This window comes from Strix aluco, chromosome Z, assembly GCF_031877795.1.
Source record: "Strix aluco isolate bStrAlu1 chromosome Z, bStrAlu1.hap1, whole genome shotgun sequence".
In the NCBI taxonomy this organism is placed as follows: Eukaryota; Metazoa; Chordata; class Aves; order Strigiformes; family Strigidae; genus Strix; species Strix aluco.
The window spans coordinates 27,135,286-27,254,417 of NC_133971.1; the positions used below are offsets into that span (position 1 = coordinate 27,135,286).

General features: G+C 40.3%; 4 protein-coding genes across 17 annotated transcripts; 2 read left to right on the forward strand and 2 right to left on the reverse strand.

Annotated features, from left to right (window-relative positions):
* The first annotated feature begins 5,058 nt into the window (after positions 1–5,058).
* On the forward strand, positions 5,059–40,805 carry FAM169A (family with sequence similarity 169 member A). Of its 4 annotated transcripts, XM_074812883.1 has the most exons (14): positions 15,612–15,644; positions 16,049–16,088; positions 21,073–21,210; positions 22,592–22,691; positions 24,359–24,444; positions 25,796–25,967; positions 28,206–28,385; positions 29,766–29,894; positions 30,116–30,225; positions 31,544–31,598; positions 31,933–32,071; positions 34,542–34,704; positions 35,565–35,771; positions 36,503–40,805. In XM_074812883.1, the coding sequence occupies exons 3-14, from the start codon at positions 21,076–21,078 to the stop codon at positions 37,046–37,048; spliced, it is 2,022 nt and encodes a 673-aa protein (XP_074668984.1). In that variant the 5' UTR covers positions 15,612–15,644; positions 16,049–16,088; positions 21,073–21,075; the 3' UTR covers positions 37,049–40,805. The 4 variants fall into 4 exon arrangements, with proteins under 4 accessions (XP_074668981.1, XP_074668982.1, XP_074668983.1 ...); XM_074812880.1 differs by lacking the exons at positions 15,612–15,644; positions 16,049–16,088 and adding an exon at positions 5,059–5,101; XM_074812881.1 differs by lacking the exons at positions 15,612–15,644; positions 16,049–16,088 and adding an exon at positions 5,291–5,402.
* Positions 40,806–43,017: 2,212 nt separating this feature from the next.
* Positions 43,018–47,520, reverse strand: NSA2 (NSA2 ribosome biogenesis factor). The gene is made up of 6 exons (XM_074812888.1): positions 47,401–47,520; positions 46,990–47,177; positions 45,771–45,921; positions 45,268–45,447; positions 43,916–44,108; positions 43,018–43,292 (listed from the first exon to the last, which is right to left on the reverse strand). The coding sequence occupies exons 1-6, from the start codon at positions 47,401–47,403 to the stop codon at positions 43,225–43,227; spliced, it is 783 nt and encodes a 260-aa protein (XP_074668989.1). The 5' UTR covers positions 47,404–47,520; the 3' UTR covers positions 43,018–43,224.
* A 200-nt stretch (positions 47,521–47,720) lies between these two features.
* On the forward strand, positions 47,721–69,932 carry GFM2 (GTP dependent ribosome recycling factor mitochondrial 2). Of its 9 annotated transcripts, none has more exons than XM_074812871.1 (22): positions 47,721–48,129; positions 48,490–48,557; positions 48,652–48,734; positions 49,300–49,384; positions 52,117–52,162; positions 53,157–53,254; positions 54,290–54,415; positions 54,812–54,900; positions 56,782–56,870; positions 57,121–57,181; positions 57,278–57,463; positions 60,284–60,364; positions 61,103–61,251; positions 61,775–61,915; positions 61,997–62,096; positions 62,877–63,066; positions 64,366–64,442; positions 64,937–65,075; positions 65,221–65,406; positions 65,822–65,937; positions 66,121–66,303; positions 66,787–69,932. In XM_074812871.1, the coding sequence occupies exons 3-22, from the start codon at positions 48,672–48,674 to the stop codon at positions 66,913–66,915; spliced, it is 2,334 nt and encodes a 777-aa protein (XP_074668972.1). In that variant the 5' UTR covers positions 47,721–48,129; positions 48,490–48,557; positions 48,652–48,671; the 3' UTR covers positions 66,916–69,932. The 9 variants fall into 9 exon arrangements, 8 of the variants coding, with proteins under 8 accessions (XP_074668972.1, XP_074668973.1, XP_074668976.1 ...); XM_074812872.1 differs by having other exon boundaries at positions 47,721–48,059; XM_074812875.1 differs by having other exon boundaries at positions 47,721–47,858.
* On the reverse strand, positions 67,827–87,524 carry HEXB (hexosaminidase subunit beta). 3 transcript variants are annotated; one of them, XM_074812885.1, is made up of 14 exons: positions 87,170–87,524; positions 86,918–87,075; positions 84,408–84,473; positions 83,590–83,636; positions 83,277–83,387; positions 79,207–79,308; positions 77,454–77,583; positions 75,534–75,714; positions 74,398–74,484; positions 73,752–73,824; positions 72,936–73,110; positions 72,057–72,147; positions 71,737–71,841; positions 67,827–68,015 (listed from the first exon to the last, which is right to left on the reverse strand). In XM_074812885.1, the coding sequence occupies exons 1-14, from the start codon at positions 87,433–87,435 to the stop codon at positions 67,952–67,954; spliced, it is 1,656 nt and encodes a 551-aa protein (XP_074668986.1). In that variant the 5' UTR covers positions 87,436–87,524; the 3' UTR covers positions 67,827–67,951. The 3 variants fall into 3 exon arrangements, with proteins under 3 accessions (XP_074668986.1, XP_074668987.1, XP_074668988.1); XM_074812886.1 differs by lacking the exon at positions 87,170–87,524 and adding an exon at positions 86,566–86,801 and having other exon boundaries at positions 86,918–87,004; XM_074812887.1 differs by lacking the exons at positions 83,277–83,387; positions 83,590–83,636; positions 84,408–84,473; positions 86,918–87,075; positions 87,170–87,524 and adding an exon at positions 83,125–83,211.
* Between the last annotated feature and the right edge of the window lie 31,608 nt (positions 87,525–119,132).

Here is a 119,132-nt window from a genome sequence, read left to right on the forward strand (position 1 = left end):
GGGCCCACACTCACAAAAAGGCGTTGGATTAATTAGCTCATCTCAAGTGCATCTATACCAATGCATGCAGTATGAGCAACAAACAGGGGGAGCTTGAAGCCATGATGCAGCACAAGAACTGTGACATAGTAGCTATAACAGATACATGGTGGGATGCCTCACACGACTGGAGTGCTGCAATCGATGGCTACAAGCTCTTCAGGAGGGATAGACAGGGAAGGAGAGGCAGTGGAGTGGCCCTGTATGTAAGAGAATGCTATGAGAGCTCAGAAATCAAGTATAGTGATAATGGGGTTGAGAGTGTTTGGATTAGGTTAAGGGCCAATAAAGCAGATCTTGCTGTGGGAGTCTGCTATAGACCTCCCAACCAAAGCAGTGAGGTAGATGAAGCCTTCTATAAACAGTTGGGGGAAATCTCATGGTCACTTGCTGTTGTTCTTGTGGGGGACTTTAACCTCCCAGGTATCTGCTGGGATCACAACACAGCAGAGAGGGAACAATCCAGGAGGTTCCTGGAATGTGTGGTGGTAAGTGAGCTGACCAGGGAAGGTGCCCTCCTGGACCTGTTTCTTGTGAACAGGGAAGAGCTTGTGGGGGAATTAAAGGTTGGAGGCCATCTAGAGTGTAGTGATCATGAGATGACTGAGTTTTCGATCCTTGGAGAAACAAAGAGAGGGGTTAGTAAAACTGCCACCTTAGACTTCCGAAGGGCAAACTTTGACCGGTTCAAAAGACTGATTAACAAAACCCCTTGGAAGGCTGCCTTGAAGGAAATGGGAGTCCAGGAAGGCTGGACATACTTCAAGGGAGAAGTCTTAAAGGCACAGGAGCAGGCTGTTCCCACATGTCAAAAAACAAGCAGGAGGGGAAGGAGACCGGCCTGGCTAAACAGGGACCTTTGGCTGGATCTCAAGAACAAAAGGAGAATCTATGACCTTTGGAAGAGGGGCCGGGTCTCTCATGAAGACTATAAAGATGTAGTGAAGTTATGCAGGGAGAACATTAGGAGAGCCAAAGTGCAGCTAGAGCTCATCTTGGCTACAGCTGTTAAGGATAATAAAAAATGTTTCTATAAATTCGTTAACAGCAAAAGGAGGATTAGGGAAAATCTCCCTCCTTTACCGGCTGCAGAAGGAAACATGGTAACTAAGGATGAGGAGAAGGCTGAGGTGCTCAACGCCTTCTTTGCCTCAGTCTTTAGCAGTGGAACTGGCTGTTCCCTGGACACCCAGCCTCATGAGCTGGGAGATGGGGAGAGGAAGCAGATTGAGGTCAGCACAGTTGAAGAGGAGGTGGTCAGAGACCTGCTACACCACCTGGATGCACACAAGTCTGTGGGACCGGATGGGTTACACCCAAGGGTGCTGAAAGAGTTGGCAGATGTGCTCGCCAAGCCGCTGTCCATGATTTACCTGAAGTCATGGCTAACTGGGGAGGTCCCATCGGACTGGAGGATGACAAATGTGACATTCATCTACAAGAAAGGCAGGAAGGAGGATCCAGGAAACTATAGACCTGTCAGTCTGACCTCGGTGCCAGGGAAGGTCATGGAGCAGATCATCTCAGGTGCCATTAAAAGTCATATAATGGACAACCAGGGGATCAGGCCTAGTCAGCATGGGTTTATGAAAGGCAGGTCCTGCCAGACAAACCTGATCTCTTTCTATGACAAAATGACCCGACTACTGGATGAGGGGAAAGCTGTGGATATTATCTACCTGGATTTTTGAAAAGCATTCGACACAGTTCCCCATAGGATTCTCATAGAAAAACTATCTGCCCATGGCCTGGATGAGCGAATGGTCTGCTGGGTCAAGCACTGGCTGGATGGACGGTCCCAGAGAGTGGTGGTCAATGGAGCTAAATCCAGCTGGTGGCTGGTCACAAGTGGTGTTCCTCAGGGCTCGGTGTTGGGACCATTTCTGTTTAACATCTTTATTGATGATCTTGATAAGGACATAGAGTGCATTATCAGTAAACTTGCAGATGACACCAAGTTAAGCGGGAGTGTGGATCTGCATGAAGATAGGGAGGCACTACAGAGGGACTTGGATAGAATGGATCGGTGTGCCAGTGTTAACAAGATGAGCTTCAACAAGGCCAAGTGCCAGGTCCTGCACTTGGGCCACAACAACCCCCTGCATCGCTACAGGCTTGGGGAGGTGTGGCTGGAGAGCTGTCTGGAAGAGAAGGATCTGGGGGTTCTCATTGACAAGCAGCTGAACATGAGCCAGCAGTGTGCCCAGGTGGCCAAGAAAGCCAACGGCATCCTGGCTTGTATTAGAAATAGTGTGACCAGCAGAAGTAGGGAGGTGATAGTCCCCCTGTACTCTGCACTGGTGAGGCCACACCTGGAGTATTGTGTCCAGTTTTGGGCACCTCAATATGAGAGAGATATCGAGGTTCTGGAGCGAGTGCAGAGGAGGGCAACAAAGCTGGTGAAGGTCCTGGAGAACAGATCCTATGAGGAGTGATTGATGGAGCTGGGACTGTTCAGTTTGAGGAAGAGAAGGCTGAGGGGAGACCTCATAACTCTCTACAGCTACCTGAAAGGACATTGTAAAGAGGTTGGTGCTGGTCTTTTCTCACAGGTGATTAGCAATAGAACAAGAGGCAATGGCTTTAAACTGCAACGGGGAGGTTTAGACTGGACATTAGGAAAAAATTTTTCACAAAAAGAGTGGTTAGACGGTGGAATAGGCTGCCCAGGGAGGTGGTGGAGTCACCATTCCTGGATGTGTTTAAGGGTCATTTAGATGAGATGCTGGGGGAATATGGTGTAGGGGAGAACTTTGTAGAGTAGGGCTGATGGTTGGACTTGATGATCCCAAGGGTCTTTTCCAACCTGAATGATTCTATGATTCTATTCTATGATCTTCGCTGTAAAAATTATCATGGCAACCCAAAATGCCGAAGGAGAGCTAAAGGTGGGAATGTGTGCGTGTGTGTAATCTATTGCACATATATTCAGCGGATCATCCCAGTTCTTTGTAACATGATCTGTAAGATCCCTCATTGCATATATTTAATGTTATTCATGTGAATAGTCATGATAGTAAGGTTGAATATGCTTTTAAAAATTTGCAATGTAAGCATGATATAGGAGAGAAGGAATGGATACACAAAGTCACAGTGAAATTAATATGATAACCAGAAAAAGCACTAGCCATGACTAAGCATCTTATGTCAAGAGTTCTGTAAGCCTCACAACCTAAGGTAAAGAGAAAGCAGAAGTGGGTCTTTATTTGTGGGTTTTGCATGGAGGTTCTTCCAGACATAAAACATGGCATGAAAGAAGTAATAACAATTAAAATTTAAAAAAAAAAAAAAGAAAATGAAATGCAAATTTATTTCTAAACAATATTGGACATGACCCATGAAGGCAATAATTTATTGAAGGATATGTGTCTGAGTTTATTTTTCTGCCTTAAGAGCAGATCTGTCTTTATATTTATTTTCCTAAAAGACTTTATGACCAGGATTTTAATAGTACAACCATATCCTAAGCAATTAAGAAGGGAAATATTTTTATTAAATTACATTGTGTATGTTAAAGTCTCCTTATCTCCTTTACAATACCTGTTAAATAACCATGACAAAAAATGGATGAAAAATTTTTCACAGAAAAAGCCCCAAAGGTGCTTGGTCCTTCCATGAAACTGTCAGCAAAAATGATGATAGAAACCCACAGTCTCTAGGTTCTTTCCTTAATTTTTCATGAAAGCAAAACATACAGGAAGTGGAGTTACTAATTTTAAGAATTTCCCGACAGGGAATCTAATGTAATCTTACTCCATTAACATGTCTTCTTTTCTCCTACTACATGTTGCAGAACATTTTTCATTATGTAACAAAGGGAATTTTCACTGTGTAACACAGGGAATCTAATCTAATCTTACTCCATCAACATGCCTTATTTTCTCCTACTACATATTGCAGAACAATTTTCACTATGTAACACTGTGTAAAATTTTCTGTCTTTCTCTGAAAGGCAAGTGCAGAATATAATCATTATTACTCTAATTAGGAGGAAAAATTAGGGTAGCATAAATCTTGGTCCTACTACATAGAGGTGTATGAGTCGATCTTTGAGCTCAAAAGTCTTCTTGATTGAATAAATGTGTTTTAGTATTACCTAAAGGATATTCCCATGTTAATCTCTTTTTCTGTAGCCAACAGAAAGCTTTGTGAAAGCTTGGTCGTAAAACCATTTTTAAGGTAATCACTGCATTTTAAATGTTTTGGTCATGCTGTCTCCCCAAACCCCTCTTGTAATCTGACAGTGTCAGCAGAATTGCATTATTCTGGACACACCCATAATCATTATTAACGCACTGAATCCCTGCTCCTCTGGTCCCTGGAGCAACAAACCTATCTTTGGCAGGCAGCACTGAGAAGTCCATGGAATGACCGCTGTCCCCCACATTGGGCAGTGACACCATTTTGTGCCCAGCCTCCTCTGTCCCACTGGTGTCACCACAGCTGTGCATAGTACTTCCCCAGACTGGAACAAAGGATCATAAGCTACAACGCAAGAGTACCTTGCGTAGCCTGAGTCGAGGGTGAGTGCTGTCCTCCCGCAAGAACCCTTGTCTGATTTTCTTGTTCTTTAGCTCTCCGGCACACAGATTTTCTTGGGGGTGGGCACTCTGGTGCCGTGGCCTGGTGGTGGTCAGTGCTGGGGAAAAGGGCTGCCCGTTTTACTTTGGAAAACACGCCCCTGCCAGTGATTCAGCTGTCGCCCCCCAGTTGGGTGAACAGGGGCGGCGCTGAGGCCTCAGGCTGGCCCGCGGCCCCCCGGGGTGTCTGTCGGAGGCGGGGAGGCAGCGCCCGCTGGCCCGGGCGGTGCTGCACCCCCAGCCCCACGGTGAGCTGCCCAGCACTACGAGACTAGGCGTGGCCTCGCTCCTTCCTCCCCACGGGAACCACCGGTCTCCAAGGCAGCGCCGGGCTGCCCCTGTGTGCCAGGGCCACAGGACGGGTAGCGGCACTTGCCCCCCCCGGCCCCCCGTGGTGAGCGGCGGCGCGGGTACCACCGCAGCCACCGGGGCTGACCGCGGCACAGGCACCGGGGCTGCCGCCGTGGTGAGCGATGGCACAGGTACCACGCTAGCTGCCATGGAGGCGGGCGATGGTAGCACAGTACCCGCCATGTCGGAGGGCGATGGCGGGGGCGCCGGCAGCCGCCATGGCGGGCGGTGCGGGGCGAGCGGCGGCGGCTCCCGGCGCAGCAGCGGGCGTGCGTCAGCGGCGAGGGGCGGGGAAGCCGCCGGGCGGAGGATATCAGGCGCCGGAGGTGCGCTGGGGAGGGCTGTGAAGGCGTGCGGTCGTCGCATCCTCCGCCTCCATTCATCTCTGTGTTGCTGCTGTCGTCGCCGCGGGAGGCTGCCCGGCCGGCTGGGGTGAGGCTCTGCGGGGTAACCTGCTGAGGCGTCCCGCTTCTCCGCGCACCCAGCCGCGCCCGGGAGGGAGGGAGGGAGGGCGGGCTCGGCGGCCGCCCGCCCGCAGAGGCCGGGGGAATGGAGGGAGGCAAAGCCCTGGCGGCCGCGGCGGTGGGCGCGGGGCGTGCTGCCCGGCGGGGGGCGGACAGGAGCGGCCTCTGTCCCGCGGGCCCTCGTCCGCGCCCGCGGCAGGCCCGCATCCCCGGCATCCCCGCCGCCACCCTCCGCGGGCGCCGCGCTCCGCGGCCATCGCAGCGGCGGGCAGGCCGGCGTGGCGGCGCCGAGCCCGGCTCCGTGGGGGCCGCCGGTGCCGCGGGAGCGGGGCGGAGGGCGGTGGCGGCTCCGTCAGGCGCGGGGGACTGGGCAGGCTCTCCCGCGGGCGCGGAGGACCGCCTGGCCCGGCCTCCCCTCGGCCGGGCCCGCCACCCTCCGTCTCGCCTGGCCTCCGCGGGGTGCGGGCCGGGGCTTGCGTGATGCCAAGTTTGGTGTGAGTTTCGGTCCAGGCCACTCCGTGTTGCTTTGGACCAGCCATCTTTTGTGGTGGCATCTGTTGTAGCTCTGTAAGTTATGTGTTACAGCCACACGGGTATGGAACATTAACTATACATACATATACTTTACACATATATATGAAAATAATAATTGCAATGCTACAATAGATGCCTCCCACAAAAGATGGTTGTATGTGTGCATATATGTGCAAGTACGTGTGGATGTGTGCAGTCATACACATGCACTTCTGTTTTCCTGTATGTGATGTGTGAGGTTTTTTGAATTTTACTTTGAGGTGGGGTTGATTCTTCCCTCTGAAAACAAGGGGAAGCATCTTGCCTAAGCTATCCATTGGTGTACCATTGCTATCCTGTTATGGAGTGTTAAATCCAGCTTGAGAAAGGTTTTACTGACATTAATGGATACTGAAATAAACTAACTCACTGATTTTATATACACATTAATGTCCTATTTAGAGAAAACCATTAAAGAGTGATCTTTAAGCTCTTCTGGGCTTTGGAGTTTTCAGTATCAGTAATGAGGAGTTTGGAAAACTAGCCTGTGGTGTGGAGACACTGTCCAGCTGATACTTGTTTTTTTGTGTATGTGCGTGCAGGAGAGAGAAGGGAACTTTTTCTTCTTTCTGCTTAAGTGCAGATACTTGCTTTGTGTGTTGGGCTGCACCATTGGTCATAGTCTTTTATATAACCCACCAGTTTTTTTAAGGGGTGTAAGTATTGTGACAAAATGATCAGTATAATAAAATCAGTGCTGCCTCACTGGAGGACCTATAAAAGATTGCTGCAGATCAGAATGATTGTGGTTTTGCCTCTCCTTCAAACTCTTCTTATAGGAACTGAGTGCATCTTCTCTCTGTTTCCTTAATCATTCTGGTACCTTTCTTGTTTAATTGACCTCTGCTTTATTTAGATACTGAAGAACTTCTCACTTCTTGTCTTAATGGTGCTAGTAAGAAAACATGTTAGCACCTGTTTCATAGAGGGAAAACATTAGGGCAGAGAGTGGTTTAATTCAGGTGTTGTTAACCTTAATGATCGTCTCAATTTCAACACTTTTATGAATGAAAAGGTGCTGAGGACTCTGATATAGCAGACAGGTGTTTCAGTTGCTTCCCCATTCCCCTTCCTCCAATCTGATCTTGCTTAACATCTGCTCTGTATGGAAGCAAATGTTTCACAGTGCCTTTCTTTACTGTTGTGGAAAATGGGATTCTTTTCCAATATACTGTCTCCAACAATGTGTGATCAAGACACAGTACCAAGTCTTTTTGGAGTGCTTCTTAACCAGCTCCTTTGCAAAGGGGCATTACTCTGATGAAATGAATGACTCGAAAGTACTCTTAGTTTCTTCCATATGCATATTAAGGTAGATAATGCCTTTTCACTTTCATAACTAAAACCAGGTTTTTGGGGTGGTGGTGGTGTTTATGCCTGTTAGTATTGTAAACATAACACAACTCAGAATGAACTTAGAACTTTCCTTACTTATCCAAACATCCTATCTGTGCAGGTTGGTTTAAATAGTTATAGTTACATACCTGTTACACAATCTTTGTACAGAATCTTTGCCAGTGAAAGATGGAAAGTTCACTTCAGTGTTAAGACTGACACTTACTAATGCTTTTGTTTTCATTTTTAGATGTGAAAAATTGAAATGTTTGATATGAAATCACTAAAGAATGTGGAATTTGGTGATATTAGAGAAATTTATCAGAGTAGAAGAGCCCTTCACTTTCTTATGTTCTTAGGTATAATAAGGGTTGGTATCTGTATAAGATGACACAGGCAGGATGCAGAAAAAAACACAAAACCAAGGATGAAAAGCAAAGGGTAAATTTATTCTTGTTATCTTGTGACCTGGGGGATCTGCACAGCAGCACCTGGGCAGAGGCATGCAAGCAGGGACACAGGCACTGTGGAGCTCAGTCCTTGCTAGCCAGAAAAAAAAAATCTTGAACCTGCTGCTTTTGCCTATATATCAGGGATTTCCACAGGCATAGTTTTCCACTGTACTTTGATCTTTGCTGCAGCAGGGCAGGAATCTCAAGGATGTTCAATAAGGTGCCTCTGAGTCTATCACAGGCCTATATTATCTATACACAGATGTTCTACCTGTCAGGCACACAAAAGTAAACAATTAGTATGTGTGGTTTTTGACACCCCACCTGCAAGACACTTGAGTGTGTTTATAGTCCTTCTCACCAGTCTCTCCTTATATTCCCACAGTATTAATCTCCTAACAATCAATGAATATCAAGTAGTACTAATGATTTAAAGATGTTACCAATTATGTTTCTAAACTTCAAATACAAATAGTAATATTAGAACTGAAGTAATATTTACTTATGCTTATTTACACATTACTGTTCCTTAAATATTTCTTTATTCAAGTTGCTAACTTCTCATTTCCTCACAGATAAATACTTTCCTCCAGACTTATGAAGTTGTAACCTAGTCATTGAACTGTATCAGCTACACATTCCAGAAAGCCATAGTCATCCTTTGATCTGTGAAATGTAGTTTGGGGCAGCTATGGTAGAGGTGCGTGCTTTTCTTTGGAACAGCTTTCATAAATGAATGCGTCTTAGGTAATCATTTCATAAATAAAGTGTTTAAAAACAAAAAACCTTTTTCATACAGTAGAAATGGGTTTTAAAAAAATCAAGCAAGCAAAATTCAACACTCAGACTTTTGCTTCCGGCTGTTACAGTATGGATTAAACAGTCCTGAGTGGAAAAACCTGCTTTAATGTGTTTCCTCTACTGCATTATTTTAAATATGACTGAAATAGCACATACAGTGTCTTGATAGCTCTTTTCTGGAATTCTTGCAGTTTTGTCTGCTACTGCTGACTTTTTTTTTTTTTTTTTGAACAATGGGATGTGACAGCATGTATTTATTTAATCATTATAAACTTAGTTGGTGTTCTCCACTGAGCCTGAGATTTCAAGGAAGCCTTTAAATATCTCCCTAAAATAAGTAAAAGAATCCTGTCCCAAAAGAGTGATGACCTTTCAAATCTTCCCTAAAATCTCACCAAAATTAGAGAGAATTGTCAGGAACAACATCTCTCATTCTTTGTTTTCAAAGTTAACTGAAAAACCTACTGCTGTTTTAAATGATACATCTATATGTACTAAGTGATTCCTTGAACTGAAAATCCAGGAAGATGCATTTTTCTAAATTGTGTACTGAGCTGTGTTATACAGCTGTTCAAAATAGCATTTTAGACTTTTGATTTGTTTTCAAATCTGAGTTGTCCCTCTCTTGGTCCTGTACTTTTTGTAGTAAAATAACATCTTACAATTTTATTATTAGTGTATAATTGGTGACCAGTGCTGGTGTCTCTCCCTTCTGCTTATGGTTAGAAGTTGTTTGTGGGCCAGGATGAATTGAATTTATCATTACTCTTTCTTCTAGGCTTCATTAGAACATGTAAAATAAGGGTAGTTAAATAGGGTTCTTTAGTTCTGTGGATCACTGAAGAGGAAGAATAATTGGTAAAGGTGTGGTCCAGTAGTCGCTGAGGCAATGCTAGAAGAATATACCCTGTTCAGAAGTTCGAGCATATAGCAGTGGCGGTGAGCCTGCTGCTGCATTGGCCTTTTCCAAGAACTAAGTATCAATGAACTTTGAATGATATGGAATGCTGCATTAACCCTAACTGACTTTATACTTCTAATACACCAGGTGTAAAAATGTGAAATGTGTTTAGGTTAGCAACTGTATTGCTAGAAGACCAACCATTTATCTAGCTCTACTGCAGGTAGCAAACCCTGCAAATAGAAAGGCTTTCTAACTTGAATAGCATTTCTCACAGCTGTTGTAGAATTAGCCAGCAATAATCACAACTTTGTGGAATTTTAATTATTTGTGAGTTGATAAAATAGTGGAGGATGGTAACAATAACAATGTAAATGTTATTACAATGCAGCACAGACAAAAGGATTTTAAAATGTTGGAGTATTTTATTTCTTTTGATACTGCAGCATTGAGAGTTTATGTTGTCAACTTTTACTCTGAAGCTGCAGAAAGGAGTTTTCTGAAGAAGCTGGAGGTTACAACATGATTCCTGCAACTGAGGCTTAAAGCTAAACACTAGTTTGGGGTTAATATTGTGAGTTAGCAGTGCTAATACTGTTCCAGTTTTTTATACAGTATGGTATGGTGATATGCTCAGAGATATGATTAACTTCCTTGTCTTTGTTCTCAACCCACCCCTAACAAGCAAGTAGTGTCTGTATTTCTAGAGATCAGTTATTGAAGCTCTTAAGGTATTTTTTAAAAAACTTCAAGTACATCCATAACAAGACAGCTGAGGTACTAGGGAGATGTAGCTTAGAAGTTTGAATCTTACAGATGTGTTACAGTGAGAAGCATGGGAGATGTGGTATGCAGAAGCCTGTAAATTCTTGGAAGGTTGCCAGGATGGTTGATGATGGAGATAAGGACAGGGTGACACCAAGGAGAAGGTTGTATGTGAATTTCTTTCTGCTATTAGAGATATACTTGCTAACATTCTTAGACATAGAACTTCTGTGCTGTGGTAACATGCTTACTGATAGCTGGTGAATGCAAGTTAATGAATTTTTTTTTATAATGCAGCTGTGATAGGTTGAACTAAAACAGCAGTGGTTATATGCAGACAATTGTGGGAAACAAATGAAACATCTGCAAGTATGAGGCTGCCGAAAGCAAAAGCAAACGCAGAGCTGCTCAGGAATGTGCTCTGTTTGCTAAGGAGTTTGCTAAATACTGGCTCTGATGGCAGTAGGTATGGACAGTGGGGAGAAGCAATTCATTTTGGGGAAGGTGGTGTGCCCTGAGCTGCTGCTCATTTGTGTGGTCCCACTGGAAAGCTTAGAGAAGAAGGATGTAAGTCAGTTGAAGTCTGAACAGCTTCTTGAGGGCTCTGAGCAATGAAATACTCTTTTGATGTTTTATTCTTCCTTTGTTTTGGGAACAGGACTTCTACATAAACAAGAAATACCAGTACATGCTTTTTTCTTCTACCTGGAACAGCCTACCAGATGCCTGACTCTTTCCTAGCTTCTTAGTCATATTGATGCTAGGTTTGAATTTGTGTTTCTTGAATGCTTATTTTTCAGAGGATGGAGTTTACTTCTAGTGTTATAGTTTTAGCTCATATGTGCCTTTTTTGCATCCTTCTGAAGATGGGGTGAGGAAGACAAACATATTCCCTGCTGAGTCCAGCTGTGAGCTAGGTTAGGGTAGTCTGTCTGTGTGGCCTTTGTAAAGGTGAGGAAGTATTGGTGCTGTTTTGTATGGGCATATGGAAATGCTTAGACCTGACACTGTATTTGTGAGAATGGTGTCTGTCACCTGGGATGGTAGCTTAAAATACCTCTTCACAGAATGACTGGGCGCAGACTGACACTCAGTAATGGCTGTGGCCCAAGCATGGTGTCTGAAAGCCCTGATACTTCCTTTGAACATTGTTCTCAATATCTGTGGTATTGTCGTCTGACTTCTACCTTGCCTTTCTCAAGGTCTGTGTCCCTAGCTCTTCTGGTGTTCCTTGATCCCACTCTAGTTTGGTAAGTCCATAAACTGCATTGCCTGTGAAGTTCATGATTTTGTTGTACACTGTCAAGCCTTCATCTGTGTGCAGCTGAAAGAATTTGCTCTGTGGAACACTGAGTGCAAATAGCAGGTAAAATTCACAGAATCACAGAATCATCCAGGTTGGAAAGGATTTGAAGATCATCTAGTCCATCCATTAACCTAACACTGACAGATCCCAACTACACCATATCCCTCAGTGCTATGTCAACCCGCCTCTTGAACACCTCCAGGGATGGGGACTCCACCACCTCCCTGGGCAGCCCATTCCAACGCCTAACAACCCCTTCTGGAAAGAAATGCTTCCTGATATCTAGTCTAAACCTTCCCTGGTGCAGCTTGAGGCCATTCCCTCTTGTCCTGTCGCTTGTTACTTGGTTAAAGAGACTCATCCCCAGCTCTCTGCAACCTCCTTTCAGGTAGATGTAGAGGCCAATGAGGTCTCCCCTCAGCCTCCTCTTCTCCAGACTAAACAACCCCAGTTCCCTCAGCCACTCCTTGTACGACATGTGCTCCAGACCCTTCACCAGCTTCGTTGCCCTTCTCTGGACACGCTCAAGTCATTCAATGTCCTTTTTGTAGTGAGGGGCCCAATACTGAACACAGTAATTGAGGTGCGACATTCACTTTTATTAAAGACTGTATTTTTAACCATCTGTCATCTTCTGAACATAGTTGTAGTAACAGTTGGAGATAGTTGTCTATTCCCTTACTGCAGATTAAGAATTGCAATTTTTCCAGAAAGGTTTAAATTCTTACTTCTCCAAATATGTTATACTTACTGTAGTGCTGACTTCTGGATTCTGATCCTCAAGGTATTGTAAATGGGCTATAGTGCTATATAGTCAGACTCTGAAACTTCTCAATTCTGTGTGCTGGCTGCTCTGCAAGAAAGTTTTAGGGTTGACTGACAGGGATCTGTTGCAGTCTTCTTTATTTGCTTTCCCTGTTTAATTTCTGACTTACTCATACTCCTGGGAAGATCACATGTTAATTCCTACCTCCCTTTCTGCATTTTCATTTGAATCACCCAGAAAACAAAGGCAATTGCTGCTTTCTTAGTTGTAGGTCTTCCCTGCAAAAGACTTCAAAAGCAAAACAAAAACAACAAAAACACCTACAGATAATTTTAAAAGGGCAAAAAGAGCTTGAGTACTACTTAACCCTTGAATTTCCTACAGCTCCTCAGCTCAAAGCCATGACATCCACAGACTTCATGTGGCATACTTGTAGCTCAGGTCACTGTCTTAGTAACTCCTTGGGTATGGAGGGTATGATTGCAAAGCTTAATGACCTGCTGCTCACCGTTAGTAACCATGGTCACCATCACATTTGAATTTGCGTTTGTAGTATTCTCAAAGCAGCCATAAAGAGAGTTGCTCTTGTTTGACTGATAAGCAGTAACTTATTAGACTGTGCCAAGGTGTGTCTGCAATCAGCTGATCTAATCTGTGCAGTTTTGAAGTCCACCTCAGTTGTGGGGATAGAGGAGAGCTCAGCACAACCAAGCATTTTAAAAATAGATGCAAATGTGTACATAGGGTTACTGCAACACCAGTCTCACTGCAGTGTTATGTTAGTTATATTAGGCTTGATAGTCCACTAGCAGTCTAAATGGATTCAGTGGGGTTTTTGTAAGTATGGTCAAGAGAAGAGCTTTCTTTTTTGTTCTTATCTCTGAAATCACTAGATCTGTTTATGAGGTGGCCTGTCCAAACTGGAGGGATAATGTTAGAGGAAGGTATGAAGATTTGAAAACTGAACACGTTGCCAAGAAACATGGGTACCATGTGGGACTAGATGGTCTTCTGATAGCAAGTGGCAAATAAAGCTGCAGAAAATCAGAGAGGCGACATATCTTATTGCCTTGATGAAGATGTGCCTGGAGAAGCAGGAGGTGAACCTAGGGACACAGAGTTGTGGAAGATCAGCAAGAGCAGTATGGCTGGGTGTGTCCAAGGTGGCCAGCCAGCCACCTGAGGAGGGAGTGTGAGCTACAAGTCCTGGACTATAGGAAGGCCTTTAAGACCTTTAAGAGCAGATGCTGTGGGATATGAAGTGAAGGAGCAAAATTAGAGGGAGCTGCGGGTGGAACTGCAAAAGAGCTGCTCTAAACTGCTGCGGCATGGAAGGGAGAAAGACCAGTGACGAGAGGTGGTTTATTAGGGGTATCTATATGGGGTTTGGTGGTATTTAAGACCCTAATCAGGTTTGTCTTGTGTGGTGAAGGGAAGATACAGGAAAGTGGGAGATTAGAAAGAAGAGTGAGTGCTGAGCACAGGAGAGATCAGATAAATGTCAGAGAGGTGGATCCAGGAAGTAATAATCCCACTTAGTCCTATTTTTCTGTCTCTTAGATGTCAATTATTTTCAAACACAACTGGAATGGATTTCATTTTGTCTATAGATATATTCACCTTGACTCTGAGAAACAGAAAGGGAAGGCATGAAAGGTTCCTTTAAGAAAACCTAATTTTTCAGATTTATTAATTGTGACTGAGTAGTCTCAAACACAAAATTTTAATTTACTAAATCTCTGGCACACTTTCCTTGTAGGAAGCACTTGTGCATATTAATTTCCCAAAATTCTCTACTGAAGAAAGTGCTTTTCAAGAAACCGGATAATCGCATTAAAATGTGAGACTGTAAAAAAATGTAAATAACATGTTGATAGTTTGTATATCTAAGAATTTAGTCTCTGATTGAATAGGCTATGTAATCAAATACCTAATTTTAATCACTTGAGCAAAATGCCAGTGGTGTTACACAGGTGCTTAATCAGGCATATGCTTAAGAACCTTACCTACCTAAGGTGGATTTGAGAGTGAAGTTGCATAATATGTTCTTTTCATACTACTGTCACCTCAGTTTTGATAACTGGTAAGTTTTCTGTCCTGTTTCCACTAGCCATATAATTTTGTAGTTGTTAACAGAGTTCATGTTTTCTGCAAATCTAACCACCTGTTGATTAAAAGCACTCTCTAATGTTGCTGCTTATACTTTCATTAAGAGTATCTATTTTTATGTTAGTACGTCTTGGTTACAGTTTAGTCTTTTAGACCTACCAACTGTTAATTTTTTTATTACATGTTAGAACATCCTGAATATATTTAATTGTAGAATGAACTTTTAGATACTTGAAGCTGGTATTTTATTTTAATGAAATTAATATACTTTTTTCAAACTTTAAAAAAAAAAGTATTTACATGATTTATTTTCAATTTAAAAAATAATTAATGTAGAGGACTCTTTCTTTTTTCCTTCCTTGTTCATGTTTCATTTGACAAGAGATTTTTGAACCCAGTCACATAGACCTTTTGACCATAACTCTTGCTGACTTCCACTGCAATTACCAGGGCTGAGGAGTTAGATCCTTTATGTAGATTTCATAATTCTGTGTTACACAAGTAAATTAAAGTTCAATTGTGGTGGCTAATAAATGAATGGAGAGGCTTATTTTTGTTTCTTTACTTGCATTCAAATCAACAGGTTTGATTTGTGCCTCTGATAGAAAAGCAGAGCTGCATAAGCTGATTCAAAACTTTTTTCCTTCTAGGAAAAAAAAGAAACCCGAAACCAGAGCAAATTTATCGAGTTGGCACGAACTTGTATTTAAGATTGACATGTCTATATTCTCTAAAACACATTGCAGGGAAATAGTATTTATATGCCTTAGTGCTATGGTGCAGATAATGGTGTGAAGACCACTTAGGAATATACAAATACAAGCTTTTTGAATTAAAAGTGAAGAAAACCTACCTCTAAATATGTAGTTATTTGAGTGAGGAGGGTTTGAGTTGTCTATTCAGTGTGGCAGATCAAATAGCATATTGTTGTTGCTTCTTCAAGCCTGTATGTTTTTCAAGAAATAATATATACTCTATTGTTTAAAAAACAACTTCCCTTTCCTAAAATGTCCTAAAAACTTTCCTAAACTGCTTCTGCAGTTGATGTATGTACATTACATTACAAATTAAAATTAATAGAGTTTTAAGAGATGGGGATATTTATAAAGCATAAAAGCGTGGTTACAATAATGGTCTAAACTGTCAATTACAGGATGGGTTTTCTCTGTCTCAAACTACAAGACTCATAATAAACCAGACAGGTACTATCTATACATATTTAAATGATTAATTATTTTAGCACAGGTTTAAAATGTACTTATTTTTATATTAGAAAAGGATGAACAACCTTTTTACTTATTTAAATGTTTCAGACTGTATTTGAATAAAACAAGAAAAAACATTTAAAAACAACCCCTCCCAATTTAAAGTATTTGATGTTGAATAAAGAAGAAACAAAAGCAATGAAAATGTTTTGTGTATGTGACAGCTGGTAGTCTAAGCAAAGACACATTTATGTAATTTGTCTGTTAATAGAATTAGTGTTAGTAGAACTTAACAATTTTAGAAGTGGTGGATGTGATGCTTTTTTTTTTGGTAGTTGAAACTAGTAGACTGAAAATACCACTTTTTAAAAATTTTTATTTTTCTTCCCACTTCTATGTAGTTTAACAGCTTTCACCAAACCAGCAATTGGACATTGCAAGGTGGGAGACTAACATAGCAAACCAGAAATTATATTCCTGCTGCTTTGACTGAGAAGATGATTGCTGGTTTGGTGCATCAGATCTGGTTCTGGAGCATGGCTTGGACTTCTGCACTCCTGGCTTTTTCTCTGGAACATCAGCATCTAGTGTATATATGGAGATAATATAATTAGTTATTTATGTCTCATCATGATGCTGCCCCAGATGTGTCTTATAGCTAGTCTGGGAGATCATGGTAGGATTGTATTTTTAAGATAGAACTTGGTTCAAGGTGCATGATGATTCATAAAACATGCATGGCAGTCCTTGAGGAGTTCTGTGATCCAGTACTTCAGCACTTGTTTAAATAGATTAAAGCTTAGGTCAGGCACTACTGTGGTTTACTTTTTGTCCAAGTAGACCAGTACTTCATCACAGGACTGGACCTGATGTGTGTCCTATGGGCTGGGGCTGGATTAGTTGACCTGGTTTAGCAGAAGAGTTCTGCAGGTCATAGTTTGAGCACCCCTGTGTCTGTTCTCTAAACTTCAAATTTTAATGAACACCCACACCCCCCTACTCCCCATGGAAATTAAATTATAATTGTTTGTTAAACACAAATTTAAATCTGAAGATTGTGCACCTGCTATGTACCTGTTGATTTAGTTTTGCATATATTTGTTATACTAGGCATGTTTATCTGTCATAGTTATTCTATGTTGAAAAGTCCTTGGTGGATTGTGATTTTTTTTTTTTTTTAATTAAAGGGAAAATTTGCTGTGCAGCTAAGTTGTGCTGTGTAAGCAATTGTCTACTTCCACTACTTGTCAAGTTTTGATACAATTTGTGTTCTAGTATCTCATGATCTCCGTAAAGTATTTCTCATACTGGTCTCTGAGGTAACGATTATTCGCATCTTGTAGATGAGGAGTTCAGGCAGATCAAGTAACATGTCAGTGCTAGAGCTGGAAATTCATCCTGATTCTTCTAAATCCTTGGCTGGCAGCCTAACCACTTAGGCTTCAGTTCCCTTAAGATAAAGGCACCCAAAACCAGTTTTAAGCTGTATTTAAGCCCTCTGACATGCTAAGAAACAATATAGCTTTTGACTTATCTTTCTGCTATTTTGTGGCACTCAGTATTGAGGGTGTGCGAGGCAATGAACAGATCTCTCCATTCCTGCTGGAATCCATGTGTGTGAGCTGGAAGCTGCATGTACTATGCATCTCCCCTTCATGCACTTCTAAGATAAACTAGGGCTTTCAGCTATAATTTATAACTAAACAATTAGTGATGTTGGCCACTTATTCCACATTTAAATTTTTTTTAACCTTAATGCTTATAGTAATAAAGATTTTATGAATAAGCAACTGCCCCAGTTGCACAGGAATGTGTTCACTCATCCAATTAAATGTGTTTTTTGTTGGTGTTCCTTGAATTGATCTCTGTTACCCTCTGGTGCTGCAGCTGTTCCTAAGAAAGGATGTGGCTTTTCACGCATAGTAGCTTGCATAATGTTGACAAGGAGGAAAGTCATATGATTCCACATTAAAGCAAATGTCGCTCATGTGAGTGTATTACGTACAATCTTTAATACTGTTATGTAAAATGACGTGGTTATGAGTGTAAGATTTATTTTCTTGAAATATGAAAAGTGTAATTTGCCTCATTTAAAAAATAAATTTTATACCCTCCCAAACATACACTTCTAATACGCCTTTTGTACAAATGGTCATGATGAGTTTGGTTGCTTAAGGCTACATCACGTGTGCTTGGTCAGCCTGACAGTTTGCTAACCAATGGGAGTGGTACCCCATGAGCAGAGCACGCTTCCACAATGTGTGACAAGGATTTGACCTGACAGTTTTACAGTCATGCAACACATAGAGGCTTAGAGCAACAAAAAGGGGCATGAGAGACTGTGTGCTAGAGACCTGTTCTGTTCCTGCTGGCTCTTTGGAGAAAAATGTGTAATGCTTTTGTCAAGTAAAACTGAAAAGCTATTTTCTCCTTCCCTTTTTCTCTCTCCTGCATTACTTGAGATTGGCTAGATGTGGAGCCATCTGTACTTTTACTTTAAGATGCTGACAAGCCAGTTGTGTTTTTGTGAGGGAAATGTATTGATTTATTGCTGTTGGAAGTCATTTGGTTTGTCTTTGGTAGGTTATTTTGCCTTTCAAAATGAAGATGCTTGCGTTTGGACTGTTGAACTACTTCCTTATGCTGTGCTGTAGATTGGCATGGGACATTCTTTTGTTACCTGTTTAATGCTTTTAATGTAACTTGATAACTTTCAGTGTATAGTTACTGATTTCTTCAGGGATCTAGTGAATTTGTTGTGAGATATTTCTGATCTCATCGAAATGGAGACATTACCTCAAGTGTTTGAGGGCTTGTCACTTTACATGTCTAATCTACTGCATGGTACAAATAATAGATGGTTATTTAGCAGGGATGCTGAGTCGGTTTTCTTTGGTTCAATCTTGAAGATTGCTCTGTATTGTTTTTTTTCTGCATAACCCATTCTCTGTAAATGATATAAGATGAAAAGTCAAAAGTGACTAATATAAGTGGATAAAAATCAAACTGTTATAATATTAAGTAACCCAAACAACTAAACAGAAAGGAGGTCTTTGAATGATTTTGAGGGTAACTCAGTGAATTTATTAATCAGCAGAAAAGACTTTTTTGTCTTTTTTGCTTATAAGCAAAGATGTGGTTGTTGCTTTTATTCTCATAGTGGTGTAGTTGTTGGAACTCAGATATCTACTGAATTTCTTATTACATGTTTTCTGCTTTGGTCTTGCATTATTTTATTCTAAAAAAATGTCAGGAATTATTACCTAGAGGCTTTCAGTTGTAGCTTGTGGCTTGCTTGTCTGTTTGTCATGTAATAACAAAAGCTCAGCTCAATTTATCTGTTATTCTCAGAGTTATCCAAGCATTTAGGTATTTCTTTAATAGTGGAGGGGGGTTTCCTTTTTCTACCAGCATGCAGAAGATGAAATGTAGTGTTTTTCATGTGTCTGTATTCCCTTAAAGCAGAATTTACCTGTCCTGTTGCAGGTAACTAGGTGATAAAGCCTCATCCTCCTATAGAAGCAGTGACATATAATCTCACACTTCACCTCTCTTTCTGTTCCTCTTGCAACATACTTATACCAAGCTAGTCCGTTGTGTACTACAGTATTGCTGGTGTGTTTCAGAACTGTAATAGAGGTGGGTAAACCATATCTGCTAGAGGTGAGGAGACCAACAGTGGATGAATTTCTAACCTGACAGCAGCTCCTCTGGCTGCTGTGCATTGCTGCTGCATTCAAAGACACATACCTCACCTTTGGCTCTTGAAGTCCCTTCTTTTGCAAACAGGAGGAGCAAATGGAGTTGGCTGGTGTCAGGTGTCTCTTTTCTCCCTCTGTCCTGTTAGCAAGGGCAGCTGGAAGGTGGACAGAAACAGGTGGAGAATTAAGAGATCCAGCTAAGCATCTGAAAGGGACAGTGAGCAATAGGAGGAGAAATGTGGGAGACTGGAAGAGGAGGCAAGAGAATATCCAAATAACAGATAAGGGAAAGGAATGAGCTGAATTTGAACGGAAATGGCTGTGGGGAATGTATGTATGTGTTCAAACAGTAGCATTCATGGAAGACATTAGTGTTTTCATCAGCAAAAGCATTAAAGTTAGCAGTTGTAAATGCCAATGAAGTCCTGTCCAAGTTTGTTTTTCAACTTTAACAGGAAAAAAAAAATCTCTTTTGTAGAAGAGGCAGTGTCATCTATTCAGGCAACTTAATAGCAGTATATTCTTGCTGTTAAAAAGCTTTTAAGATGCAGACTTTTTAATTGCTACTGGGTGAGTTGAAATAAAGTTCTTTTGCTTTGGATTTACTTGTGTCAGTAGAATACTGACTTGTGGGTTAAAGGAAAGGGGCTGGAGATAAAGGAAAAAATTGGAGACTAGGGTTTAAAATAAAATTTTTAAGAAAGACTCCATAGTGGAGACTAGGAATCATAAACCCACTGTGAAGAGTGTTGTGTTTTTGAGAGCTGGGTGATGAGTTCCTGCAACCTGGATGGCACACATCAAGAAATTCCTATGTTCCTCCAGAACAGGTTCTCATGAGCTTGTGGTAGCTCATGCTTATGAAAGTTTGGGCCGTAGCTTGAAAGGAGCCGAGAGGTCTGTTTGTGTGTATAGTTCTATAGAACTGGAAGAGCCTTAGCTGAAGAGCACACTGTGGATTTCAGGAGCTCTTGTTCATCTTAATTTGACACTGCTTTGACAAGGAATATTTGAATCTAAGAGCTTTCAAGGAGCTATTGTCACTGTGGTTGGTCTTCAGTGCTTTAGTTTTTGTCTTCTCACCTTCAAGTGTCTCTTTAGTCTTTTGTGGGCTCTTGTTTTTATGAGTTTGTAGTATCTCCTGTTCACAGTTGAAATGCTTTTGGAAACAACCACCTGGTAGGCACACTAACTGGCCAGTTGTTGAGAGAAGTTCTGAACAATGCATTGGTTCCATCAGAGATGGATTTAAATGCAAAATCTTCAAAATAAATGCTCTTTATTGTTGTTATGTTTTGGGCTGTTTACTTTTTGTTTGACTGGACACTTACTGCTTAATCTGTGGCCCCAAAAACATCAGGGAGATTAATTGAGCCTGCCACCTCAAGGCAGCATGTGGCCTATTGTACATGTGCTGCAAACAAGGGGCTTGTATGGAAATCTGCCACGTTTGGGTCTAGAGGGATTTGTAGGCTAAACCTATCCTTTTCTGCTTACAAACACAGACTAGGTTCATGTACTGTTTTAGAGACTGGGTGTTAATAGGCACCATCCTAATGAAATGTCTGGAGCATTTCTCCTTTCTGGCTTGGATATAGAGGACTAGAGAGTAGCAGAAGGTGGGTACTCAGTAATCTTAGTTACATGTTTAGTAGGAATATGTGATAAACTGTGCATCATATCTCTCAAACTACTTACAGTAATAGTGTTGCTTGTTTCTCAAGAGGATGTCATTCCCTGTGGATATGTTGAACACCTGCAGTCATGAGGACTTGGAGAGCTCAGCAGAGGGCTACTTGTCTGACCTTCGGCATCAGGATCCAAACCATTCTGAATTCTTGTCTCTGCCAGACCACGGCAAAGTAAGAACCAGCAAATACCTTAGTCCCAGTTTTCTTGATATACATGTAGATTTAAAAGATTTACAGTATCCTGTCCATAACTATTGAATTACATAATTATTTTGGCAAAGCTTTTGTATTTTCCAAATTACTGTTTGTGTTAAGCTCTACTTTTTTTCATTCTGTAATAGGGTTTAAATCTGGGCATCAGTGGCTATGCCGCTTCTAGGCAATGGATCTGTATGCATTAAGCAATTTTTAAAAAACCTTAAAATTTCAACTGATGAGTCAAACTGTTCCCTAAAAAGCACTAACTCATGCAGTCACAAAAATCTGTCATCATAACTAAGGGGTTCATGTTTTACTGAAGTTAACTGGCTCTTTTTGTATCTGTTAAGTGTCCTTCATGGTTGGGTTCTATTCTTGATAAGCAAATTTCAATAATTTTACAAGTAATTCTTGCATGATAAGTTGATCAATATTGGTTGCGTCTAGGTGAACATTTCTATTATAACTAGTACTAATAAAAGCAATGGTGTATAGTTTTGATGAAAAGTAAGTTACCTGAGAGGATTCTCTGTGTGAACAAAAGGTCAGTGCTGCAGATTTCTTGGCAGAAGCAGAGTCTTGAGTACTTTCCTGCATTTCTGCAGGTGCTGTATGCCTAAATATTTGTTTGTATTAACATCCTCATTTGTGGCATAGCATATCATAATCTTCTTGAATTGGCTAAGCAAGTCTATTTACCACACCATTACTGTCTGTCTAGTTTTTATGCATTAATTAAATATTGAAAATGTGAATTTAAAGATCAAAATGCATTTCCACAAAGGTAGTCACTTCCTGAAAGGTGGGTTGATTTGACCCTTCTCATGTTGTTCCTGAAGGGAAATCAAGCACACAACTTTGGAATTTCTAAAATGTGTGTAATTTAAGGGAAGAAAATTCTTTTGAATCCAGCCTTCCCACTGTAGCACAGTAGGGCTCATGTTAACAAACAGCAGTTTTACTGGGCAGTTGTTTCTGTGCTTGACTGCCTGCCTCATTCTTCTGTTGTCTTTGACAGCTTGCATAGGTGGGAAAGTTGAAGTGAACATACTGCTGGCTCTTTGCACGACTTACTTCAGTTGTGCACATAAATGCAAACTGCTGACAGCAGAGAGCTGTAACAGTATAAATTATTGTAGCTAACTCTGTCAGAGCTTGATGGTCAGAGCTCTTATAATGTAGTCTGTCTTTAGGAAGAAATGCCTAAAGTAAGGGCCAGTGTCTGATGCTTGTCCTTTATAGTTAAGTACTTGGTTTTCAACATTCATCTTGCTTACCCTGCTAAACATTCTCTGTATATTTTATAATGTTGTTTTAGCAAGAGTCTATTAAGTATTGTACATTCTCATTTCAGGTTATTATTAAATTGGGAACTGTGGGCTTCGTTCCTCTTTATGGTGAAGAACAGACGCACAAAGTTCTTGGTTTGTTTGCACCAAGGGACTCACTCACAGGTTTCATTTTAAGATTTTATTCTCTGTGTTGCTGTATCTTTCCTGTGACAATACATGTAACCAGGCCTGTGCTCATTCCATGCTAGTGTAGCTCATAACTTGGACAATTTTGCATTTGTTGTTCACTGTGTTCTTGTTCCCATACTATTTTTGTTGTGGATTCATATACAAGTGATAAAACTTTGCACATTAATCAGAGTAGAACTGGACCCACTGAATTCAGAAAATATGTAGCAAAATAACATGGTGCTTATCTGAATCCAAGTACAACATGTATCTCTTGACCTCTTCATGTACACCTCAACTCTCCAAAAGGAATTTATTGAGCTTTCCTAGAATCCATTAATTTGCTGATTAATTTAGATACTCTTTATTAGCAGTGATTGATCAGCATCACGTGTAAATTTGTCTTTAGCTTTAGGTACTAACATAGCTTTGGCTAAGATGACATCTCACTGTTTGTCTGGGGGTTTTCTCCCTTTCTCCCTTCCCTTCTAGCCCTCCATGTTTCCTTCTCTTTCCATTTAATGCCATGTATATGATTGCTAAGTTTGCACAAATGCCCATAGATCAAACTCTTCCTAACTGCTAATCACATGGCCATCAGCCTTTTTACATTTGTCTGAGTCCCTAACACTTTCACAGTTTCAATAACAATATCTATTAACAACCCAAAACTAAAGTACGTGTATGAATGTGACTCTTCTTGGCAGGCCCATTTTTTAGTGGAAGGAGGTGCTAGAGCACAATGGTGAAGAATAGTGCTTGTGTCTGAAGGACAGTTTCTGTGTATCATACTGCCCAAAATCTGCACTTGGTTTTATTGTTCTCAGTTTTCAAACAAGTTTTGGACTAGGGAGCATTGCATATGGGGGGGTGTTTAGCACATTTGTTGTGCTATGGTAGTGTGGTGGTTTGACCTTGGCTAAATGCCAGGTACCAACCAAGTCGCTCTGTCACTTCCACCCCTTCCCCCTTTTTTCTCAATAGGCAAAGAGGGGAAAGAAAATAAGATAGGGGGAAAAAAAAAACCCAACCCTTGTGGGTAAAACAAAAGCAGTTTTAATATAAGCAAAGCAAAGCAAAGGTCTGCGCACAGAAGCAAAAAAGAAAACAGATTTATTTTCTACTTCCCATGAACAGGCGATGTCGGGCCTTCTCAGGAAGCAGGGCTCCAATACACATAGTGGTTGCCTTGGAGGACCAAGGGTGACCCCACCCACTTCCTCCTTTTTCCCAGCTTTATACTTGAGCAGACATCATATGGTCTGGAATATCCCTTTGGTCAGTTCGGGTCAGCTGTCCTGGTTGTGTCCCCTCCCAAGATCTTGCCCACCCCGTCCCACTGGGGGGGGGGAAATGTCAGAAAGAGCCTTGGTGCTGTGTAAGCACTACTCAGCAGTAGCCACAACACCAGTGTGCTATCAACACCCTGCCAGCTCCCAACATCAAACACAGCACCATGAGGGCTGCTACAGGGGAAAACCAATTCCAGCTCAGCCAGACCCAGTACAGGTAGTAAGAGCTGCATTAATATAGTGCCAACTAGAAGATGCTTAACTTGGTTACTACAGTGTTATTCCTAGTTGTTTAGAAGCTTTAATGACTATGCTTCTTTTGGAATGGTAAGACTCACTAACTTTTTATTTCCACTTGTTTCTTTCAAGCTGTAGCCCTGTATCTTGCTAATCAGTGGTGGTCAGTTGATGACATTCTGAGAACATCTGTTACGACTAGACAGGGGCTTCACAAGGTAAAGTGCTCCAACACTCACCTAGCAATTATTCTTATCGTTCAAGATAATGGCAAGTAATGGCAAATAGCTAGTGTGTAAGATGTTACGTGCTTTCATTTCATTCAGAAATGAGTTGGCTGTTTCAAGTCAAAAGCAAGGTCAATGGGAGTAGAGGAATAGGTATTAGGGGAAAGGGAACTTGGTTGTAAATATAGCACCGAGAGCAAAAGTGGCTCTCATACAGTAGCTTCATATGTAAGCTATTTAGATATTAATGATGTTAAGAGTTTTTTCTTTGCTCTTTAGAACATTGTGTGTCTGGTTGTACTGAAACGTCTTAGTAGAGTGGTGCATAGTATCATTGTCTGATCAGGAGACTAGTAAAATAGAAATATTGTTGGAAACCTGTTTGATAGGCAAGTTGGAGCTGCTGGCTTGCAGTGGCAATACATGAGGTTTGGGAAAGTAAGTTGCATGGTATCTGCTTTGCTTCTCGTCACTGACCTTTGTTATATTACTATGTAACATGAAGTTTTGTTTGTTCCAGAACTGGAAATCTGTATTTTTCCAGGAGTGCAATTAGTGTGTACTCATGGAATCTGGGCATTTATCTTTCATTTTTATATCTTTTAATTTACTATAGAGAATTTGGCATGTAGCCTTGTTTTCCGTGTGCTATCCATGCTGATTAAATCAGGAAAGCTGAATCTCTTACAGGTAGGGTAGCTGAGACTAGGCATTGGGAAGAGATCGTGGTTCCTTCGTTTGTCCTTCACAGCGGGAAGGATAGTGGTGAACTTAAATTTCATATGTAAAAGGAACCCAGCAGAACAGAGAAGAGAGTACTGGTTCCTGTTTCATGCCACAGAAACTGTTGTAACTAGTTCTTTCACTACATTGTATCCTGTTGTCTGCCACTATCAGCAGTGATTGAGTGTGCCAAGTCATACTACCCTGTGAGGATCATCATTTCTCCTTTGCAGGACTCCAATTACCTGCTAGCCTGGGAATTCTCAGGCTGGTGTACTGCTGTTTGAATGTTTCTTAAATCCAAAAATAGTTTTGACTGAAAATCAAAACGGTCCCCCCACCACCCCGCTCCCAGCACTTCTCTGAGCTTTTACCCATTGGATTAGGAGTGACGTTGGAGTTGTGAAATATCCTCTGCCTGATGGTAGTGCTTTATACTTAACCTGTTGCTATGGCTTCTGAGCACCTCTTTGCCCTCAGACTGCAGAGCATCATCCTGCTTTAGCACTTGCAGCTTTTCTTGACTCCATCTGCAGCTGGCAGCTTTGAAAAATAAAGTCCCTGATGTGTATTAACTAATCTAACCACTCTTCTGAAATGTTCTTCTGTGTTTCCTTAGGTGGAGTCTGTTGGAGAGAGAATTGTTCTCTATGTTCTGAATCGAATTATCTATCGGACACAAGAAATGGAAAGAAATGAGATCCCATTTCTCTGTCACAGTAGCAATGACTATGCTAAGATCATGTGGAAAAAAGGAGAGGCTATTGGGTTCTATTCTGTTAAACCTAAAGGTAAAACACTTGAGTATTGTGGGGTTTGGGAGGGGTAGATAGAGAGCTTATTTGAAGAATACTGTATTTAGTAGACTTTACAAGCCTTGCGGGCCTAATGAATTGGAGTTTTCCTGAAATCATAAGATCTTAGATAGCTGTTAAAATTTCTAGCTTAAATGTTTATGTATTTTAGCAATCTAAGAAAGTTCTTAGATTTCTTCATATTCTACAAAATATGTTTAAAATGTAGAAATTAGGTATACCTGAAAGCTTTTTTTTTTTCTGTATAGCAATTGTTTATGGTTGTTTTGGGCTGTGCTTTTTTCCTGGGTTTTTTTGACCTAGCTCCAGAATGCAGAGATCTTGTTTATCTGAAATGATTGTAGAATCAGATGTTATTATCATTCAAACATTTTATAGCATGACAGCATAGAGACTTTGCTCAGGCATAAGATTCAGCTATACCTGGTGATAATAAAGATTCCCTTTCCTTCCACACATATATTACCTCAGATTACAAATGATCTCACAGGGTTTATGTTATTAATGCTACAGACTTGCTGTTTTTCTCTTTTTCTAAAACATTATAGTTTCCCTTTAGTTATTTTGGAATTTATTGTGGTTTTAATTTTTTGCTGAATAAAATATTTGGGTGGACTGCTTAGTACATTGATAGCACTTTGTAGAATATCAATAATTGGATCAAGGAGAAATGGTCTGGCATTTTTGTTTCATCTCTAGAGAGGGTTAACTAATTCAGGATTAATGGTGGTACTGGAGGTTTGCTGGAGACTTCCCCCATTTAACATGCATGTATTTCTTTGCAAACTGTTAGAAATAAAATTGTAAACTGTCTGGGTCACTGACCTATTCTGGTCTGGTAATCAAGATCAGAAAACAACCAGCTAATTTGTTCTGATTGCCTTTGTTATCTTTTTGTGGTTTTTCTTTTTTCAAAAGAAATTTTGCATTCCATATTTTGTATAAGTCTCAGTATTTTTAATGTCAAAATTGCTGTAGTGTGGTGGTCACAAAGTAGTATTTACATTGCAGTGGGTTTTGGTGTGGCATAATAAAATTGGATATTAGAGTAGTGATTCTATTTTTAGTTTAGGATGTGGACACTTCCTTATGTGGCACTGAAATTTTGTTGTGCTCACTTGTTATATTTCTCATGATGCTCTCTCATTTACTTGTCCTGAGTTAGCAAACTCTGAAGGCAATTCTTTCTAGGCATTGTCAACATTTTACCCATGTTTGATTGTGTGCTGTATTCTCCAAATTGAGTAGTCTATGTGGAGAAAGATGGCTCCAGAAACAGATGGTTAGAGAGGAGTGGTGGAGCTTGACTTGTATCCCAAATGGTATCCAAGTAACGTAAGCTCTCTGCCCACATTTTTCTTGCTTGAAAAATGGAGATAAGTATGTTCACTGGTCTCAAAAGTGCAAGGATGCAAAGATTAACTACATTGTATAGGCAAGCATATGTTTTTCTCTTTGGCCTTGTTAGAGGAAGGGGCAACTTTCTGCATAGTTCACACCAGCTTACAAAATGAGGGCCTGAAAATGGATTGAATAGTTGATGGGCTATCCAAATGCCATTACGTGGCATTGCTCTATCACCACTGAGTCCATAGCTACCCTTTGAATCCTCTGATACTGAAGTATCTGTGTGTTGTGACATTCTTTCATCTTTGTTTAATTATGGATAATGTGGGTTTTTTAATGGGAGAATTCCAGTGTCGAGTGTCCTAGGATTTTTTTGTAGTTTCATTTAAAAAAATCGGAATTATTGTTTCAGTCCTTAAACAAGAGGTAGATTATAGTCTTCATATTTGTCCTGAGGAGTGATGTAATCTACATAAAAATGCAAGTCAAGAATTTTATTGTCTCCTTTTTCCTCCTCCCTCTTTCAGCTTCATTTTCAGTATAGTTTTCCTATGGAATTGTATAGTGAGATTTCAAAGTGAGCCTTTCCTCTATTTCTGCTATTCTTGTACTACAGGCTATATAATATATTAATCTATTGATATATCTTGGCAACATTATGAAGCTTACCCAAAGAGTCAATAAATGGCTCATAGTAATTATTTTTAATGAACATTAGAGATAATAATTTTATATTATTTACAATTATATAGATTGGTATAGTTTTTATGAATTATAGAAGTCTTTATTTGAATATGCTAAAATCCATGCTGCAGCATGTCAATGCTGAAGTACTGATGGGTATTTTTCCCCCTCCTATTATTTCAGGAAGTATTTGTAGCTCTTCCCGTGGTCAGAGTTATAAGCTGTCAGTGCTAGACACAATGTTTGTACGAAAGAAACATCGTGAGAGAGAGTCTGGGTTAATCATGTTGGAAGACTTTGTGGATTCCTTTAGAGAAGCCACTCTCGGCCTACGATACCCGCTGTCATCCTTCATGTATACAGGCAAGCTCTTTATTTTTCTGATCTTTGTGCTTTCATTACACGTCCAAAAGTGCTGTCACTCAAGCTCCATATTTGTGACTGCATCCTCAGTTTCTGTATTGAATGTTCTGCTTGTCAGTGAAGGCTAAAACCCCTGATTTGTGAAGTAGTTCCTGATTAGATTTTTTTTTTTAAATCCTCCACATGAGATAAGATTATTTGATCTCTGCTGGCTATTGTGAAGTTTACCACTGTGTCCCCCTGCAAGCCTCCAGAATGGGCTGAGGTGTTTGTGTGATCCTAATGTATATCTTCTTTGTAGCACTTTTTTCTTGCTCACCAACTAAGCCTCATAAGGTCATGTAATTCATGCTTTCTTAGAACTTCTGTTCAAATGGGAATACTAGGCTATGTTTTAATGGGTATAAGAAGACACAGTTCTAATATACAAAGAAAACACTTATGGCTCTTGCATTAGCAACCCAAGAGGGTTGTGTCATCTAGGAAATGACACACATTCTGGAAACAGTGTTACTTGGGTCTCTGTTCAGGCAAGAAGCCCATTTCGTTTGCCCTGTTGCTCAAGGCTTGTGCTACTCTTAGGCCAGCTGCCAGGCTTCCTTCTATGAAAATTTTCATCTGGCTGCCTTAACCATTGGAAATTTTCTGCTTTTCCAAGTTGTTGGATCTGACTAGACCTGGTTTGTCAGGCTTCAAACAGAAAACTGTCTTGAGTGGAATTGCATAACTAATCCATTTTCTTGGTGAAGGAATGATATGTCAGGAATCTTGTCCACTGAGATTATGCATCACTAGTGAAACAGATGAAAAACTGTAGTTTTCCTGGTAGTTACTAAAGAATAATGTCAACATCTGCCTCTTCATAGGTATGTTTAGTATGTGTATTGGGAGAAAACAGGTGGAGGGACAGCAGAGAAGAAAAATATTCCAGAAGTAAAGTGAGTGGATGATAAACCATGCAGTGGTAATGTGTTAGCATTCCCAGGGAGTGCTTTTCACAAGTGCCTATAATAACATGGCATTACAAAAATCACTTGACTTATCTTCTGCCTAAGAGCCCTTCCATCCTGGGATGGGTTTTGTGATTGGCAGGGACAGTGACCAGTGAAGCTGTAAAGAAGATTCCATCCATCTTTGTTTGCGGTTTAAGATAATGGAAAGTGTTTAAATCTGAAGAAAGGATTTACTGAGAAGGATGAGTAGGTTAAAGCAATATTATGTTTATTTCAGACTCGACTGTTTTGTTGAACACTTCTTACTGTGGTGGTTTATGTGTGTAATGGAAGATTGCAGATTAATTTATTTTCAGATAAACTTTAAAAACTGAGGTACAGCTGAGTATATAGTATATATAATGCAGTGGTTCTTATGTTTGTTCAGCTTGTAAGCTATATCTTGAGAAGTACCCTGAGGATCATAACCTTCTGTGGGAAGTGGAGGGAGCAGGATATTGGTTCCAGAAAACATCTATTATGTCTACATTGCAAAGTGAAAAGCTCAAAACTGCAAGTATGGATACTTTTGTTTTGTTGTTTTCTGACACTTTGTAAAAGTGGAACACTCTACACCAGTGACTTCTGTGAACACACTGCCAATGGAAACTAGCAGAAAAGATCTTTTATTTGTCCTGAGATCTGAGAGATCATATTTGGAATGGTTATATAAATTGTTATGTGAAGGTACTATAATTTTCTGTTTACCTGTTTCCTTTTTTAAAATCTTAACAACAGAGGCCTCACAGAAAGGAAATAAGAGTTTCCTAGCAGAGGGTCACTTTCAGCAGTCTGCAGTGGTATCTGAAGTAAGTGAACAGAAGATTGAGCTGCAAACACAGCCAAATGTAGGTACACAGACTGTTACCTCTTTTTGTGATTGTTACTAAAAAACAAAGTATGAAAAATACTTTTTGTCCATCTCATAATTGAATTGTCTCGGGTCTGCACTACATATGTAAGACCAATACTTTTGTTACTACTTGGGTGAATGTTATGCTTCCCACTGATGGAACACCAATGACTAAGCTAGGGTTAAAAATACCTTCTTTTTTTGTAGGGGAGAGGCGGATCTAAAAAAATGCGTGTTTTGGTTGTATAGCTATGTGGATATACTTGAAGAAAACAGCAGAGGGATAGTGGTTCTTACGATTCTTGTTGCTGTGAGTTAAGAACTCAGCCCTGTCTCTTGCTTTCTTCCAGAAGAGGCATATAGTAGATACAAAAGTGCTCCAACTTCTCATAGATTGGTAGAGTTGGTGGCAGCTCTCTTGGTACCTGCATCATCTGTAAGCAGTTCTGCAGTGCTTTGAAAACTGTTGGACCACCAAACAAAATAAAATATCCCATGTTCCCCCAAACCAGGAAAAATATTCCCCAACTTTCATTTTCACTTTTCACTTAGTGCTCCCTATTTTGTGTGTTTTGATGCTAGAATAATTTGTCATTAGTCTACAGATTCTGATGTCTTTAAAACTCACTTGAAACTATTCAAGCAGCAGAACTTGCAGTAAAAAATGGAAGTATTGGGATGGTGGGGAGGAACAAGAGAGAAAGCTCTAGGGACAGGGAACTCTGACATAGGCAGTCCCTGTGGTGACTGTGCATGTAACCTGCATTACTGCTGAATCACTTAAGTTCTATTTTCTCTTGTTTGATCTCTTTTTTCACATGGGCTGCCATATTCTGTTCCATAGCACAATAAATATAAGACTACAAAATAGAATACAAATATAAAAATAACTTTTCTGTCACTTTTTTGTCAACTACTGTAGTGTAGGCCCTTAGGATTTTACAGAAAGGGGAAACAAAGAGACTTGTAGTATTTAATTTTGTGGACACCTGTTATAACAGAATGCTTAGGAGAAAAACTTGGTAGTGTTGTTTATAATAACAGGTTACTTTCATCTGTTTTGAGACCAGAAGTAAAATGCAGAGTAAAAATATTCATCCTTCTAATAAAGATAATTTTTTAAAAAAATCTTTTGAGAGGCAAGATGCATACGTGTAAGTATCTTAAATTAAGAATGTTTGTAGTTGGTCTTCCATAGGATCATTACTATGAAATAGTGCTTTAGAAAGATGCAACCACAGGTAGGGAGATAAAGGCATTTCGATAATTTCAGAAGTTTTGGGGATAACATTAGCTTTTCTTTTGCTTCACAGGATGACTCTCAAAAAGGTAAAGAATCAATAGATGTCCATGCGAGCACATCTAAAGGTAAAAATAACCTTGATGATCAGTACTGTGATTAACAGGCTCTTTTATTGTTTTTAGTCTTAGCACGTTCATCTGCAAAGTGTATAAAAACATGCCTTCCTTTAAGGTGCTGAGGTTCAACTCATAAACCTTTTAGAGGACTTTGGATAAAATTTTTATGACTCTTGGTGAAGAGAAGATGTACGTGTATTCAGAAAAGTACCACAGTGAAATGCTGTTTTACTTGCACTCAGTTTATTTAATAAAATATTAGGGGGAAAAAATTACATGCAGATCTTAAACTGCCTATGTTCACTTGCATTTATTTTGTTGTTTTGATTTTTCTTTTCTTAAGACCCTAACACAGTCCCTGTTTCCATTTGGACACGAGGCAGTCATTTCAGACGTCCCAGGATAGGAAAAAAAAGCCAGGAATCTGAACCTGGAACTTCAGAAGGAGATAAGGGAAATGCTCTTCATGTGACCGAAAGCAGGTAAAAGAGCCCATATTTTACTGATTTCTGTCCTGGTTTAACCAGGATAGGGTTAAGTTTCCCCAGCAGTGGGGGGGAGCTCTAGCCGGGTTATTCAGATACCATGCGGATGTCACATCCTGGCAGGTCACATTTTCCTGGCGCGGGAGCGCGGTGCACTCGTGGTTTTGTACATCGTGCTTCAAACTGCTGTATTTGGTAGCTATTTTGCTCTGTTCATTGCTATCACTATTACTGTTATTGTTGTTGCTTGTTGTGTTGCTATTGCATTGTTGTATTGAACCTTTCCTTATTTCAGTCTTGGGGCTTTGTATTTCACTGCCTTTGTGGGGGAGGGGCAGCAGCCGCGTGGTCTCAGACCCCGGCAGGGACTAAACCACCACAATTTCTTATTTTGTTTCTTGGGCAGTCACAAACTACATCAGTGTCTCAGTGTGCTACTTGGTATTTCCTCTCCTTTCTTCCTACTTTACTTGCTTGATTTTAAAATTACTAAAAATAAAGCCTGATGTGAGAAAGAAAATTGAGACTTCACCCGAAGAGTGATTTACACCAAAATGTAGTGTTTCTGAAAGCTTGGTACATACTGGAAATAATAGTAAGAAAACAGTGACAGCTGAGGGTATTCTGTTATAACTGAGTCTGCATGAAGGTAAAAACATCTGTATTCATACGGCATAGTTTCTTCTGTGATAATATAACCAGACGTGTATCCACAACGCTATGTGTGATCTTTGGAGATGTGTCCCTTCTTGACCTCTTGTTATGGTGACATATTGCAGTAAAATAAAGGCTGACTGTTTAGTTTGGGAGCAGGTTACTGCTTGTCACTTATAACAGAGTTATAGGGAGCCACCCATCTGTTTAGACAAACTGTGATTTAAAACCATCGCTGGGGAAAAAAAAAATAACCATCTCCAGTTCAAAGGATGTTATCCTATGTAATAACTGCCAAATGGGCATGTGAAGAATTGTAACACTTGTTTGCCATAACAATTTATACAAAACAGGGCCTGAAGTACTAATTTGCACTGGCTTCCATCCAGAAAGAACAACTGTGGCTATTCTGAATAAATAAATAAATTTCTTCTTCCTCCCTCTTCCTGCGTGTGGCTATATGGATGCTCATAGACAGCCACTGCCCACCCTCCCCATCTCTCTCTCTCCTTCTGTCATTCTGTTCCTGAAAAACCCACTGCAACCCAAAAACCTCTTTTGAAGAACTGAAGGTAACCTGATTATTTTCTAGGAAATCCCTCAAATGTGTTCCATTAGATTTCTTTAAACAAAATTAGTTGTGTGTGGTTTTTTTTTCAAGTGCAGCTGAGGTCTTCAGCTAATTTTTGTGTTTTAAATTGTGGAACTACAGAGATACAGCATTGCTGTCCTGTACTGTCAGTGTGGTGCCCTAAGCTGGTTCAGATAGGCCAAATGGTATGGTCTGATGCTGCCACAAGTTGAGAAAGTCTTCGCCCTGTTAGTAGTAAAAATCAGCTGGCTGCTAGGTGGGAGGACTAGTCTGTTATTGAATGTCAGTATTTTGTGCTTTGCAAAATGAAGTCAATGAGATGCCACTGCTCCTTTGAACAAGATGTGTAACGTGGCGTTTGAGCAGAGCTAAGGGGAATCCTGATGGCAATAGGGCAGGATATCAGCTTGGTTCTCTCCTTCCATGCACATCAACAAATGCAGCAGGGTCTTCTGTCAGGGACTTTCTCCTGTGGAGTGCCTTAATCTCAAGACTGGCACCTGGGATAAAACCCTCCAATACTGCCATTACTGTGAGAACATGAAGCAGCCTCCTGCAAATCTATTGCATGTACTTTTTTCTTTGCTTGTGTGTAATACTTCCAGTTCATCTAAGTTTTATCATCTCAAAAATGAGAACTGAATGTTTGAGATGGTGCTACTACCCATCAGATACGTCAGAGCTTCATCTTTAGCTATTTGCTAATTTAAACTCTAGCTGATTGAATCTTCTTCAGACATGTGTATATCGCCTTGAATTCTTTTCCAGTCATGGTCTTTGTAATATATGTATATTCAATGATTATACAAACATATTTGCTTTTATAACTCCATAATTTTAAACAGCTTCTACAGTGGTGGTGGGAGAATTTGCTTCCTTTCTCACACCTTTGTGGCTTCCAAATATGTAATTGATTACTGCTTTCTAAATTTAAAATAACAAACTTAAATTTCTGAGTTTTATTCCCATAAGATGGAAGTGAGAGAGGTGTCTTCATTTTATAATTGCCAAAGTAATTTTTCCTAGTTGACGGTTTGGTTTTTTGCCTGATGAGGAGTCAGCAGGAGTTTAGATGTATTTAGTTTTCTGGATTCCTACTTCCTATAGCACGCATGTGATACAGCACTTTATAATTGTTCGTGAGAGAATTTCCCTGCTGAGATCACCAAAATTATGTATTACTCTAAAAGAATAAAGGATGTATCTTAATATCTGATGCAGGGTGAAACTTCCTGCTCCCACGTCTGAAAGCAATGAAGACTTAGCAGAAGTACCTGAGGACAATACTGTTGAGGAGGTTAAAAAAACAATTGTAGATGAGGACCAGTCTGTATCAGAAGTGGAGCAACATGTATCACCCTCTGAGGAATCAAGTGAGAAGGAGGTGAGCTGGATGTGATAAAGATAGCAGATAAGTTTGGAATACAACTACAGTTTCTGTTAAATGTGGTCCTTGCTGCCTTGATCCATGTGAGTGTTGATTCTTTGATTTTTCATACTGATGCTTTGTTGAGAAGTATATATGAGAAGCTAAGGCTAGTATAGAATTAGTTTCAGGGAATATTCCATTGTACTTATTTTGACCCATAGAGTTCCTAGGATCATCAGTAAGGTGAATTTCTAGCTTGGCTACCAACCTAATTTTCGTAATTGATTTTTTTCCTACTCAAATATTCTGGAGAACTGGAGTAAGATCAAGATTTGATCCACTATCCCTAATTTTAAAAAAAGATTCTTTGAAGAAGCCGATAACTGGTATGCTTCAGTGACTACTGTTGACTCTTTTTACTTCTCCACTTAAAGCTTGCCTGCTTTGATGCTCAAACCCAGCTTTTATCTACAACTTGTTAACAGCTTGATTTTAAATCTGAATACCCTTTGTACCTAACAATGCCTCCAGGGTTTTATGTTCTTACTGATCATGAGAAAGTGGATCTTACACTGTGTTGGGTTCAAGGAATGACTGCAGCATGTATGCTTGTGAGGTGCATAAAAACTGCTTGGCTTGGCTCCTGACAGCGTAAGCTATGGTCAGAAATTTAGTGCAGGTGACAACACTAAACTAATACACTGGTTAAGTTAGCTACTCTGCACTAAGCTCTGCCTTCTTAGTACACATTTCTAGGTACCCGAGCTATCTGCTTCTCACATGAAGCTGCAAATTTAGATCACAGATACACCCACTAGTGTTACGGAACAACAGCTGGGCATAATCTTGACTTAGAAATGTGGGGGTTTTTTTAGGACGTTCCGTCAGAACCTCTTAATGGTGAGGTAACAGAAGAAACTGGTAAGACCTCACTTACGGCTGAAGAGGAAACAGCAAATGAAGTTCGAAGTGGTGAATCAGAATTGCAGTCTGAGAGTCAAGGAGAAGAACCCTTAACACTATTTGTTCCGTTAGTCCTTGAGGCTCCAGCAAAACCTTCAGAAGACACTGTATCAGAGAAGGTGAGAGAATTGAAACAAAATGTGAAATCATCTTTCCTTCAGAGTATACATATCTTGCTGTTTTTCCTTTTGTTAAGTAACAGATAGAAAGTAGCTGCTACCATCATAGGAAATTCTTGGGAGAAGCGGTTTTTAGGCCAGATGATATAAATCCATAAACAGAATATACTATCATTTCTGGTTTAGTATGCAGAAGTGGTGGCATATATGCATGTGATATCAAAAAGAAAGATAGATTCCTCCAGTTTGCTTTGGCAGCAAAGAAACAGCTCTTACTAAAATATTAGTTGGATATGAGTGAAAAGCCACATCCTTATTTTGTCTAGTAATTCTGCCCTGATTAAGTGTTTGAGCAATTAATTACTGGTAAAATATCCTTCTAGAACACAGATTTTACTGGCTTTTGCAAAAGTAGATTGTTGTATGCTAGCAAAATGATAACTGTATATGTCTAAAATAAAAAACTTTTTTTCCCCTGGGATTAATTTCAAACTGTTTTTACTGTACCTGTAGGAGAGTAACTCTGGATATCAAATGCAGTTCACAAAATAGTCTTGTGCAAAAAGAAGGAAAGGACTGGTTTGTTGTCTGTACATGCAGTACTAAAAGCTACTGAATGCCAAAATAGCCTCCAGGGTTGCTAGCTAGGGGCTCTAGTTATTCAGCCTCTTGTATTTTCAATGAATTGTCCCTTCGGTTGTTTTCACACCCCTCTTCTCCCCCCACCCCAGGCTTTAAATATAAATGATTCAGAAATGCTGACTAAAGAAAGCACAGTAGTAGAGAAGGAGGGCACTGAAGAGCAGCAAGAATCTGAAAAGACCACCACTGAAAATGCAGCTGCTTCGACATCAAAGGAAGAGCCCTCTAACAATGGCCTGCCCAACCCTATGGTGACTGAAGCAGCAGAGGAATCTGTTTCTGAAAATGTATTGCCTGAAGTGGCTTCCTCGTTGGAAGATCAAGATGAGGAAGCAGACCACAACTCACAGGAGGCCCCTATTGCCTTGAGTCAGAGCTCTTTGATAGTGGTTGAACTCGAGGGTTTTTCTTTTCAGCAGCCTTCTGGACAGGAAGGGCAGAAGAACCAGTTGGAAGAGCACTCAGAAGAGCCTCCTGAGCAGATGGATCAGCACCAGCAAACAGCAGCAGAGCGGGCTGCTGACAGCAGCTCTGAGGAAGCAGAAGTTGAGATACCCATTGTAGATCGGAGAAATTTGCGAAGAAAGGCCAAATGCTCTAAAGGCCCACCCAAGAAAAAAGGAAAGCCAGCTTAAAAATGAAATATTGATTATTAATTCATCTATTTATAAGAAATTTGTTATTTTGTGTAAAACACTAGGGTGTAACTAAACCATATGGGACACAGAACACACGTGTTTAAATTTCTGGGTTGGACTTCCTCTTAGGATTCATCACCTTTCCTCAAATTTTCTTGAATTTTTAAGCACTAGACATTGAGCTTCATCAAAGTATGAAAATAAACAGCCAGTCTCCTCCTTTTATAAAGGACACATGCTGAATAAATGCAGTTGTGCTAACAAAGGGAACAGTTTGGTGCTTTGAGGTGGCAGTTGTGGAAGAAAAATTCAGTGTAAAATCCTGGCCCTATTAAGGTCCCTTAAATTCCCATAGACTTCCATGAGGCTAGACATCACTCTAGCATTTTGTTTAATAACTTTGTGTTCTCTACTGTGGTGAGTAGCAGCACAAGGAAAATCATTTGTTGCTTCTTGTTCCTTTCCCACAGATTTTTCTCAGAAGAGATTAAAAGAATTATAAGATTCTGTAATTCTAGGTCTCAAAATATACAAGAAGTTATATCTTGGTAGATCAAAACAACATAAGCAGCATCTGTCTTTCATGAGCATCACTTGAAACAGCTGAGTCAGTAGAATGATGATCAGCATAGTATCTGCCATAGCGCACTTTGATAATGAATTTCTTTACGTGAGGATTAAGAGATGCCTACACAGTAAACTATTTGTAGCTTCCAAAGCGAGCATCTTGGTAAGCCTAATTTTTTTCAGAGTGTATGGAGTGTAGGCTCCGATACCTATATGAATTGTTTGAACAGCCTTCCTAACTACTTGCATGTGTTGAGTGGATACCTGATTACTTGTTAAATTACAGCAGGAGGATATGACAACTTTTGATCTCGTTTTGGTCGGAATGGAAGCAGTGCTTTGTGTTTTCCAAATACTTGGCTGTTGTGTCTGCCAGGGGTGTTGCCTGTGAGTGCTGGCATTTCAGGTGGTTGTGACATTCATTAGTGTGAATATTAGTGAGTGTTTCAGCAAATGCTTGTTTGCCAAACTTCTATGTCTTTAGGAGTTAGCAGGTGATTGCTTGCAAATACTTCTGATTCCCACTTTTTCTAACTTGGGTGTAATCCCTTGGATGATAGCTTCCTAGGTCACAGATTTTCTTAAAAGCAGCAACCAAACTTTGCTGTATGCAAACAGAAATAAAAACAGGCTTTTTGTGCATGTTTCCTTTCAGAGGTTCTCCTGGCAAACCATGTATTTCTCTGTTTGTCACACATAAAGTGACAAAAGTTAGTCCTTAGTTTGCTATGTGTTTCTTTCCATAAATGAAGCTCCTCTCATAATGGGTTAAAAACTAAAGAATAGCAAGGAACGGTGGTTCTAAAGAACAGGAAATGACACCACTATTTCTCCTGCTATATTCGTTTTCTAAGATGAGTGAATCAGTATCTCTTTGTCTGAAAAACAGAGGTATCTAGAAGTTGCTGTTCAGGACTTCCAAGTACAAGGTTCACTTGAATAGTTGTAATGCTGTCTTGAGTTTTATCCCTCTATGAAGCTAAAGTAAGAATCTGGGTTTGGATTTTATGCTTATACAGTTTAACTGTATTTATAAGGTATTTTAACTGTATAAGACACATTCATACTATTTGTTTCAGCTGATTAAGTACCATGCTCCTTTTTAATCTGTGAAGAGCAGTTTATAAGGAAAAAAAAAAAAAAAAAAGGCAGTTTTAAAGAAATGTGAATTACCTGACCTTTAGATTCAGGGTGCATGGGATTACTGAGTTAAATCTGGGTTTCTTGAACTGTTGCTTGTAGCTGTATCAACGTACATACAGGTACTCCTTATGAACACCATGACTGGTAAATGCTCAAGATCTTTCACGATTGTTTGTAAACATTCAAGTGAACCTTAAGCATTTCTAAAACTAACCAAGCATTTTCTATAATGCACATGAGACAAAACTTCTGTTATCTTCTGTATGACTTCTCTTTTACTGCTAAGATTTATTGTGTAAAAAAAGTGTATAGAAAACACATCTATAGCATTGCTAAGAATTTGGGATTTGTGAGAGCTGGTGGCTTAAAGTGTGGTTATATACAGTATATTGTGACTCATCTTCTGTTTTTAGAGCAAGCTTTACTAAAGATTAATCTGTCGAATACTTCAATTGATACAAATGTATCCACTTTCAAAAAGCTGCAGATTCTTTTGCTTATGAAAAGTGATTCGAAGATCCCTCAATTACTTCTAGCTGGATTTTGAATAGGTATGTTGTATCACCTGTGTTCCCTATGGTCAGAATACTGTTTTGAGAGGTAATGTCACTCATCTGGCTTTTATTTTTCATGGTTAAGTTGGAACTGATTTTGATTAGTATCTTAAAACACCTGCATATTAAATATAACAAGATTATGGGATTAACTCAGTCTTGGTTTCTACTGAGAACAATCAAATTTCAGATCTCATTTCAGTGAGTCAGTTTTAAATACTGAACTTAAATCCACATATTTAAATACAGTCTTGAGTAGATAGATACTCTGTAAATCTGGGGTACTTGAGAGAGTAGCTGATGGCCAGACTGTTACATGCAGAATGTGGGCAGTTGGGGTGCAATTAGCAATTCTGATAACCAGTACAGTCTTGAAAACGGGACATGGTTCTATCTGTGATCACAGCAGCACTTAACTAAAGGGCACAGTTTATTTCTGTAACTTCTTTGGTATCAGTCATCTTGCAGTAAATACAGAGTAGCAAAATCAAAATACTGACTTTAAAGAATAGTTTTTATTGCTGTACTGGTTGTCCCATTGGAACAGTAGTTTAATAGTGTATACGTTCTGTTATGTTAATGCAAAGGAACATATCTGACAGCTGTATTGACTGAAGTGTTTTACCTTGGGAAAACAAGTGTTTTCTAGGCTTGGACATTTTTTTTTTTTAAGTCTGTCTTACTACCATCAAACTAGTAAAGAATTTTTAAGACCTTACTGCACCAGCAACCATTGATTAAAACATCAACTTTATACAGGTTTATACCAAATGCTATTACAACATGCTGTGGAACTACATGTGTACAGTGAAAGCAAGCAGTATTATTTTTTAAATTTATTTAGTCTAGGAATAGAGTTTAAAGAACATGAATTTGTGACTTCAGCCTTGCTCTTAAATGGTAAATAGTTTTGTATTTGAATCCAACATTTGTTCAAATGTCTCTCTTGAACTGCTTGTTAATTTTTCACAGGGTTTGCTTTGCTTCTCCCATGTTCTCTTTTGGTCTTGTTTTCATTTAATGCAGAATTCTTACTTGTTCTCATGTTTCATAGCCCTTTACATGAAAATGTATATGTCTGAACTCAAAATGACTCTTGAAACATTTGAAGTTATGTCTGACCTTCATTTGTTGCTTTTTTTTTATACCACTTCATTTGTAGATGTCCGTAATCAAATTGATCATTCACAATGTCATCAATACTACTAAGTTAAACATAGCAACAAATAGGCCTAAATTTCAGCTTCTCTAAGTGTCTGTTCCAAAATTTTATTTCCAAGAGGATATACTTCTAAATTTATTTTCACAATTGTGGTGTTAGATGTTTTCTAAACTAGTGATACTTTGTTTACAAATCTTTCGAAAGATGTGTTGCTACTTTAAAGTATTGTACTTGAGCCTTGTTACAGTGTTAGTTTTTCCTTTGTTTAGTACTGCTTTTGGCTGCATTTGAAATGTTTTGAAGTAGTAATTAAACTTCTATTTTGTGATTTTTTTTTTCCTTGTCTTTAGTATTTGAGTCTTTTCTGCTATAGAGGAGGCATGTTTTTAAATGGTTCAGTTCACTAGAACTAGCATCATTTTACAGTCTGTGCTACCAAGGAGCTTTAAAAGCCCAAAGATTATTGAAAAATCTTTTATTGATTAAAACAATTCTCTATATTTAATTAGCTCATGCATCAGACTTTTATAAAAAAAAAGCTGTAGAATAGCCCGTTCTGAACATTACTGCATGCATTGTGCTGTTTATACCAACTATGCAAGATGTAACTTAGTAAAGTTTGCTATATGTAACACACTCCCTAGAGTGTAGTACATTAAAATACTTTAAGTGCAACAGTTCTGTTACTCAGCCAACAAGTCATGTATTTATAACACAAAAGGTAGCAATGTTCTTGAGACAGCTATAGAAAACTTAAGCATTATTTTCATGTTATTTGTTAATGTGCAATAAAGGGTAAACCAACAAGAACTTAAACGGAGGTTCATCCGTTTGACAAAATGCCCTCTCTAAACAAATGACCTACTGGCTTGTCACCCTTCCTTAGTTTCAAATCATTTGTCACTACACAAAGAAGTAAAAATCATAGTAAGTTATTAAGCCTAGACTGGGGCAATGTATTAGTTAAACTACAAAATAGCCTGTAAGAGGAGAAGGCTTTGATATAGTTAAAGTGCTGACTCTATCAGATAGCGTGAGAGAAGTTACAAAGCTGGTACAAAAGCAACTAGCTTGACTTTCTGGCCAGAGTCATGTATCTGGAACATGATCTGGTCATGAAGATGATCAAGGGATTGGAACATCTGTCATATGAGAGGCTGAGAGATGCAATTGTTCAGCCTGCAGAAGAGAAAGCCTGGGAGGATTGTACCTTGTGTACAAATATCTAGTGAGGGGATATAAAGAAGATGGAGCAAGACTCTTCAGTGGAGGCCAGTGATGGGACAAGAGGCAGTGGGCACAAACTGGAATACAGGGAATTCTATTTAAACATAAAACACTTACATAAGAGTGGTCAAACATTGAATCAGGTTGCCTGGAGAGGTAGTGGAGTCTCCATCCTTGGAGATACTCAAACCCTGACTGGATGTGGCCTTTAGACACCGCTGTAGTTGACTCTGCTTTAAGTAGGGGCTTGCACCACAGAATCTCAATTTCAACCTTAACTACTCTCTGATTCTGTAATCTACTACTCAACCTGCTTATTGCATGTTTTAACTTTAGTTAATAGTTTAGTTAGTAACTTAACCCAAACCTATTCACATTCTGGCTTCTGAAATATCTTAAAGAGTTTTGTTTGAAAATTTCCTCCTTACAATGTAGAAGGGTAAGAGTGTCCTCAAACTGGACAAAGCTTATAAGGATTTGACTTAGAATTTGTGTTAAAAGCTCCTTGGCTTGAAGTGAAGTACTGATTAGAAGTAGGAATATAAAATGGTATGCTTATTTGCAGTGATAGGTTGTGCTAAGTTTGTTTAGCAACAAATTGACTGGAAGATTAGAGGCAGTTATACGCCACTGTTGAAAGCTTCCTGTTTAGAACCAGCTTTTGTGTTTCTTGTATTTTGAGGATGCAAGCTAAATACATATTGATCAGTTGATGCTTGTGACCTTTAGTTTTTCTTGAATGTTTCTTAAAGCCACCAAAATAGCTACAAGTAGTTGTAGTATCAGGGTTATCATGCCATTCTTGTATTTCAGATCTTAAAACCCCTACAACTTCATAAATTTAACTGTTCTCCTTTTGCCTGGAACTACAGTGCTATGCTCTCCAGTCCTTATTCTCTCCATTAATGCAGTCATGGATGCAAATGGGAGAAAGACATGGAGTAAAGTAGGAGGGCAGCTATGCCCCTCCCCCACCTTTAACACCCACCCCCTCCACACCCCCATGCTGCTAATGTGTTCTCAAGCCCATGCTTCTGTAGGGGCATGTATCAAACTGAGTGTTTTAATTTCTAATGTCAGTCTGCAGTAAGATTCTAAATGCATTCTTCTAGCTCTTCTGCTTTCCCAGAAGCAGAATACCAGTTAGCATATTCTTCTGTACCTTTAGTTATTACAGTAGGCCACTGTGGGAAAGAGTGGCTGTACTTCCCACCACCAGGAATGTGAGCTGAATTAAATATACAATATATCTAAGCCAGGAAACTGCTAAACCAAGAAGGTTTAGATCAAATCCACACCACATCAGCAAAACATGAAAATAAATCACTTTATTTGGACAGTATTCATCTGAACAAACAAGTATGAAAACCTGAGCAGTTGTTTCTGGCATGTTTAAGTTCCTCACCGGCTTGTGGGGTCCATATTCTTGAATGGTTGAAGGTTCCAGAGGTCTTGCAAACTTGTTGAAACTGCACTGATTTTACAAGAGCCCATGTCCAATGCTTAGTATCAAACACCACTTAAACAAGTAGAACGGCATTAATACAGCCATCATTTTCTGGATTGTTTGTTACTTGTGCATATTTCCCTAAAAAGAAAAGAGAATTAAATGTTTACAAAAGCTTGAAGTAGTTCATGTGATAAATTTGATTCTTCTGTGTTTGCAAGTTCAATCCACAAGTCTCTTTGAAGTGTAGGGAATTCCTGTTCCAAAACTGAAATACATTTTGAAATCTAAATCTGCCTTCTGCTGAGCAGAAAATGTAGGTTCTCAAAATATTTTTTCAGGCTGTTTTTTATAAATGGATAATCACAGGTTCTGCTATTGTCCAAGTCAACCCCTCTGTTAAAAAATCTTATGAAGATACTTCTACACAGAACTTCCACTGAAAACATAATCATTCAGAGTTCACAAGGTTAGGTCTTTATAGGCTTGTAGCATTGCTTAATGTGAGACATACGCAAGCAAGTTGAGTCTTTGTTCTGAACTTCACCTAATTTGATTTTGAAAGTGTAAATGGAAAGCCTGAGATTAAAACTTAAAGCTTGCCTTTCTAGAGTTACCTAGTAGTTGCTTCTGCTACAGCCCAAACCTAACATTTAACAATGGATCAGTTATGACTACAGGACATAGTCTTAACAGTATATCAGGCAATCAAGACTTAAAACTTTTAAAAGTAATTATGCAGTAGAGCTAGTTTCACTACTTACCCCAGATAACTTTGCCCCCTTGTGTCACGAGGCCAAGCTCACTCACATTCACCTCAATGACGGTACCCTTGGTAATTACACCCAGCGTTGTATACAAAGGAGAAGAAGGATTCTTTTTTACACCAAGGATAGGTAGGCAAAAAGTAGCTTTAAGTTCAGGATGTGTCACGTGTGCCTTCTTGAAACGTAAGCCCTGTTGCATAAGGAGTATTAGAATGAGTTAGTATTTGCTTTAAGCCCTCAAGCTAATCTAGTTTAACACTTTCGGCATATGTCCTCAGATTTATATGTTTTGAGAGACAAGGAAGAATGAAACAACTTAGAATACAGAATGCTATCTACCTACTGTAGAAAATCCAGATTTGTTTAAAAACCTGAATAAAGCTTCTCACGTGTATTTTCAGGATGTCAATTCTTAATAGTAATACAAGAATACTTGCTACCTCAGGTGACTTCTATTCCATGAAGAAATGAGGCATTTATTGTAACACATTTAACAGTGCTACTGGTTTTTAAGACTAGAAATTCTTCCTTTTTTCTTGTCAAACTGAAAAACCTTCCTCATCTTGTATAGTATTAAATACCCATCTCTTATAGCACTTTCTATGTAGTGACCTGTGCTTTGTAAAGGGTACTTTACCATTAAGTACCATAAACTTTTCTGTGTCAGTAAAAATCTATCCAAGGCTTCTGTGTAAAACCATCAAAATAGTAATGAGGTACAATCCAACAGGCATCCTATATAGGCAATTCTGTTGATTCCTGTGAGGAAACAGGAACAGGTATTTATAGAAAAACTGTGCTGTCTTAGTGAATCTAGTTCTTCCTTCTGTGCACTGCCAGGCTGCTAGAGCCCAGGCACTGTTCCTGCAGCTGTGTAAGAAAAGGTCAGGCTGAAGGTGCAGCACTTCACTTGCATACAGTTACAACTGTCCTTCAAGCTTACTTAAGAAGACAGGAGGGAGTTCTGGAGTCCTAGAACAGAGTTGGCTTCTGCAGCTGACAGAATCATAACAGCTTGTAAAAGAAGTCTCCAACTTTAAAAGCTATTCAAGGTGCCTTTGCTAAAGACCTTCCCATGCTAATTTGACAGCTGGTAGCTTTAACTTGCTGGCATCATCCGAGTTACGGGAGTAAAAGCAGTATTTCAACACAGACTGCGACTGCAGGGGCACCTCCCCACCCTCAGGCTATTCAAAGTTTAGATTTCTGCAAGAAAACTAATAGGAATGTTCTACATCAATAGTAATCAAGTCCATTATCATAGAAGGAAGTTTCCTCACCACAGGAACTCAAAGCAGTAAGTCAAAAGAATTATTACTTAATATTTTTTTAAGGCTCAAGAACATTACCATTGGTCGAATGAATCGCTCATATTTAGGAGGCTTCCTAGTAAAGCCATCTCCAACAAAACAAACTTTTGTAACCATTCTCTTCCAGGCCTTCTTCTTTCTCTTTCCTGTACGAATCACTTTTAAAACTTCTGTTTCTCCTTGTGCACGGACCTTTGGCACAGGAACCTCCCATTTCCCCTGGAAGGGAGCGGAAAAAAGAAGTCAATAGTCTTACATGCTGCACTGCTAAATGAAAGAGGACAACCAAAGCATAAAATAAAATTTCGCTAAAGCACAGGGGTAGACCACATAACTCATAGCTACTTATTTTAATTATCATTTACAGTTATGAAAATCAAGATATTGCATGTGCTTACTCTATCCTACCTTGCTCAGATACTCAAGGTTTTGGGTTTTATTTTGACTTTGCTTGTAGGCTGTAAGTCACCTGAGAATCAGCAACACAAAGTGGTCATTGTCAAAAGTAATTTTAAGTGTCTGAATTCTAATAAGTTACTTACGGCTTTTTCTTTTCTTTTCTGCTTGATCATGTTAGAGAGAACCTTAGCCCGGGACTGGCCCTCTCTGTCCAGCAGGTATGCTGGAACTGCTCCTTTAGGTGTTTTTTCATCATTCTTTTTCTTTGTATTTCTCTTTTCATGCATTTTAATGCTGCAAGGAAAGAAAACCAGTATTAAGAGTAGGAGAAAAAGGCTAATTTTTAGATAAATCCTTTTAACTTAACTTGTGCCTGCTCAAACTTTTCTTTTAAGAGATATTTGTAAACAAGTACATATTTATGTTTAAGGAATAATCCTAAAGAATTTAAGGTAAATCAGTAATTTCACTTCATGTAACAACTGACAAAATGCAGAGTGCACAAAACTGCACAAAAGCTTGTCAGTTCCCATCAAGACAGGAACACAGACATGCATCTTATTCAGAAATTCCTTAATGACTTAAAACAAGCAGCCAAGCACTTTGAGATAGTGGCCTTCCTCTCTGACAAAAAATAACATACTACTACTCATCCGAGATTTGATAGCAATGTTTACAAATCTGAGGAATGTGTTTGTGTAAGGGGGTTGTGTTTCATTAATTTTGAGGCCATTTAAGGGAAAAAAAAAAGACCCACAAACTAGTTACAAGTAGCAGAGGAAAATGACTGTCTACACTTGGAAAACAACAAAAATATGGTAGACAGGTAGAAAGCTCATTAGCTGAAAGGATATTGTTAACAGCTTTGATTTCAACTTCCAAACAACAGAGAAAATTTTCAGAAAAAGACTTCTGTTTATCTGTGTCTGATACTGTAATTTATCCTGGAAGACAAGCCTCATATTCTGCTCAAACACTCTGTATGTTACTGTACTTTTTCTGTTAACAGTGTTAAGAAAATGCCTGCTGCTTCTTGCTATGCTAATACAGAAGTTAATGTAAAAGCCCTAAGTAAATGGTTCACATTTTTGTCATAATTACATTAGTCACTGCTATTGCTCATTAACACTTATTTAAAGGAATGGTTTTAGGAGCAGAATTGTTAACACGCATGGAGAAGAAAGGAAATCGGGTATGTCTTCACTATGGCAAAACACACTTTCTCCTACATCCTGAGAGCTATTTAAAAGTGTAACGCATGATCCCAGTAATAAGTAGTTCTTTGTAACTATATTAACGTCTCATCTCCTCCTTCACATGTCAGGATGACTGGACGGTGTCAGAGAAGCGGCCGGTACTCACGTCTTCTTCATCTGTATCTTCTCGGCATGCCGCTGCTTGTGGTAGAGCTTGGCCTTCAGCCCGATCATCTTCTTGGCCTTCCGGGACCGCTCGTGAGCCTCCCGGCCCTCCTTCTTCCTCCTCCTCTCGTGGTAGTCTAGGCGGTACCCATAGCGCTTGCGGTGCAGCTCGATGTACTCGTTCTGCGGCTGTGGGCACAGGGCAGCGCGGTGAACGGGTATCGGCGGCCGCGCACCGGGCGGCCGGGCCCGAGGCCGCACCCTCACCGGGGCCCGGCGACACGCGGCGGAGGCCCGAGCGGGCCGCGGCCCATCGGCGGCACCCTCGGTGCAGGGCGGCGGTGCCCTCTCGGCCGCCTTCACCCCTTCCCCCGTCCCGCCCCGCCCCATGCCCCGCCGTCCCGGCTCCCACCATGGTGGCGGCCCCGCGGCGTCTCCCCTCGTCCCGCCGAGCCCTCCGGCCTGCAGCCTCCTCCGCAGCGAAAAGGGCGGGCCGGCTGAGAAGATGCCCCGGCTGGAAACGCTTCCCCGCGGCCCTTTGGTTCCTACGGGCGGAGAGGCGGTGGCCCGCGTTGCCCGAAGGCTATGCGCCCGACTTGGTGGGGCCGAAGAGGGGGGAAAAACGGGAAGGGGGACGCCGGAGCGGCGCTTTTTGCCGCCTGGGTCTGGCGGGGCGGGAGGGCGGAACACGAGGCGGTTAGTGGCGGGGCCGACGGGGACAAGAAGAGCGAGCGCGCCTTCCGGGTGTATGGCGGCCGCGCCGGCAGGGGCGAGGGCCGGGCAGCGTCGCAAGCCCAGACTTGGCCTTGTTAAAGCTCTTCCTCCGGGGGCAGAAGATAACGTGGGGGCCGGAGGAGTGACGTGCCAGCGGTTCGTGACACGGCAGGGAGGGCAGCGACGGTTTGCGGAGCGCTACCGGGGAGCGGCCACCAAGGCCTAGGCCGCTGGCGGGACGGGGCTCGGTGGCTTGTAACGGGCAGCGTGAGGGCACCGCTCCGGTCCTGCTGTCCTGGTCAGCAGAGTGCAGCGGCGGCTCTGCGAAACGGGCGCGTGGCTCATGGGGGGCTGGAAGTGAGCCTACATGCAAACTCTTTTGATTTATTGTGAACCTCTACACGAAGCATAAAACCAGCGGAGCTGGGTATTGGTGTCTCCTTAAATAAGCAGCAGCCGGCTAAGAATGCGTTTGAAGCTTTTGCTCTTGGGCTTTGTGTCGAAGTGCTTTTGGCGATGCTTAAAAGCTCATATTATTTAATATTTTTTGTTATTTCTGTTCAAAATATGTACTTTTCCCTGTCCCCCTTGCTCCTTCTGGATCAGCAGAGCTATTTATGCTTTGCTGGTTAGTAATTGGTACTCTAGAGATTATCTGAACGTGAGTGTAAACTGTGATGTTAATTTTTCTCCTTCACTGTTTGTAAATTTCTTTGACAAATACATTAGTGTTTGTGGGCATGCATTTATGCTGCATTTTTAAGGTTTAATAACACTATTGTTACAGATCTGACACCGATTTAGCCTACAAAGCAGTAACCTGAAAAATACTAGCCTCATCTAACTTGAAAACCAGTTAAGTTTCATGATTGATTTCTGTGGAAGTGATATAGTTACCTACCTGTCTTTCGTCATAAACGTTTTGTACAATGTTTGCTTATCTTGACAGGGATAGAGACAGGAGCTGGAATGTTGAGAATGAGGAGACAAATTTTGGTGAACGCATTGAAGTCATCAAGTTTGTGCAATGAGGTAAGCTTTTTCCCACATTTTGATACTTAGTTTATAAGCAAAATAAATACTTGAGTCACTTCGAGTAAACTTTTTTCTTCTTTCCTTTAACAATTGATATCCAAACAGAACACATAATTTCACGTTGGAGTTGGACTTCACACGAATGTGGAAGTTCAATTTGTAATTTTTCTGTAAACGTTTAGTTATCTGTGATTTTGATTACCTAACATTTGTCATTGTTAAATTTATATTATTTACACAAATAATTAGATGTATTTAAAATACCATGGATACTGACAACATGTTTTAATGCTATCATGGATTTTTACTGGACTTCCCAAATAATATTTGGAATGGACTTTGTTTAAACCTCAGTGCTATTATCTTCATGCTTCTTCCAAATAGCTGGTGTTTTGAGCTTATATAAATATCTAACAACATTATCAGTTCCTGTAGGTATTTTTTTCAGTTTAGTTTTCTACAACTGGCAAAAATGTAGCTGTATAAATATAATCATTGTATATATATAAAAATAATAATTTGTAATTATAAATATTCTGTATGATTTTTTTTTCCTTTTAAGCGTGTGTATTTCAGGAAGACAAAAATGAGAGTCATAAGTGTGACACAGCAAAACTGCAGTGTAAGAAGCTACAGTTCTCCACCAGGTATGATGGTTGGACTGGATGATCTTCAAGGTCTTTTCCAACCTAGACAATCCTGTGATAAGTTTAAATTATTTTCTTAATATAAGAATTACTCTAAAAATGAGTAAGAATACTTTCTAAATTGTGTTTTATTTTTTGTCATTACTTACAGAATTTTGTGTATGATGCACGAACAGAGCAGTTAAAAGGTTCAGGGACTGAAAATAAGTGTTTTGTATTGCTGCTCTTTTCTCAGTACATGTATGGTATAGAGCCTTTAGAAAATAAGAAAAAGAAAAATTACAGGTATATAAGTAGAGAGATCAGTTGTGAAATGTGCTGGAACCCCTGTCCAGTTGCCTGGAGTATTAATTGGTTATCAAGTAACTGATGGTAGCCAGCATGTTGGACAAGGGGAGAAAGGCAGAAATCTGATTAAATAGAATTTTAAAGTTATCATTAGTGTATTTTCTTTGCAGATTCAGGATAAAAGAGAGTAAAAAGAATAAGATACTTGGAAAACAAAATTTCAATTAAAAGGAACTTTTGCTGGTTATTGAGTAGCTACACTGAGATTGAATGGAAAATGATTGATATAATTGCGTTGGGAGTCAGGGCTGCTTTTCTACATCAGGATGGAGACAGCAAGAAAATACTGGTAACTGGGGGATCACCAACTTCTCTTTTTTAAAAAAAAAATGTTAATGGATTCAGCACTGTATATCCTAGCAAAAGTCTTTAACCTGCAGTTACGTACCTAAGAACACCTGCTCAGCTGCTAATGCAACACAGTCTCTGATGCTTATTACTGTTTCTGTGTCGTTGCCTATTGTTGCATTTAAGGGGGGAATTAATTGGTAAGAGTTGAATCCCCTTGCATTCTAGCCAGTTCTCAGAATTTAGAGGGGCTAGGGGTGGCTGGATTTATCTCTTTAATAGGTATGCCAACTGGGCCATAACCGTAGGCCTGACACCAGATACACAAACAGCCCCTATGCTGTAGGTCCAGTTGCATTCAAGAGAAGTAGTCAGGTTCACGAATAGTACGATTTATTGACCGTCACTATAGGTCTGACATCAGATGCACGAATAGTATGGTTTATTTTTATGCAACATCTACAGATTCTTTGAACTTGCCTACGATAAATGCACAAACTTCAGGTTGGCTATATAGCACTACACAAAAACGATTGCAATCACACACACTTAATTCCTGGGTAATCACTCGGTGTAGCCGACGGCTTGAATCTTACCAAAAGGTGTCCCTTCTGGGTGGGGGTGAGGAGCACAAACCCGTCGATCTGTCCCTCCGATTTGGTGTCGGATTATCGTCCCTCCGAGTTAGATACAAACACGGGGTAGTAGTATGTATGTGTGAGTGGGTGGGACTGTAGTCAAGCCATTATCTTTTGAGTAACAACACAGCACATTCCTTGGTGCGAGGGGTGCGCTGTTTTTTGTGGGAAAAGAGGGAGGATGAGAGACAAGGTCAACAGGCTACTGCAAAAACCATCTCTTGAGATAAGTGAAAGAATGGGACCATGCGGCCTTCACCTCGCTTTGCATTCCTCCTTGGCGCCACTACAAACACAAATCACTGGACCTCCATCCCGTCCAGTGCTTGCTCTGGGCACCCTGTGTCAAGGAAATGTGTGTTTTACAGATTTTTCTGTTTTGCTTTTCCCACACTTCCAACACTTAACATCTGTGCAATGTTCTTGCTGTCTACTGTATTTATCCCTGGTTTTGCTGTGCTAAATACCTCAGTGTGTCACATGGATGCAAAACTTCATTCCATACACAAAAAGATACCGTGATATAGATGAGCAAGAAATCTCAAACATAGTGATGTGTTATTTTGTGGGTTATTTTAAGAAACTGAAGGGAAAAAGGCAGTGTTAGTTGGAGTTCTTATTGGGGTGGGGTGGGGTGTTGGTGAATTCCAGCCTGCTGCCTTGTTTCTCCTGAGATCAGTCTTTCTCCTCGTGGAGACATTAACCTGTAATATGCCTCTTTAATGTCTCTCTGGTAAGAGGGATGATCTGTAGATGGTGAAGGAAAGTTAGTTTAAATATTGTTGAATTCTGTTTGGCCTGTCAGAGATAAAGTGCTAGGAAAATGAGTTCCTGAAACACAATTTAAATGGCTTGAGTAAGCAAATTATGGATTAGTTTCATGAAAATTTAGCTTGGCAGCTTATTTTCAACTAAATAGGATGTGAGAGAGGAAATATCTTTCTAGAAATACACATTTAAAACTCCTCTGTCCCATGTTTTCTTAACCTAGGTTAGTTTGCATTTACACCCTGAGAATTATGCTGTCTAGTTTCAGTGTTTAAAGGTGAAATTACTTTTGAAATTTGGTATCATAATAGCCAGTTCACATGATTGTTGTTGAACAGTTGTCACAGTTGTCTTGAACTGTGGCATGTTTTGTTATTGCTTCTGCAGAGTAAGATTTTACTGTGCTGATGATACTTTTCTGTGTTCGCTTTTTCCTATTGTTTCTAAATTACAGCTGTTTCGAAGAGTTTATCTTTTTTTCTACGAGAGAGAGAGATTTATTGAAAATTAAGTAGGTATCTTTAGAAATTTGAGGTGCTAGAGATTATGGATTGTCATGAGTCCTTCTGAATTTTTTTTTAAGTTTTTTAGGAGTGTTCTTAAATATATTTAATTTTGTTAAAATCTATCATTTCTACATTGGGATCAGTCTTACAAATTGTTGTTTTGATTTGTTTTGTTTGTCTCCAGGAGATGTTAAGTCTCTGCGTTCTGTCATTAATCCTCATATATCCAGGTATGTCATGCTAGCTTATTTTTTGGGTGTAACTGGCAGTGAGAGCAATTGGTGTGATAAAAAGTCATGGGTTGTTGGTATGCCCATCACATGCATAGTTCATGTGCATGTTCTAAATTAAAGTTAGTACTTTACTGTTTTTACCTTCCTGAATTTTCAATATAGAACAGTTATTGGTGTCAGAGAGGTTCTTGGACTGTCTCTTGTTTGCATCATCAGATACAAAACGGGCTCTTAGGTGAACTCAAAATTCATGGTCATTGCTGGGAGCTGAACGAGGGGGAAGGGATGTCTTGGCAACTAGACCACCACTGTGGGCAGGGCTGTATACTTTGTGTTCATGGGAGCACTCAGCCATGTTAGATAAAGGCCTTAGTAACAAGGGCAAGGTAATTAGGGGCTGAGCTGCCAAAGGAATGGCTTGTTGGTGAAGTTGATTTGGAAGTCTACTTCTGTTTCAAGCATGAATTCAGCTGGTGTGATATATGGGGGCTGATCGCAAGCCTGTGATGCGCAGAGCTAGTGAAGCAGTTTTGGAAGCTGTTGGTGAGGCACCTCAGAAAGGAAGATTTGACTGAACAGAATCAAGGATGACTTCATGGGAACTTGGAAGCTGTATTTGGGGTGTAAAGGGTATATATGCTTGGTTCAGGCACCAGGGGTTAGGGATTGGGATGGACAAGAGAATGGAGGGGCTGCTTCTGTCTGTGGGGTGGCAGATGGGTGAGAATGAGGCCAAGAAGTGGCCTTCCCCTGAAGCGAAGCATGGAAGCCTGTTCCAAAACTCCTGAGTATTATTGATCTGAAGAAAATCCACCATTTCAGTACTAATGTACTTCAGTATCAGACTGCATACTATATCAGATATACAACAGAGGAAAAATATTACTCATCTGGTATGCTATTCTCAGTGAATATTAATTGTTTATACAAATAACAATATCACTGAACTAAAACATTACCACAGTAAAAGCAATGTTTTTGCTTTACGCAGAATCCGAAACATTGGCATTATGGCCCACATTGATGCAGGGAAAACTACAACAACTGAGAGAATGCTGTATTATTCTGGATACATAAGAACACTTGGAGGTTAGAAATGTTTTTTGTATTTCAGTAAATTTGAGAGATTTAATAGTGTACAGTAATATGCAGTGCAGTTAGAGGTTGATGGTGGAATACTTAACCTAGAAGCCAGTTGTTCCAAAGTTGTGCTGCAATATAATGAAATTTTAATGCACATTCCATTACATTCTAAGGCAGTTGTACTTTTTGAGACAAAAAGAATATTTTTGTTTTAGTGTGTTGATTTGTTTAACAGTTAATCAGAGGTTCTCCTTGTTTTACTTGTTGCTCATTGGCTGTTCTGGTAAAGCTGTTTCTTCAGTTCTCTTTTGACCTGTAAAGAAACCAGATTAACAAAAATTAACCGTTTCTTTTGAAAGCCATAGCACAGGAAGAATTCCTTGCTTCACCAACTCTCACAGAATTTTTCAAGATTGAAAGGGTCACAGCAGCTTCCATTTGTGCTACCTTTTAAATTTAATTTCCTGTTCTCTACTGTGTATGAGAATGGTAAAAGATGTTAGGCTTGTGGAGTGGTTGAACTTGGTGGCCTGCTTGTTTAAAAATTTGGAACTGCTTCTCCTTTTATTAAAAAAATACCCAAAAAAATCACAAGCAAAACCCAACTTCTTACTTGTTTAGTTTGGTTTTTGTTGTGTTTTGTTAAGTTTAGTTTTAACTTCATTGCCTTTTAATTACTAAATTTTAAAATGTCTGTCACATTCCATACAATGAGCACAGCCATTTTTTTTAAAAAAACTGTAGTTTGTTTATGATTTTGGACTTTGCTTTAGTTTTTAAGTTTCTCATGGTATTACTAGGATTAAGAACAATGAAAAGGTTGTTGGAGTTGCCTGTCTTTGACTTACAGAGCATTTGTTTCCTGGAAAGGGAGCCTGGGTAAATGAGCTGATGTTATCATTTTCTGAAAAAAGTGTAGTTTTCATAGCTTATACATATATAAAAGGGACAGTATTTCTAAATCTCTCTCAGCATCTGTATTCCAAGTTCAGCTTTTGAATTATTTACCTACCGAACTATAATCCTGCTTCCTGTTTACAGATGTTGATGATGGGGACACAGTAACAGATTTTATGGTACAAGAGCGAGAACGTGGTATTACCATTCAGTCTGCTGCTGTTACGTTTGACTGGAAGGACTACAGGATCAATCTGATTGACACCCCAGGTACAACACTTTAGTGGTACTTACATTATTAGGGGAGAGTAGATGAGGTGGGGTGTCACAGAATGTAGGCCTTAGTTTTAAATGTGATACAATATTTAAAACTGGTTGAATTGCAGCAGTATAAAGGCCTATACTAAGCTCTGTTCAGCTTTGACTAATTATTGTTTGTTGCTGCCTAGTCTATCTTGTTTAAAGTGAGCTTACACATTTCCACACTAAATTGCTCTCAGTTCTGGGACTGCAATGTAACAGTCTTGTGTGTTTCAAGGACTGATGGGTGTATTTCTCTGCAAGTGAAGACAGGGTTGTTTTGACATGGTTTTAAAAAAAAAAAAATTGACCTGTTGATATTGCCTGCTTGAATTATGATGGTATAAAGGGAAGATTGTTTTGTAGGTCATGTGGACTTTACAGTGGAAGTTGAGCGTTGTTTGAGAGTCCTGGATGGAGCAATAGCAGTGTTTGACGCTTCAGCTGGCGTTGAGGTAAAAATAACTGGTAGATTTTTTTTTTGTCTGATGACTTTAATCAGACTAAATTAATAATAATACAGAGATGTTGCTCTTTTGATGCTTTGATCAAAATTCAGCTTCAGGAGCATTTAATTTCAAGTACTGTAGTGTACAGGAATTTCCATGGTAATGAGGCAAGTAAGTGGGATTCCCATTGAAGTCTGGGGTTTTTTTGTTGTTTTGTTGCTGTCCTTTATGAATGTTGATTGAGGTGAGTGCTTCTGGCTAGCTCCACCAGTGGAAAGAAATTAATATCCGTTCATGTCTCATTTTCAGATTTCACATAGAAAAGTAATTTTCAGCCAGAATTTCTTCCCCCCCCCAACAGCCTATTTAATATGCTGTTTGGGGCATAGTGCAGAAAAGATAGAGACAGGCTGGAATTTGACTTGATAGCATAAAATATTTGAGTAGTTCAATCCTGTAGAAATGTTACATGTTGTGAAATCGCTGTGTTCCATGGGACATACCTTTTTCATAGATCGGAGATGAGAGAATCTTGATCGGTGTGAATCACATTATTTAACTTGCTATTGGAAAGCATTTAGGTACCGTCATATATGAACCTGAACTGAGTAACAGCCCCCACCCCGAACAACAAAACAATTAGATCTGCTTGTGGTTATTTTTTTCTAAAACCAGGTAGGAAATTCTTGCATGATTTCGATGTATTGGTAAGAGACTGTCTCGTCCCACATGGTGGGTTACAAGGGGGGGTAATCTTTTGAATTCCCTGAGAGCCTGCCTGCTGGGTGGAAGAGCCAGTCTCCACTTGTTAGAGCAGCAGGGTGAGCCGAATCACCACAGTGACTCCGAGGAACAATTGTACTGGTGACTTTATTAACTGACCACTTCAGAGAGTGAATGGAGACAATTTGGCAACAATCAACTGGTAACCCTCCAGGATGAGACTGTTTTCCTAATAACCCGTCAGTGATCAACCAATCGCAATTCAATTCCTACAAAACTGATACACATGAATATATGTAAGAAAGAGAGCGAGCAGAAAGAGGAAAGAGAGGAGGAGGGGATAGGAAAAGGGGAATCACCACCCTTGGATCCTGCGTTGTCTCAGAGTAGCCAGCTTGGTCTGTAGGTGGTGGGTCGACAAAGACACACGTGGGGTGTTGCCTGTATATAGCCTTTCTTACGCATCCGCAGTAGGTTGTTCCAGAAGGGTCTCATTTTCTCTGGCTTGTACCTGCGCAGTGAGGCGAGTTCTGTCTCTGGGCAACCCCAGGAGGGAGGGGGAGAGAAACAGCCCACCGCCCCTCCTCCGCAGTGCTTGCTCTGCTTCTCCCCCATAGGGCATCCAACTCAAGGTGTTTGAGACATCCTCTTTATGAATAGTTTCTTGTTTACGAACAATCTGTGACAGAGACTTATTTCTGAATCTGAACTGATTTTCATAGATACTTGTTTTAACTTTCAAATAAAAATGTGTATCATAAATGACTCAGCAGTACACAAATTACTAGCAAAACCACAGTAGTTTTTGGTGTTGTATGTGTAGCCACAGAAATGCTTGCCTGTGTGTGCTTAAGTATCTTGGCAACGAAATCTTGAGTCTCTGCTGAGTTTTTCCCGTATGTATCCCCTGTAATGCTTAGTTTCGCTCCATGTTCCCTTGCCCACATGGCTTTGTGCCTGTAGTGAAGTATGGGGAATGATGTCAGCTGAGAGAAGAGATGAGCAAAGCTGCTTGGGGATTTCATCTGTGCTGCTAGATACAGGATTGTCACAACACATTCAGCACAGTTCCCTCCTGTACTCTGAACTAGGTTCCTCAGCAGTATTGGGGAGTGTATAATTCAGCTATAGGCACTGATGTTTCTATTTTGTCTTTTGCTTTAGGCCCAAACTCTGACAGTGTGGAGACAAGCAGACAAACATCAGATACCACGAATTTGCTTTTTGAACAAGATGGACAAAAACAGGGCAAGGTATTTAGACAGTTATTTTAATCGTTGCTAAAAACCTTGTAAGAATGTATCTAATCAAGTTCAAGTTTTTCTGTTAAGCATAGAGCAAGCCAATTACGTTAATACTTACATAATATATACATCTTTGATTATGCAGATGCATATTTTTGTATAATTGTAGGAGTAATTTTTGCTGTAAATAAGGAATGGTAAACCTGTTTTACTATGTCATTAAGTTTTGTGTAACTTAGTATCTGTTTTTTTTACATAGTTTTACATATGCTGTTGAAAGTATCGAACTGAAGTTGAAGACAAAACCTTTGCTTTTACAGGTAAGCTTAGAAATTAAATGTTTATTTGCTTTCTTTTTGAATGGAACTGCTTCTCTAATTTTTTGCAGCTGTCTAAAATCTCCACTCTATTTGCAGGTGCCCATTGGGGAAGCCAGGACCTTCAGAGGACTGGTTGATGTTGTGACTAAGGAACAAATAATTTGGAAAGCTACTTCTGATTTGGATGATGGAAAAAATTTTGAGCAAAAGCTGCTGCTGGAGGCTGATGATCCTAACCTGTTCCAAGAAGTCCAGGATGCCAGAAATACATTAATAGAACAAGTAAAGTTCTAAAGTAAATACATAATATACTTAAAACTGTCATTTAGAACAGTAGAAAAAAATAGGCTGAAAGGGACCTCTGGAAGTGTCTGCTGTGGTGACTGCTCAAAGCAGGGCTAAGTTCAGCATTAGATCAGGTCGCTCAGGCCTTGTTGAGTTTTCAAGTCTCTAAGGATGGAGAGTACAATCTGTCTAGGCAGCCTGTCTCAGTGCTTGATCATCCTTGTAGTGAAACATGATTTCTTTTTGCCTAATGGGAATTTACCATGTTGCAATCTACGACGGTGCTGCTTGTCCTTTCCTTGTGTACTTCTGAGAAGAATCTGGTTCTCTTTTCCCTGAAGCAGGCCTGCCACCACCATTTCAAGTAGTAAGAGACAGCATTTGCATCCTCCCGTAGCCTCTCCAAGTTAGACAAACCCATCTCTCTGGGCCTCCAGCTGCACTCCAACCACCTTAGTGGTTTTCCACTGGACTTCCCACAGTTTGTCAGTCTCTTTTTTGCTGGGGAACTTAAAAGCAGACAGTGTTTTAGATGCAGTTTCAAAAGTGCAGGGTAGAGGCTACTAACTGCCTGCCCTGATCCACTGGCTGTGCTCTTGCTGATGCAGCCTGGTTGCAGTTAACCTTTGTCACTGGAAGGGGACACTGCTGACTCATGCTTACTTGTCCAGCAGCACCCTCTGGATGACTTCTGCAGAGCTGCTTCTTAGCTAGTTGATCCCCACTGCACCAGAATGTGGATTTGTTCTGAACCAGATGCAAGATTCTGCATTAGTCCTTATCGAACTAATGTCAAGTTTTCTTCACTTTCTTTCCATCTATGAAAGACACTTCATGCACATTGGAAATGTTAATACATGATGGCAGAACATGCTGAACTTGGAGAGTTGGACTCCCTGGCTGTACAATACGTGTGTAAAATGGAAAATACTCTCTGCTTTATACAGAAGGAACCGAAGAAAGCAGACACTAGGTTTAGCATTCAGTTAGCTAACATAGCATCTTGTACTGTCTTAGATGCCAAAAGATACTTGGGACATTCACACGAGGCCTGACAGATGTGACCCATACTTACAGGATATCCATACCCTTCTTGAGTGGCAGCTAGAAGCTGGATGGGATGTTGCAGGCTGGTCAAATGGCACTAAATACTGTGTTAGAGGGAGCTGAATCCCACTGGTAAATCTTGTTCCGGATCCATCCAAAAAGTCCATGGGAGAGATGAGAAAAAAACTGTATAAATTTTTCTTTAACATAAATTGTCATACTCTGAAGCTAAGAAAGATAATAGAAACTTGATCCACTTGATACCAGGTTTTGTACAGCAGACAGTTTAGAGGGGGTTAAGAATGGAAGAATTAATGGAAGTAAAAGAATAATTTGCCTGTTGAGCAGTGCAGAACGTTTGAAATAGTTTGTCCAGAGTGTTTTTCTTCATTCAGCTGGCATTTTAAGGTCCCATGTTATTTTGTGTAATTTATATAATTATATTAGAAGAGTTGGTTTTACTTGAGAGAGACTAAGCAAGTTTTCTCTCCAAGTAAAAAGTGGGGTGTTTTTACATTCGTTTTGCTTTTATACAATGTAAAAGTGTAGTAGTGATGACATCTGAATGCATACTTTTGTAAGCAGAAATATGGGAGGCTAACAACTATGTTTATCTCGGGTATCTATCCATTTTGCTGGAAGGGCTGCCCTCCATACAACTTTGAATAACATTGTGTAAATTCATAAACAGATGATGCTAGGTTTTTGGTTTCCTTTGAAACATTAGAATCAGAGACATCCATTTTCTACTGCTCTGAGTTCAGTAAAACACATACACAATCTGATTTTCAAAATTTCCAGGTTTTAAATGGGGATGTTATTACTCAGCTTATCTTAAGAAATGTATTGTTGGATAGAAAGCTTTGTAAGAACAGTGTTGGGTTTTTTTTCCTTTGGTTTCTGGGCCCTTCCTGGAGCAGGAAAGGGTGGACCAGTAGTGTGATAGTTGAGATAACCTTGTGTTAGTAAAGTATTTTTTGGTATGCTTTCTATCCAATTAATACTCCTTATCAGAAACACTAAAATGTAGTAGTTCGAATAGCAGCCATCTTTCACACTTTGCTTTCACTTAATTAAATGAATGCTTTCCTTTATCTCTTATGTTTTAACTATTAGCTTAGTTAGACTTCTAATTGCTATCAGTCATTAATTTCAGTATTTGGTCAATTGCTGTTGTAGCTACTGCAGGGGGCAAAGTGTCTTCCTGCACTTAGGGTGTCCCGAGTCTATGACAGCGCAAGGACGTATGTGAGATGAGGTTTAAAGAGTAGTTAATTTATTTGTCAAGCTAAGTGGTACAGTTCAAAAACACAGATGAGCTCTTGGACCTACAAGCCTTTGCCATGAAGAAGGTCAAAATGCCCTGAAGTCTTGTCTGTTTTTTCCAGCTGTACATCTGTTGGCTTGTGAAGGTTACTTGCTGCTTACTTCAGACTTCGCCTTGTTTGCAGATCTGAAATTTATTCAGTTATACCCTTCATGGCTGTCACTGTATGGCTGCAGGCTTTTTCAGTTTCAGGGAGAAGTACAAGCATTCTCTCTCCCACTGATGTTTTGCCTGATAGCAGCTTTGAGCTGATTTTCCCCCCCCACCCCATCCTTTCTTGAAACCTTCATTTCCATAATTTTCTGTGGCTTGAGTTTATGGTCTCTGATGTCTTTAAAGGCTTTGTTCCTGCTCTGTTTAGCTATATTTCCTAAATAACTAAGATTTGTGACTTATCTGTGAAACTGCTGTATGCCAAATAATAAAAAACTACTCTGTTGAAGCTTGCAGATCTGGATGATGAATTTGCTGAACTGGTTCTAGGAGAATATAGTGAAAACTTCGACTTAATACCAGCTGCCAAGGTAATTTTTACATTTCATTATTTACAAAGTTTTTACTAGCTGTTATTCTGAAGGGCTTGGTTGGCACATGCAGATTAGGATTTTGAAGATATGCATTTTTATCAACAAAAAAATCACACCAGCTTTTGTAGTGAATTTATAGTACTGTGAATTTAGGACAAAGTATATTCAAGCTTAGTATGAATTTTATGTGATCATGCACTAACTATGATCCTCAGATATGCTGGGCACAACTTTAAAAGTAGGGTACCTCTGTTCAGGAAGGCTTTTTTTTTTTAAAAAAGCCTTTTTTTCATTAGGCTGCTGTGAAAGCATTTAGAGAAAGGTGAATGGAATTTCCAGGTAGAGTCAGAGCAGTTTGTGTCCGAGCTGCGGATTCTTACTAACAAAATTAGCATTTCAACCACTATGAATTGGTTGGATCTTCAGACACTGCATGTTGCAAGTGGTGAGGTACAACATTCTGAATTAAAAGGACTGTTAGAAAAAGAACAAGAACAGCTGCAGATGTGCATGAAATGTTTAGAAATCTGAAAAGCAGTGTCTTCTGTTTTAGCAGTTTTAGGGTTTATGGTTTGGAGCTCATTAAAAGCAGTGAAAGGAGTTTATGAGTGATGTTATATTTGCAAGCATACTTTTTAACTTCTGGGGATTTGTCAGCAATATCTAATAGCTGGAATGTCATTTAAGGCTAAATAGTGGTTCACATGTTAACAGAAAATAATTCTTTTTTTGCAGTTACAGTCTGCTATCCGCAGAGTCACGCTAGCTCAGAAGGCAGTACCTGTACTTTGTGGGAGTGCACTGAAGAACAAAGGAGTGCAGCCATTACTGGATGCTATTACTATGTACTTGCCTGCACCTAATGAGCGTTCATATGAGTTTCTGTAAGTACAAGGCGAAGAGGAGGATCAGGAAGAAGGAAAAATAAGTAGGAAGCCATGAAAGGAGAAAATGGGAAATATTAACAGAGCATTCATATCTTTTAAAATGTTTACTGGTTTTAGGTATTAAATAATGGTAAAAAATGTGAGGACATAAAAATACACTTGAGTACTGAACCTGCTTTGGTCAGTGCAACCGGAATTATATACCTCTATCTCCAGTTGTCAAACTTGCACTTTAGAGTTCTAAAGTCTATTTTTAATCTGATGATACTGACATTTTACAAAATCAGGGTCTAGGGATCATCTTTAGTATTGGCTGAGACACATGACATCTTATGTATCCTACTGGAGCTGGAACTGCTGAGCTTAATATTTTTTGGTATAAATTAAGATTTTTTAAAATCTGCCTCTTAATATTACAATAAGAAACATAGCTTCTTAAGTGAGTGGAAATTTAGGTAAATGTGAGTTTGAGTGGATTAATTCTGCAAGTATGTTTTTTGTTGTACTTTTTATTTTGCAGACAATGGTACGAGGACGACCTGTGTGCCCTAGCGTTTAAAGTTCTCCATGATAAATGTCGTGGACCACTAGTTTTCATTCGCGTTTACTCAGGTTCACTGAAACCTCAATCAGCTGTATATAATATTAACAAAAGTTGCACGTGAGTAAGATAGAAGTGTGGTTTAGTATAACATTGGAATGTCTTTTAAAGTCCTGAGTAATACAAGAGTTTCCTTTTCAGGGAGAGAATGAGCCGACTGCTTCTGCCTTTTGCTGATCAGCAAATTGAAATACCATCACTAATGGCTGGCAACATTGCCCTTACTGTTGGGTTAAAACAGGTAATGGAAAATACTGGTTCTGTAAGGGAGCTTGTTTCACTAGTATGCTTTCTACTTCTGTGGTATTGTATCTCAGACGTGTTCTTGATTATTGTGACATATATAAACTTGCTTTATTTGAAATACACGTACTTCCTCCTAAAATGAAATATTAGAATGTACAAATGTCAGTAATTGACCTGGGAGATGCAGTGCTGATTACATGGAAAGGACTGAAAACTGAAGGTGTATTTTACTAGGGTTCTGAGCTTGTATTTATATTGTAACTCTTAAAATACAATGTAATGCCATGGAGGGACCTGCTGTGGGGAAGGAGAGTGATGTTCCAGATAAGTTACCCAAAAGTAACAGCTGAAGTTCAAGTAAGTTTGTCTCTTGCTTGCTTCTGTTAGCTTACTAATTCATGTTTTATTGTCTGAACAGGCTGCATAGATCTCATTTGCATATATTTTCTGAAATGTAACCAACTTTGGCATGCATAAGCAAATTTTCATTTACCCATACTGTTCTTTGTGACTTTATATCTTGTCTGGTAAGTTAGATGTAAAATGCAGTGAACTGGACAAAGAAATGTTAGTCTAAATTTGAGCACGGTTTTTCCTCTTCCAGATCCTTTTAGTTATTTGAAGAAAGTTACAGTAAATGTTTATGAATAAGTGGAGTTCAGCACAAGTGGTTTTGAGGAAGAGAAATGGTCAGGGTATGTGATTTTGGTTTTTTTCTTTTTTTCATATCCCCTCTTCTCCTCTGTCTTGTGGGTCACTGGATGTTTATGTATAGAGTGCCACTGGAGATACCATAGTGTCATCAAAGGCTTCAGCAGTAGCTGCAGCACGCCGAGCTGGAAGGGATGCTGGGGGAGAGAAGAGGTCTACCAGTGATGTAGAGAGCCTTCTGCTGGCAGGCGTTGAGGTCCCTGACCCTGTCTTCTTCTGTACAATTGAACCTCCTTCAGTGGCCAAACAACAAGGTACAACATAGCTACCTAAGAATATGACAAGATATTCTGCAAAAGAGATATTCAAGCATAACCATATTCTCTTATGTAAGGAACAAGGCTTGTCCCCGCACACCTGATTGACGTGAGTTGCACAGATTCATCAGTCAGTGATCTAATAAGGCCCATTTTGGTGTTTTGCACAGATGATATATTTTACATCATGGTTGTCAGTACCCTTTGCTATTACTAGGTCAAGCAGTACTAGTACTTTTCTGGTTTTTGTGTCTAGAAAAGTAGTACTTCATATTGAAAGAAGAGATGGAGACACTTTCATTTCCTACTGTCATGCTTAGTTTTGCTGCAGTCACACTGGTATGCGGTACATAATGTCCTGAGTACAAATAACCCTGAAAAGTGGGTTGCTTTTTTTCAGTCAGCACTCACAGTTTTACTCTATGGTGTAAAATTTTCACTTACCAAGACTTCTGTGTGTCTAGTTAGGGTTCATCCCTGCAGTGTGACCAGTAATCTTACTGCCTTTCCCAAGAATCTATACTAGAGAACTAGATTTCATTCGTTTGGGAGATACATAATTTAAACTCTGTGTCTTTATTCCAATGAAGCTGAGCTTGGTTGGGGGTGAAGAGGAGGAAGGGTAAGTACCAGTGTAGCATGATGGAATGGAGCAAGGTAGAACACAGATTTGGAGCAACATGACTGCAGGCTGAACCACTGGGTTGTAAGATGTTTCTGGTTTTGGAGGGTTTGGATGTTTTGTTTTGTGGTTTTTTGGTTGGTTCTCTTTTGGTTTTTTTCAAAGCCTATAAGGTAGATAAATGCAGTCTCATCTGTGAAATTATTCTGTAGCTGCTTTCCTCAGCAGTTAAGGTAATGGGAAATCAGAAAAAAAGAAGTTTGCATTTGAACCTTTTCATGCTGAACTTGAACTTATCTTGAAGTATTTAGGCAAATAATAGAAGAGGTAGCTGACTATTTTTTTCTATCTGTAAAAAGGGAGCAGTACTTCTTACTGACTTGATGAAGCACTTACAGGTTTCATTCTATCTTCGTATAAGTATAAAATATCACACTGAAAATGGTTTTTTTAATAAGCACTCTGTACTGTGCAGTTCATTTGTTGGAGAGAATCAGAAGTTGAAAGTTGCTGGTAACTTAAGTTGACTTTGCCAAAATCTGTACTTCTCTCGAGTCCTTTTGATTCCTTCTGAGAATAAGATTTGACCTTATGAGGAAAGTGATGTTTAGACATTAATTGATTCTCAAACTACTGAAGTCTTTTTAGATACTATGTTTGTTATTCATGTACAGACTTGGATAACGCATTGAGCTGCCTTCAGCGTGAAGATCCAAGTTTAAAAGTGAAGATAGATCCTGACACAGGACAAGTAAGATGAACCTTTTATTGCTCAGCTTATAACCAAGCTTTATTTTAGAACTGTCAAGACCACCCTTCAGTTAGTTCATTTACACATTGAGATTTTCTTGAATAAAAAGGGCTCTCTAAATGTTCATATCATATATGTACCAAGTTCTGTGCACCAAACTAAAATGGAGCCTTGTGCACTTGTGTGTTACAGAGCAGAGGGAAGTCATCCTGTGCTCTGCATATTTTTGACAGTTCTGTATTTAAAAAAGTTTGAATTAGATAGTCTTTAAGGTAATGTAAGATAACCTTTTTTATAGTGGTTACAGTAGTGATAGTTACTCTCTCACATGGTGTTTATATCAGACAGCCTAAAGCAGTCCTGTTTTCTCTCTAGGCTCCTTAGAATTTGAAATATTTCTAATAGACTATTAAGAGCATGCAAATCCTTGCTTAAATTGTATTAAAACCTGAGTTTTTCATGTTTTTCTTCTCTCTTAACTCTCTTCTTACTAGACTATTCTTTGTGGTATGGGAGAACTACACATAGAGATCATTCATGACAGAATCAAACGTGAATATGGAATTGAGACTTATCTGGGACCTCTTCAGATAGCATACAGAGAAACCATCCTAAATGCTGCCCAAGCTACAGGTAAAATCAGTGTATGGAAGGAACATCTTGTTTCTGGTTTCATAGCTTGATTTACTTTAAATGATATTATGAGTAACCTTCAGATTAATTTTATGTATTAGGTTTTTTCCCAAATGGTTTTTTCATTGCTTTTTTTTCCCTGCAGATATATTGGATAAAACAGTAGGAGATAAACGACACTTTGTAACTTCAGAGTTAGAAGTGAGGCCCAGGTTAGGGGAGAGAGCAGTGACAAAACCCATCATTGAGTATGCTGCGGGTGTCATTGAAGTGCTACCCAAAGAACTCCAAGGAGCTGTAGAAAATGGAATCATGAATTCATGCATTCAAGGTAAAGGAAGTGCTATGACAGCTATACTAGACTAACATTTCTGTAAGAAGCAATTTAGTATGTTCCTAGGAGGAAAAACTCTTTGGTAGCTTGAAAACTAAAAGATAGTACATACTAACATTAGATGCAAAGGAAAATTCTGAAAATCTGAAATCTCTAACAAGTAGGAAAGTATGGGTCAGCATTCCTTTGTCTCTTTTGGCAAAGGTAGGTAATGACAAAATCACAAAATGAGGAACAAGACCAGTAGTCATGCCCTTGAGGGGAGGAAGGGGAAGGAGGGGGGAAGGAGGAAAGTGAGAAACTTCAAATTAATCCTGGAACTTTTTTCCATGTGTCTTAATATTCTGAAAAACAAATGTGCTTTTTTCTTTTTCTTTTTTTTTTTTCTTCTTTTTTTTTTGTTTTCCCCTAGGACCCTTGCTTGGATTCCCAGTTCAGGATATTGATGTGACAGTGCAATCACTGACGGTGCATCCTGACACCTCTCACACAATGGTATCAGCCTGTGTCTCCCGTTGCATGCAAAAGGTACAGTGAAATTGTAAGCTGCTGAGGAACACAATTATCTAGTAACTATTCTTCTCTAACAGTGTAATGCCCTTGCTGGGGACTTTATAGCTTTTGAAAATAGAGAATTTATGTAAGTACTTATTACATTAATTTTCTGGGGGAAAGAAAAAAAGGAGTCAATATAACTCCCCTTCCATGTAGGCTTTGAAAAAAGCTGGTATACAAATACTGGAGCCCTTGATGAACCTAGAAATCACAGTAAGTGAAGATCATCTCAGCGCAGCACTCGCTGACCTTGCACAGCGGAGAGGTAGTATTCAAGAAATACAGAGTCGTCAAGATAACAGAGTTGTGGTTGCTGCTGTTCCACTAGCAGAAACAATGGTATGTGATTATCTTATTAATGGTAAAATGCAAATCTGATCTTTTTTTATATGCTTAAAAATAATTAGGCTTCAGTTCACTTTTCTTGTTGTTATGGATTAATAAGTTTAGAGTGAATGTGTGTTACTGTATTTTAATTATTGAAGGTCTGAAGCAAATGCCCACAAATCTAGTAGCATTTTTGTGCCTGATTCAGATTGTTAAACCAGCATGTGTTCAACTGTAAAAGAAACAGTAAATACTACTAAAAGAGATTTTAAAGAGAATACTTTTTAAAAAGTATATTATTAGGTTGACTCATGCATGTACTGCATTTTTAATACAGTAATATTAAAAAATCAACCTACTACTAGTAGTATATTTCTGCTTTCTACTAGTATATTTCTGACTGTCTCCCTCTCTCCATGACCTAAGCAACTTTCTGTGCTAATTTACCTTTCCTTTATCCTAAATTGAATAACATGTGTTCTTCATTTTGTCCAGGGCTATTCAACAGTTTTGCGTTCTCTAACATCGGGCTCGGCAACCTTCAGTCTGGAGCTTGCCAGTTATCAAGCTCTGAACAGTCAAGAGCAAAGTGCACTTCTTCAGAGAAGGATGGGGTTGGTGTGATTGCTTTACTCTAACACAAGATATTTGCTATCCTCCCTGTTAAATATTTTCAGGACCCTATTTGTGTACACCAGTATGTTCTCTGGGACCAGCTGGTCGTGGTAAATGATGAATTAGCAGCTGTATGAGCAGACTGTGCTTTTAACTGTCCAAGGGAAGGTTCAAGAGACTGTTCTTCTGGCACAGCCTTGTAATTGCAAAGCAGCTGAACCAGAGATCCAACCACAGTTTGCTGGTTTGCAAATTCTTATCTTACAGATACCCGCAATGAGAAGTGATGTAAATCTTCTTCATAGAAATGAGCAATAAGTGCACCTTAATGTGCCCTTAAGACTGTTTCTTACCTTAGTAAGTAAAGTTTGTGGAGTTCATGTCTATAAATGAAATAACTTTATAGTTCTGGCTGTCTGGCTTTTGCTTTCAGCTGAATAAAAGAATATAGCAACTGTTAAGTATTACTTCTTGTATTGTTAGAAACCAATTTGAACCAGAGTTCAGGACTGGGTGTAACTTCTACCATTGCTTTAGCAATTAAGTGGAATGGATGTTTCTGCCAATTGAGTAAGACCTGTGCACAAAATACAAGAAATGCAGAGTTCTCCCAGGACAGTGATCTCTACCTACCACCTTGAAGTAGGTTGAGACAGGATTTTTTTTGACCTTTGAGAATAAGTGTTTGAAGCTGTAATGGTTCTCATTTGCCATTACCTGGTTACACAGAAAAGTGACAAATAAGATACCCTGAAATAAGAAGTTTGCTCTTTATTTAAATAGTGTCTTAGCTTCATTCTCCCTCAACTTTAGAATGTAAGGAAACTGGAATTGGTAACTATAGTATCAAGTTTCAGGATCTCACAGTGAAGAATCCCTGTATCTAATGAAAGCTAAAACCCATCATTTCTACTCCAAGAAGCATGTCAAATAACTTTATTTTAAAAGTGAAAGTTTTAAGTCTTGGTTCAAATATCAAACTGCATGTACATATATTCATACCCCAGAGGCACTTCAGGTTGTTGACTGGAAATCCTTGCTGCCGTTACTGCCCTCGTGCTTCATGGGCGCAATATCCAACAAACACAGGTTCAGCTGCTATGCCACGGCTGTTAAAGTAAAGGGGAATGTGTATGATTATAATCAAACAACTGGCTGCTTGTGTAGGCAGGAAGAGAGATACTGACACTCTTATTTTTATTTTAATCTTTCTGTAAGCAAAACTACTTCCAAGAAATAACAGATGGCACTCCTATTTAGGGAGTGAAAAAGGCCCCTAATGTACCATTGATTGTTCTTCAGTTAAGTATACAGTTCCCTGTTTCAATTACATGTACCAGGATATTAGAAAACAAGTTGAAATTCAGGACTAGTTGTCTCAAAAGCAATAGATTTTGCAGAGCATCATTGAAGAGAAGTCATAAGAATGGGAAAAAAATTAATCAGTTGACATTTGCATACTCCCCTGCCCCCAAACCCAATGTTTCCTTCATATGCAGCTCCAATTATGTATTTTAATTCATTTTTTTGGGGAGCCAGTTTTAGTAAACAGGATTTTTTTCCAGCTATTCTATCATAAATTATTCTGTTCTCATGTGATGTTAAAACAACTAAACAACCCTCCCCTGTAGCTTATGATGGTGCAGTAAGATAGTATAAAAAGATGTTTCAAAGTTAAAGGGGTTGTAGTCAAAATTCTGCTTCTTGGATAGTTAAGAGCTAGATAGTACTGCTACAGGGATTTGTAGGATAATATATACTGGTGTTCAAATTGCACTTGAGAGCTGCAATGGAAGAAACTGGATAATGAAATAGCTCAGCTGAACTATTGCTTGCTCAAGTACATTTCAAGAAGCTTTCCTTCTGCTGGGGGTCTCTGAGATTCCAGTATGTTAAATGGGGAGAAATCTCTGAGGTACAAAACATCTGACAAAAATCACAAGTCCCTTAGTAAAAGACAGGGTTGTTGTCTAGGCCTCTGGAGTATATGCCCACCTTCTTGTTTCCCTTCTCCCATCACCATTCCATAGGAAGCTGAGTTTAGATCTGAACAGCAGCTACTGCTTTTCATGGTACTATTTCAACAGCTGTGGCCTTGGATAGGTAGAGCTACCACCATTCTTCCAGTGACCATAACCTGCCTGTTACCAAGTTCTACCTACCCACTCCGTCACTCCCTGGTACCCAGCTGCAGAGCAAGCCAAAGCTGTTCATTCTACTCAGAAAGGCTCCTTGGCCTGCTACAGCTGCCAAGGTTTGTATATACCATATATAAAGAAGTTATTAGGGACAGAGTACTCTGCCCACCCTCTAAGACTACAACAGCCTGACTGATGAAATCAGTTCTTTGAGTTTACACAATGCTAAGGAAGCCCCATATACATGAAAGGCAACAGAACTGCAGCTCCAAGGAATGCTTATTTCATCAGTGGAAAGGGAATGGTTTCTCTAGTGTTTTTCTGGTTCAAAGCCTATATAAAATGAATCATTTTCAGGAGGTTTTCTTTTATTTGTCTATAACAGGCATTGTTCACTGTAGGTTTATATGCCAGCAAAGCTGTTTTAGCACCAGAAAGTAGTTTAAGGAAAAAGTGTGCAACAAGTACAGGGAGTAGTCCTTAGCCTGCCCCTGCATTCTGCATTTCTCATGCTAGCACTACCAGAGCAGCTGCAGTCATCTGGATCAGATCCCTGTACAGCAGTACAAGTGCCAGCATTAAGGAAGAAGATGGAGATGCAGCAACAGTTAACCAGGTCCAGGAACAGCATGGCTTAGTTCACTGTAAAACCCAAATCCTAGAGGTACAGCCACTGTATGCTTCACTGTTCAGTTGTATCGGTGTTTTCTCTAAGCCCCACCAAGAGATGCACCATCCTGGTAAGTGATATAAGTTTAAGCCCTTTAATCTTGTTTTTAACATGTATGTGTTAACTCCATATATCTATTTTTCTCATGACTCAGATAACTATTTTCCTATAGCATTGTTTTAAGCCAGCTTGAAATAAACCCAACAAGTCAAAACTTATGAGAGTTGTCGCTCAACTTGATTAATTAAAGAGCTAGTTTATACTGTAAGCTAAAAGTGATTCCAACAGATAATCATGCTAAGACATCTACAGGAACACAAGCAGAGCACTCGAGTTTTAAGTGCTGACTGTAACGCCATTGTATCTTGTTCTCTAAAAAGCTGATGTGTATCCAGCCTGAAATACTTCTTCATACTGTTGGGATTTTCAACGACTTGTCATAAACTTTTGTAGAGAAATGAAATGTCATGTTGCATTCTTGCTGCAGTCCAACTTTGCAGCAGCATTTGGGAAAACCTAAAAGACTCTCTGACTGTATACTTTTAAAAGTGGAGTCAATCTTGGACTTCAAGACCTAGAAATCACTGATTTCTACAACTGTGAATATATATACAAAGACAGCACTAGCAATAGTTAAACAGTAACTTGTACAGTAGTCATAAATGAATTAAAATTCATCAGGGACTCCTTATCCACCCCTTTCAGTCCCTACACTTAGGCAATAGGGAGGCTCTGCAGAGAGATCTGGACAGGCTGGAGCGATGGGCTAAGGCCAACTGTAGGAGCTTCAATAAGGCCAAATGCCGGGTGCTGCACTTGGGCCACAACAACCCCCAGCAGTGCTACAGGCTTGGGGAGGAGTGGCTGGAGAGCTGCCAGTCAGAGAGGGACCTGGGGGTGTTGATTGACAGCCGGCTGAACAGGAGCCAGCAGTGTGCCCAGGTGGCCAAGAAGGCCAATGGCATCCTGGCTTGCATAAGAAATAGTGTGGCCAGCAGGGACAGGGAAGGGATCTTACCCCTGTACTCAGCACTGGTGAGGCCGCACCTCGATGACTGTGTTCAGTTTTGGGCCCCTCACTACAGAAAGGACATTGAATGACTTGAGTGTGTCCAGAGAAGGGCAATGAAGCTGGTGAAGGGTCTGGAGCACATGTCGTACGAGGAGCGGCTGAGGGAACTGGGGTTGTTTAGTCTGGAGAAGAGGAGGCTGAGGGGAGACCTCATCGCCCTCTACAACTGACTGAAAGGAGGTTGCAGAGAGCTGGGGATGAGTCTCTTCAACCAAGTAATGAGCGATAAGACAAGAGGTAATGGCCTCAAGTTGCACCAGGGAAGGTTTAGACTAGATGTTAGGAAGCATTTCTTTCCAGAATGGGTTGTTAGTTGTTGGAACGGGCTGCCCAGGGAGGTGGTGGCGTCCCCATCCCTGGAGGTGTTTAAGAGTCGGGTCGACATAGCGCTGAGAGATATGGTGGAGTTGGAAACTGTCGGTGCTAGGTTAACGGTTGGACTAGATGATCTTCAAGGTCCTTTCCAACCTAGATGATTCTGTGATTCTGTAATACCTGAAAGAACAGCTTTCTCATGTTCACTTCTCATGCAAACAGCTCATCTGTGTGCTGCATGTCTTTAATTATTTATAATAAATAATGAACAACTTTTTTTAAAAGTCTACTTTTTCTCCTGTTTGTGTACTCCTCACACATTATCTGAAATAAGTCAATCATGGTGTTGGTTTTTCCTTTAGAGGAAACAGAGACATAGAGGAGTTCTAGTATTTCACTGAAGAAAGTTAATGAGTTCTACAAATGCTAGTTGCAGAACTGTCTAGAACTCCTGTCTTAACGTATCTGTTCTTCCTCTTCTGAGGACACAAAAACACATGGGGTGACATTTACATAGTCAGATTAGACTGCTAGCTCTCCTCCCTTCATTTCCAGGCCAGTAGTTTAGGCCTGTACTTGAACTCCAGTGCTTATAAGGCATGAGAACCAAGCTTTACTATAGTTATTAATCTTACCGGAGCATGCGGCATCGATGATTAGTCAGTCTTTTATAGGCATCCTGCAAGTTGGTCACGTTTCTGCTGCTCCAGAGTCTTTCCCCTACAGCACTTGCTCGAGGCCTGTAAAGATATACTGAGCTTTAGAGTAGTTATGGTCTGTAACAAAGAATGGATTAAAGTTTTTAATACCAGGTCTTATATATCCAGAAGCATCAATTTTTATAGCTACTCAGGTGCAGCACAGAGCACTGTTACCACTAACACACAGTCCTGATGGATTAATTAATGCTCCTTGTAGCTGGCTTTCTAAAATCTAGTAGTAAAGCAGTTCATACCATAATCTTGGTGTGAGGTTAGTTGCATCCACAAATTCCCCCCACAGGCAGGCTTCTCCACCTATTAAAAGCTTTTTCTGTTTTTCAGTTCCTGAATTCAAAGCAGAAAGTTAGAATTTCTATTTGCTCCGAAGATGGGCATATATCAACAATTTCATTTTCCAATACCGAGAGGACTGATGTTGTTTGTTTTATTATATAAAATATCTAATCTGAGCACTAACAATGTTTGGTAGTCTTGTTACTGAATGCGAGAACCACCAGGCCATTTGCCCAGTGAACCCATTTCCCTTCTCTATCAGAAAGGACATTCTGAAGACGTTCCTCAGCCTTCTGACATTCTTCAGAGATCTCAGTCCTGATTGAAACTGTTCATTCTATCACACACAGAACATTCCTTGAAAAGGCTATGAAGTCAGGTGTTTGCCCTAATCAGCTCTGAGAGCTACCTTGCACAAAATGAAAGCCCTGGGGAAAACATAAGATGTTTGTATCAGCTTTAGCCAGAGGGAAAGAACAAGCCTTCTGACAACAGTCTAACGCCCTAGAAACTTGCTTACAAATTCAATGTCTACCAACAGACATCTCTGCCCCTAAATGGACGATTCATCTGTGCACCTAGTCCAGCATCCCGTCTCACACAACCACTGCCAGATGCTTGAGGAAGGTAAAACTTTTTCTTGCAAGAAGTGGAAAGTTGCATTTTTTTTTATTTGAGAATTTTCCAGAGTTCTAGCTGACATTGAGGTCCTTTGATTACAGCATATCTGATTATAGTAACTGCATGGACTACTCTAAAGAGCCTTATTTTTCCTATTTACACCTTACTATGAACCAAAGACTTTCATGCACAGAACATGCGTATAAAAAGTAACAAACCAGGGAAGTTAAGCGGTTCAACACTGTAGTATTTCTTCCAGTCTTGCCCATAACTGATGTAGTCTAAGTACCAGGGAGCTGCCAGGATAGCAGTGAACCCAGCTCCAGTGACACTGCTCAGTTCATGAGCATAGTTGTTTTCCATCCACACTTGAACTACAGTGTCTGGCTTCAGCTAAAAGTGGGAAAAACAAAAAACTCTAAACATTAAAGACAATCCTAATTGCTGTTATCAGGAAAAAGGATGACGGATTTCAAAACAGGGAGTGTGGTATTTTGTTTAGAAGAGGAACATTTTGGAAGCTACCTTTTGTCTTTTTTTTTTCCCTCCCCCCAGTCAAAAGCTGATTAACTCTTTTTTTAACAAAGCTCACCCTAGAGTGAAGCCTAGGTTATACGATAGACAGTTAATGCCCTAAGAGGGTTCCTACATGCACCAGTTATCTGACCAGCTCCAAAAACCTGACAACCTGGTGTCACTAAACCAGCCGCACTGTTATGTGAGGAGAAAAAAAAAAACCCTGGAAATTCATAGAAACTTCCCTACCCTTTACTCTGATGCTCTAAAGTTTATTATATTACCTGTGTTCACCTTTAGAAAGCACTTCAATGCTAGTGTTCCTGTTCTACCTAGTTTACATGTTCAAAAAACGATAAATTCAAGGCAGGCCCCACACCAGGGGAGACTTGCTAAAGTCAGCAGACTTGTTTTAACTATCAAGAGACACAATCGTAACTACTTAATAGTCTACTTTGTAAGTCTCCCACAATATTGTGCTGTTATGCAAGATTATCTTATTTGTTTTCCCATCTCACCTGCGCTTTGTTATCAAACACTTCTTGCCAGACCATGTATTCTTTGTTATAGGAGAAAACAATGTCCAAAATCCTAGAATTTAGAAATAAGCTCGTGTCTGTGAACTTCAATGAGATCAGTACAGGCACACAAAGTAGCAACATTTTCTACCCTACGGCACACAGGCCTTTCTTAGCACTAGTATAGGGGACCAAGAAAAAACAGGTTTCTCTGCTTTTGGTCTTCAGTGCTCTGCTTTGAAGAGCATGTTCTCCCATGTATAAGGAAATGCACGTGCAGTAGCACAAACGGATGTGCAGAACTACCAGCAACTCATACAGATGTCTAAATCTATGTTGGTAAGAACAAGAGAAATAAATAGCTGCAAAAACCATAGGACTTTTCCACCCCACTCTGTGCGCTGACATTCCAGCAGATACCTAGTTTAAGATACCAAACACATTCAGAGTATATGTAGAACTAGCCTACATTGAATGTAAAATTCAATTCAATGTATTAAAATAAAAGAAAGTGGGTAGTCCCCAATACATGGCAATTTTTGAAAACACTATAGGCTAACCTAAATCAGCTTCAGTACCTGCACCTCAACACCACCCTCACATAGTGGCTGTGAAAAGCTGAGCAAGAATTAAAAAAATAACATACTTCTGAATATAGTAAGATTCCAGTTTAGCATAGTCAGTGCCAAATCCTTGCTTCTTCATAAACTCTTTCACTTCGGGGTTAGATTTCCTTAAAAACAACAAAATAATTAAAAAAAAATTGTTTTGTTTTAAACCAGATTTCCCAAACATTTCCACCTATGCACAGCACACTAGCTGATGCCTTATGCACACCATAGCCTGGAATGCACAACAGAGCAGAAGCGGCAAGCTAACGTGATTTAGGTATTTTGAAACAGTTTCATTTCAATTTGAAATAAAGCCAATAGTCCTACTTCTCTGGTAGAACTACTGGAGTCCCTGTTCTCCAACAATCTCTGGCAGGCTGCCTCAAGCTCCTAAGAGCTCTGGGGTTCCTGGCTTCTCTATGACTTTGTGGGAAAGTTGCCAGCAGGTCTGGAAATTGAGCAGCCATAGTACAAGGGGATCTGCAGGAATGAAATCAAGAATTCGGGAAAATACCCCAAAAGCAAACCAACAATTTTGTGATAAAGCATTTGTCAGAAATTTTCTTTCTTTTCAAAAAGTAAAGCAAGTCATGAGTGTTCAGATTTGATGTTTCAAGAGAGCACACAAATACTAACTGGACCAGTCTGAATACTCATCCAATTAGATCTGCTCCAAACTCCGTATTTTTAGTTACTCCAGCAGACTCCAAAATATTCAAAATCCATAACCAATTGAAGAACTCCATTAATACATTACATACTTTTAATACAAGCACACAAAAGTCAGTACTGTAATACTTAATGTTAGCAGATTTTCTGGAAGGCAGAACTCAATGGAACGAACTGCTTTTCCTTTAACACAAAGCATTTAAAAGTTAATTATCTTACACAGTACTTTTCTACCATACTAGTTCTCCTTCCTGCCAGGTTACTTTTCATAAAGAAATCCTTCGGAGTACCTGAACATTTGTGAAACTACTAGTCAAAGCAAAATTCTGCACATCACTTGCTTTCTGAGGATCACAAATGCTCTGCCTGTAAATAGTTACAGAAGTACGAGCAGAGATCCTTGGTTTGAGCAGTGAAACCTGACACAACTGAGTTCCATAATTGATGGATTTATGCAAGTATAAGAGGCACTAGATATTTATTGTTTGAACTGTCACCATACCAACAATCGAAGTTCACTTCATCTCCTCCCAAATGAATGTATGCATCTGGAAATACACTACTGATCTCTTTGAAGAATTTAGTCATGAAGTCATAAGTTGTATTCAAAATGGGATTCACAGGTCCAAATGACCCAGTTGGCTGTTCTCCACTGTAACAAGGGGTGAGAAGATCTTTTTGACCTAATAGAAACAATTAATAGAGGATATTCAGTTCCATGTTGGTATGTTAACTCTGCTAGCAGGAAGAGGCAGTTACCCATATTAAAAAGGTTAATATTCATGACTTAAGTGCTCATCTATTCTAAGTATAATCAAATAGAGACAGCATGAAATAAAACAACTTGCCCAAGGTTGAAGAACCTCTAACTGGAAATCAGGACTCTGACTTTTAGATTTGTGATTTAACATATGCTAATTTATGGAACACGTCACTATACCTGGAAAATAGCTTCTGGATGACTAACTGAATAAGAAATATTTAATGGATTTAGGAAGGAAGACAATTAAAAGGAAGCCAAATCTAATGAGTGCACTCCAGAAGCCTCTTTTCTCTTTTTATTACTCTGCTAACACCTAAGTAGGTGGGACGTATATGGCTCAGGGTAGATGTCCCACCTCAGTCTGCTAGGAATTTACCTCTACACAAGAAAGAAACCCTAGACAGACATCAAAGCTAAGCATTGTTTTTTGAGTCAAGGTATCTGAAGATGAGCCAGGATAACAAAATAGGAAAAAGTTATTATATGTAAGTTGGAGATTCCTAAGTCCAGTTTATTTGCAGCAGCACCTTCCTGGCTGTGAGTCTCCTACTCTGAGCATACTTCTCCCAAACAGGGCGTGGGGGGCAGATTGCTCCAACTACCCTCCTTGCATGCCTTAAGACTTCTCTCTAATATCTTTAATTTGAATGCAAACAAAGCATAGCTACCCAGGTTCACAGGCAAAGCCAGAACTGGCTCCTGTGCATCACATTTTAAAAAGCTATTTGGAACAATTAATTTTAGGCAAGGGAGCTGAACCTTGCTCTTAATATGAACACAGACCACCTCACATATCACCAGGCAAGCCACTGGCTTTCATTAGTGCTCCATAACAGCAAAGATCACATGAGATGAAGAATTCAGAAAGAGCGTTTAGCAAATTTAGTCTTTGCCTTGTTCCTTTCCTCCTCATTTTAAATTAGTGACAATTAGTGACAAAGAGTCTAAGGGCATCTTCCAACATTATGGCCACATCCCCACAGGATGAGCACAAGACTCACTCCATGTCTAAAGCTAAAGCGGTGAAGCACTAGAAAAATCTTTACCATTTCCAGCTTGGCCAAAACCATCTTACATTAATTACAGTCAGCGCACCTTGAATTAATGCACAAGGTTCCCTAGTCCTTGAGTACAGGTAAACACCACCACTCTCAGGATTCAAGAATTCTCTATCAAGAGAATTACTACTCTGAGACCCAGAAGATAGAGAGCAAAGAAGCTGTGTTGTGAATCGAACTTTGCTGTGTATTGTACACTGGCAGATTACCACTTTACTAATAGACAGAAACATCAACCACTTTGAAAGAACCTTCCCAAAGCAGAAGTCTCTAGAGACAGCAACTCACTATTTCTACCCACTGCCTTATTACTCTAAACTCAAAGAATACTACTGACTGGGGGGTAACAACATCAAGTTTAAGGCAGAGAGAGTATATCTGTGCCTTCACACACACATCCAGCACAGGAAGTGTCAGCTTTCTCCGTTCACTTTAGCACCTATAAAACATAAAGGTCATGACCATCACTGAGTCTGACCCTTGCTCACCTCTTATCAAGGGCCTTTCAAAGCACTTTAAAGGCAGCTTTTTAACAAGTTAATTTGCTTACTACACCCTATGTACCAAAATCTTTTAACCATTAATACTTTTTTGGACATACCTTTTCCCCAAGATTGCGTGTGTCCTGGGGTATCAAACTCTGGGATAACTCTAATGCCTCTTAACCGGGCATATTCAATCACCAGACGGACGTCAGTAGGAGTATAGATGTGGTTACAGGAGTATGCTCCCTGTAAAGTATTCACATTTAGAGACAGTTTACAAAAAATTATGCCAGCAGCTCACAAAATTGGCATTAAAGTGTTGTAATTTAGACTGGAGAGCAGTTTTACAAGTTGGCCTTTTCTGGTTTATCACAAGTGCAACTGCACTGACAGAACTTTTTGGTTGATTAGAGGCGAAAAAAAAAACCAAAACAACAAAACAAGAACAAAAAACCCACAAAAGTTAACCCCTTTTTCCACACTAAGACAAATCTCCTGAGGAGACTGTCCTTTCCTTCTTAGTTCACAGTTACTGAAAAAAACAGAAAAGCTAGTTTCTATTCCATCAGATCTTGGAAAGATATATTTTTCAGTTCTTCTGTACAGAGGCAAGTTAATTTTTCCCTCCACCTCTGCATCATTAGTTCTGAAACATAGGGCCTTTGTTACATGACATGCAAGACTAATGGAAAAATTTGGCCAAGTCAGAAATAATGGTGTCTTCTTGCAACACCTCTACTTGTCAGTTTTGATACAATGCCCAATTTAGCGTCAGAGTGTGTTTGTTTCATGACACTGAATTTGAGTGTTATTCCACTTGCACACAGCCAACAAATTTGACAAGTGACCCAGACTGCTACAGTTTGGTGAAACAGATGCTTGCTAAAGAGCCAGACTACACAAGAAAAGCATTGTGACTCCTCATGATTAATAGCACCATAAGCTTCCATTTATCTGGAAATGGTTTCCACAGCTGAGTTACTCAAAAAAGATAATGGTAAACAAGAAGCCTTTCAAAAAGGAGGCTATTGAGACAAAAGCCATCTCTTTCTCTCCATCTGTCAGTGAGGAATAGGACAGAACTTCACAGCCACTATTAGAAAAAATAATGTGACTGTACCATCCCAACATCTACAATTTCTGAATTATAAAACTCATCATGGCATCTGCTCAAGCACTGCCTACATAATTTTCATGAGGGTCAAATTCTAGCATGCATTTTAAAACAGAATCACAAATCTTGTGCTTAGGCTCAGTCTACTTAATTATTCATGCTTGATTCGACTACTACTGTACCATGACAGAGCAAGAACCTCATGATGGCTTTCATTAACTAGCAAAATCTGTGGTGAATCAGGAAATAAAGAGATACATTGCAATGTATTTGTTTTAGAAAACAACCTCTTACAGGTATGTTGTGTTTTGTAAAGTTAACTAGATCTCAGACAGGGCAGAAGTACTACTGGAGTGGTTCCAAACTGAGAGCTGACAGGAAACTCTTACATTTGTTTTGAGTGGCAGGAAGTTAAACAAACCAGCCAACAGAAATCCAAGCAGTGTTTGCCACAACAGGTTATTTGCACAACATTACTGCCTGAAGGCCTGCAAACACTGAGGATCACTGTCACCAGCAAATTTGCATGGAAGAGTGAGGAAGGTCATTTACCAGGCATCCACCAAGGAAGGTCTAAATATGATCCACACAGACACTCAGGTAGGATCCTAAATGTGGACTTGCTGGTCCTCTGGTATTGTTTCACAATCAACCAAGGCATATGTATTCAACCATCGTTAGGCTCTGCATTTTATTTTCATGAAATATGTGCCAGATTTCTGCCCTCCCACCCTGCTCCAATGACGTTTACTCACCTTGTCACTTAACTCAGGGAAATAAATACTCTGGTAAGGGAATGACTGATCATCTACTATATGCCAGTGCAGAACATTGAACTTGTTAAAAGCCATGGCATCCTGTAACAAATAAAGCAATAAAGTGTAGTTAAGCACTTCACTCTCACAGAAAACCTATGCAAAATGTGGTCTTGTCCCAGTATATGCTGCGTGCCTAAAGCAACAACAACAAAGAAAACCAAAGAAAAAGTGTACCATGTTTCACTGATCCTAGAAGCATAGACCAAAACGCACCAGCCTATTTATATAGCTGCTCCATTCCTCTGCCATTTATTTGCACCACTCATGTCAACAAGCTATTGATCTGATCATGCTATACTGGCTGGTAGAAGGGGAACTGCTATTAACACTTATTAATTTCTTCCACTTCAGAACATATCCGGGTAATTCTCTATGCACCATCAGCTACTTCAGCTTACAGAAAAGCTTATACTTTTCTACTAAAATACTCTGGACACAAAAACTAAACAGCATGAGAGAGTTTCCTACTATTTAGTACATCCCTACTTCTATGGTTTATTTTGCATCCATTTGAAATGGATTCTGTGGAAGTCACTAACATTTTTGCCACAAGATACTGTTCCCCTTATGTTTTCAGTACTTCCCTTTTTTTGAGCTTGATAATCAAGATAAATGTTAACACACTTATTTTAGAATTATGACAGTTACACACATACCCTGAGCTATGCAAGTTTGTTAAGAGTCATAGAAGTGGTGTGTGCTGCGAGCAGACAGCGTAAGTATTCTCTACATCGTTTGTGACTGAGTAATTTCAACTCAGTTGCTTCCAATCCCTTGCCACAATACAATTATTTCCACCAAGCTGTGTTTAAAGAAGGGACAAAATCTCTTCAGGAACTCCCACCAAATACAGAGGAAGATTTATACCTTGTCCATTCCCAAAAATTCTCATCTATTTTATTAGGCAGAAGTTTTAATTACTGCATGTCTTCATGCATTTCTATCAAATACCATCTGTCCACATAAAAAATTACATCTCCTGACCTTTATCTCAGCCACTCCTTCCTCAAGGACAATGCCCTTCCTGGAAATACAGTACCACAGCTGAACATTAAACAAGAAATGTATTTGAACTGCTGCCTTAAGCATCTAATTACCACATATCAGTGAAGGGATTACTGCTGCTCTTTTTGAGGTTAGCCTGATTCAAGCAGGCACAGGTGGGAGGAAAAGCACACTTGTTCTTAAACCAGGAAAATGGCATAAAATGTAGCTCTGGGCAAGTATTACAGCCACGGATGTAATTTAAGGAAAGAAAACAGAATAGCAACAGTTACAGAAACACAAAAATGGTCAGAAATGCAAGTCTCAAAAGTCAAGTTACTCTTTGGACATTGTTGTCTTTTAGAAAAGCCAAAAAAATATTGATACAGCTAACTACTTGAGTCTTTGAAGCACCCTCAGTTGCAAATAAAACACTACACAAACCCTAATCCTGAACAGGGACTGATCTCAAAGGTGAAGTGGGAAATTCCCATGGAGGGGCAAGTTCATGGAATCATAGAAGAGTTTGGGTTGGAAGGGACCTTAAAGATCATCTAGTCCAACCCCCCTGCCATGGGCAGGGACACCTTCCACTAGACCAGGTTGCTCAAAGCCCCGTCCAACCTGGCCTTGAACCCTTCCAGGGAGGGGGCAGCCACAGCTTCTCTGGGCAACCTGTTCCAGTGTCTCACCACCCTCACAGGAAAGAATTTCTTCCTTATATCTAATCTGAATCTACCCTCTTTCAGTTTAAAACCGTTACTCCTCAACCTATCACTACACTCCCCGATAAAGAGTCCCTCCCCATCTTTCCTGTAGCCCCCTTTAAGTACTGGAAGGCTGCTATAAGGTCTCCCTGGAGCCTTCTCTTCTCCAGGCTGAACAACCCCAACCTTCTCAGCCTGTCTTCACAAGGTAGATGCTCCAACCCCCTGATCAACTTCATGACCTCCTCTGGACCCACTTGAGCACATCCATGTCCTTCTTATGTTGGGGTACTCCAGGTGGGGTCTCACAAGAGCATAGAAGAGGGAGAGAATCACCTCCCTTGACCTGCTGGTCACAATTCTTTTGATGCAGCCCAGGATTTAGTTGGCTTTCTGGGATTCAAGTGCACATTGCTGGGTCACATTGAGCTTCTCATCAGCCAATACCCCCAAGTCCTTCTCCACAGGGCTGTTCTCAATCCACTCATCATCCAGCCTGTATTTGTGCTTGGGATTACCCCGACTCATGTGCAGGACCTTACACTTGGCCTTGTTGAACTTCATGAGGTTTGCATGGGCCTACCTCTGGATGCCATCCCTTCCCTCCAGCATGTTGACCACACCACACAGCTTGATGTCATCAACAAACTTGCTGAGGGTGCACTCAATGCCACTGTCCATGTCACCAACAAAGATGTTAAACAGCGCTAGTACCAATACTGACCCCTCAGGAACACCACTGGTCTCCACTTGGACATCGAGCCGTTGACTACAACTCTTTTGAGTGTGACCATCCAGCCAATTCCTTATCCACCGAATGGTCCATCCATCAAATCCATGTCTCTCCAATTTAAAGACAAGGATGTTGTGCAGGACAGTGTCAAAAGCTTTGCACAATTCCAAGTAGATGACATCAGTTGCTACTTCCTTATCCATCAATGCTGTAACACTGTCACAGAACACCACCCAATTTGTCAGGCACGATTTTCCCTTAGTGAAGCCATGTTGGCTGTCATCAATCATCTCCTTATTCCCCATGTGCCCTAGCACAGTTTCCAGGAGGGTCCACTCCATGATCTTGCCGGGCACAGAGGCGAGACTGACTGGCCTGTAGTTCCCTGGGCCTTCCTTTTTTTCCCATTTTAAAAGTGGGAGTAATGTTTCCCGTTTTCCAGTCAGTGGGAACTTCACCAGACTGCCACGACTTCTCAAATATGATGCATAGTGGCTTAGCCACTTCATCCACCAGTTCCCTCAGGACCCATGGATGCATCTCATCAGGTCCCATGGACTTGCGCACCTTCAGGTTCTTTACATGGTCTCGAACCTAATCAGAAGTCTCCTACAGTGGATGGTTCTTCATTCTTCCAGTCCCTGCCTTTGCCTTCTGGAACTTGGGCAGCATGGCAGGAGCATTTGTTCTGAGCACAGTTCAAGGATGATGTCGGAAATTAAGACTGGTTTTACCTGCACTCCTTCTGCCCATCTTAAGCCTGCTCTGCAAAGTTCTGCACCATGGAAGGGAAATTTCTAATATTATTTCATCTTGGAAAAGCACAACAGACACAAGACAGGAAACTGCATGTTACTCCACAAAAAGGCCCCTCTATTTCAACCCACCAAATAAGCACTGCTACGTGGATTTCAACAGCAGAAAAGGGAAGTACAAAACAGAAAATCCCACAGCTTTGGCTGGTACGATTACACAAATTCACCACCTTCCCATCAAGGTGGGAGTATAGAATTCTCAATGTGCTTACTTAAGCTTTTCAGAGAAAGTTTTTTTTTGTCTGTTTTTTTTTCTTTTCAAAGGGATGCAGTGAAAAATCAGTAGCTTCCAATGAACATTTCCGATTTCCCCCCTTGCTCTGTAGTATTTAATTACTGGCTTGCTCTTAGCAGTCTAAGAAAAGACTACCAAAGCCTGGTTATTAAAAAGACTGGAATTTTCCTGCAACCACTGGCACTGAAGCTAGGAATTGCAAGGTCCCCTGTGTGTCTCTTGGTGACAGTCAGACATCTCGAAAACATGCTTCCAAGAAATACATGAGTTGGTTTAGGGAACAGAAAATACAGAAAACCCAAGGTACCACAAATCCCAGCCTCCTAGTGATTCACTAATCACTGTCTGCCCACTCAATTCCTCTCTGGTACATGTTCTGACCTTCACTTAGCAAAGTTCACTCTGTCCTTTTAGAAGTCAGCCAGAGGAGACAGGTTCTCCTTTCACACCAGCTCCAGTTGCTACCTACTTCAGCGGGCAAAACACAAGAACAAAAAGCCTTCATTATTAATGATACAAAACTGACCACTTACCAGGTTTGTAAGAATAGATTTCAATGGTAAATAATGCCTTGAAGTGTCTAGTAAGATTCCCCTATGAGCAAATCTCGGGAAGTCATCGATTTCAGATTCATTGACAAGAAACTATGAGAACAAGATTTAAAAATTAGAATTACCATTTTATATTAATTTCAAACAAGAAATACTTTTCAGTTAACAGCTTTCCAAGGATCATTTTCTGAAAAAGTACTTAATGAAACTAGTAGATATGCTGTTTCTAGAAGAGCACCTAATAAAGAACATTATTGTTATCAGGACTGTGGTTTTAGCTAACAGCTGTACTTACACTTCCATAGTCATCTTCATGAACCAACTGGCTGAAGGTTTCCAAGCCTGGGAAAAACAAAAAAAAAAAATTCAAGAAAGGTATCTGGAGGACAACCCAGTGCTTGTCCTTAAAGTTTTTGTTAAAAACAGGACCATAACTATTTACATAGCTTGAAAGAATGCTTTGTAGCCAAGTTTCTTTCTCTTTAGCAGAGTTTCCTTAATTGCTCAAGCACCACAGTTAAAGAAATTCTGAAGAGAGAACCATTCAAACTCTCCATTATACACAAATACTGAATATTAGCACTACAGTTCAGCTGTACCAAATTAATCCTTGAATAGTATGGATGTTACTGAGAGCAAGGTAGGAATTTCTGGTGTCATGGATCTGTCATTCCTGTCATTTCTGGAACTGGTGAAGTTTCTAATTCAACATGAAAAATCTGCTAATTTAGACTAACGTTCCAGTAAGAACAGCAGACAAACTTCAGCATTATGGTCTTGTTGGTGATGTGTTCAGCACGTTCAGTTATTAGATGCAGTCACAGAATAATTTGTTCACACTGTAGATCAGAGAACTTTTCAGCACCTTGGATTGGTTGGCTTGGCTGATTGCAACAAGAGTGCATTTATGGTGTGCCCCTGGCTCTGAGATGCTGAGCATCCGGACCGAGGGACTGACCAACACACATCTGGGTATCCTGGCTTCGATGCCCAAGCTTACTTCCCATGAAGGACTGAATGAGGACAAGGCTCAGAGGTCAGCTGGTTCTTAGTCTGTCATGGAGTTTGTATAAGCCCAGAACATATTGCTTTATAGAAAAAGTATCAACTTACCTCTTAAAGCACCCCATACCTCATCTGCTTTCAGTATAGCCACAGGCTCAGTTACAGTTAAATGATCTAAAGAAAAAAAAAAAGATTATTCCTCAAGAAATCATGGATTGACAGGACAATGCTAACAGGCATTAAACGGATTCTTCAAGTGCCATGTCTCCCTTTGTTTTTTAAATTCCAACCAATGCTGTTTTTAACAGTGATACTGTGCAGCTATTGTTCATATACGTACTCCCAAAATAATGCAAGCTACTAGTCAGAAAATCAACAGTTGATCAGTAAGATGATAAAACAAATATGGTGCTTAATAATGGCAATGCTAAATATTGCACGTGGGCCAGAATTCCAGCCACGTTTAACCCAAACGGATTTAAAACACAGCGGATGATATTTTTGCATTTAAGACACAGGGTTGAATAACTAAGCCAGACCTAACTGCAAAAGTTTACTTCTCCTTTTACCTTCCTGTTACATAGATTATGCTTACGTATTTTTCCAGAATTACAGCCTGTCAAGTAATATTCTTAGGTGCATGCTATAAAGGTTTAATTACAAAGGAAAAAAAAAAAAATCAGACCCCACCATTTAATGAGCACATGTACGGGGGCAGTGAGATTAAGTAAGGTGAGTAGAATGAAGAATGGTATCCAAAGGTATCCATAACAATCCTCCCTTAAGTTTGAGTACTTACAAAATACTGGGGGGGGGGTGAGGGAGGGGAAAGGGGGAACTTGAAGTAGTTTTGCTTTCCATTTAAGATGATTCAGTAAATTTTAGTGAAGAAACAAATAAAGAAAGTACCTCAAGATTCCATTTTAACCTAAGCACTGACTCCATACACTGTAAGTTCTAGATAGAAAGATAACTGAGAAGACTACTGCAATCTCCATGGGTTTTTCTGTGGTAAACTGGAATTCAGTCAGGGATTTAGTTCCATGACAGCAGGCTTTTTTCTGAATATGTATCATATCTTAAATGAATGCAGAACAACAAGTTTTAGATGGCTATTTGGAACCTTTTACACAAGCCTACTGGGAGAAGGGCAGATAACTTGTACTTTGATTACATATCCAATACTTTTGCTATAGGATAGTCACTGACGCATCCATACAATCTCTATTAAGAAAACGAGCCAAACTGCTGAATCCAGCAAGTGACTAATAACTGCGTATTTCAGCATTTGTTCCATGAACAAGCTATCCTAATAAAAAGCAGAAAATTAAAACCTTGCTGATGTCTGAAGAGCTTAGCTTACCACATGAGGAAAACTCTATGTTATTTGTAACAGGAAACTCCTTTCCTACAGTAAAGGGAAAACTCCGTTCTGAAGAGTGGAACCTAAAAATCACATGGTCTGACAAGATGCCCCAACAGAAGAGAAGAACCAGCTTTGGTTAAAATCTGAAGTTCACAAGGCAGTTCAAAGTTCAGCTAGTAGTAAAGCAGTGTAATAACCTGACTGGCAGAGAAATTCTAAAGCTTTAGCAATTTTGCTGCTGTACCTTGTTCACATTGAAACATACAATAAACTTGCACACAAAAATTGCACTACTTGGCTAAATGTACCAGAACAATTGAGTAAACTTAAAATCAGTACATTCTATCACAAGTCAGGTAGAATTAATCCTGCTGCAGATGTGTGATTTAAGATTAAAAAGATCTTTTTCTAAGGATTTGTACCATGGATACCAAACAACTGCCTTGTCTACTACAGAAGATTATCTCAAGACAGAACTAGATGAATTGAGTATGTTGAATTCTCTGCTAACCTGCCCAGACAAAACCCAATCTATCAACTCATCCTTATTTCTGTTAAGAAACTTCTGTGGTAATTAGGACTTGATTTTAGGGTACTTCACTCTAGACTTCAGTCATAGAACTAAAGCAGCATAGCAGAAAAAATCCAACATAACCATCATGTTTTTAAGTCCTCCCTTGTATCTACTGATAGAAAGAAAGTGGATTATAATACTGCAAGAAGTTCAATGAACACTTTCTGATGCTCCTGGAAAAACAGAGAAACCAAGTACATAGCCAATGTAGATAGTTTCAATTGAAATGTAGCTGTCTCTAAGGGGAGCAGACGAATAAGCAAAGCCAGCCTTAACTCAACACCCTGTACTGAAAGGATGATCTCTTGACTACATTTAGATCTCACCATACATAACCGGGCACAGCATAATAGCTCCGATTCCTAATGACTGTTACTAGAAAGGGCAGCAGCAGGTAAATGAGTTAAATATTATTTGAACTGCAGAAATCACAGGTTACGCTTCTAAGCGGCTTCATGATTCACTGCAGGCTGGTATTTCCCATAGCATCAAGAGCACGAATTATCTTCTGGGTGCCATGGCCGTGAAATGTTCTCAAGCACCTCAGCATGATTTTCAGTTCCTTAAAAAAAAAAAAACTGCTGACTTTTACACTGGATTGGAAGACGAGCGCTAAGGATGCTGTGTAAGACGAGGAAGGAGAGAGGAAGGGGGTGACCATCTGCGCGCGGTACTCACAGGCCTCGCTGGAGGCGAGGTGCGGGTAGCTGTGACAGCCGGGGTCCCGGGACTCGATCACCACCTGCAGCTGCGACAACTCGGGCTCCGTCCGGGCGCCGAGCGGCCTGCGGCCCCGCTTCCGCCGGCCAGACTGCCCGAACATGTACTCGTAGTACCTGCCGGGGAAGCAGAGACGCCGGCGGGGCCCTGAGGTCACCGCTCCCACCACCGGGCCGCCGCCCGCAGCACCCCCCACCCCCGCCCCCTCACCTGCGGAAGGCGTCCTGCAGCAGACCGCAGGCCGGCCCCGCCGAGGAGCCGGCGCCGTGCACCAGCTGGAAGCGGCCCGGGGCCAGCTGCAGCTGGCGGCGGGACGTGCGGATCCACTGCGGCAGCGGCCACAGCGAGTCCTCGGGGACGGCGGCCGAGGCCGGCTCCGGCACGGGCTGAGTCCGCGGGGCGCCGCGACGAAGGCTGGTGCTCGTCAGCACGGCGGGCAGGACGAAGAACCCCACCAGCAGCCCAGCCAGCCCCATGGCGCCGCGGCGACTCCCTCAGCCCGCGGGCAGCCGCTCGAAGAGCAGCCCGGCTCCGCCTCCGCCATCACGGGGTTGGCGGGGCGGGCCTGCGGAGCGCGCCTCGGCGCCCGCCCGCCCGCCGGCGGCCCCGCCTTCCCGCCTCCCCGGCGGCCCCTCGGCTAAGGGGGTAGGGGAGCGGCCGCTTTTCCGGGAGGTTTCGTCCGACTGGTTGTGAAACCGCTCGAGAATGACGGGGGAGCGTTGCTGGGTCGGAAACTCTGAGTGATTTCATTTCTGTAACGCATCTCTTGTACTCCTGTAAAACAATTTCAGTCTCAGCAGAAATTACTTTTTAACAGACTTTTTGCAGACTGCGTTATAAACTATATTGTGAATAATAAAGAGTCTCAGTTGCAGTGAGGTATTTCAAGCTTTAACCAAAAAACCTAGGTGTTTTGCCAGCTCCCAGTACAAATTTTGTAAAGTTGTTGTGAGGTGTTCAGAAGGCAAATCCAGCGTTTGAAAGCTGGAAGTCACAGTGGAGAGGTATTCAGGATTTAAGCCACCCCTAATTGAATGGTTAATGCAAACACTGAAGCGTCAGGGCTGTTGCTTCAGCTGATGCACGGGTTAAACCCATAGCAATGAGGAAGCTGACACCTGCATGCTGTTATTGCAGTGTAACTGGGGAGCCAGTCAGCCATCGCTCCATCCGCCATCTTCCTTGTGTGGAAGGTTAACTCTGTATACAGTCACATGCTCCAGGTTATAAAATAGGCTTTAAGTTTAAAAAAGTGTCTTCATAATGAAGGTTACATCTGTTTGCAAAGAACACAGATACCTTGCCATAGAATTACTAAGAAGCAAACACCCTCTTCTTCTGTAGGGTTCATCCTATTCTTTAGGCTTTGCAAGTTTGGAGGAGCAGCTCTTCCTACCATCTGGAAGGCCTCCCTGGGAGACGCTGGTGCTTCACCCACTTCATGTGAAGTGAGAAACCTTAACGAAATAGATGCAGGCCTCTCAGCAGGATGGGCTCTTGAGATAAGGGAGGAGCTGCAACTACTGAGTCCCAAGATAAGGAAGGGGAATTCAAAGAATGCTAAATTGACATGCTGAAGAGACCTAATTGGGTGAAAAGTCATAAGAGGAAGAAGAGGAATCTTCAATCTTCATCCTGAAGACCCCTGCCCAAGACCATCGGGAGACATTGCACAGGCGCAATGGGGAGGGACTTGGGGCGGGATTTATGATAACGATTTCTCAAAACTAATTGTAATATCTCTCCCTATTCTCGGGATTATCATGAATATGTAAACACTTTACGCTATAGAAAGGAGCTGCTTTTCGCTCCAAAATGTGCACGTTTGTGGAGGAGCAATCCCCCGTGCACCCAGCGCTGAATAAACATACCTTCTTTATAACCTTACTGGTTGTAAAGTCGTTACTCCGCACGTCACATGAATCACTGCAGGGCTGGGATGCACAGCAGTTTAAGAGGAGGTGAGTGCCAGCTGCCAGGTGTCCCCAGCACTGCTCCCGGTCACACAGTCAGATCTATGTGATCACACACTCAGCAGGTCTGGGGAGCTGATCTAATCTCACCCCCCTCCAAAAAAAGTGCTGGCACACTGGAAAGAAGGAGAATAAACAGCCGGATGGGGGGAAGGTTGGGGCTATGCCAGGCCTGTTTAGACTGTGAACTGCATCTGAAGGGAATGAATCACAAAACATGCTGGTTTTGGCGTTTGCTGTGCCCATCCATGCAATTGGAGCATGAAGGTTTGATGGAAGCAGTGTGATGCAAGCTATCCATAGCAGAATGTTATTTAATCTTGTCATGCATAAGTAAAAAGCATTTCTTTATTATGTGATACCAAACAGGCACACAGCACACAACGCTTGTAGATCTCCCTCCTGTCACCCAGCATTCTGTGATACGGCAGTGCAGCCTTTTCTGGCCCTCCTGGAGGCAATTGTTACACTTTGCTGATCAAACTGCTGGGTGTGACTGTCTCCTCACCTGTGCTGACTCAACTGTTCATGTTGCCTATCTCCATTCATCTTTCTAGGCATATTTAGAAAGTTTGAATTATTTCATAGGTTTCTTTGGCACAACTGAGAAATCAGTAAACTCTGTTGGGGAAGTAGAAGGCAAGGATGAGTAGCTGAAGTTGCTTTGGGACTATAAGATACTAAACTAAGTCTTCTGTTTACAGGTAAATGTTAACCAGCTTGGCCATCCCAAAGGGCTGGTAGCTGTAGATGCACTGAGGATTTTTGCTTTCAGGTCTGTTTTCAGTGTTTGTAGCTTCCATAGAGCAAGGCTGTTCTATACCAATTAAGTGAACCTATTTATTAGTCATCTAATAAATATTCACCTGTTTGCTATTGTCACTCTTTAAATAAGCTATTCTGTGCACAGAAAACTATTTAAATAAATTTGGCTTTTTTTTTTTCTTCTCTGGGTAGATTTTCTGATGATCATATAAAGAGAGCAGGTAATCTTTCTTTGTGTAAGTCCATGAATATAGTTTATTTCTTTTACTCATTTGTATATTGGACAAACCTGTAGGAACTTACTATCTCTGAGACATCTACTTCGCTGCCAGTTTAACTGGAAATTGGCCACTAGGATTTGAAAGTTACCGCGTGGTAGGGTGGAGTTGATAGACATGAACACACTATCTCATTTTCTGAGGAAACCTGACTGTAGTGTCTTTAATAACCACAAGCAATCAGAGTTTGCATTGGTATTTTAGACACTATTATGTTTGAATTGATGTAATGCAATCCAGTTTTATATTGCATCTGGGGATGCAATTCTAACCTCACAGGGAAGGAGTAGAGGGAAGGAGATGCAGAATTGAAGACTATTTGATCGCAGGCTTCAGTCCTCCAGTATGCCAGTGTCTTCAGAGGCCTGCTGGTTTCAGTGATGTTTCCACTGACCATAGCAGACCGATGAAACTGCGGACTGGGGCTGTAATTGTTTCCGGCATGTGCACAAGGAGAGAAGACATCAGTGTGATTCATGCTCTTAAAAAAAGAAAATAAAATAAAGCTTTAGTCGATTCAAGGAGCATATCAAGGGGAAAACTGAAAACAATACAGAGACTAGGGTATACTGCAGAGATGTGGAATGGAGTCTGAGGTTAGACAGCAACAGGCTGATGAGTGTCTGTGCTTTTCCTCTGTACTTCCTTTGTAGGGAATGAACACAAGATCTGGAATATTGAATGGATCCCAACCACACAGAGTTGATGCCTTCAGTTCCTTAAAGACAGCTAGCAAAGCAGAAAGAAAATATTATGTGCATGGCATAAATCAGTTGTCAATATGAAACAACTTCCTTTAGATTAATTCTCCAAACAAAATATTTGGTCAGAAGGGTACAGGGAAAACAGCCACACTTGCATTATTATTAAAGCCAAGGAAATGACAGGCTCCCTGGCCAGGCACCATGTTTTAGTTACCTTGTATCTTATGAACCTCATAACCACACCCCATGACAACCCAAAGAGCTTCTTTCCATTTCCCCGTTCCTCAAACAAACACAGTATGCCCCGTCTGCCACGTGAATAACAAATCCTGGTGTTGGTGATGGAAACACAACTACATGCACCAGCAGAACAAATGGTTCCTTATATTCCCAGGGGAGTTATTGCCTATTAGTCTGAGGGGAGGGGTCTGGGAGATACGGGCTTTCTGAGTGAAAGTTCCTAGTAGAACATGTAAATAGCAAGATGTGGCATGGTCATTTCCTTTCCCTGAAGAATATGCACTGTGGTGTTTAATTGTTGAGTAACTTTTCTGTCTTTTACAGAATTACTAGTTGTCTCTTTTGCATTTTTTAGAGAATGAGATATGGATGTTGGCAGTGGAGGAGAGAGGCAAGATGAGACGTAGTAAATGGAATAAATGTGGATGAAGCAGGAGTTTGGGAAGGAAGGAATCTTTTGCAGCTATCTGTAGAAATAAGGAAACGGGGCCAATAACAGTTGGGAACACTGATGGCAAAAACATCTCGGATGAGACCTTTTAACCTCATTTGTGTAAGGTGGCTTTGACGATGAAAGTAGATTTTAGGTAAGAGGTACACCTTATTTTAGATACTCATTACAGTGGATTAAAGAAGTGTCACAATTTGGGGGAGAATTGTTCTATTTTGTCTTTTGAAATCTGTAGGTAGTCTCATACCTCAAATGATAGCTAAGACTTTAATGATAATGGATATGGTTATGCTTCCAGACTGTATTATGATTAGCAAATGCTGTTTTAAAGTATCTGTGAATTGTTTATGACTTTATACCTCTAATTCATAGGACAACCTAGGAAAGCAATGAGAGTATTTATTAAAGATCAGTGTGCTCCAGTATTAACTCAAAGTCTTGGATTTGGGAATCTATCATACTTCATCCTTAGCCTGTTCTGTAAGTTTGATCTTGTGCTCCTGAAAGGAATGTATTTTGATCCTCTTTTATTGTAGACCTTTTGCTTAGATTGTAAACTCTGTACAATGGGAATGTACTCTTATCTATGCCTGTAAAGACTTACACAACTTTATAGCTTATACATACCTAGTGAATGAGTACTAGAAGTACTAACTAACCAAAATGGTGGAACAGCAGTATCTTTTACAGCAGGAAATGGTAAAGGTGGCTGTCAGTTCTTCCAATTCTGCTGTGGCTACAGCAGTCACTTCAAAGTGACTGGAGATCTCTCAGCAGTGTTTCCAGGTATGCACAGAAATTTACCATATAGTCTCTGCAGTTAACTCCCCTTCTTACTTCAGAGATAACAAAGCAGCAGAGAGGAAATAGTGACTTATTTTCACCAAGTGATCTGTGGCCACTGTAGTCTGGTCAACATGTGGGGATGTTACTGCCCAGTAAACTAGGGTGTGAATTGACAGACTGGGAATTCCACATTAGTGTCTCCTGAAGACATTTTTAGAGTATGTTAAAGGCCCATCCAGTCATTTTTGAAAGAAATTTATCACAGTTAGCAAGAAGTGTGACTTTCCCATTATATGGAAACCAAGTGATATTTTACTTGCTGCATTTCCAAGCTAAGCTAAATTCCTACATTAACTGAAACTGACTTAAATTACAAGTAAATGTTTTCACCATGGTTGTAAGCAGTTCAGCTGTTCCACTATGTGAGTAATGGAACATACCCTTTAAGTATGAGTAATACATATCCTTTGCAGACGAGCCTGAATCCTTATATGCAGTAGTTTACTCTTCAGGTAAATGAGGGTGCCTCAGCTGACGGGCCTGCCTATAAGGAGGTGTTGTGACTGAGTAAGGTAGGATGATAATTTTACACTACAAGTAGCTGCTCACATTAATGTCCTATAGGGAAAGGTTGTGAAGATTCTACAGTTTGGAAATGGAATAAACTAGCAGGGAGTAATTTGCTGCACTCTAAATTCCTAACCTAGTTTATACACCGTCTTCTGTATGGTGATTGTATGTCCAGATTTTGCCAGACCAATCTTCTCTTTTATCCTAGCCACTTCATACAGATTTATTTTTAAGGACAGCCTTTATATATCAGGGGTATCCAGGCACCTTTTAGATCTAGAAGGTTGGAAACCCTGATAGACTAGAAGTCTTGTGTGTGTGTGCTTGAACTATGGGCTTAGGACCAGCTCACTTCAAGTATGTTTATTGGCTGAGGAGAAGTTCAAATTGGACGAAGATTATACAGGAGCTGTGTGTGAGCTACACACTGAGAATGCTAGTACTGATGTTGACATACATAAGTAATTAGGGTTGAGAACTAACCAAAACAGGATGTTTGACTGATGTAACTTGAAGAAAACTCACAGGCCAAAACTGCTTTAAACAATAGCAAGGACAGTTTGTGAATTGATACACATGCCAGATGCATGATTAGTGTAAGTATGTGAACCAGCTATAAAGCAAACTGTGGACACAGCACATATAATATATGCATATTGTTTTGTAAAGGGAATTGTGGTTTAGGCTGCCAGCCTCACTGTCTGTTACTGTCTGATAACTGTTTCAGTGTTTGCTGTGTTGTTTGAATACAAGAAAATCTGAAAGATTCTGGTACTGAGTCAAGTCTGTGACTTCAGAATTTAAGTCACTAGAAGGTGTGAAAAACATGTTGGGAGAAAGCGCCAGCATATGCCAGATGCAGAAATGTTCTAGTCTACTAGGCTGGCTATAAAACTCCTCATGGTCTTTTGCTGATTTGTCTTTTTGCTTCACAGCTGTCTGGGAATTCTGAGGTCTGAAGCCATGCTGACTCTGGGTTTGGGGACTTCAGACTGATGGAATCTCCTATTCAGGTGGAGAACTGCTGATCCCAAATAGATTGCTCCAGGGTCTTTAGTTTCATCAGACCTGGTTATTTGGTCTGCAGTGATTGCAATGGGATATCAGAAGTGGGGAAAGGCTGAAGCGAGTAAGGGCTCTTGAGCAGTCTGTTTTGAGTAATGATTTGTGCCTGATCAAGAGTATAGGGGTCCAGGAAGGCTGTGCACTCTTTAAGAAATAAGTCTTAATGGCACAGGAGCAGGCTGTCCCCACTTGCAGTAAGAGAAGCTGGCAGCAGAGAAGACCACCCTGGCTGAACAGGGAGCTTTGGCTGCAACTCAGGGAGAAAAGGAGAGTTTACAGCCTTTGGAGGAAGGGGCTAGCCACTCACAGTGATTACAAAGAGGCTGTGAGGCTGTGCAGGGCAGAAATCAGGAGGTCTAAAGCCCAGCTAGAAATTAATCTGGCTTCAGCAGTCAAAGATAACAAGAAATGTTTCTGTAAGTATTTCAACAGCAAAAGAAAGATCAGGGAGAGCCTCCATCCCCTGCTAGATGCAGGAGGAAACATGGTAACAAGTGGTGAGGGAAAGGCTGAGGTGCTTAATGCCTTCTTTGCCTCAGTCTTTAATAACAAAACTAGTTGTACTGAGGGAATCCAGCCTCCTCAGCCAGAAGACAGAGACTGGGAGAAGGACTCCCCGCATTCCAGGAGGAGATAGTCAGTGACCTACTGGATCGCATAGACATACACCAGTCTAGGGGACCAGATGGGATACACCCATGGGTACTGAAAGAGATAGCTGGGGTGCTCGCGAAACCGCTTTCCATCATTTACCAGCAGTCCTGGCTGACCGGGGAGGTCCCGACAGATTGGAAATTGGCCAATGTGACGCCCATATATAAGAAGGGTCAGAAGGATGATCCAGGAAATTACAGGCCTGTCAGCTTGGCTTCAGTGCCGGGGAAGCTGATGGAGCAGCTCATCCTGAGTGCCATCATACAACACATGCAGGACAATCAGATGATCAGGCCCAGTCAGCATGGGTTTATGAAAGGCAGGTCCTGCTTGACAAACCTGATCTCCTTCTATGACAGGGTGACCTGCTTATTGGATGAGGGAAGTGGATGTTGTCTACCTCGACTTCAGTAAGGCCTTTGACACCATTTCCCACAGCATTCTCCTGGCAAAACTGACTGCTCGAGGCTTGGATGGGCACATGCTTCAGTGGGTAAAAAACTGTCTGGATGGCTGGGCCCAAAGAATTGTGGTGAACGGAGTTAAATCCAGTTGGCAGCCGGTCACGAGTGGTGTCCCCTCAGTAAGTCTGCAGATGACACCAAGTTGGGTGGGAGTGTTGATCTGCTCAAGGGTAGGGAGGCTCTGCAAAGAGATCTGGACAGGCTGGAGTGATGGGCTAAGGCCAACTGTATGAGCTTCAATAAGGCCAAATGCCGGGTGCTGCACTTCGACCACAACAACCCCCAGCAGTGCTACAGGCTTGGGGAGGAGTGGCTGGAGAGCTGCCAGTCAGAGAGGGACCTGGGGATGTTGATTGACAGCCGGCTGAACAGGAGCCAGCAGTGTGCCCAGGTGGCCAAGAAGGCCAATGGCATCCTGGCTTGCATCAGCAATAGTGTGGCCAGCAGGGACAGGGAAGGGATCTTACCCCTGTACTCAGCACTGGTGAGGCCGCACCTTGATGACTGTGTTCAGTTTTGGGCCCCTCACTACAAAAAGGACATTGAATGACTCGAGCGTGTCCAAAGAAGGGCAACGAAGCTGGTGAAGGGTCTGGAGCACATGTCGTACGGGGAGCGGCTGAGGGAACTGGGGTTGTTTAGTCTGGAGAAGAGGAGGCTGAGGGGAGACCTCATCGCCCTCTACAACTGACTGAAAGGAGGTTGCAGAGAGCTGGGGATGAGTCTCTTTAACGAACTAACAGCGATATGACAAGAGGTAATGGCCTCAAGTTGCACCAGGGAAGGTTCAGACTGGATATTAGGAAGTATTTCTTTACAGAACGGGTTGTTAGGCGTTGGAATGGGCTGCCCAGGGAGGTGGTGGCGTCCCCATCCCTGGAGGTGTTTAAGAGTCGGGCTGACACAGCGCTGAGAGATATGGTGGAGTTGGGAACGGTCAATGTTAGGTTAACGGTTGGACTTGATGATCTTCAAGGTCTTTTCCAATCCAGATGATTCTGTGATTCTGTGATTACCAGCTGTTCTCTCAGACCACTGTCCATCACTGCACACATGGTTTGGCAGGGTAGGACATGGTAGAGCTGTCCTGGATTAGAAGTGAGGTAGTCGGCAAATGAGTTACTATTTTGAGCATGGAGGAATAAGGACTATTCAAACAGAAGGAGAATTTCTTATTCTTCTGGGACCATGTCCCTGAAGATCTCCAGATCTTTTACCACTACAGTCCAAACATTCAAGTAGTTTTGGCCTTCTGCTAAATAAAGTTGTCCTTAAAAATAGCTCCAGTTGTTCTTCTTGACTTTCTTCTAGGTGGGCTTCCTCACAGTTATGCACTATATTCTCCAGCTCATTATCTGTCTGGCTTCCTGTAGATGCATTTGCTCAGTTATGGAACTATGTGCTATTAAAAGGTCTTTCAGTGCAAAACTAATAATCATGTTAAAGTTTCTTTGTACATATATAGAGACGGTGCAACTCAGATAGGGAAGGGGGACTCAGGAACACTAGTTTGTCTGAACTTCCCTGACCTTGGTGTCTGAAGAGTTGTTTGTTACACTTCTCTCTCCAGCTGCAACTGCACAGGTTTTTTTCTTTTTTATCCCTTCTTAACTATGACAGAGGTGCTGCGACCATTGCTGATGGGCTCGGCTTTGGCCAACAATGGTTCTGTCTTGGAGCCGGCTGGCATTGGCTCTGTTGGACATGGGGGAAGCTTCTGGCCTCTTCTCACAGAAGCCACCCCTGTAGCCCCCCTGCTACCAAAACCTTGCCACACAAACCCAATACACCTGGCTGCACAGCAGCATTTTTTCAGAAAGCTGACATCAGGCTTCTAAGATCTCAAGAGAGCAGAGCACATCCCCATGAGTGGACTGGTGAATCGGGAAGAGGTGCGGTACAGGAAGGCACCTGCTAAGTATTATGAACCAAAGGCAGAACCACACAAAAATAACTACTGTACATTTATTTGAGGTTAAATTACTGTAAGCATCTTAGTCACTTATCTGTTGCATCATTGTAATAAATTACACATTGAAGACACAGATCCTTCTACATCCCTTGCTTTATACTAGACTAAACTGCCCGTGTGTACAAGATCTAAAAGGGATGTTTTCTAGAGAAGCACCTTGTCAGCACTGAATATGGACATGATAGAATAATTGAAATGGCCAAGAAACACCTAGTAGGAGTCTCTGTGCAATGTCTGAGGTGCAGAAACGTTGTAAGTTTCGTATGTTGGAGACTTCTTTAATAATCGAAGAGGATGAGGTCTATACAGAGAGGTAATTCTTCCCCTCTCTCTCTTTTTTTTTTTTTTTTTTTTTTTTTTTTTAATTAAACCTAGCAATATTACGGGGAAAGATGGCAAAAACTTTTCCTCCGTTCTGAAGCCTTGTCTTCGGCAGCAGGTGGTGCTATGCTCTCACTGAATCAGCGTTTGGCTCTCAATCCTGGAGACATCATCCTGAAAATTGCTGGAAACAACAATTAGTCTCGGCTGCACCTTCTGTTAGCTGATTACAAACCGCCCCGGGATTCCACGTGCATAGTTTTTTGTTGAGTTCGTCCATGCTGTGCATATATGACAAAATAAATATTATTGATTCCTACTTCATGTTTACTTGCATTCAGAATACTGTATTACAGATTGCAGGATAATAGTTAATTGTGTAATTGTTACAGTTTCTGAGACAGGGCAAAATTCAGTGCACAGGTAAACCCATGCTCTTTAAGGACACTAAAAGAATTTTCCAGTAGGAAAAAAACTGAACCAGCTATGTTTAGAGAGGCAAGAATCAAAATTATTATTTCTCAGGACCCGAGTGGATCTTGTTTTGTCTCCCTCCTCACTACCACTGAAAATGTTAAACTTAGGATGAATTCAGTTGCTGGGACCTTGGAAAATTTTTGATCTCTTTCTCCTAATGATTTTACTCTGTACTAAGTCCCCACTAAATAAACACACACAGTGGTTTCAAGCAGAGTCCCAGTTCTCTAGGGAGGGTTATGCTGAGTCTGTTGTGATGAGATGCCCAATTTGTGGACAGTACAATTCAGTAGGAGAGTATGACAGGCCTACAGGTAGAACTTCAGAGAGACTTTGAGAAACTTCAGAATCAGTCTTAACAGAAAACATGAATTTCAATGATGAGAAGTGTGAGGGGGTAGACTAGCCCTGTGCATCAGTACAGACTGGTAATTTCTTTGGTGCAGCACTGGAACAAGCTGTCTGGAGAGGCCATAGTGTTTTATCCATAGGGGCTTTTGAGCTTGTGCAGGTAAAGCTGTGGCTGACCTCATCTGGTGTTGGTGTTAGTCCACTCTGCATAGAAGTTCTTTCCTGCCATTACTCTTTGATCAATGCTGCTGTGGCTTAGTGCCAGCTGCAGTAGATCTATATTACACACTACAGTTAAATTAAGTATATCCACTGATTAATGAGGTAAATGAGTGTGACATCAAAGTTATTAGGCACAGTACCCTAATGATATTGTCTTCTGTCCTCCTTGGCTACCCTTAACTAGGTTGAGCTGCTCTATACCACCTGGCCATGCTGTGTCTCTCCCTGGTACAGCTGGAGTGAGAGACCCTGCAGCTTCATTGTGGCTGTGCCTTGGTGTGCTGAGGTAGGTAGGGTGCAGGAAGGGCTGACTTGGACATGGAGCAGAGCTACCCTTGTGTTTATGTCCTGGAAGGGGAGCAAGTCTTGTAGGGCAAAAAGAAGAAAAGAAGAAGAGGGGTGTGTGTCACTCAGTGCTCCAGATTTTCCATTGAGGTAAAGTCCCATAAATCAAGTTCTGGCTTGAGCAGTCAGATCATGCAGCAAGAAAGACATTAGCAAAATGTGAAAGGCAGAGATGCTCTGAAAATGCCTAGGATGCTTGTATTACAATATCTATTTGTATCTGTATGTTCAAAAGCTCATAGTGTTGCCCACCACTAATGTGTTCTAGTGTGTTGCCAAACTGGATATGGTGCATTGTTCACTGCTGGCAAATTATTACTGATTTTCCATTATTTTAAAACAGGACTGTGATCACAAAAAGCAGCAAGCTGCATGCAGGTTAGTCTGTTAAGAAGAAAATAATCTAAAACTTTTTTTTGCAATGTCAAATACAGACTCCTTAACACAGGATGGAGTAGATGGGGGATATGGAGGAAGGAGGTATGAATTAGCCTCCTTAGGCTCATTTATTTTTTTTATCACAGACTTTGATTACAGAAGAGGCATGCTTTATGGAGCAGTAAAGAAGCCAGTGGATACAAACTCTTTCACTGGTCCTTATAAAATGAAACAAGAACATGTGTTAGGATTACAGCATGTATGCAAACAGGACCCAGGGTACATACAAGGCAGACACATTTTCTAGTCCAGAAAATCAAAGCTGGATATCCTTTTTTCCTTGGATTTCATGAGAACTGCAAAAGGAACACGCTATGTTTTAGATAATAATACAGGTAACATTATACTGAAAAATCCCCAGAGGGGCAAACTTGAAGATACTGTTTTCTTTTTAGCAACACTTGTCTTTCTCTTGGACCATAGAGTGTTGTAGTGAGAACTTGCAGATGCTTTCAATAAAAATTGATAGTGGGGCACAGGTGAATGCATTACTCTAAAGACTGAGGATGAGGCCATATAATTTGCAGTTGTTCTAATTTAGCTTGGGATTGTTCCATCTCTGACTTGGTTATCATGTTTTTGGCTAGCATGTTCTATTTGATGAGCTGTGTATTCTTTGCAAAGTATTTGGAGACCTCCTAACATAAACACTACTGTTAGTATTTATAGTCCTTATGTTCTTAGCTTATGAAAAAAAATCTAGTTTGAGCGTAAAGGTGTAAGTCTTGTGATGTTTGCAACACGCTGCTTGTTTTGAAGTCTCTTACTATTATGTGTTTATATTGCTGTAGTCAAGTTTAATTTCATTCTGTTAAATATGCTATAGACATATTATAAGTGACAGATTTCATCCCTAGAGGTGTCAGGATATTTAACAGTGCAGAGAAGCTGAGTTGTTTTTCCTTTCAATAGTAGGAGTCATGCAGAGTCTCAAGATTAATTTAACCAGTGCTTCTTTGTGGGATCCAAAGAGGAACAATTCACTTATGTCTCCAACACAGAAACATTGTAGAGAATGTACGGGATATTTTTATTCCAGCACTGCACAAGTGCATTGTCTCTCACTACTTGGTGGTGTTTGTACACAGGTTATTTCTGCATACTCTGTCCTCTTTGAGCAATGCATTGTACAATCAGAATCAGACATGCTCTCTGTCCAGATTGTTTTTCATTTACTTTTACAATTTAAAAGAGAAGGGGAGGGAATGCATTAGTGATTAGGCTGATACATACAGTGAGAAATATTAATTATGTCCTTAGTCTTATCACAGCTATCTCAATCATTATACACAAACCTTTCGAGAGTGAATGTGAGAACTCTCCTGGCTTTGGCCACAGACCGTGTTGAGAAGTCATTCAGCTGGCTATTCTCTTCCACCAAGCGGTCTTGTGTTTACCAAGGATAATCACCTGTGCTGTGCTACTCAATCTGTAATTCTAGATGTCCTGGTCTTGTACTTGGCAGTACACTAAACCACAAGTTTTCTGTCTGGTTTAAGGGGCCTGCTGAAATGCTAATCAATCAGGCAGTCGCTGGAGCTGTCTTTAGAGAAGAGAGCTAATGGCTGCAGCAGAACAGGCCTTAACCTTAGAAGTAAGGTATGTTATTCATGATCATCCTAACTGATTTCTGAGGAACTATCAGTGATGGTGGAGTAACCATCATATTTTTCATGGGCAGGATGATGAATATTTTCCCATTTTTTCAGTCCTGTCTAAGCCTTCGGTCATGTTTATAGTTGATGTCGGGTTTCAGGTAAATACAAGTTATGGGGTCATGGTAGTCATAGGACTGAAATTAATTTTACCCTCCCAGCCATTACATAGCTCAGACAATTTGGAAATGTTTTCTAAATTTTTAGTGGATATAGTATAAAGCTGTTTTAAATGTTAATGTTTAGTAAATCTGAAGAAAGGTAGTCAAATTAATCGTTTAACTGGGAAGTCAACCTTAGAATCATAGACTGTAGCCTCCAGGTTTCTCTGGGACACTATTAGGACTGCCTCCCTTTACCTGATCATTGAGATATTTGCTTTTTTTTTAAATGGCTGTATTCCTGCTCAGGATTTACTAAGAAAAAAAAGGTATGGTGTGAGAAGTAGCACATAATTTGAAACAGGACCCACAATGAGTTGAGGAGAAGAACTTTTAGGTTTTCAGTGCCAATATAGGAAATGTTACAGGACAGAAAAGAGCCTGGGGTTAATGTTACTTTTTAGAAACAGAAGTTATGAGATTGCATTATGATGCCATTTTGAATGGGATTGTAAGGTAAATTTACTATAGTCATCCTAAGTTTTTTTTCAGGGATAAAATCAAAACTGTCACACTGATGTGCCAAATATTCTAAAAATCAGTGTGTTCTCATTTGGTAATCTTCACATCTCTGCATAGCTTGTACTTCACTAAACCAAATCCTGCATTTAATGAAATGTACTTTCATTACAAAGAAAACTAGTGGCTACTGTCCAACACTTATGTTAGTGCCTACTTTTTAGTGGCATTCCTACAATTGTTTCTTTTTTACCTTGCTGTGCTCAAACTTAACCTAGCCCTGCCTCTTCTGACACCTTGGTGAAACACCATTTTTATGACATAGTGTCTGCTGCTTTTCCTTTCCTTTATGTGCTCGCCTACGTGCTTTTTCATCCCCTCTTCTACCTCATGCTTTTACTATTGCACTAGAAACTTTGCTTTTGTGGGGGACCCAAACAAGCTTTTCAGATGTCATATGGCTCCTTGAGAACTGTCATTTTCATTTCAAATAACATTTGAAAACATATTTCTGTTCCTTACAGAGAAAAAAAACAATAAAAATCCCACAGCCCAATTCCAAATTGGAGAAATTAAAGGATATTAGTTTTCAATGTGTTCAGAATTTTTAGCTAACTGCTTGATATGCTTTTGGATATGGTTATAATTACCAGCAACTTTTGTACTAATGGTTTCCATTTAATTTCCATTAGTTGCTTGCTCTGTTTTTTGTAAATATTACCTGCAATTATGTGCCATTTACTTTTGGAAGAATAAGTGCATATTTAAAATGCAGTCAACTGAAATTTTAGTCTGAAATTGAATTTTTAAGTGCATCTCTTTAAACATGATAGCACTGATGATTCAGTCACATGACTTGCCATTAACTGTGTCACAAACATTCCTGTAGCTTAACTTGCTATCCCAGTCCCTTGCCCTCTTGAAATAAATGGACTTCCAGCAACAGTTTTGACAATACTCTTGTCTACAAGTAATAAAACATCTGGAAATTAGGCTAAATGGATAAAACAGTTCCATGTAATAATACGTATCTGGCATTCATACAACCTCTGTATAATGCATGTTTTTTATGGACCAGATGTGGTATTTATGTGTTATGAGGAACAGAGGCATGTTCAGTCATGCTTTTTATTGCATTTAAATGCAAGGTATATTTTAATAACTCTCAAAGGGAATTGTCTCCTATTGATTAGAAACTGTCAGTGTGTTAGACATAAACCTGAAAAAGCAAATGAATCCATCAGAAAACTGTAAATGTAATTTAAGTTGACATTAAGCTGTATACTTATTGTGAGCTAGCTTTAAAAAAAGAAAAAGAAAAAGGAAAAGGCAACTAATAAATTTCTACTTATTCCTCCAGTGAAGGTGATCTATGAATCCTTTGATCTAAAAGTTGTTTATTTCTTCCCTAGGACTGTGTTTTGTTACATTTACAGGTCTATGAAATAATTATTATTTTACATTTATTCTTCAGCCTTTCACATTTTCTCATTAAGACAACAACTTCGCATAAAAGCGAGCTGCACAGTCTCCATTTTTACAATCTTGTGTGGCATTTTTAAGTAAGGTGAACTGAACATCTATTGGATGGAAAAGGGATTCCACTGAACCCTGTCCACCTTGATTTTGTCATTTTTACTTTCCAAACAGCCCTGAAAAGCACATAACTGAGCTGTTCTCTCCTCTACACTTTTTCTTTGTCTAAGGGTTTTACTATTCCCAGACTGAATCATCACTGCTTTTTCAAGAATGGCACCTACGACTTTGTTTCATTTACCATTCCCATTTCTGCTGAGCCCATTGAGCTCTGTCTACATGAGATGCTCCTACAATATTCTGCACTTATAATATAATCCTTCTGTTGCATGTCCTTTTCCATGACTATTATCTGTAGAAGAGCTGTTAATGTCAACTCCTTCTACAGCTTCTTTAGTTATTTTTTTTACTCTACAATATCTCCTCAAACAAATCCTCTACATGTGTATTTCCAAATATATATTATAGGTTGTTTTAAAGCAAGTGCACTGAGGCCAGCCTTGACACATGTCAGTGCCAGAATACCACTGTATTTCTTCCAGTGCATCCTTCCTTCCCTTAACTTTTACTGAAAGGGAGGAAAAAACCTGCAGGGATGCTGACTTGGCAGCTATGAAATCTTTTTTGATTTTAACTTTGTAAGAGGACTCCAACTAACGAAGTAATTTGTTTAATTATCTTCTGCAGAGTGAAGGCCAGAAATCTTAAAGCCATACTTGAGTCTGAACTGATTTTTAAGCCTGCTACTTTCCTTACAGTTTGCTTGAGTGTCACTGACCTCTTGCAATCTCTACAGCACTGCCAGGCTTCTTCCTTGCTTCAGCTCTGGCTCTGCTGAAATTCTTATTAATTCTTGAATCATTTCCTGTCTCAACTACTTCAGCTTTTTCTTTTATAGTTCTTCTAAATCGCTATAATCTTAAACTTCAGGAGACCCAGAATACTGTGTTTAGATTGCTTTTTCATGTATATTCTTCATCCATCCCTCCAGCCAGGCATCTTTGAATTCAGGTTCAACATCAAGCTTCTGCTTTTCAGAACTCTTGCTGGATTTGTATCTCTTTTTCTGATTTTGAGTCTGTAATGAGCAATGTGGGTATACACACTTTGTTCAGTAACAAGATTGAGGAAGACAAAAGGAAACCATGGCTTAGAGAAAAAGGCTTGACATTCCAGTCCAAGATTCAAACACTGTTTCTGTCAACCCCTTGATTGTAGTAATGAATTTACTCATAATCTATAGCCCCAACAGGGAGGATCCAAGGGACTAGTATGTCTCAGCATTAATATGTAATTTAGATATGAGGGACAACATGAAGTGTTTCCATTAGGAAAAAAAATCATTCTAAACCAAAATATTAAGAGTGTTCTCAAAGCTCAAATTGGAGACCTTTTTTTTTTTTTTTTTTAAATTTGCCCTCCCCTGTTTTCAAGAAGACTCAATCTGCTTGTGCCTGACATCTTTATTGGCCAGTGAGGTTATTCCAATATGCAAGACATACAGCAGGCGCCGCAGGAAACCAGCATGGTCAAACAGAGACCACCTGACTGAGTTCAAACACATTAAGGAAAGATTGGAAGTGGAAGACAGGATATACTACCAAGGAGGGCTCTAGAAGCATCACTTGGGCATGCAGGGATGGAATTAACAAGACCAAAGTTTGTCTGGTATTGAAGCAGATAAGGCATGTGAAGTGCAACAAGAATAGCTTCTGCAGGTATGTTGGCAGCAAAAAGAAGACCAGGGAAGACCAGGTTATCTACTCATGAAGGGCATGGAAGAGGCTGAGGTACACAATGCTTTATTTATTTCAGACTTTATTAGCAGAATCTCCTGCTAAGCCTTGCAGGTTCGGCCAGTCCTGTTCAATCTTTTTATCAGTGGTCTGAATGCAGGACTTGAATGCACAATTATTAAGTTTGCTGATGATACTAAACTGGGAGGTGCTGTTGACTCTCTTGAGGGACTAGAGGCCTTGCAGAGGTATCTAGACAGACTGGAGCATTAGGCAATCATGAATGGCATGAAATCTAACAAGAACAAACGCTGCATTCTGCACCTGGAACAGGGTAATGCTGGGCACAAGTATAAACTGGGAGAGGACTGGCTGGAGAGGAGCCCTCCAGAAAGGGATCTGGGGGTGCTAGTTTGAGGCTAAGCTCAGTATGAATCAGCAGTGTGCCCTGGCAGCCAAAAGGGCAAACCACATCCTGGAGTGCACCCAACACAGCATAACCAGCCGGTCAAAAGAGGGGATTATCCCTCTGTATTCAGTGTTGGTGCAGCCTCACCTTGAGTTCTGTGTGCCGTGCTGGGCCCCACAGTTTAAGAAGGATGTGAAGGTGAATAAGAAGGATGTGAAGCAGACGAATGCATCCAGAGGAGGGCAACAAAGCTGGTGAAATGGGTGGAAGGAATGTCCTATGACAAGCAGCTGAGGACTTTGGGTTTGACTAGTTTGGAGAAAATGAACCTGAGGTGTGACCTCATTGCTCTCTTCTGCTTCCTGAGGAGTCGAAATGGAGAGGGAGGTGATGATCTCTTCTCACTGGGATCCAGTGATAGGACAGATGGGAATGGTTCAAAGCTGCAGCAGGGGAAGTTCACATCCAACACTAGGAAGCATTTCTTTACCAAGAGGGTGGTCAAACACTGGAACAGGCTTCCTAGAGAGGTGGTCAATGCCCCAAGCCTGTCAGTGTTTACTTCTGGTCAGCTCTGAAGTGATCAGGCAATTGGACTAGATGATCATTGTAGGTACCTTCCAACTGAACTGTTCTGTTCTATTCTAATAAAATTTCTCTGACTACTAGCGAAGTTTGGAGGAGAGAGATACTAACCACAATACAGGAGGATCAAATTAGGAAATACTTAAATAAAATGGACATATACAAACCCATGGAACCTTGCAACCATGGAACAAACAGAAACAAGTTCAACAACAACATGTGAAGTCCTGCACTTGAGGCAGAAAAAAACCATGCATTGCTAAAAGCTGGGCACTGACTGGTGAGTGACCAGCTTTGCAGAAAAGGACTGGGTCTCTTGGTGGACAGCAGGTTGAACCTGAGTCAGCAGTGTGATAAGAAAGATTTGATTTGAAATATTTTTAACTTTCTGTGTGTTCATAAGATGAATGAATAAATGATCCATACATAACCATACATACATACATAATCAATGTAGTTATTGATATACACACCTCCTTAAGCACCTAATCTTTACTGTGAATATTTAATTTATTGTGATAATTTAATTTACAACTATAGTGTGGAGCCTGAGAGTTGTGATCTGAAAGCTATGACTATGGAAGGTCTCAAAGAAAGATATGACTAAACACTGATTCATGATTCAAAGAGCTACCACAATATAACTAAAAGGCAGTTGTAAGCAGTATTGCTCAGCATACTGAGTAAGACCTGTTGAAAAGGATTTCAAGATTTATTGTGAAACATTTTTGAGAAAAGCTTTTTTTAAGTGATAAAGAAAACCTTACAAAATATCAAGATTAAAAAAAAAAAAACCAATACATTTAAAGTGAACTGTGGATTTTAAGAACTGCAGAATGATTTTGGTTGCAGTTAAACAGTAATATTTTCTTTGTATAGACCCCAGCAATAGATGTTGTTTTCTTTTTTGGCAGTCTGTAACTAATCTCTTTTGTTCAGTGAGCTCTAAGGCTTGTGTATGGTATTTCCAGTTTAATTTTTCAGAAGAGGTGGTCAGGATCATGTTATTTAACTCCTATTTCTTGTGGTCATTAGTTAGGTGTATTACCTGGAATGCTTTGTGTAAATGTTCTCCATAGTACTGCTATGAATAAATGGTATCAGAAATAGACTGCACTTATCTATAATGTTTTTATTATCATTTTCAACACTATGTTTGGTCAGCTGAAGAGTGCTTAGAAAGACAGCTTCGTTCAAGTCAACTGTGCGGATAAGGGGAATGTGCAGTCAAATGGCAACCGGTTCATAGAACTGCTTCTACCAATGCTGACAGTGCAAAATGGCTTGTGCTATTCACCTTTCATGTTCCTGAAATAGCACGTGTACTGCCATTTTTCTGCTTTCCATCCCTGAGGGCTTTTGAATCTAAATGCTGTGAAAAGAAGCTTGGAGGTAGCTTTTTGCCTTGGCTGTAGCTGGAACTGGAGAAAAGAAAACAGAGGAAGACAGTTTAAAGCTGTATCTGTCTACTGCTTTCAGTTCTGCCAAGAGCTGCTGTGCCAAGGCGCTGATATTTTAAGAAGATTGCCTAATATCATTAGCCATATGTTTTCCCATATGTAGATTTACAATTTTTTAAAAATAATCAGACAAAGAGACACCTCAGTCAGAAATACATACCTCTAGGCAAAGAGTCTGAAGAACTAACTACACATTCTTATAAAGCTCAAGTTAATTTTTTGGCGAAAAATGAGATTTGGATTTTTTTATTATGTTATGTTTTCTTGACACTTCATATTAGCTGTGCAGAATGATATAACATAGAATCTACCACTGTCTAATTTACAGACTTTGCTATTCAGAAGGACATGGGAAAATACTTTGGTCCTGAAAGAGGAGAAAAAAGTCAGAAAATAGGCTTGCAGACATGAGTTTCATACTACATATATGTGATGGCATAACATTTTAGTTTTTCAGTTCAGAAGTCAGAATAGTTTGAAGTCAGAATGGTTTGAAGTAATTTAGAGTTGTGTCTTCCGACAAAAGAAACATATAGAGAATTTGGTGGTTTGCTGAAGGTGCCTGAATGTGTTGCTAGCAAAGGCAAAGGGTAACTTGTCTTCACTGAAAGTACGTTTGGATGCCTAATAAAATTACTGTGTAATACAGCCTGATTGGCAGTTCCTGCTTAGGAAGCCAAGGAATAAAATAGCAGAGGTGTTGATGTTGACTGGCAAAGCTCCCATTGACTTCACAGGAGTTGGGTTTTAGCCTTAAATGAATAATGATGAGAAAATGTGCTTCAGAAACTTTGAGTTAATCTGTTGGTTCAGATCAGGATAGAGTGGACAACTGTGTCTGCAGGCAGTAACAGGTCAGACCTACATTTTCATGGTTGTGGGATATATTGAAATAAGTGCATCAGATAGGGGGTGTGGTACCAAAACCTACTGGGGTGGAATCTGTGCAATCCTTCCAAAATCAGTCCATTACCAGGGTGTGACTGAGTATATTTTGGCTGTGCAATTGGCAGACTCCCCTCTCTGAAGCTCCTTTTACCTTTATGGATAAACACGGCTAAGCTAGGAGGGCAGATAAGAGAAATGTATGTTGTTAACAGTTAGGACACAGCCTGAATGAACTATGTCAAGATGGAGCAAGACAGGAATGTGCAAAGAGAAATAAATATATGCAGAAAACAAGAAAGGAAAAAATACCATTGTCATGAGTTCCTTAAGAATGTGTTTATCTATAAAGAATAATTGTACCATAACTAATAATAAAAGATGGAGAAGGGATGTACTTAAAGAGGGAAGGGTGGAGTTAGTTTTACATTTGTGAGGCTAGGTAATACAAATGCATGTCTGTTTCACTAAACATAATTGTCTAGCTCTGTGATAATTAGTGAGACAAAACCATGTCTCCAATCATCTGTCTACTGTCTTCAACAAAATCAGGATTCACCCAATCCCTTCTCAGATGTCTGATGTTTGTTCATGATAAGGGATTGCCTAAACAGTGAGTTTAACGTCGTTTTTCATGAGCTTTGGGCAGTTTCTTGCCTTGCCTGATGCCATGTGCTTGTCTCCCAGTCAAATAGGGAGGGTGTCTGTATCCCGCCCTGCCTGCAGAGGTGATGACTTTGGGCAGGCATCTGTCACCTCACTGCAAGGGAGAGTGGGGAGAGATGACTGCAGGACTCAGCCCAGACTTTACAACTGTCACAGTTTAAAAAGAGGTGCCTAAAGTGTTACACCTAGCAAGTAAATGGTTGAATGCGATGGTAATTCCACAGTAGTAGTTGTGGTGCTGTAACTGTAACACAAGATGAATAATGAAGGTTTGAAGAGATTTCTTCTTCTTACAAACCTTGTTGTAGTAATAAATTATTAAAGGAACTTTTCTTTTTGGTCCCTTTAAACAATGAACTGGATTTTTTGAGCTTATTTCTCATACAGGAGTATAGTGGGGTATGCTGAAATATTCAGAATATTTAGGATATACTAAAAGGAAAAAAATGACAAATTAAAGGTGTCTAAAGATTAGTCTTTGCTTAAATTTAGTCTGAAATTCACGGACAAAATTTTATGATTTATATTTGGATAGGCTGGGAGCCTTGTGTTTTAGAAGTATTTTAATTTCTATAGTCTGTTTATTGAGATGCATTAGCATGAAAAAGCTAAACCACATCACATGACTTAATGCATGTTTTAGAAGTTCACATGTTAATGTTATTTGGTAGGAAGTAAGATGTAGGAACTGAGAAAATTTAAAACTCTTTTGTTCTCAGGCAACAGAGCTCTCTTGCAGAAATATTTCTTCACTAGACCTGCTCAGAGAAGCAACATAAAATAATTTTCTTTATTGATTTTATAAAAACTGCATGGAATCTGCTGTGTCAGTTGTAAAGGAGAATTCTATGTTGTTTCTTGGGGTTTTTTAAAATCTTGTTTTTTCTTTTGATCTGATTGTGATCTGGAAAAATCAATGGCATTTCATGAAACCACTTAGGACTTTTGTCAGATATTTTGTACCTCAAAGATTTCTCCCCATTTAACATACTGGAATCTCAAAGACCCCCAGCAGAAGGAAAGCTTCTTGAAATTTACTTGAGCAGAAGAGAACAGGTCTTTCCAAAGTAGCTTAGTTGTAGGAGTTCAGGTAAACCTCTAGGCAAATTTTAGGATTCTGTTTGCATATGCACACAGATTTAATTTGCATGAAAATCTGGCAGCTGTATTAACAGTTACTGAGGTTTTTAGGTATTTTCAATCTTCATATGAAAAATGAACATGTAAAATTTGCTTGAGAAATTTTTGAAGCCAGATTTCCAAATCTGATGAATTTTCATGTAATTTGTCATCCATAAATTTGATTTTTTTGTTTCTAGTTGAGAAAATGAGATTGCATACATACAAACACATGTTCTGGCTGGGCTTGTGCATACTGTAGGCTGGACTTGTGTGTGTGTGTGTGTGCGCCATAAGCACACTGGTGTTTCACACAAGCTACTGAGCACTTAGAGATACCTGCTTAGATATTTTGGTTAACTATTACTTCTGAATTACAAAATTCAGCTTGACAACCGTCTTAAGGCTTCCAGCCCCTGCCCCTATCTGTTTATTTGTGATATGACAAAGCTTGCAAGTATTTTTCTATCCAGAATACATATGATATGTGCAGTTTATCACAATAAGCAATGAATTTCAAAGATGTCTAGAGAATGTACTAGTGGGAATCTTCTGATCTTTTAGCCCGCACAGGATATGATTGCTTCCACAGCTGAACCTGTAAGGAAAACCCAATGTTTGTTCCAATCAATTATTTGGATGTGGTGAGTCATGAGGTTTTGTTATTCTGTTTGAGCAAAATTCTAAGTTTGCATACAGATGAAAGTAGACTCTGAAAAGGAAATTGCCTGTTAAGTAAAACCTTAAATACATTTCTTTAAGAAAGCCCAAGTGATCAGTTAGCTATCTTCCAACTATGCACTTCAAATTCTTTCTAATTTAATGTATTACCTCTTTTACATTTTAACACACGACCTGTTACAAAAGACAGAAGCTGTCTTTTGTATTTCCAAACTACTGTCTGTCTTTAAGCCAAAATATACATATGTTGACATGCCAAGTGGCTCCTTCTTCAGGTAGGAAAGTAAAAACATGTTCAGACATGTCCTGGAGGTTGGGAAAATTGCCAGGAAATGTTTAGCTCAAATAAAGCATCAACAATTTCATTTTTACTACTTTCAGCAGCAATCAGATCTCTAATTAAACTCCATTAGCCTAAAATAAAGCAGAGCTTTGAACATGCAAATCAATAACCGGAGTAAATGCCACATTGACTGTATTAAGAAAGTTTGGAAGCTTCGCCCGCACTACACATTCTTCCAAGTTTAAGCCTTTCTACTTAATTTGGGTTTAACTAAATCATCCAAATTAACATTTAGAGCAGAGAGGGAACAGGCCTTTATGGAATACAGTTCACCTAAGAAATCTGATTTCCCCTCACTGTTGAATGTGAAACTTGCGAGGTTTTGCCTATTATGATGTGACATTTCTTCACTCATAAACTGTTTTTTGTTTTTAAAAAAGGTTTTGCTGCAGATCTAAATGCACCAGCACTGCATCAACAGTGAATTAATCTGCTGCAAAGGCTTGCTTATAAAAAAAGATAAAAAAAATTCAAATCAACACCATGAAGGATTTAAACTTTTGTATAATACACTTGCTCTGTGGCAGGATCCAATTCACTGGGTTTCCTTTGTACGCAAGAACAATAAAGTCTCAAATAACAGCTTCGAGAGAGTACCTAAGCCTTTTAAAACAAGCAAATGTGTCCTTTTAAGTCCTCGTTAAACAGACACAGGCTGATGAGGATACTGATGCTACTTGTGCATATAAGAATGCCTGGGAAATAACCCCTGCTGTAGACAACATGTTCAGAAGTTGTATCTAAACCACAGAAATACCAACTCCATAGAACACATTTCATTCTGTTAAAATGTCTGGAATCGGATTACTTGGTCCTCACAATCATCAAGCTTCACAGAGTAAGACTAGGTAACTGAGACTCTATTTTAACCTTCTCATGTTCTGCCAAGAGCCTTCAAAGTTTTTCTTTCTTAAGTGTTCTTAAGTATCTGTAAAAATGCTATTTAAGAACATCCAGAATTAATGTGGCCTCAAAAGTACTAATAATGCTGTTCCAGATGTTTGTGGTTAATTGCTCAGCAGGAAAATTAATAAAGCCACACTTAAACAAACAAGATTGCTTTAAAATACTTGTCTGGATCTGTCCTAAACCCATAAAAAATCACGAAATTCTGTACTCTGTCTCTTTAAAGCAGTGGTCGGCAACAAACCATGTAAAGCTTCCAAATTTCTCATGCATTCTGATCATCAAACTTTTTGAATTGGAATCAATATAAACTTTACAGCTTACTTTGGTTCTGTGGACCACTTCCCATGACCTTATGGCCTGTAGTTTGAAAACGAGTCCTCTAAGATGTATGTATATGATGACGGAAGGCAGGACTACAAGATGTCTGTTGTCTGTCACTTTAATTTGATATATTGGATGATAGTAAGCATCGAGACATAGATTTTTGGCAGGTGAGCAACCTGGATTTACACCCAAGGTCCTGATCTACCTATATATCCATAAGGACAGATTAACTCTGTGTTCCCTGAGCACTGAAAAACAGAAGGAGCAAAAAAGGTTTTTCTCTCATGTTTGCTTTTATCCACCTGAAGAAATCCAAAGCTCTCTCCAAAGTATGCGATGCAATCAGGGCATTTCAGCTCACAGAATCACAGAATCATCTAGGTTGGAAAAGACCTTGACAATTACCTAGTCCAACCATTAGCCTAACACTGACAGTTCCCAACTACACCATATCCCTCAGCGCTATGTCAACCCGACTCTTAAACACCTCCAGGGATGGCGACTCCACCACCTCCCTGGGCAGCCCATTCCAACGCCTAACAACCCGTTCTGTAAAGAAATGCTTCCTAATACCCAGTCTAAACCTTCCCTGGCGCAACTTGAGGCCATTACCTCTTGTTCTATTGCTTATTACTTGGTTAAAGAGACTCATCCCCAGCTCTCTGCAACCTCCTTTCAGGGAGTTGTAGAGGGCGATGAGGTCTCCCCTCAGCCTCCTCTTCTCCAGACTAAACAACCCCAGTTCCCTCAGCCACTCCTCGTAAGACCGGTCCTCCAGACCCTTCATCAGCTTCGTTGCCCTTCTCTGGACACGCTCGAGTAATTCAATGTCCTTTTTGTAGTGAGGGGCCCAAAACTGAACACAGTAATGGAGGTGCGGCCTCACCAGTGCTGAGTACAGGGGTATACAGCTGTATACAGGTATACAGCTCCTATGCCTTGTCTTCTTTTTTTCTGGCATCTTTTAGTGTATGACTTGACTCATCAGCAGGCCTGAAGAGGTGAAGAGCTAGTTCCCTTCTGACTTGAGGGCAAAATAGTATCTAAGTGAGGGGAACAGTATAACAAGTCCCTAAGTTAAAATGTAAATTTTTTTTGAGATACGTGTCTGTGTTTTCAGACTTGAGTGACTCAAAGTTGCACCACCAAAAACCTATGTGTATTCCCATCTCATGTCAAAAATCATTGTCATTAAATACATTGAATAAAAGTCCTTAAATAGTCCTTAAGTATTAAAAGGCCTTAAATACCTTGTATTTAAATGTGTAGTGCTACTGTGAATGTAAGAATAGCTACTAAGTTGTGTATTACTGTCCTTACAAAGCCAAAACTGTGCATCTGTATGAATACATTTTTGTCTTCCTGCTTTCAATACTAACATAAAAGATGAAGACAAGCAAAATATCTCCATCATTTAGGGATCTCCCTAGATGACACACTGTCCTCTATTTAAATTACTAGTCCCTTCTTAAAGACTAACCATTTAATGAGTAATATAAGTTACAGCCCTATTCGCAGAGGCTTATTGGCGCTGGTCATTTCCAAGGTTAGGTCTGTGGGGGCTAGAAGGGGTCAGGAGGAACTGGCCCATGGTCCCGGCAGAACTGGAACATGTGGGGAACTCACAAACCCTTATGCCAAGTTTCTGTAACAGCATGGAGGCTTTTCATTACGGACTGGGAAAACTTGAAAACAGAAGCCAGCTTAGCTGTCACCACTGGGGGCCACTGCTACTTAGCAAGAGAGAAGCAAAGGGAAGTCGCTGCAAGGCCTGGAGTCTGCACTGACTGGAGATGGAGAAGCAAGAAGTGTCCCTGTGTGGAGTCACTGTTCAGAGATGGGAACAGGCAGCAAAACTATGCACAGGGAATTGAAATCTCCTAACAATGAAAATATGAATGAGATGCTAAGACTTTTGCTGAATGTCACCATGAGTCATGGCAGAACTGGCACCAACCACTCTTTGCAGTGGTACTCTCAGTCCTGTGCTGGCCTACATACCTGTGGGAAGTGGCTTGCATACTAGTAATAATTGGGACCCCTTGCTAATCAAATCTGGTCAAACGTGGGTCATCATCACTGTTACCTTTGTTGGCTAGACACTTTTCTTGCTAAGAGAGAGAACAGGCAATATGGAATAGGCAAAAAATAAAGTCAGATACTGGAAAGTTTTTGGGGAATAGAGAGAAAGACAAACTGGAAAATTATAAGATGGACAGAGGAATTATGTACAAAAGAGAAGTGGATGGCTTCTCCTTATAGTCTGAGACGTATTTTTTTCTAAATATGACTTTTCTGTATAAGCACATTCTGCTGGAATAATGCAGAATTGTGAATTCTGAACTAGATGCAGTAGTCAGGCTTTTCCAAGGGTTTTTCCTAAGGATTAAGAAACCTCAGGTGAAAATCTTTTTCACTCCAGACATTATCCACATCTATAACATTATTTTACAGCTAAATTGACCCTTCGGAAAATCTTCTGTACAAAACATATTCAGCCTTAAATAGAAACTAAGACCTGACTTTTCTTATCTCTTACACATAAGGTGAGGGCATAGCTCCAAATGGGCCAGTGCTCATATACTTTACAAGTGACAAGGGACTTACACCTCATGACCATTTGTCACACTGATGCAATATAAATGTTTTGGAGATGAGCAGTTACATATCACATAAACCAACATTTGCCCCTTTGCGCTGCTAGTTTTTAGACAGCAGAAGGTATTTTCTTTTTGGTCTGAGCTGCCATGCCATGCAGGAATAACATCTAAAGGGCTAGCTTGACTGAACATAATCCTTTCAAAAAATAAACATACATAGAGGTGAGAAAAGGAGAACAGAGTAAAGAGGGGTTTCTCCCCCAGAACTAGTGAGTAAACTGGCATAATTGTTGCTGAGAATTGTTGAATGTTGACCTCCCACCAAACACTTTAAATAAGTCTCTGATACTAAATAAGCATTGTATCACATTGTGCTGTATCAACCCAAACCTCTGTTTGCAGGCCAGGCTGGAGAAGACCATCAAAGGCAAATGATAAGAAAAGCAGCTGTGGGTCACTGAGGGGTGTTCCTGGCCTCATCCCCCTGGGAGATCTTTGGCACTGGTACTGCTATTGTACAATGTTAATTAGATAATTCTAATTAATTCATTCGAAGTGTAAATTAGGAAGGAATGAAGATAAATTACACTAATACATTTAACCCCATGCTGTTTATTTAGCAGTTGAATAAAATAATGTGGTTAAAAAGAGTCTAACAAGGCAAAAGTCCAAGACACAGCTGTTTAATAACATTAAAAATGAGATCTCAGCCTGTGCTGTGGGCACATACTGCTTATTTGCATTTAAAAGGGTTGCCACGATAGCAGTACTGGCAAACCCTGCTACTGTAGATGCAGCTGATACTAACAAAACGAAACAAAAAAGGTATTTCAATCTCCTGAATGAAATAACCTGTGCTGGTAAATGGATTATATTGCTGGTACAGCTCTGCCAGCATTATAACTCTTGCTGGTGTTGTCTGGAAGTTGTTTTAGCTACACATCTGGTTTGCGGAAAACAGACTCTACAACTCAGAGAGAGTTATACACCAGGTATGTTTACTCCAGTGCCGGGGTGCAAGGGGATTTCTCCACAAAGCTTGCACACCCACCACATTTAGCAGAAACTTATAGAGCGTGGATATACATATTCATTGGATTACATAACACAAACATACATATGCATGAGTAAGGCTGGGTTAATTCGAAGGGCTGGTGTCAGCAGTTTATGTTCTCTTTGCACCTGCGCATTGCCTCCTGGGGGGCGTCTTCGGGGGTCTTTGGGAGGAAGGCTCGTAGTCTTTCTCACCTTGTACTTTTCCCCGGAGCACGCGCAGATTCTCTTAGCAAATTTCTTGAACAGCAAGAGTGGTTTCAGCCGGTTTACTCATTCTGTCTTATCTAAAAGTACCAGAGTATCAATTTCTACCATCCATATATGGCTATCTATTCATTAAAAGACTAAACTAGTTAGAGCACATCTGCTTTCCAAGGATAAGAAACATATTTTTGTCGAACATAGTAATTCTTGGTAAGTTTCCACAGAAAACTGCTTTGTTTTGATGAACACAGTAGCAGTAGCCCTTGGTAAGCTTTCACAGAACAGTCTGGGCAAGCAGGATTATTAAGCAATATTCAGAAATCATTATAAGTTGCTATAAGTAAATAAGGTGCAAAGCAGGTATTTCCTTGTATCATAGCTATGCCTGCAAAATATTTGAAGTGTCAATAAAGCCATATTACAAAGTTTGCTATACATTCAAGGATCCAAGAACTTGTCTCAACACAGAAGCCAAACCAATTTAAATAAAGTGCATGGTGAAAGTCATTTAGTTAAAACACCAGTGCTTCTCTGCATAGCAAGGTGGATTCCCTGCCCCATGGGAGGGTGGTTGGAACTAGATAATCTTTAAGGTCCCTTCAAACCCAAACCATTCTATGATTCTGTGATTCTATGATTGATTTGAGTTGACAAATGTGTCACTTTCAATTCCAGAGATGAAAACTGAAAATATTTGGGGGTTTTACACGCTTTCTGTTTTTGAAGGCCACACTGCCATTTTGCATAATTTATTAAAAGAAATAAACAAAACCAGCCCTATGAGATTATCAATTTCACATGACTCTAGAAGCTGGGGCTTTGAGAAAATGGCCAATTATCTTGTGATTTGTGATAAAATCATGATATTTAGCAACACTTCAAAGATCCTATCTATTCTGGCATACAAATACTAGGAGAAACATGTCTAAACTAGTTCAGTGGGCATGTTAAACTATGTCCTGGGATAGGCTAGGCCAGCTTTGTTTTCAGCAGTGTCAAAATACAGATTGGCCTATCTACAAAACTGGCTTAACTGGAACTGTGTTTAAATGTGACTCGACTTAGTTCTTAGACCAACATAAACCAGGTCCAAGATTTGCTTTGGACCAGGTTAATTTCTTGAGTGTTTTTTCCAAGCTAGCCATGCGAGCATTCGTCTTCTAAATGTATTATAAGCTGTATTCAGCCACAGCTACCTACTTTTAACTCCTGTGCAGAAGAGAGCAGAGGAACTTTGGATGGTCTTTGTCATCTGAGCATAAATAGGGGCTCCTGTGAGCACATTCAAGAGAACTGCTGTTGTGGTTTGTAAGTGTTCCAGGTGTGGAATTACAGTCAGAGTTCTAGGGAGTTCCTTTTTCTTCTCCTCTCTGCTCCCACCAATAGCACTGCTTTACACAGTGCATATGCACTGAAGTTACATGCACACAGAAGGGACTGTTTGGCTGTGTAGCTGTTTCCTCAACAGATGATGTATAGCTTCATCCAATCATTCTGCCCTGATTAACTTCAACAGGTTCCTCATTTTATGGAGGACATGGAAGATCATCTTGTCACTCTCTTACAGGATTATTGCATCATTCTGTTCAGAGTATTGCCCAAATCTGTGTGCTGTGGGCAGCCACGTAAACCCTGTATGTTGTCCTCTCTCCAGAACTCATTTTTCACTGACCGTTCCTCATAGCCCTGCTCGAAATCAGTTTTACAATTCAGATGTTGCTGAGTGATATATTAGGTAACATTATTCTACCATTTCTGTTTTTTACTTGTGGTGATAATTCTGCCTGTTTGAAGTTTGTCCTTATGCTGTATGAAGTGATGCATCCCTGTGTTTTTAGTTGCATAGGATGATACAATCTGACACCAGACTATGGAAGATTCACCATAATGAAATTACGTCTAAAGAGAGAGGATTTGGGTGGAATCTCTGCAGGTTTTGTTCCAGGAAAATGGGAGAAAACAGGATTGTGGCATTTTATGGGAAATATTATGATGAAAGAAAAAACCCAGACTCATAACATGGACAATGCAATGTGCAATCCAAAGGTCAAACATTCACAGTCTAATCCAAAATCCTCTAGAGACAGATGACTCAAGTGAGCACTTGTGTCCATGAATACCCCTTGCATAAGGTTGTTTACAATTTCCAACAGCTTCTCACACCTTAACAGCTTTGAAACATACTTTATTACATACAGATGTGCAGCATTTTTAGACCTTGCAATCTGCAGTACTTCATGTCGTAATCAAACAATATTGTAAAAAGAAATAATCCATGAAACAAATTACTCTTTCATCTGCTCTCTGTTCAGCCATGCTCTTCAGGCTGGCATATGCTCCCAGGCTCTCTGGAACTTCAGATGTGTCCTGCTGTACACTAACTGTGTGCTTATCTGCAGACTCTGGAGTCCAGCAAGAGGAATGCAAGTAACTCTCTGCATGTTAGTGAAATGCTTGCAGGGCTTTTTTTTAATAGGAGAAATTTGGGTCACATTTCATTATGACGAATTCTCTAAACTATTACAGCTAGGACTTTCCTGCTGGTGGATGTGAAATAATTGTTCTTATCTTTCTTGAAGCCTCTTTAGACTAATACTATTGCTTTAAATGGTATTAGCAAGTGGTAAATTAGCAGTATGTACAATGTTTAGTATGGCACCCTGTATTTTTCTTGTAGAGAGCTCCACAATACCTTTATGTAAACACTGCTGTTACGTCTAGATGTTTATTTTTGAAATCGGCCTTTTGCACAAGCACATTTTTCTCATACTTTGTTAATTGGTAAATAATGAAAGCCAGGTTTAGCGTTGTGCTGCTGTAGCACGTCGGTGTGCGGCTACGAGGCGGTAGCTCTGCGACGGCCTCATGAGAGCGCAGTGGCAGCGTGGTGCGCGGCAGCTCCGCGGCCGCGGGAGGGACCCGCGCCCGGGAGCGGTGCTCGGCCCCCCGCGATGCTCTCAGGCCCTGCCGCCCGCTCTCCGGGACGCTGCGGAGGGGCTCGCCGGCGGCTGCTTGGCTCGGCTCCTCCCCGGGCTCGGCCGCGGCGGGACACGCCGTGCGGGCCGGGACAGCGCAGCCGCCGCGCGGCCCTTCTCCCCCGTCCCCGTCCAGTTATTTCGCTGTCGGCAAAGCAGCGCGTGCTCCCTCGTCCACTCGGAGCGCCGCAGGCGCTGGCAGCCGGGTCCCCCGGGGAGCGCCCGCCTGGCCCCGCGTAATGCCGCTCCGGCTAGCCCGCACAGCGGGGGCCGGTCCGGCTAACCCCGCGGGGCCCCCGCGCCACCCCGGCCCGGCCCGGGGCCACGGGCACCG

Coding starts and splice junctions, on each gene's coding strand:
- FAM169A (XM_074812880.1), top strand. Junction 22,692..24,358: donor ACCAAGGGACTCACTCACAG/GTTTCATTTTAA, acceptor GTTTCTTTCAAG/CTGTAGCCCTGTATCTTGCT. Junction 29,895..30,115: donor TGAAAAGCTCAAAACTGCAA/GTATGGATACTT, acceptor TCTTAACAACAG/AGGCCTCACAGAAAGGAAAT.
- NSA2 (XM_074812888.1), bottom strand. Junction 45,448..45,770: donor AGAAAAGAAAAGAAAAAGCC/GTAAGTAACTTA, acceptor GCTCCCTTCCAG/GGGAAATGGGAGGTTCCTGT. Junction 43,293..43,915: donor AGGGGGCAAAGTTATCTGGG/GTAAGTAGTGAA, acceptor TTTTCTTTTTAG/GGAAATATGCACAAGTAACA.
- GFM2 (XM_074812871.1), top strand. CDS start 48,672: ATGTTGAGAATGAGGAGACAAATTTTGGTGAACGCATTGAAGTCATCA. Junction 65,076..65,220: donor AAATGCTGCCCAAGCTACAG/GTAAAATCAGTG, acceptor TTTTCCCTGCAG/ATATATTGGATAAAACAGTA. Junction 65,407..65,821: donor CATGAATTCATGCATTCAAG/GTAAAGGAAGTG, acceptor GTTTTCCCCTAG/GACCCTTGCTTGGATTCCCA.
- HEXB (XM_074812885.1), bottom strand. CDS start 87,435: ATGGGGCTGGCTGGGCTGCTGGTGGGGTTCTTCGTCCTGCCCGCCGTG. Junction 75,715..77,453: donor CACGCAATCTTGGGGAAAAG/GTATGTCCAAAA, acceptor TGTTTCTATTAG/GTCAAAAAGATCTTCTCACC. Junction 74,485..75,533: donor GAAGTGAACTTCGATTGTTG/GTATGGTGACAG, acceptor GTTGTTTTTAAG/GAAATCTAACCCCGAAGTGA.